The sequence below is a fragment of the Camelina sativa genome, chromosome 8 (genome assembly GCF_030686135.1).
Source record: "Camelina sativa cultivar CO46 ecotype springtype chromosome 8, ASM3068613v1".
NCBI classification, from domain to species: Eukaryota; Viridiplantae; Streptophyta; class Magnoliopsida; order Brassicales; family Brassicaceae; genus Camelina; species Camelina sativa.
The window spans coordinates 19210836-19350216 of NC_141887.1; the positions used below are offsets into that span (position 1 = coordinate 19210836).

General features: G+C 35.7%; 15 protein-coding genes, 3 long non-coding RNA genes and 4 pseudogenes across 44 annotated transcripts; 10 read left to right on the forward strand and 12 right to left on the reverse strand.

The window, feature by feature from the left end:
• The first annotated feature begins 8448 nt into the window (after positions 1 to 8448).
• LOC109126014 (uncharacterized) lies at positions 8449 to 11212 on the forward strand. Its single transcript, XR_002033078.2, has 2 exons — positions 8449 to 8550; positions 9851 to 11212. It is a non-coding gene; the product is annotated as an uncharacterized LOC109126014 (long non-coding RNA).
• A 5009-nt stretch (positions 11213 to 16221) lies between these two features.
• On the reverse strand, positions 16222 to 17581 carry LOC104707287 (glucuronoxylan 4-O-methyltransferase 2). The gene is made up of 2 exons (XM_010423608.3): positions 17006 to 17581; positions 16222 to 16925 (listed from the first exon to the last, which is right to left on the reverse strand). Exons 1-2 carry the CDS (start codon positions 17370 to 17372, stop codon positions 16420 to 16422), a joined length of 873 nt encoding a protein of 290 aa, XP_010421910.2. The 5' UTR covers positions 17373 to 17581; the 3' UTR covers positions 16222 to 16419.
• Positions 17582 to 17634: 53 nt separating this feature from the next.
• LOC104707288 (uncharacterized) lies at positions 17635 to 22198 on the reverse strand. 8 transcript variants are annotated; one of them, XM_087461584.1, is made up of 13 exons: positions 21915 to 22116; positions 21717 to 21824; positions 21254 to 21646; positions 21023 to 21061; positions 19743 to 19869; positions 19597 to 19658; positions 19455 to 19522; positions 19295 to 19344; positions 19140 to 19209; positions 18847 to 18970; positions 18233 to 18349; positions 18009 to 18126; positions 17650 to 17908 (listed from the first exon to the last, which is right to left on the reverse strand). In XM_087461584.1, exons 3-12 carry the CDS (start codon positions 21485 to 21487, stop codon positions 18034 to 18036), a joined length of 984 nt encoding a protein of 327 aa, XP_087317710.1. In that variant the 5' UTR covers positions 21488 to 21646; positions 21717 to 21824; positions 21915 to 22116; the 3' UTR covers positions 17650 to 17908; positions 18009 to 18033. The 8 variants fall into 8 exon arrangements, with proteins under 8 accessions (XP_087317708.1, XP_087317710.1, XP_087317709.1 ...); XM_087461583.1 differs by having other exon boundaries at positions 17650 to 17905; positions 21717 to 22100; XM_087461580.1 differs by lacking the exon at positions 17650 to 17908 and having other exon boundaries at positions 17921 to 18126.
• Positions 22199 to 22204: 6 nt separating this feature from the next.
• Positions 22205 to 25854, reverse strand: LOC104707291 (putative serine/threonine-protein kinase At1g09600). Its single transcript, XM_010423617.2, has 7 exons — positions 24591 to 25854; positions 24187 to 24471; positions 23788 to 24105; positions 23471 to 23698; positions 23284 to 23384; positions 22812 to 23187; positions 22205 to 22722 (listed from the first exon to the last, which is right to left on the reverse strand). Exons 1-7 carry the CDS (start codon positions 25077 to 25079, stop codon positions 22549 to 22551), a joined length of 1971 nt encoding a protein of 656 aa, XP_010421919.1. The 5' UTR covers positions 25080 to 25854; the 3' UTR covers positions 22205 to 22548.
• A 1012-nt stretch (positions 25855 to 26866) lies between these two features.
• LOC104707290 (11-beta-hydroxysteroid dehydrogenase-like 5) lies at positions 26867 to 28944 on the forward strand. Its single transcript, XM_087461579.1, has 6 exons — positions 26867 to 27236; positions 27466 to 27658; positions 27782 to 27867; positions 27951 to 28082; positions 28162 to 28326; positions 28400 to 28944. The coding sequence occupies exons 1-6, from the start codon at positions 27048 to 27050 to the stop codon at positions 28766 to 28768; spliced, it is 1134 nt and encodes a 377-aa protein (XP_087317705.1). The 5' UTR covers positions 26867 to 27047; the 3' UTR covers positions 28769 to 28944.
• LOC104707289 (uncharacterized) lies at positions 28296 to 32200 on the reverse strand. 2 transcript variants are annotated; one of them, XM_010423614.3, is made up of 14 exons: positions 31697 to 32200; positions 31465 to 31599; positions 31346 to 31372; positions 31052 to 31142; positions 30845 to 30888; positions 30637 to 30735; positions 30488 to 30545; positions 30345 to 30397; positions 30160 to 30261; positions 29718 to 29783; positions 29520 to 29632; positions 29243 to 29414; positions 29063 to 29133; positions 28296 to 28852 (listed from the first exon to the last, which is right to left on the reverse strand). In XM_010423614.3, the coding sequence occupies exons 1-13, from the start codon at positions 31808 to 31810 to the stop codon at positions 29065 to 29067; spliced, it is 1143 nt and encodes a 380-aa protein (XP_010421916.1). In that variant the 5' UTR covers positions 31811 to 32200; the 3' UTR covers positions 28296 to 28852; positions 29063 to 29064. The 2 variants fall into 2 exon arrangements, with proteins under 2 accessions (XP_010421916.1, XP_087317704.1); XM_087461578.1 differs by having other exon boundaries at positions 30845 to 30893.
• Positions 32201 to 40619: 8419 nt separating this feature from the next.
• Positions 40620 to 42284, forward strand: LOC104707292 (cytochrome c-2). The gene is made up of 3 exons (XM_010423618.3): positions 40620 to 40944; positions 41169 to 41302; positions 41931 to 42284. The coding sequence occupies exons 1-3, from the start codon at positions 40833 to 40835 to the stop codon at positions 42021 to 42023; spliced, it is 339 nt and encodes a 112-aa protein (XP_010421920.1). The 5' UTR covers positions 40620 to 40832; the 3' UTR covers positions 42024 to 42284.
• Positions 42285 to 54567: 12283 nt separating this feature from the next.
• LOC104707293 (uncharacterized) lies at positions 54568 to 57619 on the reverse strand. 2 transcript variants are annotated; one of them, XR_754609.3, is made up of 13 exons: positions 57351 to 57611; positions 57190 to 57274; positions 57021 to 57091; positions 56782 to 56896; positions 56600 to 56679; positions 56158 to 56242; positions 55990 to 56070; positions 55608 to 55702; positions 55470 to 55520; positions 55187 to 55278; positions 55011 to 55083; positions 54859 to 54936; positions 54568 to 54766 (listed from the first exon to the last, which is right to left on the reverse strand). XR_754609.3 is itself a non-coding variant. In XM_010423619.3 (13 exons), the coding sequence occupies exons 1-13, from the start codon at positions 57473 to 57475 to the stop codon at positions 54725 to 54727; spliced, it is 1062 nt and encodes a 353-aa protein (XP_010421921.1). In that variant the 5' UTR covers positions 57476 to 57619; the 3' UTR covers positions 54568 to 54724. The 2 variants fall into 2 exon arrangements, 1 of the variants encoding a protein (XP_010421921.1); XM_010423619.3 differs by having other exon boundaries at positions 55187 to 55267; positions 57351 to 57619.
• A 1601-nt stretch (positions 57620 to 59220) lies between these two features.
• On the forward strand, positions 59221 to 65861 carry LOC104707295 (uncharacterized). Of its 7 annotated transcripts, none has more exons than XM_087463289.1 (20): positions 59221 to 59526; positions 59878 to 59933; positions 61454 to 61558; positions 61672 to 61728; positions 61811 to 61881; positions 61958 to 62057; positions 62135 to 62205; positions 62288 to 62391; positions 62500 to 62600; positions 62692 to 62745; positions 62831 to 62886; positions 62981 to 63019; positions 63129 to 63276; positions 63362 to 63537; positions 63624 to 63691; positions 63780 to 63852; positions 63919 to 63980; positions 64056 to 64905; positions 64992 to 65282; positions 65381 to 65861. In XM_087463289.1, exons 2-20 carry the CDS (start codon positions 59892 to 59894, stop codon positions 65673 to 65675), a joined length of 2763 nt encoding a protein of 920 aa, XP_087319415.1. In that variant the 5' UTR covers positions 59221 to 59526; positions 59878 to 59891; the 3' UTR covers positions 65676 to 65861. The 7 variants fall into 7 exon arrangements, with proteins under 7 accessions (XP_087319415.1, XP_087319419.1, XP_087319417.1 ...); XM_087463293.1 differs by having other exon boundaries at positions 59457 to 59526; positions 62838 to 62886; XM_087463291.1 differs by having other exon boundaries at positions 59472 to 59526; positions 62288 to 62417.
• A 13-nt stretch (positions 65862 to 65874) lies between these two features.
• On the reverse strand, positions 65875 to 70345 carry LOC104709593 (uncharacterized). 4 transcript variants are annotated; one of them, XM_087463298.1, is made up of 8 exons: positions 69985 to 70312; positions 69469 to 69860; positions 69188 to 69373; positions 69001 to 69102; positions 68861 to 68932; positions 68662 to 68775; positions 67900 to 68003; positions 65875 to 67286 (listed from the first exon to the last, which is right to left on the reverse strand). In XM_087463298.1, the coding sequence occupies exons 7-8, from the start codon at positions 67942 to 67944 to the stop codon at positions 66072 to 66074; spliced, it is 1260 nt and encodes a 419-aa protein (XP_087319424.1). In that variant the 5' UTR covers positions 67945 to 68003; positions 68662 to 68775; positions 68861 to 68932; positions 69001 to 69102; positions 69188 to 69373; positions 69469 to 69860; positions 69985 to 70312; the 3' UTR covers positions 65875 to 66071. The 4 variants fall into 4 exon arrangements, with proteins under 4 accessions (XP_087319424.1, XP_087319425.1, XP_087319423.1 ...); XM_087463299.1 differs by having other exon boundaries at positions 69991 to 70288; XM_087463297.1 differs by lacking the exon at positions 67900 to 68003 and having other exon boundaries at positions 69991 to 70345.
• Positions 70346 to 70982: 637 nt separating this feature from the next.
• On the reverse strand, positions 70983 to 72039 carry LOC147940169 (uncharacterized; annotated as a pseudogene).
• A 1390-nt stretch (positions 72040 to 73429) lies between these two features.
• LOC147940170 (glutathione S-transferase T3-like) lies at positions 73430 to 74320 on the reverse strand (annotated as a pseudogene).
• A 1435-nt stretch (positions 74321 to 75755) lies between these two features.
• On the reverse strand, positions 75756 to 77560 carry LOC104707300 (uncharacterized). Its single transcript, XM_010423627.3, has 2 exons — positions 76463 to 77560; positions 75756 to 76148 (listed from the first exon to the last, which is right to left on the reverse strand). The coding sequence occupies exons 1-2, from the start codon at positions 77258 to 77260 to the stop codon at positions 76023 to 76025; spliced, it is 924 nt and encodes a 307-aa protein (XP_010421929.1). The 5' UTR covers positions 77261 to 77560; the 3' UTR covers positions 75756 to 76022.
• A 4878-nt stretch (positions 77561 to 82438) lies between these two features.
• LOC104707298 (uncharacterized protein At4g04775-like) lies at positions 82439 to 83064 on the forward strand. The gene is made up of 2 exons (XM_010423626.3): positions 82439 to 82701; positions 82780 to 83064. Exons 1-2 carry the CDS (start codon positions 82531 to 82533, stop codon positions 83056 to 83058), a joined length of 450 nt encoding a protein of 149 aa, XP_010421928.2. The 5' UTR covers positions 82439 to 82530; the 3' UTR covers positions 83059 to 83064.
• A 369-nt stretch (positions 83065 to 83433) lies between these two features.
• On the reverse strand, positions 83434 to 85693 carry LOC104709596 (uncharacterized; annotated as a pseudogene).
• A 4446-nt stretch (positions 85694 to 90139) lies between these two features.
• Positions 90140 to 91953, forward strand: LOC104707297 (elongator complex protein 6). Of its 4 annotated transcripts, none has more exons than XM_010423625.2 (5): positions 90140 to 90450; positions 90532 to 90604; positions 91064 to 91272; positions 91374 to 91520; positions 91629 to 91953. In XM_010423625.2, the coding sequence occupies exons 1-5, from the start codon at positions 90214 to 90216 to the stop codon at positions 91755 to 91757; spliced, it is 795 nt and encodes a 264-aa protein (XP_010421927.1). In that variant the 5' UTR covers positions 90140 to 90213; the 3' UTR covers positions 91758 to 91953. The 4 variants fall into 4 exon arrangements, 2 of the variants coding, with proteins under 2 accessions (XP_010421927.1, XP_010421926.1); XR_015564616.1 differs by having other exon boundaries at positions 90147 to 90450; positions 91061 to 91272; positions 91370 to 91520; XR_015564617.1 differs by having other exon boundaries at positions 90149 to 90450; positions 91370 to 91520.
• On the reverse strand, positions 91911 to 93439 carry LOC104707296 (uncharacterized). The gene is made up of 2 exons (XM_010423621.3): positions 92529 to 93439; positions 91911 to 92197 (listed from the first exon to the last, which is right to left on the reverse strand). The coding sequence occupies exons 1-2, from the start codon at positions 93192 to 93194 to the stop codon at positions 92072 to 92074; spliced, it is 792 nt and encodes a 263-aa protein (XP_010421923.1). The 5' UTR covers positions 93195 to 93439; the 3' UTR covers positions 91911 to 92071.
• A 14915-nt stretch (positions 93440 to 108354) lies between these two features.
• LOC104709597 (molybdopterin synthase sulfur carrier subunit) lies at positions 108355 to 109466 on the forward strand. Its single transcript, XM_019228507.2, has 2 exons — positions 108355 to 108494; positions 108991 to 109466. Exon 2 carries the CDS (start codon positions 109017 to 109019, stop codon positions 109326 to 109328), a length of 312 nt encoding a protein of 103 aa, XP_019084052.1. The 5' UTR covers positions 108355 to 108494; positions 108991 to 109016; the 3' UTR covers positions 109329 to 109466.
• LOC104707301 (spliceosome-associated protein 49) lies at positions 109410 to 111051 on the reverse strand. 2 transcript variants are annotated; one of them, XM_010423628.3, is made up of 4 exons: positions 110895 to 111051; positions 110583 to 110794; positions 110337 to 110496; positions 109410 to 109718 (listed from the first exon to the last, which is right to left on the reverse strand). In XM_010423628.3, exons 1-4 carry the CDS (start codon positions 110929 to 110931, stop codon positions 109609 to 109611), a joined length of 519 nt encoding a protein of 172 aa, XP_010421930.1. In that variant the 5' UTR covers positions 110932 to 111051; the 3' UTR covers positions 109410 to 109608. The 2 variants fall into 2 exon arrangements, with proteins under 2 accessions (XP_010421930.1, XP_087318831.1); XM_087462705.1 differs by having other exon boundaries at positions 110644 to 110794; positions 110895 to 111050.
• An 18-nt stretch (positions 111052 to 111069) lies between these two features.
• On the forward strand, positions 111070 to 112005 carry LOC147940171 (uncharacterized). 2 transcript variants are annotated; one of them, XR_015564308.1, is made up of 2 exons: positions 111070 to 111443; positions 111618 to 112005. It is a non-coding gene; the product is annotated as an uncharacterized LOC147940171 (long non-coding RNA). The 2 variants fall into 2 exon arrangements; XR_015564307.1 differs by having other exon boundaries at positions 111123 to 111443; positions 111601 to 112005.
• A 3275-nt stretch (positions 112006 to 115280) lies between these two features.
• On the forward strand, positions 115281 to 117347 carry LOC104707302 (uncharacterized). Of its 4 annotated transcripts, none has more exons than XR_754612.3 (6): positions 115281 to 115689; positions 115812 to 115970; positions 116361 to 116436; positions 116523 to 116645; positions 116742 to 116847; positions 117034 to 117347. It is a non-coding gene; the product is annotated as an uncharacterized LOC104707302 (long non-coding RNA). The 4 variants fall into 4 exon arrangements; XR_754613.3 differs by having other exon boundaries at positions 115329 to 115689; positions 116341 to 116436; XR_015564019.1 differs by having other exon boundaries at positions 115335 to 115689; positions 115822 to 115970.
• A 1456-nt stretch (positions 117348 to 118803) lies between these two features.
• On the forward strand, positions 118804 to 119719 carry LOC147940172 (uncharacterized; annotated as a pseudogene).
• The last annotated feature ends 19662 nt before the right edge of the window (positions 119720 to 139381 follow it).

Here is a 139381-nt window from a genome sequence, read left to right on the forward strand (position 1 = left end):
TCGCGGACATTTGACGCGATTTGGGTCATTGTGGACCGATTGACTAAGTCTGCACAGTTTCTGGCCATCAAGAAAACCAATGGAGTAGCGTTGTTGGCTAGGAAGTATGTGAGAGAAATAGTCAGATTGCATGGTCTGCCTGCGATTATCATGTGTTCGCTTCAGTGTTCTGGAGGGCATTTCGGGCAGAGATGGGCAAGAAGGTGCGTATGAGTACAGGCTGTCATCCTTAGACGGACGGTCAGTCGGAGAGGACGATACAGACTTTGGAGGATTTGTTGAGGATGTGCGTGGGCAGATCACTTGAGCTTAATGGAGTTTTCTTACAACAACAGTTACATGGCGAGTATTGGGACGACTCTCTATGAGGCATTGTACGGGAGAACATGTCGTACACCATTATACTGGACTCAGGTGGGAAAGAGGAGCATATATGGTGCATACTTTGTTCAGGAGACCTCGGAGGAGATCCGGTTTCTGAAGTTGAACATGAAGGAGACTCAAGATCGACAAAGGAGTTATGGTGATAGGAGGAGGAAGGATCTTGAGTTTCAGGTGGGTGATATAGTGTACCTCAAGATGGCCATGTTGCAGGGTCCAAACAGATCGTTAACTGAGACTTAGTTGAGTCAGAGATACATGGGTCCGTTCAGAGTGGTTGAGCGGGTGGGACCTGTTTATATAAGCTGGAGTTGCGTGATGTTATGCGCGCGTTCCACAAGGTGATCCATGTGTCGATACTGAGGAATTGTTTTCACATGGATGATCAGTTGTTGGCTAAGATTCATGAGGATCTTCAGCCCAACATGACTTTGGAGGTGAGGCCAGTAAGGGTTATCGAGAGGATAGTCAAGGAACTTTGGCGGAAGAAGATGCCTTTGATGAGAGTCCTGTGGGACTATGATGGAGTGGAGGAGCAGACTTGGGAGCGAGAGGCGAGGATGAAGGCAAGGTTCAAGAAGTTGTTCGAGAAGCAGGTCACAACTTGAACTTGTCTAGCCTGGTCCTAGTTGCAGGTTTAGTTGTTGGTGCGGTGAAGTCCGTGGCTGGAGTGGAATGGAGTATTCCAGTCCACCTCTCTGGATACTTGGTCGCTTAGGGGTGGTTGGTTCTGCGACTCAGTACTAAGATGAGATGGTGTTCGGGATAAGTGATTCCATGAAACGCACTGCTAAAAGTGGAAAGTTTCTATGAATAGAAGTTTCTTAAAATGGAAGTTTCCAAAGGTGGAAAATGTTGTAGTAGATCTAGTCGGGAGATACTCGATGACATTAGACTTTTTTGCTCAAGGTCGTGTGGGTCCAACTTATGTGATACCGATAGCTCAATGGATATTGTGACCAGAGAGTGTGAGTGGTATGTTAGCTTCGGATGACGATCTGAGAGCGTGCTCTAGGATGACGACCCAAGAGCGGGATTTTGAGACTCCCTGGATATCGTAGTTGTGGGTCACAGCTCAGTAGTGAGCCGATATGCCTCCAAAGTATCAACCTGAGAGCAGGGGGAGTGGGTGAGAGTGACTTCCTAGATATCGTAGCTGAAAGCGGATAGCCTGACAATGAGCCGGCATGATTCGTTGGTTGCGACCACCGATGGGAAAAGCACTAACTTGTGAGCAAATAACGTCTAGGATGTGAGTATATTGACTAACGAGAGACCTCGAGGGATCAGTCAGAGGTGTGCGGGCAGTTGCAACAGTTGCATAGGAAACCTTGGCTGATGTTGCTCAGTCTAGTCGGAGGATGTGTGGGCCATGGTTATGGTTGCATGGAGATCCTCGGCGGATGGATGGTACTGCGAGATTCAAGGATGAATCCTTGTTGGTGGAGGAGAATTTTTAACGTCCGCTAATCGGAATCTTGGTTTTGCCATTTTTGAGAGATAGATGAGGAGAAATAGGTTTGCCATTGAGTTTTGTGAGATTTGGAGCTTTTTCTTGAGAGATCTGTTCATGGGAGTGAAGATCCGGGTTTAAGGACGTGTTGGCTTGCTGTGGTGTTGATTATCGTGGTCCTAGAGTGAGAATTTTCTTGGATAAGGTGAGTGCATGACCATGGCTGATATGAGCATGAGATATTTGAGTTCTTTGCGTTTTCTTTGATTTAAGGATTGTTTTGCATTATTTGTTATGATTTTCGTGTTTCCCTATGACTGGTTTTGGTGTAGATGTGTTCATGGATGATTTGTGATAATGGGAGACGATTCTCGGTGAAGACGGCGTTCGAGAATTAATGCTATGGCAACTACATCGATCGATGCAGGGAGGGCATCAGTCAACGCAAGGAGTGCATCGGTCGACGTATCTAGGGATTTGGAGAATTGCATCAGACATTGCAAGGTGTGCATCGATCGATACAAGGTGCGATACATCGATCGATGCAGGGCGTGTATCGGTCGATGCAGGGGGTGTTGCATCAGTCGATGCAGGGGCGTTGCATTGGTCGACAAAAGGTGTGTGTCGGTCGATGCAGTCCTCAACCGACAATGCTTTGTGGTTTGGTTGAATATGTTTATTTTGTGATTGTTGTTTGTGCTTGGAGTTCTTATTGCTTGTGTCTATAGCCTAGTAGATGGGAGGATAGCCTCACTAAGTATTTATGGTAATACTTACGCCTCTCTTTTGTGTTGTGGCGCAGGTAAAGGCAAAGTGTGACCTTGGAATCAGGGCAATGAAGAGGAGGATGTTCTAGAGGCTTGAATGATTGTGGTATAACTATTGTTAGGTTGCGAGAGTTGGGTCATTAGAATATTGTTGGATGATGGTGATTGCTTTTTCACTTTGTTGGATTTGACTTATTCATTAATGGAATTGTTTGATGGACTATTTGGTATTGTTTATGTTATCCGCTGATGTTGAGTGTTGCTAGGTTGTTAGTGGATATAGGACCACTAGATATTTACTTATATATATTTTAAAAAAACGGGATGGGTTATTTTATTTAGATCTTGGGTTCAATAATTGGAGTGTAAGAATGCACATATGGATCAATTCGAGGATGAAAGGGCAAATGGAGAGGAATGTGCACTACAAGGAATTTAGGTATTGGTAGCATATCACACTAGCACGAATTCACTAACTGCACGAATTCAGATGTCAATTCTATTGTAGCACTAAATCCGTGCCAACAAAAGATTTCGTAGAGCAGGAATCTAAAAATCACTATAGTAGCTGAAATTTCATTTTAGAGGTAAAACACTTAGCCAATAATTTGGTAAAATCTAAAAAGTATGGGATAAAACACTTGGCCAAAAATTTGGTTTTAAGTCTAAAAAGTAGTGGATAAGAGACTACCAAAAATTCCAAAGTAAAAAAAGATTATTATTCTTCTTTTCTATTTTTTTTCTCTTTTCTTCAACCCTCCCTAACGCTTCTCCTTCTTCCCAAATTCCTCTCTCTATCTCTCTGTTCGTCTCTCTATCTCTTTCGAAGAATCTAAATTCGGAGATTGTGTCCTATAAAATTCAGAAAAATTTCGAAAATTGGTTTTAGTTTAGGTTTTAAGCTTCTTCTCTTCTCCGAAAAGGTCATCTGTTTCTCTGGCGAGACCGACGAAAATCTCCTCGTTGTTTTTTCCAGTTGCACGAACTGGAGCTTCTTTCCCGATATTCAAACCAAAGTTTCTCAATTTCGAGTTATGCCAATTTCAACCAACGCCTCTGCAATTTCCGGTGATATCTTTGCCATAGATTCTCTATATTTACCGGCGGTTCTTTTAAGCTCCAACACTTCAGCCGCTGAGCCCTAATCCCATAGCCTTTTCCTTGATCTGACCAAAAATTGTGTTTTCTCCAATTCCTCTGTTGCAATTACTCTCTGTAAGTAATCTCACATAGTTTAAAACTCATTGCCATCTCTCCACTTGGGACGAGTTAAACTTTTCAAAAAAGTTCTGAAAACTTCTAGTCTTCATTTCGCAGATTTTAATTATGAACCACCCCTTTTGTGTTTTGCTCCTTTTGCTGAATTCAGGTAATTCCTTTTCTGACTTGTGTCATCGCCTCTATCTCTGTGTCTTTTGATATTTCTGAAACTGGAATGGACATTTAAACATTTAAGCAGTTCTAATGACTGGAATGGTTATTTTTCTTTCAGGTTAGAATTGGAGACTCTTACGTGACTTATGGTATAGAGTCTAGGCGTCTCTCACATGAGTTAAGAGAGGACAGAACATCCCAGGTGCGTTTATTAGCAGCTCCATTGTCCTAAAAGCTGGAATCAGTCACAAAGTTATATACTTTCTAGTCTCTTGTTTTATGTTTCCGCCTGTGAATGATCTTTGGTTCCTTGAGAATTTTAAATTTTTTGGTTTACTCTAGAGAGGAGTGATAACTCTCTAGTTTACATGTTTTAAGCATCCTTTTTTGTCCATATTTTGCATTATATATACTCTAACCTTAGCATTTTTAGGTCATTAACTCTAGGAATTCGCATTTAGGCCATTTAGGGTGTTGTATTCATGCATTTGCACTTTTTGGATGAAAACAGGTGCTTTAGAGCCTAAAATGGGGAGAAACAAGGTCAAATCCGAGCATGTACCCGAAGGAGCTATTGAGCAGGAAGAACAATCTGAAACCCAACCCGATCGAAGAGGATCCAAGAGCAGGAAGAACAATCCGAAGACCTATCCGAGGAGTAACCCGACCTCATCCTGGTGCACCTCATCGAGCAGACCTTCGGGCAGGACTGGGAAGCTAAGTTAAAAGTGTTTCCATATATAAACCCCCTCTTCTTCCTCTGGTCGAAGCACGCCGCAGACACTCAACATAGAGAGCGAGAGCTTCTGAGAGAGATCTTGAACGACTCAAACACTTTTCCTACTTTGTTAGGATTTATTTTCATTTCTTTTGCTACTCCTTTAGATTTCGACTTTGTACTCTTTTGCTTTTATCAATACAATGCAATTTTCGTTTATTTGTGTCTATATGTTTTCTGCAATGAGATCTGAGTAGTGAAACAAAGTTTCTAGGGATGGGATAGACAATTATGTGTTCTTGATCGGTTAGGATGTCTTAGCTTGGTTGTTTATGTTATATAAGTTCCTTTCTAGATTGGTGTTCTAATGCTATCAATAGACCAAGAGTTTGAGATTAGATCTAGGGTGTTTTGCCATCGAGAGATGTAGTTGAAATGCTTGAATCAATCAATGCTAGAGATTTACTCACTTAGCCTAAGAGATTAGATGTGTAAGGAGTTTATTGACAATAATGACTCGATCTATATTGCCTGCTTGGTCATGTTTCTCCAACGAGAGTTGGGTAGGGGAGTGATCAAGGTTGATTGTTTCTATCACGAGAGTGTTTTAACAAGATTTTAGAGATTCATTGTCTAGGGAATATTTGCTTGAGGCATGTAGGACATCCATACTGGTCAGGAAAACTTAGGAGTCGATTACCCCATCATTAAGAGCTTCACATCTTGATTGTTTATGTTTTTATTCATAACTCGACCCTATACCCGAACTGGTACTCGATCACCAGCTTCGTGTACACCTTTGAGCTGTTCATACTCTTCTTGTTTACCCGATCACTCCACCCGATCCTGTACTCGAATGCTTGCATCGAGTACTTAGGTCGTGTGGTTCTTGTTTATTTATTTTCTTTTAATTATTTTAGGATTGTTAGATCAAACCCATTTATTGCTTGGCTTGACTTGCATAGTTCTGATCATATCTCATCTGCTAGCATAACAACCATTTGGATTGATAACCCTTTGTACTACAACTGCATAGGGAATTGATACCCTGGGTGAAAATCCTTTTATCAAGGAGGTAGTTTGATGAATTGGTTTCATACTTTCATCTCGAGACGAAGAGAAATTTGAACTGCAACTGATTCAATCTATTGGTTTATGGAATTTGAGATGTCTCTTTCCTCTTCTAAAGACACTAGTTTGAATTTTATTCAACCTATGAGTTTTGTGAATGATGTAACTTTTTTTTTCTTACAAGTTGATATCTCCTATAACAGTTGAAAAGAAATTGCTGACAATTGTAACACCTTTAGCAGAATCTATTAAACGGTGTTGGTTAACCTGGTTTTAAGTCTTGCTATTTTTTGCTTTTATGCCTTCAATGATGTGTGGATTCTTTTGTTTGTGTAGTATACAGAGGCTGAATGTAACACCCATGAACCCAAAATCCCGGTTTGGGATGTGTATCGATCGATGCAGGTTTTGAATCGGTCGATGCAACCGATGTTTTTGCAGGACGACATAAGTGAAACGCTCGTTTGGTTGCGTTTTGGGTTTAAGAAACCCTAGGAGTCTAGTATAAAAGAATACTTTGATGTCCTTGGCCGAGTTTTGGTCATTCGTTCTTCTGTAGAGAGAGAAAAACTTCTAAAAATTCATGAAAGTGTTCTTGGTGAGCCATTTTTGGAGAGATCTATCCCGGTGAGTGGAGATATGAGGCTGAGGACGTGAGAGGAGCTTGATAGGAGGCTAATTTCGTTTGTTTATGGGTGTTGTTTGCTTATTTTCTCGTAGGTGAATGTTTGTTGTGAGTTTTATGGTCTTTGGATTCGGCTTTTGGCATCATGGAGCCGAGGAGAGTCGAAGGAAATTTTGTTTGGTGTTGTGTTGCGCGACTGCATCGATCGATGCAAGGAGTGCATTGGTCAATGATGTTAGGGATTTGACGGTGATGCAAGTGGCGTTGCATTGGTCGATGCAAGGAGAGTATCGGTCGATGCATCTATGGATTTGGAGGAATTGCAACGGTCGATGCAAGGAGTGCATCAATCAATGCAAGGATGTTACATCGGTCGTAGCAAAGATGTTGCATCGATCAACGCAAGTGCGTAGAGTCGACACACGTGTTCAGAGTTGTCTTGTTTGCTTGTTTATTTGTGTACTGCTTCTGTTTGTCTTTTCGCTTGTCTGTAGAGCCCATTAGATGGGAGGATCGCCTCACAGAGTATTTATGATAATACTCACGCATCTTATTTGTGTTTGTGATGCAAGTAAAGGCAAAGTGTGATCGTGGAATCAATGCGATGAAGAGGGGGATGTTCTAGCGGCTTGTTGATGTGTTGTCTGGCTTATGTTAGGTTGCTAGAGTCGAGTTGTTATCATGTTGCTAGAGTGTTGGTTTAATGATTTATGACTCTCTTGGATGATTTATTACTGTTTGTGAAGAATTTCGAAGTGCGATGTCTGCCAGCTAGTGAAGGCTAAGCATCAGGTTCCGGGCAGTTTGTTGCAGAGTTTGCCCATTCCAGAGTGGACTTCGTGGTAGGATTGCTAGTGTCTCGGAACTTTGATATGATTTGGGTTATTGTGGACCAGTTGACTAAGTTGGAACATTTTCTGGCCATTAAGAAGATCGATGGAGTAGGGGTTTTGGCTACAAAACATGTGAAGGAGATAGTCAGATTGCACGTGTAACGCCCCGACCGCCACCTCTCTGTGGGCCCCATGTCCACTCCCTGTCCATAGGCCCACCTTCCTTAATGGGCCACATGTCCTCTGACTAGGCCCGTGATCCTATCAATATCCAACAGCCGGTTTGCTACATCGGGGAGGTTTTAAAGACTTATTACCATCCCTACAAATCACCACATGATCTTTTCCTTTATTTTGTCCTCACTCGCACAGTTCCGACAATCACTTCCCAGAAGGTCACCCATCCTGAGACTACTTCAGCTTAAGCACGCTTAACTGTGGAGTTCTCTCAGAACCCTTGACCGAAGAGAAAAGTGCATTTTGGTGGCATAGTTGGCCAAATAGATAGGAGGATCGCCTTATAGAGTATTTATGATAATACTCATGTATCTCATGCAGGTAAAAGCAAAGTGTGATCTTGGAATCAAGGCTATAAAGAGGAGGATGTTCTAGTGGCTCAGTTGTTTGCTATGTGTCTTTGATATGGTGTTAAAGTGAAATTTAGTTGTCTAGAACGGATGTTAGGATTGCTGGTTCTATGACTTGTTATGTTTTGGATTGTTGTTGGAATTAGTTTAAGTAATTTATTATTCATTATTGGTTTATTGAATTGGTTATGTATTATCTGCTATTTGTTATTGACTGGGGTAGGTTGCTAGTAAGTATGACATTAATAGATATTAGATCATATAAAAAAACAGATCGAATTGTTTCAGCTTCTAATTAAGGCTCACGCATATTGGAAGATCAAAAAACTAGAACCAATGAAAAACCATATCTTTAGGCCATAATACTTGCTATGTATCAAAAATAGACACATGTAACTTAATTCGCCATCCATATCTTTAGGCTTGTTTTGGATTCACTCTTTGTTTCCTTTTTTTCATAATTCTCTTGGTTGATTCACCGTTGAAAAACAATTGTGTGGTGTAGTTAATTGCAATAGTTGTGTGGTTGTAATTAATACTCACACATATTCGTAGATCAAAAAACTAGAACCAATGGAAAACCATATCTTTAGGCCCAAAGTTTTCTCTATATATACTTGTAAACTTTTTTTTATTTTTAATTACTTGTAAAGTTAATCAATTCATTCGTAGCATATGAGATGAGTAAACCCAATAAAGTCTCGGCCACCACACTAACAATCTTCACCCTTCTTGCTATAGGTTTGTATTTACATATTACTACTATTTAAGTAATTTATATATTACCATACAAAAATAACTTAATTGGCAAGAAATGTTACTTCTTTTCGACAAAATAAATTCAACTATTTTACCAAAATAAATACAACTATCTGATTACAAACAATAATAGCTTTCGATATGTACCAACAAGCTAACAACTTTTTTATAGTATTTTTGAAGTTTGTACATGAGTTCGAGCATTTTTATTTTTTCACTAGATTATTAGTCGCTTATTCCTAATTCTCATAATTTATTTTAGAGTGAGTCCAAATATTATGTTTCTTACTTAACAGTAGGTCATTTGTAATTCAATTTCAGTAAAGAACGACAATTATTTCATTATTAAAAATAAATATTAATTATATTATTGTTATTAATTATATATCTATATATGGTCATGTTCATATAGTTTATTTTATTTCATTTTATTTTGCTTATTAGAGTAGCCAATCGCTTAATCTTGTTTCTTAAAAATCAAGTTTACAGTAAAAAAAATACTACTTTGAAGGATATAGCTTATTTTATTTATTCAATTTTAATAAGTTTCCAGAAAGTTATTATACTATTGAGTCCGACAAGTTTTTTTCTCTCTAGAATATATATATACTAGGTATTATCTTGCGGAAAACAACGGGCTGAATTTTTTTGATGAAAATTTGTAATAATTTATGTTGTTATTATGTTATTTATAATAGTATGTGATTAAAAATTTGTTGCTTATATTATAATTTTTATATTTTAAAAATATTTATTGATAACCTGTCAATAAAACATTGGCATTTAATGAATAAAAATGTTTAAACTTTTGTCAATTAAATGAAATCCTTGTTATAGTTGTGAAGTAACTAAAACGATATAACTAACATTTAAAAAAGATCAACAATTCTTATCTGTTTATTTTTTTAGTACGAATTATTTTTGATTCTACAATATCCCGTGCTTAAAGCAAGGGTCAACATTAGTTTTGATCCGCAGAATAGTAGGATATATATTTTCTACAATGTTTTACTCTCTTCATTAAGTAAAATAGATGTTTAAAAACTATATTTCTATTTGTTTCACAAATAATTATATTTTATACTTTTATATTTGCATTTATATCATAGTTATAGAATATATGACTATTTTATATTATTGTTGCACAATCAACTATATCATATAATTTATTAATATGTGAAAATTTGTTAATTATTAGTATTCTAGAAACATGGAATTAATATATGTATATATATATATTTTTTAAGAACTGATTTTTATGTCTTAATATTTTCTATACTAGGGGTGATGGTAAAAGAAACACACGGAAAAAACTTGTGTCTTGATGTTATAAAAGGTAATATACATTGTGTACCACAAGATTGTGACTTAAGAAAAAAAAAATGAAAAAATTGACAATTGTAGTTGCGAATCCTCCTCATCATGCATCATTGAAGGGTGTAAAACTCAATGTAAGAGGAAACATTCCAGTGACGTTGGTACTTGCAAGAAAATACCGAATCATTTATACAGACTCGAAGAATGCCACTGCGTTTATTATTGTTGATAAAACCATATTAGATGGATCGAATCTTCATATTTATCAGATCATCAGATAACCAAGTTTAAATTTTTGGTACGGAAGTCAAAGAAATTTTTTATTTTCTTTAATAACAAGTTGTAGACCATGACATAGTCATAAGAGCTTTTATTTGGGCATGGTTTGTACTTTTTTGTTAATTAAACTAGCACAATGTAGATTTAAAATAAAAGTAAATAAGTTTTTTATTGATCACAATAAATATTTTAGGTATTTCCTATAAAATTAAATTAATTTCCTATTAAAATGATAAACATTTATTTTAATATTTTACACTGAAACAATCTATCTGTCTTTTTAATAATAATAATTAAATATTTCATAATATTTAATTAAATCCAGACAATAAATCAGCAACAAACCATCATGCATCTCCGAAAAAATACCAAACCAACTCTAAATTATTATAAATACAATAACCATTATAACCAATAAAAACCATACTCTTCCTCATTGCCGTGAATAAGTATTACAAGAATTACTCAGTGAGATCATTCCATCTATGGCTATATTGTACCACCCCGACCATCAACTCTCTAAGTAAGCCTTATGTCCACACGGTAGCCCTGAGACGGAGCCGGATATCCGGCGTTTTTGAGGGTATCCGGATCCAGATCCGTCTCCGGCGGATTTGCAATTTTAACATCCAAATCCGGATCCAGTCAGTCCAGATATCCGCAAAAATACTCGGACATCCGTGGATATCCGGATCCGGTCAATTTTTTTTCAATTCTTAGTTTTCTCATTCTCTTCATAGATCTAAATAATTGAGACACCAAATATGGGCGAACATTAATTTGAACCGTTGTGAAAAGGCATGTCGAAGATCAATAAAGATGAGAAACCACCACGAAGGGAGATAATGATTTTGGTAAAGCAAGAAAATGATGTAGGTCAAGGATGAGGATGATTTAATGGTGGAGATAGTCGTTTTTAGTTGCAAAAGAGAAGACTATGGTGGAAAACAAGGATGATTTGGTGCTTTGGTGATGGAGAAGGTCGCTTAGGTGGCGGCTGGAGATGTGAAAGGCGAAGTTTACGGCAAGGTGAAGAGAAGCAAATAATGAAGTGTTGAAAGATATTAGGGTTATTAGATATTAGGTTTGGTTAGTGGGCTTATTTTATATTCAAGCCCAAAAAAGATGCAAACTTTTTCAGAAAAAAAAATGAAATAAACATATGTGGGCTTGGATTGGCGTTGTATAGACCGGATCCGGATATCCTGCACAAAAAATTTAGGTATCCGGATCTGGATTCGTATCCGGCCCGATCTATCATTTCACTCTCCGAATCCAGATCCGCCCAGACTGGATATCCGATTTTCTGATCGGATAACGGATTCAGATCCGGGTTTTCGGAAGATCCGGATTTTTAGTCCGAGGGCTACCACACGGGCCCATGGGTCCACCTGTTAATGAGTTTTACATCCACTCTTGGCCTGTGGGCCCACCCATATCCGACGATCAGGTTGCTATGTCCCAAAAGCTTTAAAAACTTGTTTATCTACCCTACTAATCACCACATCCTGGAAAGTCACCCATCTTGAAACTATTCCAGCATAAGCACGCTTAACTGTAGCATTCTCTCAGTATATTTGATCGAAAAGTAAGTGCATGTTGGTGAAAGTGGTCAAATCAATTGTTTTAAACCTGTTTGAATGCACCACCATATTTTCTTAAACCGAGGTGTCAAATATACATACAAGAAATCGAGATAACAACCACAAATAAAAATAACAACCTAGCCACTAAGCAGAACATCCAATAACACATTCATCACCCCTACACATCATCACGAAAACCAGTCATACATAAGCTCACGGTCACAGACTCACCTCAAACAAGGTAATTTAGAACAACAAACACAACCAGGACACTGTCCACCTTCAACAACTCAACCACGCCCTACAACAAGCCACCAAACCAAAAACAACTTTGAAACAAGCTGAACATAAACAACCGAAAAGTATAGCCTCAAAGACGTAGCCCTAAATCGGAAACTAACATTTAACTTTCCATCTCCACCGATGAAAAGCAATCCCTAGGCGTCATATATCTTCCCACAAAACTTTATGTCGATCAGGTAACAACCGACGAACACACTTCCAAACTCCGTTGGTCCCAGTTTCGTCTGGAGAAAAATGTCCCACAAAGCTGCAGATATCTCCCAAAATGGAGAATCACGACATAAGAGTTAGGTAAAACACTACCAAATGTCATTACCTTTTGGTATGTTTTGATACGTTGACACTCTTTTCATCCAAACTCTGTCGATTCTGCTTCCTCCTTATTCTCCTTCACACCAACGCCTAGCTTCTTTCATTCTCTCTTTCTCTCAACACTAGTAATGAGGAACATCAACGACAATAGAGAGAAGAGGCGTTGAAAGCTAAATACATACTAATAATGTAGGATCCAAATATCCAATTTTTTACTAGAGAATCTGAAATTTCTAATTTTTATTCGAAATTCTGGGTATTTATCCAAAAATTCGGGTATTTAACCAAAAACCCGAAAAACTTTGGGTATTCAATAAAATTTTGGGGTTTTATGTACTCGAAAATAATTGGATTTTTAGCGGTTCTGAAAATTACTAGAACCACTGTATCAAAGCTAACCACTTTATTCGAGTCGACCCAAACCTGAAAGGACCCGAACCAAAACCGAACATAATTTTTACATTTACCCTATTGGATCCTAAACTCCTCTACCCAAAAGATCCGAACTCGAACGGTTCCTATCCAAACCCGACCCAAGTATCTGAATGCCCAGGCCTACTTCGTGGCATTGGTTTAGGTCTATGGTTCTTAAAGACTCAAAACACATCTTTTGGTTTTATCAAGGGATATATGTTAGAGGCTCGCCGCAAATTTCGGGTTTGGAGGCATGGTGAGAGGTCTCTTGACTGTCAGACGGAGGTTGGTTGGGAGCGGGCGGTACAGGTCTAGGCCTTGGCTGGCTTCTCCTCAGGCATAAAAATTATTTGGCTCGCGCGTCGGTTTAGGTTTATTCAATTTCGAGGCGAATCTTGTCTCATATAATTTTCCATCTATATATACATTTTTTATGTACATTTTGGATTCTACCCTTTTATTTGTACTTATTTACAAAGTTAATCCCTAAAAAATTTCCAAAAATAGCATTACTTCAGATTTTGTTTCCTAAATATTTTACATACCATTCCAACTAAAAAAAAAATATAGCAGAATCAATATGGAAATAGAAACCATGATATATTTAACAACACCTTCTATTGTGTATTGAAGATATTATATCTATGAATCCTTTGCAAACAAAGAAAACAACAATTTGATTCCTATTTTGTTTTCCAAAACCAGTAAGCTTTGAATTTGATTCTTAACGTAAGAAGAACTTCGATTCATATTTATTTAAATATTATAATTAATATATATAAACTTAATTAAATTTTAAAATATTATGAATATGTAAAATTAAAAAAATTAAAATAGTATATAATATGGTTACATAGTAGATATGTTATAAAGAGGACATGTTGGAATTAATAAAATCCCCTATATAATAAAACGGAAGTACACAACATTGTTTTGCAGACTATATAATTTTAATAAGTTGGTTACAAATAAGTTATACATTAATGATAGATTAATTAGTTACAAATAGGTTATACATTAATGATAGATTAATGATAGAATATTCTAAAGAATCATATCATCTAACTTACCATATTAATTTCCTTTATTAAATTATTCATCGAATAAATTTTTTTGATATCTAACTTAACATATTAATTTGTTAACTATCATTATACTTCATCTTTTATTTTTATATATGAGTCTATTTTGTGAAACAAATAAATTATCATATTATTTCTTTATTTATTATTTTTTTTTGTGCAAAATTATCATATTATTTATAATAATTAAAAATAGTTTTATTTCCGGATATATCATAAGTTAAATTTTAAAAACAAATATAAATTCTTCAATCTATAAAATATTCAAGCTTTAGTAATATTATTCTTTAAATAGAAAATCAATTGAATTAAAAATTCTACTGAGTAACGGGTCAAAATTTGAATATTTAAATTCAAATTTACAAAATTATGGTTTATAATGACATTCAAGTCATGATGTAGAATATACATTGTTGAAATAACTTCACATATATAACCTAGTACAACATATTAAATTTTTATTTTAAAATATAAAATATACAAAATTTCGTAGAAAATAAAATTTAACCAGTATTATAGCACGAGTAATTATCTAAAATCATTAACAATATAAAACTTACAAAATAAGTGTCTTTTTTCACGCCATCATATTTAGCATATGATTTTATTGCATAATGTTTTATCCAAAAAAACTTTTAAAAACAATCACATAAATTATATTTTATATAAAAATTATAATATAAATAAAATGAATTTCAACCCATGCTCTAGCACGGGTCTTAATCTAGTATCATTAAATTAGTGTTAACATGGATTAAATCTTCATTTTATTATTTGTCAACACTATTAATATTAGAATATTTGACATATAAAAATTAAGTTGATTTTCCTAAGATTGTGTAAAATAATTAAATCATTAGGAAAAATGTGACTTAATCATAGCGTATAAATGACTTATTATGTATTTAGATCCCTTATTTTTTGTTATAATAATTAAAAATCAAAATAGATTCTCAAAAATAAACAAAACAAACTAAATAGAGCAAACAAATGGTCATGAGGTATATTACGGGTTAAAAAATTAATATAAACATTTAGCCGCACAAACGGTCAGGAAATTTAGTTATCCCTCTATCTGGAAAGCATCCAATATTTAACAAACAAATACAATATAAAATATAAATAATAATAAAAATTATATACATGCGGTATACCGCGGATTAAAATCTAGTACAGTTTAATAATGCTTCATTTGGCGCTCGGGAATATCTTGGGTGCGAGGCTAAAATGCCACAAACTGATAAAAATTAATCTGGCATGCCAGTTTTTAATCTGAATGTCATAAAAATTGTGAGATTACAAAATTACCTTTAATGAAATTAAAGACGAATAGTACAACTAAAAGAGAATAATACAACTAGAACAACTGAGAGAAAAATTGACAACTGGTACAATAGAACAACTAAGACAATTGGTACAACTGAGATATAATATTATAACGAGTACAACTGATAATGAATACGACAATTAGTACAACTAGTACAAATGATATATACAACAGGTACAACTGATAAAGAATACGAAAACTAGTACAACTAATATATAAAATTACAACTAGTACAAATGATATATACAACGGGTACAACTGTCACTAAACCCACTTATAATTCTAAACCCTAGCGCCGTCGTCGCCGATTCTGCACCATCAACCTTCCATTACTTCTCTCCATCGCTTCTCTGCCGTCGACCCCAGATTTTAACCTCTCCACGGTTTCCTATGGCATTGTTTTACGTTTCCGATGGCAAAAAAACAACATGTAAGCCCGATCTTCATCGGATTTGAAACAAACACAGATACATCGGTTCCATTTGCGCAGATTCAACACAATCAACGACTAAGATCTCAAAAGTTTTCTTCACTCTTTTGTCTGATTCTAGATCCATCTCTTTCTCTCAATTTCGTCTGTTTTTTTTTTCTAGATCTGAAATTTTGTTTCACGTTAATAACGAAAGGATAGAATATTAGGTATAATGTTAGATGGGTTTTTGGTCTTTTCAATAAATTTTAATTAAAAGAACATAGAAAATAACTAAAAAATATTACTAGAATATGGCATAAAATGCATTCTAGCATTTTTCTCTCGAGAATATGGCATTCTGGACATTGTTCCTCGACAATATGGCATTTCTGGACATTGTTCCGAATATCTCCAACTGATATGTCAAACTTCTAATGGCACGAAACTGGCTTGAATACTTATTTTCATTCCTTTTTGTTCTTTATTTCCTAAACGCGCATTCATTAAGTTTTTTTTTTTTTTTTTTTTTTTTTGTAGCATTCATTATGTTGTTACGTAACTTTCTCAAAGAAGCATGTCATTCAGGATTTGCGTTGTTTGGTATAGAAGAACTTTTTGGTGTTGAGTATAAAGTAATTAGAATTATCAAGTGATATGGAGGATGCACAATATTATGCAAAACCTCAATAGAGAATGGACCAGTATATATATATATTTATCAATTTATATGGTATTGAATTATCTCATAGCTCATTTCATATCCTCGAATTCTCTCATTTCTTGTTAATGTTCTTTGCACTTTTCTCTCATCGGACAATATCAAAAGCGGCGACTGATATCCACCGGACAAAACGGTGTACCTACGCGAGCTCGATGGTTAGGGATGGTAAAATGCCTAAGCCTCCCTTGCTGCTCCTTCATGTACCCTCGACACAAGAAGGCCACTGAGAACTCGTCCTCCACCAGCCGGTTAACATCGTGAACGAAAACATCAGTCTCGTCGCTGTCATAACGGTTACGAGCCAACAAACCCGCCGTGTAAATAGCGCTCATCCTCCCCGGAGCTTCCTCGTGGTAACCCGTGGGAGCATCGACCATTATCACATCCCATTGCGTCTCATACACGTCAGCTGGAAACCCCTTCAGCGACAGAGCACATTTCGAATCTCGCGGATCAGACACGGCTTTGCAACCCTCTGTTCTCTCTAGCTCCATAAGCTTGTTCGAATCTTTCACTTTCGTGTCGTATACGACATGGTATGATTCCAAGTTAGGGATTTTCTTAGTCACTGTCTCGATCCAAGCTTTATCTTCCTCGAGGAACACTAGCAATGTAAGAAATAACTTTATAAAGAAACCAGAGATTTGATTAAACTTTAAAGATATGTTGTTATGAGAAGCTTACAAGTCCGTCCACCATGATTAAGAGATGCCCACATCAAGCTGTCGTGTCCTAAGCGAAAGACGAGGAAGTTACAAGGAGAATTCTTGTCCAAGACTCTCTTTGAGACTGAGATTTCATCAAACGTTTGTTGTGGTGTGATCTCCGTGGTGACGTAATGAACCAACGCATCCGATAGAGAAATGGGCAGTTTGGTGCATTGTTGTTTGGTTGATGGGCATTTAGGTTTCTGGTGATATTCCTCTCGTGTGTTCGAGTTTGAAGAGGAAGAGATGCTTTCTCTTTTTAAGAAGAGAATGAACAAGACCAAGACTGAGCAACAAATGAATATGAGCTTTGAGCTGATGAAAGATTGGGTTTTATTCCTCATCTCTCTCGGTGATAATGGGTTTCAAAGTATGGAGAGCTAGAGAGAGAGAGAGAGAGAGAGAGATGTGTTGACGATGGTGAAAAATGTGAAAGATAGAGAGCTATGTGGTTGAATTGATGTAACCTTAAAGAGAGAATGATTGGGGAAGTTGAGGATGACATGATGGCTACTAAGGTTGCTATTGAACCAGAAGTTTGGTGGGGATCTGTTGAATATTATTATTATGTTCTGTATAATGTGATTGGAAAGATGTGAAACGTAGTGGGGGGAAGGCTTGTGTTATCAAACTGATGCTTGAAAAACAAGAATTGGATGCCAAAACACAAGACAATACAGGTGTTTAGTCTAATTATATATACATCAAAAGTTTTTAAGTTACTTAAAATAAGAAAAGGGCCTCTTTGTGTAAAACTATGCATCCTGATCCTGCAAACTATGCATCCTGATCCGGCATTGTGTAAAGTCTAATTTACAAAACTTCTATCTAAAGATCCACGAACATGCCACTAATTTGAGTGACTTTGAGATACCACCTACTGATCATTAGATATTCAAAAGCTCGGAGTAATTGATGTACTTTCATGTAAAATAGTGTTCTCAGTATTTGTTAAAACATGTGGAGTCAAAAGCTTATACCTTGTGAATAGGTCAGACTAAACACTTATGCTGAAGAATAAGTCTTGAAGAGGTAAGCCAGAATCTTTTGGTAATCACCTAATTGGACACCAGTGTTTGGATCAACCAAGAATGGAACCTGTAAATTGTATTAAGCAACAACAGTTACAGCCGTTTCTTATAAGTTATTGGTAAGAGTGTAAGTAGATTCTTGTATAGACAGAGAGAGGTAAAAAAAAATAGACCTTATTTGATCCTGAAGCATTTACAAGTGATTTCATCCGTGTGGACCCTTCTCCAATGTTGTGTAATACGTAGGGGAGCTCCAGCTCACACAGTGCTTCACGCACCAACCGTGAATACTTGGAGGGGAAAAAAAATGAGGAATCAAAACCCTTGGTCACCAACGTTTTCTCCAGCATATGAAAGATGATATGAGCACTAAGACTGAATTATTACACCATAATAATATACTGCATAGACTTAAAATTCTTGATGAGAAGGTTTCTATATCATAGATAGGATTTAAGCTCTAAATTATGAAGAAATCCTATTTATTATATTTGAATCAAGGACTACATTCTATATTTGAATCAAGGACTACATTCTAGAACCCTTAGTATCTAGGAGATTTGTAGTAGAGACCTATTAACTTTCCCAAAGCCAAAAGGATCTCAAACAACCAACTGGTCAAAGACCCTTCATCTGTTTCCCACCTTACTGATTTATACAATTCTGGTGCCTATCGTATTAACAGGAAATATTGGCGAAAATCTATTAGAGCAATGTGCGGATCTAACGACCAATCATGAGAAGAGTCTTCTTGCATACAAGAAAGGAAAAGGCAAAAGCATAGTACCGGGTTGTTCTCGTAAGAGAAGAGCTCGAGCATTTTAGGTGGCAGATCTGTTGAAGCCTTTTCCCACAATGACATTCCTCTACCTGCCCGGAGAAGTGTTGGCATCCATCCAGTGAACAAGGTGCTGGAAAATTCTAAAGAACTCAGCTATACTATTAAAAGTTATAGTTACAGGAAAGAGAAACTAGCCTACATGAATACTCCAATTTATTCACGCTAAGATGGAGCTAGAGACTACAGAACACAAACCAGATAGTTTGACCCCAAGTATTGCAGATTTTGAAGATGCTCACCTTTCCAGAAGTCCTGTGGAAGGGTCTCTTCCATTTCCATATTGTTTAAATAGGTACTTCACGATGTCACCTAAAGTAGAAAGGAGATGAGAACCAATGTAAACATATCTAAAGAACACGAAAATAGGCTATTAATGTTGGAACTTGTGACTCACCACTCTCATACATTAAAGTTTCAGTATTCGGGTCGACGAGGAATGGAAACCTGCAAAATTTCATACAGAATTTTAACGAAACACCATTAGAAGGGAAAACAAAAACTGCTATGGAATGATGAAAACAAAACAAATTGACAGAACAAGAACGTAAAATTACATCTCTTTTCCGCCAGATCTTCTAACCAGTTCTCTGTGTCTCACAGATCCTTTAGGACAAGGATAAACCTGAACTAACAAAATATTATCAGGATAAACTTTGGTTTATTGCTTAATGAGCCATCTTTGGTTTCAGTTCTTACTTCTACAGAGAGGTCTAGCTCAGTCAAGGCTTCCCGCACCCTCCGACAAAAGGGACATGCCTCTATTATCCCAAAAAAAATCTCAAAAATGTAAAAATGGTTTTCCATTAATGCACTTTGTTATATTGAAATTAACAAGAACATACCAAATTCAAAAAGCTGCAAACGCAAAGGAGGATGAAAAGAAACAACATCTTGGTTATCTATGCCCTCAGATGATACTCGAGATCCCCATGGAAGTCTGGCAACAGATGCTAATGAAGAAGTTGCAACCTGTATTCATGCCAACCATAAGGAAAGAAGACAAAATACTCAGTGGTTTGTCGTGACATAATCAATGCTAAAATCTCAGCAAAACACAGTTCCTTATTTCCTTGTAACAAACCAGAAAAAACAGGACTCTCTTACCCCTCTGTAAGAAATTTCAGAAACCTACATCCTCCCTCACAAATTGATAAGATCATAACCGAACCAAACCAGAGAAGATGCTTAGTGGTTTCCTTAGTTTTAGGATATCAAGTCCACGATTCCATATTCCCATTTTATTAATCATGTTCCTTGTTTGTAGGGTTGGTTATCAATCTGTTTTGTTTCGTTTGTGTATTTAAAGACTTCAATGTCACATTAATGGAATAGACTTGAAATTTGACAAAACAGAGTTTATCTCTTTGGTTACTTGTTCATGTGTTAGACATAACACATCTCTTTGGCTTTGAAGAGGGACCATTCTATCAGTGGTATCAGAGCAGTTACTCTTGGCTTTGAAGAGGGACCATTCTATCAGTGGTATCAGAGCAGTTACTCTTGCTTTGAAGAGGGACCAAAATTAGCATTACTGCTAACATTTGGTATCAAAGCATTTCTATCCATCTTGTTGACGGCATTCTCCCAGAATCAACGTTCAACAAAACACCTTCGAATTTCTATTTCACTATCCAAAAAAAAAAAAGAAAGAATCCATGGAGCTTTACAATGAGATCTATGGAGCCCCTATCTTCGATGTTTATGACGATGAAGAGAAAATTGCAGTAACTTGTTCTAAAGTCTTTGAGAACCAAAGTGTTCTTCTCCTTTGTTCTTGATAACATTGATTGTCCTAAATTGGGACCTATCATTTGGTATCAGAGCAGTTACTCTTGGCTTTGAAGAGGGACCATTCTATCACAAACCCTTCTGCTAAAGTCAAAGGGACCATGAAATGGTTTACAGTGCGTGATATTAATATAGTTCTTAGATCTAAAAAGGCTATAATAGTATCAGTAAACTGAAACCTAAACACTTGCACAACACCAAACTTAATCAGGCTCAAATGTCAGATCTAATTCATTGGTTTTGAGAGGCTACGGACTTAAAAACAGAAGTGTTGCAAAACATAAAACATTATTATTTGACTAAAAAAACTCCATAAATTAAAAACATGACTAACCTCCAGAGCATGATTCCGCTGTTGAGAAGGATCACCTCCCTAGAAACAAGAGCTGAGAAATATTAGATTGAACCAATCACTCTCAGTAAGCAATTTCGAGACATAACACTAACACCCAACAACCTAGAAAACAAACACACTTGAGACTTGCGATGACAACAAAACAGCAGAGAAAGTGTCAAGTCACTCACAAGAGCCAGATTAGAGTGAGTAAAAGAGAGAAAGACTCACAGAGAAAACTTTAAGCAATGGACATAGAAAAGACAAGAAGCTCGATGACTTGCTGCTCGTAGTCGACGCTTCATCCGTTTTCGCCTCTGATTTCACATAAAGTCTTCCCCTTTCACAAACCCATTTCCCGTTTCTTGAAATTCTCTTCGAGAATCGTTGAGAATGAAACGTGGATGATGGAAACGACGCAATCGGAAAACAGAGAGTGCTGTTAGCCACCGATGATGTTAGCATTGGATTACGCAGAAAACCTAATTCGATAGTGAAGAAAGGAGAACGATCGATTCACAGAGACACAAAAGTTTGGCGCTTAGTTTTGACTGGTAACAACAACACTGTCGACGACGACGACGACGACGACGATGACTCTTGGGGAAAATGTTAACCTTGGTTCTGAAATTTACATATTTACCCTCAGATATTATAAAAGTGCCTTGAACTTAAAGGGCAAACAAGTAAATACCACTTTCATCTTCTCTCTCACACAGAGTCACAGTCACAGAGCACATCGGTTTGTTTCACATACATACACTGTCGAACAAGGCGACGGCGACCCGAGAAATCGAGTTTCCTGGGAACAAGGGCAGTCATCTCAGGCACAAATTTGGGGTCACCTTGTTCTATTGAAGAAGAGATGCAGCTTTAGTGGTTAAAAAAAAACCTTTGATGGATTGGGGTTGCATCTCGTATGTATGTGTGAGAGGTGTTGCTTTTGGTTGATCACTTAGCAATTGAGGAATAAAGCAAGACGATTTATCAAAATTGGACCCAAGTGGCTCTTAAAAATTGAGTCTTTATTGTGTGTTTTTCTTGTCATGAGAATCTGATTTTTATAGGTCAATTGTTTAAAGCTATGGTGGTACAGTTTTGAATTAATGTATACCATAAGCTATATAGCTTACGTAGTTGGCTTGTTTGTATATGACAACAATGATGCACCATCTCTTTGCATTTTGACTGGACAAAGCTTCTATCTTCATATTAACTTGCACAACTAAACACGATTGCTAAATATGCACACTTGTTTGCATCCACAAACCACAAATAATGTGTGTGTGAGACAGAGAAAACAGGACTTGTCATGTACAAGGACCACACTACATATAGTAACAGATCATACTACCATAAGCATAGCTGTGGCATTGCCTTGCTAATATATCTGTAAGAGTATTGTCTATTGCAGCGCTGAATTGAATAGTAGAGCCGATGATTATCATGGTCGATCTTCGTTCTTCCAGTTCAGGTAATGCTCTTTTCTTGTTTTGGTGTTAGCAAAGTTGCATCCATGTCTTCTTCTACTTTGCACCTGTTCTGTTGTTATTTTTCTTTGTTGCTGATTTCTCAAGTCGTGATTTCCTTACAGCTTCTTGGATTTGCCTCTCATGGTCTTTCAGAATGTCCTCAATGTTTCCACCGGGAGGCATTAGTGGACCTGAACAGTGCATTCTGTTCTTCTTGCGTACGTATGTCTGAAACCACAGGTGAAAACATCTTAGGGTTCGTAATCTAATACTATAACCAATATGTTGAAACTATCATGTTCCAAGTGATTTGTTACCGTTGTGGGTTCTAAGGATACATCCTCTTTATGTGAAGGAGACAAGTATCTCCCAGCCATGGGCACGTTGCTAGATCGAGTAGCCTTCAGCTCAACAACGTTGTGCCTAGAGCTATCATTTTTACTCCATGTTGCTGCTATGTTTGGATGAATCATTGAATTGGTATGAGAAAAGCCTTTGTCTCTGTCGCCTCTTCCCATCTCTCCCCTCAAGCCGGTTCTACTGTCTTCCTGAGGATTATACCTCCGGTTGGTGATTGTATCTTTTGCCTGCCCTGAAGCAACGAACTCCGGTGTTGTAGCGGTACTCTTGAAGTCTCTCGAACCTCGTCTCACAGATTCAGGTCCACGACCCTTCACAGTTTCAGCCTTTTTCCTGAATTTATATAGAGAGTATGTTTAGGAATTCACATGAATCATTTTGTGGTTATCTAGTGCAAGAATACTTATTTAAGGAGCCTTTCTCACACACCTTCTTGCTTCTTCATCACGGACCTTTGCATCAAGTTCCTTGCTTGGAGGATACTTGGGCAAACTTGATACATCACAAGGGAGTGGTTCCGTTGTGAAGAACTAGAGAAAAAAAAAACGAAGAAAGAATTCAGTTTGCATTGAGGAGGCAAATGAAGAACTGCTAGATAAAGGAAATACAAAGCTACCTTGCTACTTAGTGTCGAAGAAGCTGTGCCCCGCATCTCTGGTTCCAAGGATAGAAGCTTGTCAACAAGAGCTAAAGCTGACGGTGGTAAATTCTTGAAAGTCTCTAGAAGGACACGCTTATAAGGTTGTTGTGGCTTGAAACTTGTGGCAAGTGGTAGCTTTGTCTTTTGCCAGTAATCATTGCACGGTGAACCACACAACTTGAAGATCTTATGCATTTGCTCCACCTAAGAGACATTGTCAAAGATACATTGCTTGAATCAATAAAGTATGCTGAATGGTCATGGATTCAAAGAACTGTACAGAGGTAATTTACCTCTGTTCTTCCCGGCATGATAGGTTTCCCTAAAAACAGTTCTGTAAGAATGCAACCAACACTCCACAGATCTATCCCGGGTCCATATTCTGTAGCTCCCAGTAGAAGCTCAGGGGCCCTGTACCACAAGGTTACTACACGGCTCGTTAAGGGTTGATCTTGTTCTGGATGATAGAAGTTCGCCAGACCTAAATCTCCAATCTTGAGAACTCCATCATTGTTTACCAAGAGATTTGAACCTTTAATGTCGCGGTGGAGGATTCCACGGCTGTGGCAGTGTTCAAGCCCACTAAGCAGTTGTTTCATGTAACATTTGATCTGCAAGAAGTAACAAGAAATAAGTTTTGTCTCCATGATTCTTTGGTTACCTTTTTGTTATAATCAAATCCTTGAACGTACTTGGGATTCAGTGAATTTAACACCGGGTCTAAGAGCGAGGCCCGAGAGGTCATGCTCCATGTACTCAAACACAAGGTACAAGCTACCAGAAAGTTTTGAGGTCACAAGACACTCAAGCTTCATAACGTTTGGATGGTCAAGTTTGCGCAAGATGTGGATTTCTCTGGCCATGAATCTCACGCTTTCCGGATCCATATTAACGAACCTGACCTTCTTCATGGCTACCATTTTACCAGTCTCAAGGTCCCGGGCTCTGTACACACTGCTGTAAGTCCCTTGTCCAATCTGCAAAAAGACAGTGTTCACATAATGATCAGCCCAAGGAGCCAACACAACAGAAACATACATATATCAATCAAGAAACTGCAAATTATATGGAAACAGAGAGAGAAAAGGGAACTAACTTTGTCCAGCTTCTCAAAAGACTCTGCACCTCGTGGAACCCAACCCTTGATGGCTTCACCTGCAACAGAGGTTAACCAAGAAGGCCATCCAGCTGCAATGAGCTCTGCCTCGGGGCTCTGTGGAACAACTGTGGAGATACTAAACGGTTGAAACATATTGAATCCTCCTCCTCCTCCTCCTCTTCCAATATCTGCAGTTGAAGATCTCCTGTGACACCTCGTAGGTCTCTCAACAATTACAGTTTTACCATCACTGTCGTCTACAGGAACAATCAATCCGCTGGCTCTACCGGATGGTTTATGCGCCAACCCTTCATTTTTGCGTCTACCAGAGCTTTCGTCCCCCGATTTAAGTGAAAACTCATCTTTGTTGGAAGTTACAGGTGCGGTCAACTGAACTGAGGACGTTTTGTCCCAATTCTCTTTAGGTTTCTCATATTGGTCATTAACTTCTTCTTCTGCAGTTCCTTTAGAGCAAATGCATCCCATAATACTTCAGGCTGATTCTTCACCTATCCGCATCAAGAACAAATATATCATGAATGGTCCCCAAGCCCCAAAATCCCAGGAACCTCAGGTTTTATCAAAATGAAGATGATCGATGATCAAAATGTTTAGTAGCCTAAATTATGCAATTGTACATCTCTTCAACCCACCAGAGATCTTTTGATCTTATATGATCCCAAATGAATGAGAAGGATCTTATACAAAACCTTTAAAGTATGTAAATTCAGAAAAGAAAATCACAGAAAAGAAGTCTTGTGAATCAAGAAACAAGAGAGATTGATGATGTTTTGGTTTATTTTTTTTCCGTTATCTCCACTGCAAGATGAACAAAACGTTGTTAATTTGTTTTCTTGCAGCAAACTGTTCGTCGATAACGGAAAATACGGGGAGAGAATGAGAGAGAGAGAGAGAGAAATAACGAACAGAGTGTTTGTTAATTCTGATTTGGAAATTTTTAGGAATGAGGAGAGAGATGGATTTGGTTTTTGTATCACCGGAAAATATGGAGAAGCCCTAGATTCTCTAGACAAAGACAACAACTCACAATATATATCTCTTTTTCTATTTTTGGATCTGTGTATTTTCGTTAGGAAACAGACTAACGAAATTTGCATGAAGTGATGAAAATTTGATCCCAACGGTTTAAAAAAAGAAAGACATGAAGTAGTTTGTGTTATGTTGTTGTTACGACAATGACCCACGTAGGATGTTTTCTGTCGGAGATCGTGGGTCCCACTTGTTCTATCTTTCCATATCTATCTAGAGAAGAAGAACATTATCCCAAAGACTCTTCTAATTAAAGTTCAAGTCTCCCACAAAGTATTTTTAGCTAGCATATGAAAAGCTCTGCATTGACCACGACGTCGTAGACTAAAATATTAGAAATTAAATAAATGCATGTTGCATAATGATAAGAGATTGCATAAAGATATCGATATCAACTAAATTTTATGTTTCTTTAACATTAAGGTAGTTGTTCTTTTTTAAACTTCAACTCGATAAACAAGTATGTATACGTGGTTAACTAATTTAAAAATGTAAAGATTATAAAATTCGTTGGGTCTTGAAGCTCATGCTTTATATTTTGTATACTGTATACATTTAGGCACAGCCTTGCCGCCTTAGGCGCGTCTCTCGTTTGCTTCATCTACAAAGATTTCAAGAGAACTATAAGCTATGATTTATATGATCAAGTTTCTTGTTGCACGAAAGATTAACTATGTAGCTCGTTTAAATGCTATACTTCTCCATTAACTATATATTAGCTAAGTTAACATCTTTTGTTTCTCCGAATAGGGAAAGGCAACTTGGCCAGGGTCCAAGTCCAAGTCCACGTCCAACACACGTCTTCACCTCCTATGCTGGAAGCCCATCAATCCACAAGATCGCTTAGTTAAAGACAAATTAGAATTGGCCGAGAACCATAGCAACCTCTAGTTAATCACTTTGGTTTTGGATATTGGTTTCTTGGTCTTGTAATTAACCAAACCACCCACTAAAATGAAAGTGACGTTCAAATGGAGGTGTGCATGTGCTATACGTACCAAGAACCAATATCAGAATCTATATTCCAAATGGAGATGTGCACGTTCCACGAACTTATTGAACCAGGATATAGAAAACATCCAAACCGGATTAAATCGGAACTGGAGCTTCACGGTTTTATCTTTATGTAAAAGTCTAGACAATATAATAAACTCAAAGACGTCAAATGAACAAGCACGTGGCTTTGTACCTCTATCTGCATGCAGCCATGTTGTTCACCATCCATCACTATGCGTCAAAATCCGCCCCACAAATTTAATTTCTCTCTTTTCTCATAATACAAAAAGCAAAACAAAACATTACCATTTTGCTCTTCCTCTTTATCTTTCTTCTTCGTTTCGATAGCCTGATCCTATACATCTCTTTGTTTTTGGAATAAAGACGAAAAAGAACAAAAAATTGAAAATGGTGGATCTATTGAACTCGGTGATGAACCTGGTGGCGCCTCCGGCGACGATGGTGGTGATGGCCTTCGCATGGCCATTACTGTCTTTCATTAGCTTCTCCGAACGGGTTTACAACTCTTATTTCGCCACTGAAAACATGGAAGATAAAGTCGTAGTCATCACCGGAGCTTCCTCCGCTATTGGAGAGGTACTTTTGCGTTTGCATTTCTGATATTACTTAATTTTGCATGGATGCTGAAGATCTTTTTTTCTATGAATATATTAATTATTTTCTTCTAATTATCAAACACAAATATTAAACCAAGATCTGCTTTCTTTAGTTAATGTAATCTTCATTACAATGATAGAAAAAGGTATTATGAGTTTCTTGATTTTTGCATGGATGCTAATGATCTTGGTAATGAGATGGAACGCAGCAAATAGCGTATGAATATGCAAAGAGAGGAGCGAATTTGGTGTTGGTGGCTAGGAGAGAGCAGAGACTAAGAGTTGTGAGCGATAAGGCCAAGCAAATTGGAGCCAACCACGTCATCATCATCGCTGCTGATGTTATCAAAGAAGATGATTGCCGCCGTTTTATCACCCAAGCCGTCAACTATTACGGCCGCGGTACACTACTTCTCGTCATTTCCTTATAAATTGCTAGGGATAGGTTAACTTGTAGGTCAAGCAAAAGTTTTGGTTTTAACGAAAATATTGTTTGCATCTCTGATGACGAATTCAACACACTAGTGGATCACCTAGTGAATACAGCGAGTCTTGGACACACGTTTTACTTTGAGGAAGTGAGTGACACGACTGTCTTTCCGCATTTGATGGTATGCGTATCTTCTTTTGGTTTGTATTGTGCATCGATCTCATTTCAATAGTATAGATATCAAAGGTTGAGATTCTTGAGCAGGACATAAACTTCTGGGGGAATGTTTATCCGACATATGTAGCTTTGCCATACCTTCAACAGACGAATGGCCGGATAGTCGTGAATGCATCGGTTGAGAACTGGTTGCCTCTACCACGGATGAGTCTTTATTCAGTTAGTACCTATACTATAAACATTTACTTTTACTTCCAATCTCGTTAGAGATTACATAAGTTAATTTATCATTGTGTAGGCAGCAAAAGCAGCATTAGTCAACTTCTATGAGACGCTAAGATTCGAGCTAAATGAAGACGTTGGAATAACTATCGCCACTCACGGATGGATCGGGAGTGAGATGACTAGAGGAAAGTTCATGCTAGAAGAAGGTGCTGAGATGCAATGGAAGGAAGAAAGAGAAGTAAAAGTTTTTTAACCAAACATTTCACTGTATGAACTAAAAAGACCCAAAGACTTACTTACACGATCTGCAGGTACCTGCAAACGGTGGACCGCTAGAGGAATTTGCAAAGATGATTGTGGCGGGAGCTTGTAGGGGAGACCCATACGTAAAGTTCCCAAACTGGTACGACGTGTTTCTCCTCTATAGAGTCTTCACGCCAAATGTGCTGAGATGGACATTCAAGTTGTTACTATCTACTGAGGGTTCACGTAGGGTAGGGGCGGGTTTGCCTGTGGATGAATCCTCTTCACAAATGAAACTTATGCTTGAAGGAGGACCACCTCGTTTTCCCGCAAGCCCACCACACTATGCCGCAAGCCCACCACGGTATCCTGCAAGCCCACCTCGGTATCCTGCGAGTCCTCCTCGGTTTGCGCAGTTTAACATCCAAGAGTTGTAATAAAAGCTGGATTGAGAAACAAGAGTTGCGGTCGGTTTGGTGTGTAGAGTGTAGAGTGAACTTGAGCTTTAGGACTTTCTCCGACTAAGTAAACAAAGAAAAAGCAATGTATAATGGACATAGAGTCGAGAATAATGCCAGATATGATAGTACTTCTTACTTATGTCAACCAAAAACATTACACGGACACAAGGTTGATGTATATGATATTGTATCTGTCGAATGTGATTTAGACATAACTTCACAAGTATTGTACAGACAAAAAAAAAAAGCAGAACCAAGACTGTTCCGCACCTCTAGGTTCTGAGAACTTGGAAAGAAGATGACAAGATCCTGAAGAGACCATCTGGATTATCCGTGTGAACCTAAAAGGGCACAACCCGGTACTAGTTTACGGGTTCGGTAATAGAATAACAAAAGAGGAAACAAAGATGAAGCAATGTAAAAGCAGAGGTATAGGTTAGCTTAATTTACCCAATGACCAGCATCTTCCAGGACATGCATTTCTACTCCGGCTCCTTCTTCAGAGGCGAGCTCTTCAGCAGCGTGGATTCGTTGAAGGTCTTTGAGGGCCCAACGGTGCAAGCTTCTTTCAGCTTTCAAAAAATTCACATGTACTCCTCTTGGAAGATTTTCAACAAAGTTCCTTTTATTTGTAGAAGCAACATTGCCAAGAAGTTTGAGTTCAGTTAGGTAAGATCTTATACAAGTTTCCTCCAGTTAACACACGGAGTTGACAGAAATAGATTACCATAGATTTGTGTCTTCGTAGGACTGATAAAGTTGGGAGATCCCATCTAGGTCAAATGTCCACGAGAAGCTGGAGCACGATGGTCCAGTAGGTCTAAGATTGGTAACAACCCACTGCACAAGACACATCAAGCGGGAATCAACCAATGGTCTGAAAGTTAACAACTGATAGAATCTGTTGAAGAAAATTATTATATACCTGTGCAACATCATTGGAAAACCCTTCTTTGAGAAGAGCATTTAAAATCTCACGCTTTGACGATACCTTAAACCAAACACAAATGATGTTAATAAGCAATATTTTCATCTGCCTTCTAAGACTTTGTAACTGGTTCAAACGGTGAAGGAAAGACAATAATTTTCTCCTTGAATCATTTTGTACCCACATGTTCTGTTTACTTGATAGAATTTTATAGTTCTCTCAGCCGAACATGAATCTAAACTATTCTTCATAATGAAGTTCTTTAAAATCACAAAACTGAACTTGAAAATTGACACAATAAATTCCTTGTGAACAACAATCTGCGCAAAGGTTGAAAGTTGAGACTGACAGAATTTAAGGGAACGAAATTACAATCTTCAATGAAAAAGAACTGAATATTGTGAAAGAGGACAAAAGATCGGTAGCCCTCATTACTTACCACTTTTGGCAACGTACGTAGAAATGATATAAGTTCTCGTGGATGATCTTCACCATCTCCTCCTGCACGAACTTTTCCAGGAGTAGCATCCAGTACCCAAGCCTAAAATGGATACAAATTAGGGAGATTAACATAAATCCTACCAATGGTCATGGGATATAGACATTAAAAAAAAGAACACTTACTCGGACTGGTCGTGGAAGAGGCTTAGCTGCTTGCTCCACCATGCTTAAAACAACTACATGATCATAGAAAAGACTCATCAGAAATGTTATCACGTCAGAGTAAATAATCTGGATGAAGCAATTTCATAAATAAGTTAAGTTACCTTTCCCACCAAAGCTATGACCAACAAGGACCCGTGGTGTTAACCTCAACTGACCAACCTTAAGAATGACAGAATAGAGGAAGACGAATGTCAGAGAAGGTCTATTTCATGAATAACCGAATAAAAAGTGGGCTGAGAAAGAAACTTACTAGTTTTAGAACATCAGAAGCAGTTGTAGCAACAGAATGTGGACCTCTCTTCTTGAGAGATGCTGAATCCCCATGGCAACGAAGATCTACCAAGAGAAACTGTGAAGATTGAACAAAGAGAAGCATATTATTTATTCGCAAGCCAATAAGTTTGTATGAGCACAGTACAGTTCACTAGTTCAGTGCATTTGGTGGTGAAAACAGATACCTGCCAAGTTGGGAACTCATGAGCCAATCTTCGGGCGAAAGTGCCTAGACTAACAGGAATTAAGGTTTGGTTAGCGAGAAATTTTATGCACACCATACAACTAAACAACAAAGTTTGAAGAAACAAGAAACAAAACTAAAAAGGCTGAGAAGGCATTAAGTACAGCCAAACTTGAAACCATTTCACAATGAATCCCACAGTACTGACCCCAGTTTTTCCCGCTCCCTAGAATTCCATGTACGAGAACAGCAGTGGGTGTATCTGGAACAGACTTGTCCTCCTTCCATCTCCATTTCACCTGCGTGTAAATCATCAATCTCAGTCCACAATCAATCTGAAACAGAGAGAATCTCTCAAACGTATGTTAGCTTTTTTATTAGCTAAGTGGCCAGCATCATCAAACTTAATACTTTTTTCCTTGGAAAACAAGCTTTAAACACTAAGATCATACACTCCAATAAACGAAATATATATAAACAGACTAGCTCTCAGATAACTTACAAGTGCTCCTTGAACAAGATCATATGCCTACAAAACAATGACACAAGATAAATCAATGATCAAGTATCAAACTTTTTTTTGTAACGGAACAAGATAAAACTAATCACAACTTCAAATACCAAGATCCGAGGAGGCTCAGCAACATCTTTGCTAGTTGATTGTCTCTCATCAACTAATGCCATACGTATAGATGTTCCTCTCGCTTTACGAGTTCCAATTACCAATCCCAAACGATGCATACAGAATCTGTCACTCTTAAGTAGCCAAAAAAAAAACAGAGTAAAGAGTTATTAAAGTTTGAAACTTTAAAACTGATTGACAGAGAGAGATGGAGGAATGGGACTAAGGAACCTGAGAATTTGTTCCGATTCTGATGAAACTAGGAGAATGGATTGATGTTTTGGCTTGAAATATGAATCTACATCCGCCGTTAGAGCTCGCCGTGGAGCAAGAGACCGACGACATTACGAACAGATTCAAAATTTGGGGAAAACGCCGGAATTCGCAATTTTACCGGAAACAGAGAAAGGAAGGAGATTGATGAAGAAGTTAAAAAGAGGCGGAGAAATCGAATGCAATGCGATTTGTGAGTCGTCTCCTCCTCTCTTCTTCCTTGGTCTCTCCGTCGTCTCCCTTTGGTTTTTTCCTCCGCCGAGAATCCTCTCAGGTTGGAAATAGAGTGGAACTGACAAATATACCCCTTATGTCGGCTTTGACACGGACGTAGAGTGGTCGGTCGGTCCGGTCCAGCCTCCCACCTAACTAACAACCTCTCTTTTTTCCTGGTAAATGTTGTAAATATACCAAAAATCTAACCAAACCGAGTAAACAAATTAGTTTGATTTGGTTTAAATTATTTTAAAAATTCTACAGTATGATCTCAAGAGAAGTCGGAAAATCTCCAAGAAATTACTTTATTAACTTCTCCAATTATTCAATAAACTCAGATAAAATATCACATTAATAATTTTACTTATCTTGTTGTTATCATTATGGTCTCTATTAGTGATGTTAAACTGGGCCTTAAGCCTGCGGGTCTTAACGGATTATGTATATTGTTTTTAGACTCGAATTCGTTTAAAAAACCAATAATTTTAATTAGGTGCACCCTTTTAAGCCCTTTTATTAACGGGTTTTATTTAATTTTAAATGGATAGTCCAATATTTTTTTTTTTAATTCTTGATGTAAACGACAGCATTTAGAGTACGAACTTAGGGCTAATGTCACAACTCGACTCGTGAAGCAGAAACGTTCACCTCCGTTATCTTTTGCTCTCTGATCCGACTCGCGAATCTTTCGCCACCGTCACATCACATCCGACTCGGAGGCTCCGCCATCTTCACGCTACCTGCATTGGTTGTCTGAAAAATCACATCTCTTAGAGTCGTTGATGAGCTATATAAGTGAGATTTGCTTGGTGTTTAATCATTAAACCATTGATATATCACCACAAATGTTGCTTTTTGTTTCCTACATATATATATATATATATATATTACTTTTACTTTCATGTGGAATTGAGTTATGTTTTGGTTTTCCATAATAAGGTGCAATCGTATCAGAGCAAGTGAGGTTGTGGCACCTTGTATTGTGTTTTTATAGTCTTTGAGCTTTGACACTATTATATTGAGAACCTTTGACCTTTTTAACAGTTTTATATTGTGTTTTGTGTGTGTGTTTGCAGGTTTTTGTAGAACAATGGGGATGAATAAGGAAGAAACGGAAATTGAACAATAGTCAAAAGACTAAAGATCCAATGAACTTGAAACGGAAATGTGTAAAGACTTGTGTTGTGTGTATGTTTGGCAAACAAATTACTTCTCAAGTCTTTGTTGATGCATTGCTTCTCAAGTCGACAAGTCTTTGTTGCAAGTTTTCTCAAGTCTTTGTTACAGGTTTGTGGAAAACCCGTTTGTCAAAAGAATATTTGTTTGATAAAAAGAAAAAATTTAAAAGGGTCCATGTATATTTTTTTTGACAATCGGTTCATGTATATTTAAATGGGTCCATGTATAACTTAAATGGGCTGATGGGTCCATGTATATTTAAACGGGTTTATACAAACGGGTTTTAAATTTAAAAGGGTTTAAGTGGGCAGTTAGTTAAATGGGCAGGGTATAAACGGGTAATGTTTAAACGGGTCCGGGCTACCTGTTTTAACATCACTAGTCTCTATACCATAAAACCCATAAATGAAAAAATATATATATATATTATGAACTATATAGTTGATATTATGTTAACTTGACTGCTCTAAACAAAATTAGTGGGAGTTATCGTGAAACAACCCGACCTTTTTATATATATATATATAATAAATACAATATATAATTAAGTATCTCATACTACTTAATTAAACCAACCCAAACCACAACTTAACACTAAACCAGTTATAACCATTAAGCACAGCGGAAACATACCAATAATACAAAACAATATATCATCAATACAATAAACATTCATAACCATTCTATCCAGCAACCTAGCATACGTCTAACCAAGGTTCCAACATAAACAATATATCCAACAACACACAAACGAGACCCTAGATCATCCTCCTCCTCATCTCTTTAATTCCACGATCACACTTTGCCTTTACCTGCACCGCAAATACAAATTGAGATGCATGAGTATTTAATAAACATTCAGTGAGGCAATCCTCCTATCTATTGGGCTACACACACAAACAACTGAGATTCCAATGTTTAACAAACAACAAACAAACACAACAAACCAGGAACCACACAACAGACAAGTTGGTGTCGACCGACACCGAAGTGGTGTCGATCGACACTAGCCCCAACATGGTGTCGATCGACACTAGCCCCAACATGGTGTCGATCAACACCGACCCCGCAGACACGTTCTGCTCGAAGCCGATCATCGAATCTCCGTTTCCAATCCGTCCCAAACTCACCCAAAAGCTCTATGAACCTATAAGAACCATAACACAACCACACCACAAGCAAGAACAACACCACAAAAAAACAACAGTCAAGCCAAGAACACCTCTTCTCTCAAAAACAAAGGGGAAACGACGACAAAAGCACTTGCCAAAACCCTTCTCATCGACTTTTCCCTTATATATCTCGGTTCTATGGTTTTCCTTAAATCAAACCGACCCAAAAAGATAATTCAAATCAACTTGGTCGAACCAAAATTGATGGTGTCGATCGACACTCCTCTTAATGTTGATGGACACCCACTCCCCAAATCTCCAATTTGGTTCGCGGATATTACAATTCTCCTCCACCAACATGGATTCGTCCTCAAATCCCGCAACCTCAACCCTCTACCAAGTATCTATGTGCAACCGTCACCACGGCCTACACATCCTCCGACCAAAATGAACACCGTCAGCCAAGGTTCTCTGTGCAATTGTCGCAACAACCAGCACATCTACGTGACCCAATGGCCCACATAACCCCAACCCCACTAGTCAGCAAAACCCAAAACACGAGATCACTCTCGACCCCCGAGGTCTACATCTAGTCACTATGCTCATACCCACGTTCTAGACATTGTTTGCTCTCTCACTCATACATTCTCATGTCGCAACCCTCGAACTGCACCGCCTGCACGCTTAGACTGTCGTTTTCGAGCCATACTGTCTCACTCTCGGATCGTCACCCTCGAGATCTCGGTACCAAGGAAACTACTCATCCCCTCTGGGGAACTAATCATCCCCTAGGAGAACTAATCATCTCCTCTGCCACTCTCAAGCCCGCGGTGCATCAGGGGAACTAATCATCCCCTCAAGAGAACTAATCATCCCCCCAGGAGAACTAATCATCTCCCCAGGAGAACTAATCATCTCCTCATGAGCAAACAAGTCATATCGTCTATAAGTATCTCCCGACCAGATCTACCTCCGTGGTTCGTGTAAAACTTCGCAATGTCCTACCAACCACCATATTCCCTCACTGGAATATCCACACCATCATGACCACTAATCAGGCCAACTCTAAACGTCTCAACCATTCGGGTGTTTACACACGCCCTTCCAAAAAATAGACAAGTTATAACTATTCATCGAGCTTTCTATTTGTTTGCAAACGCACTTTCATAAATAGGCAAGCTTTAACAATTCATAAAACTTCCTATTTTTAGAACTCGCATATCTCGTAGCACCGTGACATCACCAATCAAAAATCCATGAGAACTGATCATCTCATCTGTGACCACTCTTCATGTCAACCACTAAACATTCCCACCACTCCAGGCATTTCACATCCCCTTTCCAAAAATAGACAAGTCCTAACTATTCATAGAACTTTCTATTTAAGGAAACTTTCTTTTTCTAGAACTTTCTATTTCTGGAAACTTTCCCTTTTCAAGAAACACATAATCCCTTAATCCATTCCACATCAAGATTTAATAAGAACTAATCATCTTATTAAATCATCTCCAACAACATTGTCAGTAAATCCACAACACGGTCAGTAAATCCACAACACGGTCATCTCGGTCTGAGCCAAAACCTGTTGCCACACTCACAACACCTGCTGGACCTCCAACAACACCAGTAAGCACACCGTCCACACCCTCAGATCCCCACCTGACCAGCATAAACCTGACCCTCACGGTCAACACACATAAACTCTTCCCCGAGATTGAACCCCCATTAACCCCGAGATCCGTATCCGGTCTCAACCGAAAACCTGAGATTGGATCCCCATCAATCTCCTAAATCCACATTCGGTTACACTAAGAAATCCGAGATTGAAACCCCATCAATCTCCTTAATCTACATCCAGTTACAATGCTTATCCCCACGTCCTTGACCCTTTTACCCCAACTCATCCACTCTTAGGTTGCAACCTTCAAGCTATACTGATCTCACTCTCAGACCCCTCGTCTTCGAGCAGTACCGTCTCACCCTCAGGTCTCACCCTCAGGATCTCGGTACCAGGAGAACCCCCATCTCCTTTGATACCCTCAGGACCGCAGTCCTTCGAACTATCGATATCTAGGGAACCCCCCGTCCCCTCGGAAGAACCCCCATCTCCGCATGAGTTGTTCAGGACCCCCCGTCCCTATAGCAAATGGTCATAACATCTATAAGCATTTTCTCCAACCGGCGCCACCCTCCTGATCTGCGTAGAACATCTCAATGTCCTACCAATACCATAATCTCTCCCATCATATCACCACTGTCATGGCCACCCCCAGGCCTCACTCCAAACATCTCAAACACTTTGGATGTCCTCCCGCACCCTTTCCAAAAATGGAAAAATTTCTACCTCTCGAAAAACTTTCCATTTTTAGAAACTTTCCAATTTTAGAAATCCCGCACAAATTTCCTTTTTCACATGACACAAAAGTCAAAAAAATCCAAGAGAACTCCATTTGCAAAACATTCACTCCCACAAATCACCGCCAACGGTATTTCCTGATACCGACGTAATCCACCACTTTACAACAACTTTTCAATAGCCAACTGCACCTCCCGTACAGAAGCTGAAAACACTACACAACTAACAACACATAAAATAACTATAACTTACCGTAAAATCTCATTGAAAGCTCGAAGAGGATGATATTAGGACACCATACCACAAACAAATTGACTAACTACTCTCCCAGCAATAGGAAAATAATTCAACCAGTTAAATTCCTAAACCGTTCTAAACCATCCACTTAACGATCTTAGAATCGTAAGGGCTCTGATACCAAACTGAAACAACCCGACCCGTTTTTTTATATATATAATTAAACATCCCATACTACTTAATTAAACCAACCCAAACCACAACTCAACATTAAACCAGCAATAACCATTAAGCACAGCGGAAACATACCAATAATACAAAACCAATATATCATCAATACAATAAACATTCCTAACCATTCTATCCAGCAACCTAGCATAACTCTAACCAAGGTTCCAACATAAACAATATATCTAACAACACACAAACGAGACCCTAGATCATCCTCCTCCACATCGCCTTGATTCCACGATCACACTTTGCCTTTACCTGCACCGCAAACACAAATTGAGATGCATAAGTATTTAATAAACACTCAATGAGGCAATCCTCCCATCTACTGGGCTATACACACAAACAACTGAGATTCCACTGTTTAACAAACAACAAACAAACACAACAAACCAGGAACCACGCAACAGACAAGTTAGTGTCGACCGACACCGAAGTGGTGTCGATCGACACTAGCCCCAACATGGTGTCGATCAACACCAACTTGGTGTCGATCGACCCAAACCTCGTAGACACGTTATGCTCGAAGCCGATCATCGAATCTCCGTTTTCAATCATCTCCAATCCGTCCCAAACTCACCCAAAAGCTCCAGGAACCTATAAGAACCATAACACAACCACCACAAGCAAGAAAAACACCACAAAAACACAACAATCAAGCAAACAAAGGATTCTCAGACTTAGATGAGCCATGGTCATGCACTCACCTCTTTTGCAGAAAGTTCTGACCCAACAATGACGAATCCAGCACCCTAGGAAGATTCTCCTTTGTTTCCAGCACTAGATCTTCACTCCACAGCAGCAGATCTCTCAAACCAAACCAAGAATCTCCCCAAAAACCTCTAAAACCTCAAGAACACCTCTTCTCTCAAAAATAAAGGGGAAACGGCGACAAAAGCACTTGCCAAAACCCTTCTCATCGAATTTTCCCTTATATATCCCAGTTCCATGGTTTTCTTTAAACCAAACCGACCCAAAACGACAATTCAAATCAACTTGGTCGAACCAAAATTGATGGTGTCGATCGACACTCACTCCCCAAATCCCCAATTTGGTTCGCGGATGTTACATATTGGTTTGAGATTTGAATAGAGTTTTAAAGATTTTAAATGTTATGTAGAATTTGTTGTTATTAGATCAAGATTTTGTTAAACTCTATTAAAGTTTAGTGTTATTAGTTTGTGATTTGTAAAAAGTCATTTAAAATTTTAACAAATTTGGGTTATTAGATTCATACTTTTATTAAGTCATTAAAAGTTTTGTGTTATTCAATTAAAACAAAAAAATCTATAATTGTTAATTAATTCAATTATTATGTTATTGGTTCATGACTTTAGACACTTTCTTTATAAAATAAAATCATGGAAAGTATCACAAAAATACATGGATTGTTTGGAGGATTTTACAAGATTTTAGAAAACTAATCAACAAAACTCTCTATCAATTTTTAACATTCTTTTACTTATTCACTTTTAATGATTTTATTGAAATTTTCAAAAATTTTCATAAACTAGAATCCAATACCATCATTTTAGTAAATAAGAGTGAGAATTGCAAACACCCAAGACGCTAAAATGACACCAAATGATGCTACTCCCATCAAACCGCTGTTTAAGCACAACAAAACCTTAGCAGTGTTGTCTCGTTTATCTAGAGAAGCAGATTATTTTGGATTTGGCCAATGTGATCTAGACTGTTTGATAATTTTTTCAGTATGAATTTTTACACATAAAATAAAATAAATACCAATAACATAAAATATTAAACAAAATGATATACTATAAAATAGTACTTTAAGGATCTTTAACCAAAAAAAAAAGTACTTTAAGGCTACAAAATAAAGTAACATAAGCAAGTAAAGTTACATAGACACATAAATATTACAAAAATTAAAATACTACAAAAATATTAATAATGTTGTAAAATTATTCTCGGAAAGTAACCAGAAAATGTCCATATAGATTTGGTGTAATTAAAAGTTGTTCTTGTTTTTGAGTTTTTTTTTTTTTATGATTCTTACTTGTTCAAATCGAGTAATGGTATTTACTGTCGACGATTATGTCCAAATTTGTTAACAAACTTTTATTTTCTTCCTTCATTCTATTCAATACTTTTTTTGTTCGAGTTTGCATATATAATTGAGCACTCTCATAACTATTTCCCCAGTTGATGCATTGTCTAAAAAAAAATGATTTTATGAAACTAAAAGTTTAACATGTGAATTATTTTGCCTTCAACAATATCCGTTTTGAGTTATTGATTTTTTGATCCCATGAGACGATGTGATAAATTTGATTCACATCATCACTACTTGATTGAAAATGGAAACATTCCTAGAGATTATAATGTTGTAGAGTACGTACGTTGGACACGTTTATTAGTGTTCTTCATAATTTATTTGTAAGTTGTGTCTTAACTAGTGTGTTTATTATAATTTATAGGTAATTTTATATTGTGATATAATGTTTAATTAACTAATATCGATTGTAATATAATGTTTTATTATTATTTATATGTTTTATAGTTCTTATGTAAAATGTTCTATAATCTTAATTAATTATGAACAATATGAGAACTATAATGTAAAATACAAATTTTAAAAGTTGAATTTGATGTTTTAGCATTGAAGAGATCACCTTCAATTTTCAAAAATTTAAAGATGCCATATCTTTTGGAAATATGATATAATTGCCAAATCTTGATATACCGGTTGATATAAAACTTACAAAAAAAAAACGAGTTATCCAAACAAAATGAATATATAGATGAAAAGGAAAAAGCATCCAATTTTAGAGTTGAATTGGGATCATTGTACTTTGTCTTCCACGGTAAGAAAATTTTGATTTTTGATCATTGTTACTTGGAAAAAATACTTTTGAATAGATGATTTTTCAAAAGTCGATCAACTCTATAAATAATTTTATATTTACTTTTGAAACATATAATGTTGGGATATAAAAAACAGCAGTTTATGGTGATCACTTTGTATTTAAAATTTTTGGAATTGAGGAAAAGTTTATTGTCACAGCCACTGATGTTGGCATCCACTCAAATAATGCGAAACAATCTATATCTCAGAACCAGTTAAAAGAAAGCAACATAGAGTTTATGCCAAATAGCTCTCTTTTAGTGTTGGCATCTCATGTCCTAGTATTATGCTACAAAAACATGAATTAAAAAATCTTCAAACATATCCCTATTTTTATTTCTAAATTTTACCTTAGAGTAAAATCTACTCTAAATCAACTTCTAATTTTACTTCTAAAATATAAATTATTATTTTCTGCTTTATATATAAAACATTTTTATTATTATTTTTTATATAATATAGAGTTAAATTTTGTTACTTGCAAAGTAGTCATTCAACTTTCACTTTTTTTTTTTAAAATTTATTTTATAACTAAAATTAATATTTAAAGTTCTTAATAAGTGCACTTCCAGAAAAAACCAAGTTCTTAACAAAATAATGAAAAGAAAAAAGAATTAAATAGTCAGCCGACTCAAAAATATCAAACCACTACAAAAACGCCACGTATAGTCCAATAAAAACGTATGGCCTGTGTCTCTCTCACGCCACCTCTTTATTCTCCTTCTCTTCCTCCTCGAACCTTCCTTCCTTCCTTCGTTTCTAACAATTCCACTTTTTCTCGAACAAACCAAATTAACAAAAAGTCTTTTGAAAAAAAAAAAGCTCAGAAGAAAGAAAGAAACCGTCAAAAGCCACCGTTGAGATTTTTTTTCTCCATTTGTCTCTCTCTAAAAAATGGCGTCGTTCAATGAAGCACCTCCCGGAAACCCCAAAGCCGGTGAAAAGATCTTCAGAACCAAGTGCGCTCAGTGTCATACCGTCGAGAAAGGCGCCGGTCACAAACAAGGTCCGTTCTCTTAGATCTAAAATTTCTATGTATCATCATCGTTTGATTTTGATCTCATCGTTATGAATCTGGATCTACCTCATCGATTAGGGAGTTTATTGAATTAACTTGAGCTATTTTGAATCTTTGTGTTCTTGTATTGATCTAGACGTATATGTTCTTCGTGTTTGTGTTTTGGATTCGTATGTGTATTGATTTGGGGTTTGTTTTTCGTATGAGCACAGGTCCTAATTTGAATGGATTGTTTGGAAGACAATCAGGAACAACACCAGGGTATTCATACTCTGCTGCTAACAAAAGCATGGCTGTGAATTGGGAGGAGAAGACTCTTTACGATTACTTGTTGAATCCCAAGAAGGTGATTTAGCTCTTCTTTAATCTTTCTTGTGTTTCAGATAAGAGTAAGGCTATATTATTGGTTCTTGATTGTTCATAAGCTTACAGTGAAAGTATTTTGTGTTAAGTTTAATCCAGAAACCCCAATGCGTTTCTTCTTTTTGGTTTGTGCAAAATTTACATATTTGTGCATAATAGGAGTCTGAGGTTTTTGATTGTTCATAAGCTACTTTGTGTGGATATTTTTTTTTTCTTTTTTTTTTTTTGTTTCTTTTAGTTTTAGAGATTGTTTTGTTGCAAGATCAGTCAAGACTCAAGAGTCTTGTACCATCTACAGTATTGTTTAAGTTAATCCACAAATTCAATTTGTTTGTTGTCTATATTTGTGAAATTTGTCTTCCATTTTGGTGTATGAAAACATCTCTATATATGCCCCCATTTGTTTTCTATTCGATGAGATATTAGCAAAATTGGTTTTTTAGTTATATCTATATATAGTCTGCATCATAAGATTGTGCACCACCAATTGTTGTTTGATTTCATACCTGAGTCCTCTCTTCTCTATGTGGGTTGTATATTTCTCATTGAGCTGATAAGAAGAGATTGATTCTCATTTTTGATTGGGGTTTTCTTTGCTTGTTATTTAACAGTACATTCCTGGAACGAAAATGGTGTTCCCTGGACTGAAAAAGCCGCAAGATCGTGCCGATCTCATTGCTTACTTGAAGGAAGGTACCGCATAAGGCAGGCTCGTCTGGGATATATGAAGCATCAGCTTATTCCTCCAGTGCATTTTTTTTTCTCACAGATAAATAAATCAGACCAAAAAAATTTGTGGTCTTGAACTGGGTTTTTGTGTATGGTCTCTTTTTTTGTTTGTTTTCTTTTTACTTTGTTGATGAGGCGAGCTGTGCCTTTTATAAAGTTGAAATATTCTTCGTTATGATGTGAAGAACCAACCAATTCCCACCACGAAAATTTATGAGATTCTTTTTTCATTCACATTTCTTACTGTTTGTTAAGGTAAGTAGAATCTATAAGACAAATTTTTTTTGTTACAAGACTCATATTGAGTGATATATATATATAAGTAATACGAGCAATGTTTACAAAACCCGTTCGGGATGCTAACTGGAGTATCTTTGACATCAGATTTCGTTGCGGAAATTATTACAAAAATGACAATCAAAAATATTTATATCAGGAAGTCACTGATAAAAATGACAACCAAGATAACTATAAGAGATTTTTTATCATTTGGATATGTAAGTTGTGTTCCATCTGTCCATCCATAAATCTTTTCCATCGAAAGAAGAACACTGATGGACTAGACCATATCATCAAACTGATCAAAGAAAAGAATAAACACATATACACCATAAAATTGAAGATCCAGTAGTTTTCATGACCATCGAGAAATAAGAAAATCATTTCTGAGAATGAAACGATACATCCATATTACCTCAAAAATGGTAGATCTCCTTACATCGTTTATCATCTAAATTACATATAGGAAGTAGTAAATGCTTAGTGGTTGTTTATCATCTATGCGGTTCAATAATTGATACCTATTATTGTACTTCTTACCTCACAACTATCATTGTCAAACTTGATACGTTTCTCCTGAAATCTAATATTGGTACCTACGAAATAATTAGAATACTAGTCACATTTTCAATAACATGAATCTGCAAAATTCTCAATAACAACTAAGATCGAAGAATTCTTGTTAACAACTAGTGTTATTACATATACTTGATCATTGTTTATAGTTGAAGTAGGAAAAAAGTAATATAGAATCAGAATAAAATTTCTAAGTTATTTGATGTAGTTAATATTTTAAATAGTTAATATGTGAATAATAATTTGTATGTACCATAATAAACATGTGTTTTGTTCATATAACTTCATACAAATTTTATTTTGGAGATGCAAATATAATTTTTCTTTTCTTTTTGTTTACTCTTAAAATTATTTGTATTATTGGCTCACACTACCGTTTAGTACTCTCTCTCTCTTTTACAAAAATTGTCATTTGAATATATTTCACACATATTAAAAAAACATTGAGTTATACAAATATGCTCATATTTAATAAGTGGGTTAATGATTTAATTAGCTTTCAACTAAAGTAAAATTAGAGAATTTAATATATAAATGCATTGGAAATGTAAAATGATATTCTTTGTTAAACAACAAAAAAAAATCTAGAATTACATTCTTTGTAAAACAGAAATAGTACTAAACGATAGTACGAGCCAATAATACTAACCTTAGTCTAAAGATGATCCAAATGAATCTACTTAGTCTAAAGATCATAAATGATACATATATGCCCCTATCCGACTAAGATGATCCAAATTCAAAATCTTAGGTTAGTTTAGATAATAATTCAACTAAATTATAAGGACGACATTCTTAATAAATATTATTAAAACTTTAGAAAAAAATCATTTGTGCTCTTATTTTAATAATATAAAGATATAGTACTTGTAAGAATTATTAAAACTAAATTCTGCATTCGTGAATCATGACGGATCGATAAAATACATTATTAAATTGGACCAATGACTCTACATGAAATCAATCGTACATATATTAACTACATGACTAATATTAATACTTGGATGAGAGATTTTGTACAAACACTAAACCAATATAACTAAAGCTAAGATGCAAAGTCCGGATGCATATGTTCTACATATAATGATGTGTTATATGTTTAGCATTAAGTTCTTCTTTAAGATAAGTGAGACTAACTACAATATATAAATTAGTAGTATCGAGGTTGTGAAAATGTATTAATTTATTAAAAATATTAATTTATTGATAAATTCTTCTTAATTTATTGAAAAAATTTTCTACTTTGAAATTATTTAATCATTATTATCAATATTTTTTCTAGAATCAATTACAAAAAATCAACAATTATCTGATCTTTTTTTTCTTTTTATAGGAAAAAATGCTGAAAGGATGCTTTGTCTGGCATTACTTATATCATGATAAGCGTGTTAAGCTATTGGAGGCAAGATTAGTCAAAATCTTTACATTTTGCAAGTCTTTGAAGTTTTGAGAATTAACTTTTCTTTTGTGTGATTGTAATCAGTGGAAAAAAATACGCAAGAGACAACGGTATAGGTTTGTGGGCTTCACCAGACCCAGGAAACCATGGGAGTGGAGACTAAAAAATAAGCGTGTGTAGACGCAAATTTTTTTGATATAAACGCAAGTTTTTTTACTAGTCCTCCACCGATATATATGTAGAAATAGACCTCAATTCATACATCCAAGAGAGTAAGAGACTCTTGGTCTCTCCACCTATATTATTAAATCTACACTAGACCGTTTGTAAATTTCAAAAGCGAATGAAATTTCAACAAAAAGGAAAACAAATGTGATCATAATAATGAACACATATTTAGATAACTTCTTAATGTGTTGACGTTTTTGGCGTTGATGGCCGGGTTTAATAAAAGTCGAGCCTGGTGTCAGTCAACAAACAAATCTGATCATAATAATGAATACATATCTAGATAACTTCTTTATGATACATGAAAACAGAGTATCTCAGTAAATTGCAACAGAAGCTCTCCACATTATCGTTGATTGGATCGGCCAATTCTCTTTACATCGTTTATCATCTAAATTACATATAGGAAGTAGTAAATGCTTAGTGGTTTGTTTATCATCTATGCGGTCCAATAATTGAACTTCTTATCTCACAACTATCATTGCTGATATATCATGGTTTTTACGGTTTTTAACCATGATATAAGTGTGTTTTTTGAGTTTTTTGAATTGTTTTGTAGAATGTTTTTGAATCTTTTTAGGTTTTCTAGGATTTTGGCACGGATGGAGCGGAATGAAGCAAATCAAATCATTTTGGAGCACTATACAGAAGGAAACCAACTTGCAAACAATTCAGAGTGATGGTGTCGATCGACACCACCTTTGTGTCGGTCGACACCCCTGTTTAGCCGAGAAAAACCAAGTTTTGGAAGTTTTACAAACTTTGCCCGAAGTTTTCCACCATTGCAACACAAGTCCCTGACGTGTTCTAGGATATAAATATATTGTTTTTGAGTTTTAGAAACCCCTAAGTTATTTTCTAAGCAGCTTTTTGAGAGAGAGATATTGAGAGCTTTTGGGAGAGACGAATCTGAATTCTTTTGTAGAGAGAAGATTTCTAAACTCCCTATTTTTATCTATGATATATGTTGCATGTTATTCAGAATTATGACTTGTTCTTCATTAAACATGTCTGAGTAATTTGCTTGTTAGGTTGAAGGTTTTTTATAGGGTTTTTATGATTTATTAGATCTATAATTTTTAGGATTCATTATCTTTCATGATCTTCTTCTTTGGTTGTTCTTCACATTAATTCTTGATTGATCACCTAGAATTAATAACTTAGGAAAATAAATTGATATGAGAATATAATTGATTTTCCTGATTAAAACCATTGATGAGCAAAATTACTTTTTACAAAGAGATTTGATTTAGTAATTTTGTGAACAGATATAAACCTGAATTTAAAACTGGTTTTTAACCTAGAATTTTACAAAGAGATTTGGATTTTCTGGTTTTAAATTTAGATAATATTTGCAGTGAGAACTGATTTATTTTACAAATTGTGTTTAGAGCTCTAGATCTGATTTTAATTGCTTGAACCTTAATTAATTTACTGATTTAATATTTCATAATTTCCTGAGAAATTCTCTAAGCGTAACCTTTTTGATTTTCTGAATTCACAACTTTTTATTTAATATATTGCATTGCTTTTATTAATTCAAATCATCTAGTTTAGCGTAATAATAAAACTCCATAATCCATTGTGTTTGATCTTAAGTCTCTGAGGATTCGACCCCTAAGTACTACAGTGATCTCTTGTTTGAGAGAGTAGCTCCAAGGATTAATTTGAGCTTATCAAACTTTGGCGCCGTTGCCGGGGACTCTTTAATCTACCATTAGATTTGAGTTTTTAATTTCGTCTAAATTTTTCTTTTTATTTTCTACTTACACGTTTTTCTTTTTCTTCTCTTTGGTGTTTCAGGTACAAGCCTAATAAGCCTAACACAAGGAGCAACAAGACTGGTCCTATTGTGAAGCTTTCAAACCAAGAGTTGGGAAAAATTGAGCGTGAGAACAGATAAGCAGCCAAATCCTTAAAGATGGTTAACACAATCATTTTGATTCGTGATGAGGACGGTGCTTTGAGGGATCAAGAGGGTCACTTGAGCAATGAGCAGGGCCAAAAGCTTGATGCAGAAGGCAATGTGGTTGCTGAAGCTGTTGTTGTCAACGAGCAAGCTGTTGTTGACGGGCAGGTCGATGGTGTCGACCGACGCCAACAGGGTGTCGATCGATACCCACCTGCAGCAGACGTATGTGGAGCTGTCAACCACGTCCAGAATCCGGTTCGAAGACAGGATCAAAAGCTTGATCTCCTTCTCTTTCTCCTTTACACCAAATAACCAAGAGTTATCTCTCTTTCTCTCCCTCTCTCCGAGCAACCATCAGCGACAAACTCTACAACTAAAGAGGAATTAGGGCCTCTTTGGTTTACTTTAATTAAACCAGAAAAATAGCTAAACCAATAATTAATTAAACCATCCTTTTGGTTAATCAATAAATCGAACAGGTTAATAAACCAACAGTGATTAAACCAAATCCACTTCAATTCCCGATATAAAAATCCAATATTCATATTTTTTGGGACACGGGCGTTACAAACCTGATGATGATGACAATAACCCTGATGACCATCCTCAACCACCAGATCATGGTCCACAACAGTTTCAAGCAAGTAACTATCAAGCGATAGCATCCACATCCGGTGTACCACCAGGTGATGAAATTCCAGGCCTACAACCCTATAAGCAAAACCGGGAGTTCATCATCACTGACTCATCATCTGAGTCATCTCTCCCAAGTGTTTTTGAAGACACAATGCTAACTGCAGAAAGGGTTCGGTACTTGTACACAAAATACATTAATGGTAAGAAAGAAATATCTTCCCCGCCTATGCAGGATACAATTGTTGTGGTCACAAAAGGGAAGCGATGATTACTAAGAGGAAGCGAAACTCACTGGAAACCTACTACCAACATCATGAGGAGGAAGAGGATCTGATGGCCATGTTTCAGACCCGAAAGAAAGAGAAAGTGGAATCTGCAGGATCATGCTCTGCTACTGAGATCGACGGAGGTGCGGGGGGCCGGGTACCCCCACCACCACCATGAGAGTCGTCCCCTGGAACTGTCAGGGCGTTGGCACTCAACTGACTCAATCTCGTTTAAAATGTTAATGTCGTAGTTTAAAACTGCAGTTGTTGTTTTTATGTGAAACACTAAATAAGTGTGATGTTGTGTGTGAATTAGCTTATGTTTTAGGATTTGATAATGTAATAACAGAGCCCCTTCATAGTAGGAGTGGTGGCCTAGCTATTATGTGAAAGTAATATGTATCGTTGTCCATCCTTTCGAAGAACAAACGTATGATTGACGTCCACATTAACTTTAATAATATGAAGTTCTATTTGTCTTGTTTATATGGACATCCTGTCCAAAGTGAAAGGCATGTGTTATGGGATCGCTTGGGGTTAATAGGTTCACAGAGGACAGATCCTTGGATGCTTTTGGGGGATTTTATTGAAATCCTTAATAATTTTGAGAAGGTTGGAGGACCAATGAGAGAGGAGTGGACATTCAAAGATTTTAGGAAGATGATATCAGTTTGTAATCTGAGAGATTTGTGATATAAAGGGGATAAATTTACTTGGGTTGGCGAAAGACACAAACACACGGTCAAGTGTTGTCTAGACCGAGTCATGGTCAACAAATCCATGGAGGGTGCATTCCCAAATGCTGAAGCGGAGTTTCTGGAATTTGGTGGCTCAGACCACAAACAGGTTTTAGTTGCTGTTCGAAATACATCAACATTGTCTTACAAACCATTCCATTTTGATAAACGACTTCTACACATCACATATTTTGATAAAATAGTTGCGAAGGGATGGAACCACTGCAAAAACAAAACTTTATACTCCATCGGAGACCAAATCAATAACTGCAGACAGGCGATGTTCAGAGGGAAACATCAATCCAATATCAATGCAGCTAAGCAGATTGAATTTTATCAAGCGGCACTTAATGGAGCAATGGCAAGTACTGATCGGGAGTTAAGAAGCCAGATACCACAGCTTCATAGAGATCTTTCAAAAGCATATAGAGATGAAGAAACATACTGGTACACAAAGAGCAGAAACAGATGGTTAAATGTGAGAGATCACAATACCGATATTCAAAAACTTTATATCAGCGATAGCTGACGAGCATCAAAATGTTCTTCTTGGTGATACAGAAGTTGGTGAACATGCTCAGAAATACTTCACCAAGGTCCACTCATCAGACGGCATTCCCGTTTCACCTATTGGCTTTGGTGACTTTGTTCCAAGAGTAACACCTATAATGAACGAAGAACTGACACGAGAATTTACAAACTGTGAAATTTATGAAGCTCTCAGTGTTATAGTAGAGGATAGGGCTCCAGGACCGGATGGTTTAACAGCTCGCTTTTACAAAGAGTTTTGGCACATAGTTGGAGATGACATTATGGCGGAAGTTAAAGATTTCTTTGAAACTTCATATATGAAACCAGGTATCAATCATACCAACATCTGCATGATCCTTAAAATAGAAAATCATGTAACTCTATCAGGCTACCGACCTATAGTTCTTTGTAATGTCTTATACAAAATAATCTCCAAGTGTTTAGTAAACAAAATATCAGCTTGACTCCATTGTCTCTGATACACAAGCTGCATTTATACCTGGTAGAGTGGTTACGGATAATATAATGATAGCACATGAAGTCATGCATTCATTAAAATCTTGAAAAAGGGTTTCAAAGAACTATATGGCAGTAAAAACAGATGTTAGTAAGGCCTACGATATAGTCGAATGGGATTTTCTTGAGGTGACGTTGAAGCTCTTTGGCTTTTCGAAAACATGGATTGGATGGATAATGGCTTCGGTGAAATATGTTAGATATTCGGTACTCATAAATGGTTCACCTCATGATTTGATCATGCCTGAACGTGGCATTCATCAAGGAGACCCTCTTTCTCCATACCTCTTTATCTTGTGCGCTGATATAATGGATCATCTCATAAAGTCTAAGGTGTCTTCAAGAGACATTCGAGGCGTTCGAGTGGGCAATGGTGTGCCTGCAATTACACATTTACAGTTTGCAGATGACTCTTTCTTCTTCATTCAGGCAAACACGCGAAATTGTCGAGCATTAAAAGATGTGTTTGAAGTATATGAGTATTACTCGGGACAACAGATAAACACAACCAAATCACTTATAACCTTTGGTTCCCGAGTCAATGGACAGCTACAAAATAAACTGAAGGACATTCTTGACATTCCAAATCATGGAGGAGGTGGGAAATACTTAAGATTACTTGAGCAGTTTGGAAAAAAGAAGAAAGAGATGTTTGAATATGTTATTGATCGGGTGCAACAAAGGACCTCCTCTTGGAATGCAAACCATTTATCATAAGCGGGGAAGGAAATTTTACTCAAGTCTGTAGCCATATCAATGCCGGTTACTCAATGTCTTGTTTAAGCTTCCTACATGTATAATCAATGAATTATAATCCATTCTAATGCAATTCTGGTGGAAGAAAGGTAATCATGAAAGAGGTATCCCTTGGATCTCTTGGAAAAGACTGCAACATACAAAAGAAGATGATGGTTTAGGATTTAAAAACTTGGCTAAATTTAATGATGCACTACTAGCAAAACAAGCCTGGAGGATCATTAAACATCCGGAGTGTTTCTTTGCAAATATGATGAAGGCTAGATATTTCCGGGATGAATCAATCTTGGATGCAAAAAAAAAAAGAGTCAATCAGTCATATGGTTGGGAATCAATTCTAGCTAGCCTAGTGGTAATCAAAAAAGGAAGTCGCTACATACCTGGTGATGGGGAGACCGTACGAATCAATATAGATAATATCACTGCAACACACCCACCAAAACCAATCAGTGGCATCAACCCAGATACAACCATCAAGCTAAAAGAACTAATAATGCATCAAGGAGAAGTTAGAAAATGGGATAAAAGGAAAATACAACAAAATATTGCTCCACAAGACTACAGTGTCCTGCATAACACTTACCTACCGCAAATTGAACTCCCAGATAGATTAGTTTGGCATTATAATAAAACACGTGAATATTCAGTCCGATTTGGTTACTGGCTTGCTACACATGATCCTGAATCGGAGGAAGTCCAACCACCAATACCTCATGGTTCCCCTGCAATGATTTTTTTTTTTTGGAGATTACCTATTTTACCAAAGATCAAACACTTCCTATGGAGAATGTTATCAAAACCTCTGCCAGTCATTACACGATTAAACACCTGAGGGGTGAACATTGATCTCGTGTGTCCCGATGCTTTAAATTGGATGAAACTCGATCCCGTGTGTCCCTGATGCTTTAAATTGGACGAAACTATTAACCATATTTTCTTTCTCTGCCCGTACGCTAAAGATGTCTAGAATTTAGTAGATATCCCATTACAATCAGTACAACATCCATCTGATCTTCTAGATGTAAACATATCAAGGATACTCGAATTCCAGTGTGATAGAAGTGTAGAGTTAAAGAAAAAACTATTATCCATATGGTTACTTTGGTACCTATGGAAATCGAGAAATAACTTTATCTTTAAGTCTATTGATGAGAGACCTCTTTCCATCATACTAAGAGTCCAAGGTGAGATTGACGAATGGATCATGCACACTAATCCAGAAAATGCACACCAAGATTCCTTTGCAGGAAAAAGTCTCCAACAAAATTGGAAAAGACCAGCTCCACCGTTCATTAAATGCAATTATGATGCAAGATTCAATCTTATAACTCAAGAGATAAAAGCTGGATGGGTATTCAGGAATAATACAGGGGCAACTTTAGGATAGGGATCATCTATACTACCTACATCAATTACTGCGTTAGAGGCTGAGAGTAAAGCTCTCCTTGTGGCAATTCAGCAGGCTTGGACAAAAGGATTTACATCAGTTTGTTTTGAAGGAGATTGTGAACAACTTACCAAGATAGTCAATGGCAAGACCTATGATATATCGATAGAGGGTATTTATTATGATATCATCCTTTGGGCAAGCAAACTCCAACATGTTGATTTTGTTTTTGTTAAACGTCATTGTAATAAAGTAGCTCATCTTCTAGCTAAGTATGGATGTACAACTTCAAGTTTTTATTTTGAATGTTTCTCGCCACCTGTTTGGCTGACAGAACAATTGTATCATGATTTTTGAAATTCTTAATATAATTACCATTTAGACGAAAAAAGGTTGATAATTTTATATAATTATTAATTTATACAATTAATGAGATTGTATATTTACATAAAATTCTCAAAAAATATTATTTTATTATATTATTGAACTGTGTCCAAAATTACGTTGTCCCAATTTAAGACCATAAAAAATTATTAATTTATAGTGATTGTTAATTTATAAAGATTTGACTGTAAATTTTAATCATAACAATTATGAATAAGTTAATAATCTTTTTTTTTTGTCAAACCAAACATTAATCTAGAAAATTATTCCAAGGTTGGTTGCCCAAAAAAAGTAAATATAGTTAGGATTTAGGACTAAATTTTGACCCGATCCTCTATGGGTAAAGTAAGAATTTGTTAAATCATATACATAAAAATAAGGTTTGGTTGATTTTCATTTAATGCTTTCGAATTTTTTTATTTTATTTTTTATTTGCTTTCAAATTGTTTAATTGCTTTAAACAATATTTAAGACCCCATTAACACAATACATTTAACTCATACATTAAAATAAATCTATAACTGAAAATAAAATAAATTATGCATTAATCATATTTCACCACTCAATTTTATTCAAACACAATAAATAATATTTGTAAGTCCAATAATTCTAAATGTAACTTCCATCAATTCTTATCTTATAAATAAGCATTCTTTCATTCTCTCATACTGGTATTTTTTTACTTTCTCATTTTCACATTCTCTCATACATAAAAGTAAGGTTTTACTCTCTCCTTATTGGTCCATTTGACATTTAATTTTTAAAAATTTAATATTTATTTTTAATTAAACAACACATTTAATCATATACATTAATGCATACTTTAAATTCATTATTTACTACTAAATTGTAACTGAAATTCCGTAAATTATGAATTGAATTTTTCTCCTCCATTCATTTTCATTTAAACACAATATTAATTATAATTGTAACTCTTCTAATTTAATTATTTTATCATTTTAATTTTCATCACTTGTTATCCTATAAATAACCATTCTCACATCCTCCCCCACCATATCCCAAATCCTAAATATTTTCTTTATTTTTTTATAATGTTCTTGCATGGGTTGAAAACCCAATTAAGAGTTTGATTATATTTTTTGTTTACTATATATTTTACATTGTTTTGAATTTTATTTCTTTTTTGCTTTATGCACTTCTTCTTTTCTTCTTTGTTTTCTTATATTATTTTGATTTAAAAAACATATGTATTCTAATATGTATAATAAAATTTTGATGACCATAATAATATTTTGGTTATAACCATCTCATAATAAAGGAATCAAGATTTGGCTAAAACAAAAAAAAGGGAATCAAGCTAAAGAAAACATCTTAATTCTTTACTTTAGATGTTTGATTAGTTTTTACAAATTCATGTATATTTATTTTATTCTTAAAGAAATGTTCTCATGAAATAAATTTTTGTAATATAATTATCAAATAATTTTTTCTTACCTCTCTCTTACCTCCAACAAAATTGTAATAAATATATTTTAGAATACTCATCATTATATTTAGTTTGTGATTCAACATATAATTATATTAAAATCATTATTTTAAAATTTATTTCAAATATGTACTTTAAGGATTTTGCTATATAAAAAACCAGTTTGATATTTATTTTCTTTCTAGCTTTTACTACAAGGATGAAAAATTAAAACTAAGCCTAGCAATATAACTTAAATTGAGGGGGATATAAAAAAAATTGTAATATAATATCAAATCAATTTTTCTTAACTCTCACTTACATCCAACAAAATTGTAATACATTTATTTTAGAATAATAATCATTATATTCAGCTTTTGAATCAACATATAATTATATTCTTAATTTAATTCAAATATGTACTTTAAATATTTTTCTATACAAAAAATAAATTGATTTTTTATTTTCTATCTAGATTTTATTAAAAGGATTAAAAATTATAACTAAACCTAGCAATATATCTTAAACTAAGGGGAATATAAAAAAAATATTTTTTTAGAAAAAATATCTTTGGGAATCGTATTTTAAAATTTTGATTGCACTTCATATGATTTTATAGGAAATATGTTTTTTTACTTTCAAAATAGTTTAGTTTTTAATTATTAAATAATTTAGGTTATGTGTTAGTGTATATGAAAAACTTAAATTATATATTTAAATCACATAGTAAATTTTTTTTTTTATTATTAATAATATTTTATTACCTCAAATGCTCAAAAATACTAATGAAAATTATTATCAAAGTTAAACAATAAAAAACAAATAACTTTAAGAGATATGTATAATGTATGTAAAATTATATTTAAATAAGTTATATATTTTGCTATTGTATGATTTTGAATATATAAAAGTGTAAAAAATGTTAATGACATTTAAATTAATTTGTTAATTATTTATTATTATTATCAAATAAATTTAAATTGATTAATATATTCTATTATACAACAATCTGCGCGAGATATTACCTAGTTTAACTTTAATGAGTTTTGATTATTTGCCTAAAACAGAATGTGTAAATAACTATTAACAAATGTCAGTTTACACAAATGTATTTTAAAAATATAATACAGATATACTATTTTGTTGAAATATAAAATAATATCAAAAACTTAATATAATAAAATTTAATAAATTTAATGGATTGATTTGTTAACCAACTCGAAAATGAAGTGGTGAATTGGAGAACGCTAGAGAAGACTTTACTCCAAAATGAAGTTTGGAAATGGATACGGAGTAGGAATGGAAAAAACAACCTCGTGCATATTTGGCCACTATCTTTTATAAGTCTCGTTTCATTTCCGATCGAATTCACACAGTCCTATGAGGATTAATGAGTTTCAAGTTGTTAGATTGGATCACTTCAGTGCCGATCAAATCTAAAAACTTCAGATTTTTTAAAGATTTGAGTTGGCACAAGGCTGAGAGATTGAAAAATATTGAAGGTGATTTTCATCTTTTTACTCTGGTCTTCAAAGTCCTAAACACGACCTAGAGTTTTGTTTTTGTTATTCATAAGCTGCCACAGCGGAACAAGCGAAAAAATCACACGATGGCTTTGACATGGTCTGGTGGTGATGGCTGATTCAAGTCTTAGGCTGTTGTGAAGGTTTCCACATTCCTGGTATCTGTTTAAAAAAAGGCGGAATATATAATCAGACTTTGAAGACTAAAGTTGCAAAAAGCGAGTAATACTGATACACAAACACTAGACACAAACCTCAACACCATGAGGTCCAATTCTGTTGCGTGATATGAAATTCAGAACAAGATTCGCGAACTCCTCCGGTACATCTTCCTGCATCCACGTAGATCATCATTGCACAAAAAGACTCAAATGTAAGAATCATTAGGCAATCGCATTTTTTTTACCTGTATGGCATGTCCAGTGTGTTTAACCACGATCATCTGGAACTTTCCTTGCATTTGACCAATTGTGAGGGTCCTAATCCAATTTAACAACACCATTATTACGACAGGCTAAAGATTTCAATCCAACTGAAGTTGAGACCTTAGCCAGAGTTCCAGAGGGACAAAAACAGATTTACCTGTCCAACCTATCAGTTCCAGCTAATAACAAGAGTTTTGGAACAGGAGATGACAAAAACTTCTCTGAGAGACCATCATACCTGCAAGGCAACTAACATCGAATCATAAACTGTCAAAGAGAGGTATATGTTTACACTCGGATTCACACAACTAGCTGTTGTAACTAATAACTCTTATTATTCGACCGTATCAACAAGCTGCCTTAGACCAAATATGGTCAAGATTCTCTGTGTTGTGCTCAGTGATTTACCGAACTAAAACAAGAGGTAGTGAAGGTCATACCAGCCTTTCCAATATTGCTCCGTTTCCTCTAGACGCGTCCGGTATACATAGCTAGATAAAAGGTTCATATTTCCAGTCATTAGGAAGCACACGTGTGAATACCTCAAAATGGTTACTATAAGTAACAGAGATACGCACCACTGCTTTGAATCATCATATTTGAGAGTTGTGGGGATGGAGACACGAGCAGAATCAATGTTTCTTAACGACCCTCCTCTAACGCTGTATTCAATCTGCAGAAATTATACATTACTTCAAAGATGGCAAATCCAACAAAATTTTACTTTTAAAAAATCAATAGTTGTTTACAGCTTTAGCTCAATCTAAAGAAATCAAGGCAATGAGGGGAGCCTTGAAAGCTGAAAGGCCAAAGTTTTCATCAACAAGGATTCAACAAAAGAAAATATCACACAGCTGACAGACCAGAAGTAAAATACTATATATTAATGCCATAACACGACACATAAAATTCCTAGATGTCTTGTTTGTATATTCAACCAAGTGTTTAAAAGTTGCTTACTGCTTTTTGGATGCTAGGAAAATGCTGCATTCTGTTTGAGAGAATTTTCTGCATGTGAATCAACGAGGCAATAGCAGTACCCTGCAATGAAAGTGCTTTGATCAATTCATCTCACAAGAGTGCCGACCAAGTGAAAAACATATGAGACTTTTCTATCAGAAAGCAAACCTCAACAACATCCACAACGACAAGCCCAGCCAAACTACTCAATGTTTTATTTGCGGCAACTTCCACAGCGACCGAACCTCCCATGCTATATGTTAATAACATGAAACCAATTTATGAAAACTGTATTACACGACTTCTACATTCTACAGATTTATGCATGCGTCTATCACTACAATCATGTACCAAAGGGAGCCCATATTTATTCCTTACTAAAGAATTGAAGTCATAATCATAGGTTCAGTATACGAAACATTGTACCAAGTATATCATAAACAACTAAAAATTTAAACTTTATCACATATGTTATAGATATATTCAATGGCACACTTGATAAAAATCGATTTCCTCGCTATTCACCAGCCGTCTTACACTTTATGAAAGAGATCATAAACGGCATACAGATATGACAAACAAAATGGGAAAAAAAAAAAAGAAAAAAAACCTGTGACCAACTAGGACAATAGCTGGAGGAGAGTCTCCATACAATTCCTTAATCACAGCCAAAACATCATTGCTCATTGTCTGCATTTCCCACCTTACTACATCAGACTCAATTCTCAAATACCAACCAGCTAATGTCTATAATCAAATGAGCAAATCCAGACTCTAGTAAAAACGTTATACCTCGAGCGATAAGTCCAATTCATTCTCTGAAACCGATTTACCATGTCCTCTCAAGTCCATGGCAACCACTCTTGCTTTCTCCTTGATTTTACTTGCCACTATAGAAAACGAAAGCCTAGCAAGATAGAACAGATGGAAACTATTATATTTGTACATGCCTCTTTTAAGTTCCATATTCAGCGAGTTCTCATCAGTGAAGTTTAAACTGAAGAGCCAAGGATCAAAAAAAAAACACTCACCCAGAGTAGCCACCACCATGGAGACAAAATACAACAGGTCCTTCAGTTCCAGCCATATATACGTGAAACACCTAAACAAAGATACACACTCCATTAGAGAGAGCAAAGAGAGAACAAAACTAAAACGTTCTGGAGAAACTTGAGAGAGAGCAATTCGTTAAAGCGTTACATCGTCAGATCCAGTGATTGATACATCATCTTCTTTATCGAAATAGCTTGTCCACTCTACAGGCGAATACTTCTCCGACGAACTCCTGAATCCCAGAAAAATTACAGTTGATGATAGAGATGAGAATTGGAGAAACGAAATCAGAATTGAATTTGACTGACGTGGAAGGAGGACGAAGAGGACGAGCGGCGAAGACAGACGCCGGAGCTTCATCTATTGGTTCTACTACATGATCCTCCTCTGAGGTATCTTCACGAAGAGGATTTAAATTTGAAGAAGAATCCATTTGTTGAATTCAGAACAGATCAAATGGGGAATATAGAAAGTAACCTCACAGATCTTTACAGTTCTTCTTCTTTCTTCTACAACTCGCTTTTCTCCATTTTTCGTGTTTTTTTCAGTCGTTTCAATAGGAAGGTGACACCTCGACGAATGGCAAATTGGACTGGGCTTATATATTTTTGGGCCATTTTAGGCCTATAAGCCCAAAACTGGTCAATATGACTCACACAAAGCGTCAATAATTATGGGAAAAGAGTACAGTTTCAAAAGTAAATTGTCTACCTGTAGTACAAACATCAAGTGTGAATTTCTATCCAAAATTCAAATTTTATACTCAATTAGTATAAACAGTACCAATTTCAAAATGGATATTGATTCACATGACACGTGTCAGAGTGAGGTAGTATCATCGTGTTTACTCAGATGACACACGTGAGAGTAAATTGTCATCGTTTACATAAAACGACGTCGTTTTTGAAACGGCAATTTAAAAAACAAAAAAACTATAACAACCAAGATTCAAACTCGAGTGCATTAACATTTAAAATATATATATATTTATATTTATATTTATATTTATAAGATATTAAATACATAATATTTTTAAATACCAAACTTGGTTATATTGAAATTATTATTGTAAGAACATGGGAAATATATTGAATTATAGTTTATATAATCTATAAATTATATAATGGAATATATATATATTATATAATTTTAATTATAATATAATATTATTTCAATAAATATCATATTATTAATATCCTATAAATATTATATCATTAACATCTTAAATATATTAAATTAGTTAATAAATAAAAAGATTATATTATTTATATCTTAAAATGTTGAGCTATTGGGTATTTAAAATGTTATATTACTAACATCACTATGATGCCACCTCACTCTCCCACATGTCATTTGAGTCTACATTCATTTTGAAATTGACACCGTTTGTACTAATTGGGTATGAAATTTAAATTTTAACTAAGTTTGGGTAGAAATTGGTACTACATATTTGCACAGGTAAAAATTGATACTTTTAAAATTGTACGGGTATAAAATGACTATTTTTCCAGTTTAGTTTGGATCCGAATTTTGTTTTAAGAAAAATATAAGAAAGTATATAAATTTTTGAAATAGCTAGGGTTAAATTAACTCTCCAGGATCCTAATAAGATCACTGTGTGGACTATTCTCGATCGCGAGATTTTGTTATAGGATGAACTGAACAAAGACGTTGTTTTCGGCATAAGGCACAAGTAGGTTAAACTGACAAAGATTGATATCGCCATATGTTAAAGTAGAAATGATAAAGATTTTGCGGCTGCGGTTTTGGTCTTGTCGGGTTTATTCACCTAATCATCAAGCTAAAAATATTGTCGACATATGTGATGCGACGCAACCGGTTTAGGGCCGTCGTCTGGCTATATACGTGCACTAGCCATGTTTTAAGTTAGCACTTGTAACTTTTTAGTATCACCCACAACTAATATGTATGGCCCATGAGATATCAATCTACAACAAAATGAACAAATACACTGATGTTTCTATATATAGCCGACGAAGTAAAACTTTAATGATAAAATTTAACAATTTTTAAAAGTATGATTATACGAATATATATTTTTTTAAAATTCTGAGATTGGAAATCTCAAAATCTTATGTGAAATGCTCTGGCATCTTTTTTTATTTAATGTGAATAATTGAGCATAAAATCTTCTTCTTCTTTTTTTTTTTTTTTATTGATGTGAATGATAGAGCATCGTATATTACAAAGTGAAAAAAAAAAAAAAAAATCACGTTTATGTTCTGTGACTTTGAAAATATAGTTTCTTGTTAGGAAGATAATTAATATCATCAGTACTGGTATATCGTATTCGTATATGTTTTGGATTTTACAATTTGCCAAACATCACCAACCGAGGGCCTACCGTACCCTATCTTTCCATCAAAGAAAAATTCCATATCTTGCTTCAAAGCATGCTTATCTTCGTTATATAAACCCCTTCTTTCTCTCAGAGACTCGGACTGATCAACTCCGACTCCTTTGGTAAAAAAAAATTACTTTTAATTTTAAATACTATTGTGATCGTGGTCATGCATATATTTTATGTCAATCATCAGTTTCAAGCGTTTCCTAGTTTTTTTTTTACAGTAACCATATTGTTTGATAGCCACTGATAGAGTTGTTTTTCTCTCAATAACTGATATCATCTTCTTCGTTCTTCCAAAACCATTGATAGTTGATCTCAATCTCACATCCAAAAGTTTCAAATTTTAAACCCTTCATGCTAATTTTCAACCTTTTGCAAGTTCATGTATTTTTTTGTTGTTGTTTGTTGTTCCATGTGTTATATAAACTCTTTGCATAACCAGTGAATCCTTTAATTTCCTTATATAGGTAACTTATTAAAGATGAAGAACGGTCACTCGGAAAGCGAACTCCAAACTCAAATGGTAATTTTATACTTTCTCTCATGTTACATATTGTTCATTTGTTCTGAACATGAAAAACTTTTGTTTTGTTCACTTATCCATAATCAAGTACGTATGGTTGGTTTTCAATCACACTTCAGTTTGTAAAAGATCTATATAAATTGTCAGTCTTTTCTTGTTTTTTTTTTCTTCTTACTAAAAGACGAAGAAGAAAAAATAAAAATAAAATATCAGTCAGTTTGCAACGTCAAAGTGACAATCAAATTACGTGTTTAATATTAGTAGCTTTGGACCACTCGTTTCCTAAATAGTAATGAAGAATGTGAACTCTCTTGCGAACTTTTTACTCTTTAGATATACATGTCACTGTCATCTATTTTTATTTTTTTTCCTTTGTCAACATCTGTCGGTTACAATTTTACTATATATTGCACGTTATATTTGAAGTTTTCTTTCTTGTAGTTTTTTAACCTCTTGTCTTGGTTTATATGAAGTTTACTACCATTAGAATCAATTCCAATACTAAACATAATAATCGAATAAGATTGAAAATGCTTTAACACAGAATATTAAAGCAAAAGATGAAAAGCATACTGTATATATTAGTATCAGCTGTCGTCTACCCCGAATAATAATATTGTAACTATCTCGAATAAAATGGAAGGTAATCTTGGGAATATTTATATATTAAACTAATGATACTAATACTATACATCCACCAAGTGAATTTTCAGTAGTAACTTTTTTAAAACATATTTATTAACATATTAGTAAAATTAATGAGATATATATAGATATATATATATATATATACATATTTATTAACATATATACATTGTAGTAAAATAAGGTGGTAAAAAGTTGATGATACAAAATAGAATGACTGATAGTACAAAATTTTAGACTACCACTTGGTATTAATTTTGAGACTGTATATAGGCGGAAATAGTATACTATAACATTTCTTAAAAATGTATGGGATTTTATAACTTTTTCCCTAATTTTCAAATTTTGTTTGATATTTATAATTTTTAAAAAAAATTATTGTACCACCATCTATTAAAATCAAATGTATATTTGTCTCGTCATTTTTTGTACCGTCCTCCTTTTTAAATTGTTTTTTTACCACCAAATCATTTTTGTAATCTTGTCTTAGAGGGTTTCAAGATTAATTATTTTGGTATTTTCAAATAGTAAATTTTTCAATTCTACGTCCTAAAGAACATAAGAGTGAATGATTCCTAGATTAGGAAAAGTGACAGCTATCCACGAAGTGGCAACAACTCGTGTCACCACCACCGCCTCGTGGCGGCTGGCGTCTAAGCGCATCATCTTGCTATATATTCCTTCTTTTGCTTCTGTTATCTTCGCCACCAAAAAAAAAAAGAAACTAATTATCAAAACATCTTTTTTTAAAAAATTCTTAATAGTTAGTTATAAAGAACATGAAACATTTGGTACTAAAAGGCTACAACTTTTTTTAGCTAGCTTATTGATTTAGTCATACATGTTAATCAAATTTTGATTTACAATTTTTGTAGATTGGAAATGAGAGACTTCCTCAAGTAACGTGGCAAAGGAAGTTGAACAGCAATGTAAAGAACCCTTCTGAGTTCCAGATGAGTATAAGAGATCTTCTTCATCTGGTACATTTTTTTTTTATAGTTATAAGCTAAATCAATGACTTAAGTTTATTCAGATGATTGTAGATATTAAAACTTGTTTCTCTCTTTCTCTCCTTGTGTGGCTTTTCTGGAAGTTTCCAATAGGCTACAGATTGTGGCGTTACACTAAAGAACAAGCTGTTAAAGGAAAAGTGAGTTGCTTTATAATGTATTCACAAAAAAAAAACATTTGTTCTTTAACACCACATTCTGAAACTACGATTTCTTGATTAGGTTTCGATGTACGATATGTTCAAAAAGCGTCATGTAACAGGCAACCACGGCGTTCCATTAGGTGGAATTGGGTAAGATCTTAAGTTTAATATAAGCAACATGTTGTTCTTTCTATTAGAAATGTTTTCAATACACAAAATGTTTTAGTGGAGGAAGCATCGGAAGGAGTTACAAAGGTGAGTTTCAGCAGTTTAAGCTCTTTCCTAAAGTTTGTGAAGAAGCTCCAATCCCCACAAACCAATTCTCAGTAAGTAGACATCTCTTGCTCTAACACTTACTATCACAAAGATGCATGCTTCTTGATTACGTTTTGTTGATGATTAGGTTTTTGTTTCGAGACCCGGTGGTGTGAATTACTCAACTGTACTATGCCCAACAAAGCCAGAATCTGTGAAGTAAGGCTATTTAATAGCTTTCCATGGATCATTTGAAGGAAGAAACTTTGTTCCTTATTATAACTTAACGTTATCAATGCAGTGGTAAAACAGAGGGTTTAGGAATAGAATCATGGGATTGGAACATGAAAGGGGATAAGTCTATGTATCATGCTCTGTATCCAAGGTCTTGGACCGTTTACAACGGTATAAAAAAAATGAATCTAACCATGGTTCGTTGTAGATCAAAATGTTTTCATCAGATTCATGATTGCTAAAGGTTTATAATAAAATGTATTTGGCTTTGGGGAACAGAGCCTGACCCTGAACTAAGAATAGTTTCTCGTCAAGTTTCTCCCTTTATACCTCAAAATTACAAAGAAAGCAGTCTTCCAGTATCGGTTTTCGAGTTTACGGTAAGAATATCCCGAGAAGATGTTCTTTTTACGACTTTATTATCTCAGATGATCATAAAAAAGTTGTACCTTTTTGGCTAATGTTTCACAGGTGAGTAACCTTGGGAAAGAAGAAGCAACGGTTACTTTGCTCTTTACTTGGGAGGTACACTAATCTCAAACAAAAATGATATCTATCTGTTTCATGTATTTGAATGTTCAAGACCATTTATGTATGTGTGCTTACTTAGAACTCAGTGGGAGGAGCTTCTGGGTTAAGTGGAGAACACTACAACTCAACAACAATGTAAGTATCTATATTTCAAAGTCTATTGTCACAGCTTTTGATCTTTGTTTTTAACAAAAGAAACCCATTTTAATTTAATGGTGTGATATATCAGGGAAAGAGATGGAGTTCATGCAATAGCTTTACATCACAAGTTAATTTCTTTTACTTGAGCCTTAAGTTACTGAAAATTCCTCTGTTTTAGGGCTTTATTGCCGGTGATGAAATTAAGTTTTTTTAAAAGACTTACTGATAACTTGTAGGACGGCCAATGGACACCCGCCAGTTACTTACGCTATTGCAGCGCAAGAAACAGAGGATGTCCATGTCTCTGAGTGTCCATGCTTCTTAGTTTCTGGTCGTTCTCCTAAAGAAATCACAGCAAAAGAGATGTGGGGTGAGATTAAAAAGGTGTAATCTTTTTGTTCTCTTTTCTTGCAATGTTCTTCCAAATCTATTCAAAAAAAGGTCTGAATGTTTTTGAACTCTCTTTTAGAACAAATCGTTCGACGGGTTAAATAACGAGCCAGGCTCACCTTCGAGACCTGGAACATCCATTGGAGCAGCCGTAGCTGCTAATGTGAATGTTCCTCCAGGTTGTGACCGTACCGTCACGTTTTCACTCTCATGGGACTGTCCTGAGGTGCGGTTCAATGAAAAGACTTACCACAGGTACAACCTATTGATTCAAAAATCTTGCATGAATATATATACTTCTAGTTTAATATTCACCTAATGTGAATCCTTATACTTTACAGACGATACACAAAATTCTATGGCAACTTAGGCGACGCAGCAGTAAAAATGGCTCGAGACGCTCTTCTAAGTACGTACTGGAATTTGCTATTGTTTTCGATTTCTTCTTTGCAACAAAAGTCTCATATGATGTTTTCTTTCTTCTTGAAACACAAAAGATTATGTTGATTGGGAGTCTCAGATTGAAGCATGGCAAAGCCCTATTCTTTCTGACACTACACTTCCTGACTGGTAAACTCTATTTATACCTTGAAACTTCTCTTCTACTTCGCAATCGATAACCGATGAATGTTTCAGGTACCGAGTTACTCTATTCAACGAACTATACTATTTCAACTCCGGAGGAACTATCTGGACAGGTAATTCAGTTATAATGTACAGACAAACAACTCTAGATTTTTTCTTGACTATATTTGTTTTTTCACCAACCATAGATGGCTTGCCTCCCAAGAAGAACAATGAAAGAAGCAAGATTATGAATACAGAACAGAACGACATTGTTATAGACCTCTTCAAGAAAATCAATGCGGTTTGTGAGCAGATTCATTCTCCTCAGGCCTCGAATGCTGAAGAGAACATTGGGCAGTTCATTTACCTTGAAGGAATTGAGTATCTAATGTACAACACTTACGACGTTCACTTCTACTCTTCATTTGCACTTCTTAGTCTCTTCCCTAAGCTCGCACTCAGCATCCAAAGAGACTTTGCAGCAACAGTTTTGTTTCAAGATCCAACCAAGAAAAAGATCATGAGCTCTGGCGAGTGGGTTCCAAGAAAACTTCTTGGATCTGTTCCTCACGATATAGGTCTAAACGATCCGTGGATCGAACTAAACGAATATAACTTCTTTAACACGGATCGTTGGAAAGACTTGAACGCCAAGTTTGTTCTTCAAGTCTACAGAGACGTGGTTGCCACCGGCGATCAGGGTTTTGCGAAAGCGGTTTGGCCGTCTGTTTACACAGCAGTTGCTTACTTAGACCAGTTTGATAAGGACGAGGACGGGATGATTGAAAACGAAGGGTTTCCGGATCAGACATACGATGCTTGGAGTGTTACAGGGGTTAGTGCTTATTGTGGCGGTCTCTGGGTCGCTGCTCTTCAAGCTGCGTCTGCGTTTGCTAGTATTGTTGGGGAAAACGCTGTTGCCATTTACTTCAATGCAAAGTATGAGAAGGCGAAAAGCGTTTACGAGAAGCTATGGAACGGTTCCTACTTCAATTACGACGAGAGTGGTAAGGGGTCTAGCTCCTCAATTCTTGCTGATCAGTTGGCTGGACAATGGTAAGAGTAAGACTCAACCACTCCGATTAGATTTCTCAGTTCTCTTTCCAACGCTATTGATGTAGCGGTCTTCTGTGTTTTTGTAGGTATGCGAGAGCATGTGGATTGAAGCCGATAACGAAAGAGGAATGGATAAGGAAAGCACTCGAGACGATCTATGAGTTCAATGTGATGAAAGTGAGAGGAGGGACACGTGGAGCAGTGAACGGGATGTCTCCGGATGGACAAGTGGATACGAACTCGTTGGTTTCAAAGGAGGTTTGGGCTGGGACTACTTACTCTGTTGCAGCTTGTATGATTCAAGAAGGAGAAAGAGACAAAGGGTTTCAGACAGCAAGTGGAATCTACGAGGCTGTTTGGTCTGATCGTGGTCTCAGGTATATACATAATAAACAAGCTCACTTTCTGTTTCACTAGACAACAAAAGTTACAAAATCTTTCTTTTTCTGTGGTGGATTTGCGTGTGTCGGTTCAGTTGCTCGTTTCAGACACCAGAAGCGTGGAACATGAATGATGAATACAGATCTCTGTGTTACATGAGACCTCTTGCTATATGGTCTATACAATGGGCATTGACACGAACTGGATCGTTTGAAGAGAAGCAAAAGTTAGTGGAAGGAAAAGAAGAAAGTGATTTGTTGTTAAGGCAACACAAAGGGTTCCAAGATGTGGCTCGTTTTGTGAAGATAGTACCGACGAGCAATGAACATAGAACTAGAAGCCTCCTCCAGGACACGTATGAGGCCATCCTCAATACACTCCGCTTATAGCCTAGAGACCTCGAACTTATTTCTAAGTCCCGGATGCAACATTTTTGCATCACATGTTTATTTATCTTGTATATATACGTTTCTTGTTAAACGAAGAACAAAATCTAAAAGACTGTTCCTGGTTTTGGGAACTAGTCACATAAATTGTCACTGGTTTCGAGAAATATAAAATCTTCTTTCGAAGCATGACCAACGAAAATAAATATAAGAGCTTAAACTATCAGCAACAGTTCAACAACAGTTCAACAACTAAAGGTTAATTGAGAGATTACAATAAAGCATTCAAGGTGAAGGAGTCAGAGACGAATCAGATCCACCTTTTCATAAGAAACTGTCTTAGACTCCAGCTGCGTTAGTGCAGCAGGTCTAGCAACTTTGCAACATTGGTTGATTCTTTTAACGTGGAGCTGCGTAAACCTGGCTTGCATCGTACTGATTCACTTGTGTGCTCCCTGGAGCAGTCACATACCCAGCAGGTTGAGTTGCAGGCTGTTGCTCATATCCTGCTTGAGTAGTTGCTGCTTGTGAATAAGCTGTTTGGCTTCCCGGTGCTGCACCATATCCGTAGTTAGGATCTTGAGAGCTTGTGTTGTAACCATAGTTTCCACTGTTTTGGGCCTGAGCAGTACCATAAGCAGGCTGTGAGGATGGATATGAACTGTACCCACTGGTTGGAGCTACTTGCCCACCATATCCAGCTGCTCCAGCCTGCTGTGCACCAGGCTGGTCATGAGTGGAAGAAGTTGGCTGAACACTTTGTTGCTGGTAAGCTGGACCAGTTGCAGGTGTTTGTGTACCATTGTTGTAACCGTCAGATGGAGCCGAGCTATAGGAAGGGTATGCTTGCTGTTGCACTGGCCCACCACTTGACGTGTAACCATATTGTTGTTGTGGAGCCATGTTGGTAGTGGTACTGCCATATAACGGTGCTGCTGCTGCTGGAGTTGCACCTTGGTAAGGAACATCACCGGAAGGAGTTGCCGCTGCAGGCCGTGGAGGCCCATATCCTTGCTGGACTGGACCTAGTTGCATACCATAAGGCCTACCACCAGGTTGCTGCATTTGTGAATAGCCTGGCTGAGCACCACCCACTGGTGGGTATGAAGCTCCATAAGGAGGCTGCATCGGAGGATTATTGTCATACTTGGGCTGTTCATACATCTGCCCATAAGTCTGCTGATGACCGGTCTGAGAGTAAGGAGCAGCATGTCCATACTCTTGGCCGTGACTCTGACCGTAACCATAACTTACTTGGGAAGGAGGGTGACCACCCAAGGCAGGAGAAGGTGCATGGTCAGGAGGTGGAACTGGACCAGAGGTTTGAGCTCCTTGTCTACCATAATAATCGTAAGGACCAGAAGGTGGAGGTCTTTGGTCCCAGCCAGCATTATATCCACCTCTAGGGGGCATATGCTGTGGAGGATAACCACCGTAACCGGGAGAATTGTAATGTGAACCTTGAGATGAATACGGTCCACGGTTGTGGTAATCGTAGGGCATTGAGTGGGGAGCATAAGGACCTCGTGAACCCCATTGAGGTGGACCACCAGGCCCTCGGGGTCGGTAGGGAGGCTGATTACAACCACCAGCATAGGGTGACGGCCTTGCATCCTACAAATAGAACAACAATAAAACATCCCATCAGAGACAATAAAGATGGAATAACATTATAAACAGTAGGTGATGCTATTATAAGAACATGATTCTACTAGGAGAAAACAGATAAAATTGCAGATATTACACAAAAGTGATCAAAGAACATAGCAAGACAGCAAGAACAAGAAGGATTTTATTATAGCAGTCCGGCCAAATGAAAATCAGAAGCATGCCACAGATGCAGTGACAGCTATAATCCTACAGATAACATGTCAAACTAATAAATATTTCAAGTGAACAGAATTTTTGCCTCAGTTTGGCACCATAGAATAATTGGAACTGCAGTACTTGACACAAATAAAATTAGACCTTGATGTCATCTTAAAGAAACTTCCCCATTACACTCTCCCCTAAGCCATTCCATGCAAGTTCAGGCATATCTTATGCAATTTATTTACACTAGGTTGCAAATGGAGTTACAGAAATCTCCCAATCTCAATGGTAAACACTAGGTGTGCATTGGCCCACAATATTCCAGATAAAGCTTTCTTCAAAGACATTAATTATGGACATTTTCCCTAGATTTAAAGTTATCAGTATTGGTCCTGGAGTTGTTAAAGTCTCAAACCTGCAAGCCTGAATAACAATGTCTGATACCTTCTTCTGCAGACATCAGTCTACTGAACACCAGCGAGGCAATGCTGACCCCAAAGTGAACGGTACTAGCGAAATCTGCATTTTTAAAGCCAACACCAATTCGAGAACGGCACCTTCAATATTATAAAAAATCATGGCAACCGATATCGAGGATAGAACATATGATGTTCTTAACAGGTTTAACTGAGCATTATGCTACACTCGCACATGTTTGTTTTTGCAAGCTAACGTTTTTGGCAGCAGATCAACTATTCCTTAAGGGGTGTGTTCAAAGAAGATGCAGCTATCTAATGAACCTAGGAGATGGTATTGTTAAGAGCACTCGATAGACTACTGCATACGTTTTCCATACGTGCTAAAATATGGAATGTAACATTGATTTCATAGCGTAGCATTATTCCCAGGAAAGCAACATAGATCTGAGAAGAAATCCTCATCTTAAACAGCACAACATGAAAATAAAATACTAAACCAGATGATGGAAACACTTTAAGCAAGCGCACATATCTATCAGCTCAAACAAAGTGTTTGCATAGTAAAATTAAAGACAGTAACAGGTACCACCATATCATAATATAACATCCCAACCAGATAAACCATGCACCAAAGACGAAACAAAACATAGTAGCATTCAGGAAATGAACGATTTTTCAGGCACAAGATACAACAAACAAAACTCACGAATGAATGAAAACATATGCATCGTTGAGAGCAAATAGTATCAGAAACAAACCTGATACATAACTTCTTTTATCATGTCGGTTGCTATGTCAATCTGCCTCTTATCTCCAGAAATACGGACAGTCCTCTCCTTCTCACCATCACCTTCCGCATGTTGAGGTATTAACTACACAGCAAATTTTTAATCAGTTTTCACATAGATTGAGTCATGGTAAAAAACGCGTCCTAACATCATATAAAAGTAACCCCACCTGAATGCGTGCTCCAGACCTTGTCTGCATGTTTTTGATTGTCTCCCCACCTCGGCCAATAATAAGACCAACCTGTCAGTTGGAGCCGGATTAGGTATGATCAAACTGATGCTAGAACCAAAAAATAAAAGAGGGAGTACCTTATCATTCGGAACTTTAATCTCTATCTGTTCTGGAATCCCTATAGCATGAGTGGCAGGATGACGCCTCGCAACTAGGGCAGGTGAACCTCCTGCTTCGGCCTAAGGTAGTAGCAGAAGAAAATATTATCTTAAGATGTGTAGGTGAAGAAGCCAAAACTGATGGGAGAAAAAAACAACTGTTAACCTCTGCTATGACTGCACTGATAAGCTTCTCAGCATTTTCAATGCATACAACAGTTCCAATGATCTCAACTGGTCTTAGCGCAGAGTTCGGATCAGCTTCCGAATCCCTCAAAATTTGGATTTTGGCACCCGAGTTAAACTGAAGATGCCGTATAGTCTCCCCGCCTTTACCAATCAGTATACCTACCTGCAAAGCATTGTGATAATACCGACAAATTTACAGTAAGACATAGTATACTCTCAACAGACTATTCAGAACAGAGACCAAATAAATCATATCACCTTTGAACTTGGGACATCAATCCTACGAGTCGTGGACTGAGTAACATCAACCTCCTTCTGAGAATTATCACCACCCAATTCCTTATTTTCTTCTTCACCAATTACCTTCTCATTCAATTCCTTACTACTTTCATCAACCTCTTTCTGAGATTCACTACCATTACATTCTTCTATAGTAGTTTCAACTGCTGGCTGATCTACACCACAAGTCTTATTTTTTTCAGACTCTTCAGCATTAATGGGATCTTGAACTTCCTCAACAGGAGGTAAAGATTCTTGATTCTCATCCTTGTGTACACTTGGTCCCTCAGTTTCCTCTTCCTTAGGTTCTTGAAGCTCTTCTTCTTCTTTAACCTCCACTGAAGAACCATTTTCTTGCGTTTTCCCATTATCTACAAACACAAAATGCCCATTAAAAAAAAGTGAGACTAACATAGCCACAACTGTAACCCTTAGAACATCACAAATTAAAAAACCCCCAGTTTACAAAAGAATCAGAAAAAAAAAAAAAAAAACCTAAACCATCTGGAGTTTCATCATCTTGGAGCTTGGCTCGCTTAGCCTGAGAAGAATCAGAAGCTGGTTTGCTCTCATCTGATATATCTCCGTTAGAGCCATTAATCAAGCCGGCATGTTGCTCAGGCTCAACCTCGTCGAGCTTGCGTTTCAGATCGACCGGTGTCGCAGGGATAGTAACAACCTCTTCCTCCGCCATCTCTTGAAACGATGAATCTGGGGAAAGCTGCGTACTTTTTTAGGGTTTGGGGAAAGAAGAGAAATAGACAACTTTTTTTTTTTTTTTTTAATCTCCTCCGGCAATAAGCTGTGACTCTCTCTGAGCGGTGACACGAACAACTGAGATTAACCTTGTAGGCTCGACTGCTTGTTTCTAAAGTTTGGGCTTTTTGGGCCTTAGCCCGTTTGTTTAAAAAAAAAAAAAAACAATACCAAAAAACACAAAGTTTGGTAATTTCTTTTTCTCTTTCAGACCATGGGCATTGGTTATCCTTCGTTTTTGGTCCCCCATTATAATAGTATTATTTTGAAAGGTTCTTATTTTTAATATGAACATTGGTATCTATTTGTATTTGGTCCTCCGAATAAAATAATAATATTTTTAAAGTTTAAAACATTAATTATTTAAAATTGAAAAACAAAAACATACAATTAAGACATTAAAAATAGAAAACATAAAACATAAAACATCAAAAGAAAAACAAACATTTTATTCAACTCATAGCAATTTTAAAATTAATCTTTATTATGTGGAAGATGTCCAAAGTTACTCCAAATATGCTCAATCAAATCATGTTTTAGTTGGTCATGGGCTTGTTTATCCCGAAGTCTTGTTTGACGAGTAATCGTAGTGCTGATATTTGAACCCACACCGGCAACACCAACAGTATATGTTTGATCCACATGTTCTCCGTGTTGAAATTTGGAAACAATGTTTCTGTAACTGTATGTATGTCGTTCATCTTCGACAATCATATTATGGAGTATTATGCATGATCTTATAACATTTGCCATTTTGTATTTATCCCATAAGCGAGACGGATTTTTAATAACGACGAATCTAGCTTGCAAAACTCCAAAGGCACGCTCAACATCTTTCCGCACAGCTTCTTGTTTTTTAGAAAAGAGAGAATTTTTCATACCTTGTGGAAGTCGGATAGATTGAATAAAAGTGGCCCAATTTGGATAAATACCATCAGTGAGATAGTACGCCAAATTGTACTCCCTTCCGTTGACAACGTAGTTGACTTCGGGAGCTTTACCGGTTATTATGTCATCAAAAACATTAGATCGATCAAGAATATTAAGATCGTTCATAGTACCTGGAGCTCCAAAAAAGGCATGCCATATCCAGAGGTCATACGAAGCTACCGCTTCCAACACAATTGTAGGTTTTCCGGTTGATTGTGAATACATGCCTTTCCAAGCCGTGGGACAATTCTTCCACCCCCAATGCATACAGTCAACGCTACCAATCATCCCGGGAAATCCACGCTGTTCATTCTGATAGAGTAGTCTTTCTAGATCCTCCGGTGTAGGACGTCTTAGATATTCATCTCCAAACACTTAGATGATGCCGGCGGTAAACTCGTGCAAACATTTCCGAGCTGTCGAATCACCAATTCTTACATACTTGTCAACACTGTCAGACGAACTACCATATGCCAATTGACGAATTGCTGCAGTACATTTTTGTATAGGTGAAAGACCAGCCCGTCTGGTTGCATCCTGGGTTTGGCGGAAATATTCGATTTTGGTAGAGAGACGTTGTAAAATTCGCATGAACAATGGCTTGTGCATGCGAAACCGTCGTCGAAATAAATATTCTGGAAATGTTGGAGTGTCACTAAAATAATCATTCCAAAGATTATTGTGGCCTTCTTCCCGGTTTCGCTCGATAAAAATCCTTTCGTTTGGCTGGTTTGGTTCCGGAATAATATGCGAAACATCATAAATGTTTTCTAAATAGGCATCAAAATTATCACCATCATCTGCTTGGTAGTGATAATGATCATCATCGGCTTGGTAGTGATAATGGTTTGAAGATGATCCCATTTCAAGAGAATGGAAAAGAAAGGAAGAAATAAGTTGTACTAAAGAGAAAGGAAGAGAAAGGAAGAGAAAGGAACAAATAACTTGGTAGTGCTAATGGTTTGAATATTTTGTTGCTTTGATATTGTTTGGTGTGAATGTTTTGTTGCTTTGATATTGCTTGGTGTGAATGTTTTGTTGCTTTGATATTGTTTGGTGTGAATGAAGAGTTAGCATATATATAATGGAAGACTAGTGCCCGTGATATTAAAAATCGGTGTTCCATTATGGTGTAACCCGTGAGCCTCAACAAAAGAAAACAACTTACAAAGCAAAACAAAATAACAAGTACCCGTGGGATAGCAAAACAAAAAAACGTACATAGCAAAACAAAACAACAAGTACCCATGAGATAGCAAAACAAAACAACATACATAGCATAACAAAACATAAAGTACATGTGAGCCTCAAACCGTAGGAACAAGTACATATCAAAGAGAAAGTCATTACAAACATCCGAGTAATTACATTAATGTATACAAATCTGATTTAAGTAGACATGAACAAGATACCTAGAAGACCTGCGAAAATAGCCATTACACCAACAACCAGCAAATCAGTTAAATTTCTAAACCTATTTTCCTTACGTATCTCAGAAACTACATTCTCTAACATAACCATCTTCTGTTCAGTTGCGTAACTCTGATCTCTAACCTGATTGATGTCTGATTCATATTCATTGAACAAGGGTAAGTAATCTACCTTCTCAGCCATCACTTCATATCGTCTATCACTGTCTCTCAACTCCTCCATTACAGCCACATCCCACTACTTGTGAATATGCATCTCTCCATCATCGATATTTGGACATGTGAAGAACCTGCAATAGGTAAAAGAGTTAGTATATATAGCGAAACTTATACTTTAATAAAATTAAAATCACATACCTTCTGTTGTAGCAGTTGGATAAATAGGCTGCGCACCACAGTAGCATTCCTTTGGGAATCCATGCTCAACCTCAGGTTGAGGTGGGTATTGCCTCGACTCTGCTTCATCCATACGGATCAAAGCTTCCATTTCTCTCACCGTAGTGTCGTCTGAGTACTTATCAGCCAGATCGGATGATTCAGGCTGAGAGTAGCTATAGTCTTGGCCCATTTCTGAGTTAACCTGAAGATAAACAAGAAGAAGCAGATTAGACTTAATAAAACAAATGTTAAAAAGAAATCACAATCTGATTAAGTGAGTTAATACAATAGCCGAGTTACTATAACATGAAATAGACTTATATTGATTTAGTTTAAAACATGGAATACAAATCAAACAAACAGGAAATACAAATCAAACAGGAAATACAAAAGCCGAGTTACTAGAAATTAACCAAGAAATACAAACAACAAACACATAGTTAATATCAGAAATACTGGGACACTATCTTGTTCATGATAACTTCTTCACTCGCATTCAAGGGTTCTTTTTTGGCTAAGAGAGTGTCTAGGATGGCCAGCTTCTGTAGTTTCTCCTTTTCAGTCAATTCCTCTTTATTGACATCTCACATGCTCTTATACTCATCAAGAGTCTTCACGTTTGTGGACTGAGCATAGTTCCTCTTCGCCTTCGCAGCCTTGATCCCTTCTGGCCTTCTCTCATACTCCTCAACATTGCAGCTTGATGATTGTGAACCTTCAGCAGCTGGTTTCCTCTTTGTTGCAGGCTGAGATGGGGGCGTGTTAATAGTGTTAAGGTTGAGCCATTTCTGCTCATACCTTAACAGACACCAACAATGCTCAAGGTTAAATCTCTTCTTATGGTCAGCGAAGTAGATATCATGTGCATTCTTTAAGATATTATTTTCAGAATGACCAGAGCTGTTCAGTCTCTCTGCAGCTGCGAATGCCGCACAGAACTTGTTAGTTTGGTCATTTATCTTGTGCCAACGCTGCTTGCAATGTGTCACCAGCATCTGTTCACCACCATTTCTAGCATGAGGAGTGTCAGCATAGTATTTTTGAATCCTTTGCCAGAAGCTTCCTCCCTTTTGTTGATTTGCAACAATGGCATCCTTTGAAGTGTTGAGCCATGCGGAGATCAAGAATTCATCATCAGCAGGTGTCCATGTCTTTCTCTCCTTGCGCTCCAATGGTGTTTCTTGAGAAAGAGTTGGCGCCTCAGAAGGTTGTGAGCTGCTCTGTCCAGAAGGTGGATAACTTTCCCAACGAAAGTTTTCATTTAAACCACCTTCTTCTTGACTGTTAAGCAGGTTTAAGTAAGAAGAAGACTGATAGAAGGGATTCGTAGAATCCATATGAAGAAGCGAGTAGAGAAGAGAAGGAATAAGATTAAAGATAACAGAATCGAGTATAGAAGAGAAGGGATAAGATTTAAGATGCGAGTAGAACTGAGAAGGGGTTACTAAATGAAAGAGATTTATGATGGAAATAGGAAGAAGATGGTTAGGGTTTAATAGGTTAAAAGGTAACTTGCAATAAGTAACAAAACATAAAGACCTAACAACCAATGTCTAATCACAATTTATGACAAGTACACATTACAACTACCAAATTAAACAAGAAACTATGAACAAACCAGACCAAGACCTAGTATACATTTCACACCTAGTTCGTATACATGTCGAAGCAACCATATCAATTACACAACAATCACAATTTATGAGAAGTACACATTACAACTACCAAATTAAAAACCTATAATCCTTTAACAATTAAGACAAAAAAACAAAAGTTTTAGCAAAATCAATGTAAAAAACATTTTAGCAACCATATGATTTAGTAAACTGTCAATAGCAAACGACAGAGACACATAGACGTTGAATAGATGAACTTCGACATACTTATACAGAAACGAATCAACCTTTACACAGAGACGAATCGATCTTTACACAGCGACAAATCGATCTTTACACATGAATAAACAGAACGATTGAAACTATCTATACACAGACACTAATTCGATAACCCTAATTCGAAATCTCAAATTGAGGGAAGAAGACAAACCTTATTTAGCACGATTGAACCGCCGGACAAGCTTTGAGAGACAGAGAAGATCGCTTTCGGCTTGAAATCGCCAATGGTTTGATGAGAGACACGGAAGATCGGCTTTGGGAATTCGTCGAGACAAATCGGGAGAGAAGATCGGACCGGCTTCGGGAGAAACAGAAGATCGGCTTTGGTAATTCGTCAAGAACTTCCGGTGAGAAGAACGGATCGGCTTCGTGAATTCGTCGAGGATCGGTATCGGTTTCTCGTCGCTGTCGAGAGAAAAGAAAAAAAGTCGAAAATTTTCTCTCTCGAAATTGTTTTGTTTTAACCCTAGACAAATTATACTACCAATCACAATAAACCACGTGTCCAAGTTGACGGACGAAAAACGTCCCAAAATAAGAATCGTTTCTTCGAATATGGGTTTTTTTGATTTATTTAAAATCACAAAAAAACGAAGGACGGCCCAAGTGCACGCCGTTGCACATGCTCTCACATAACAAGTTTCTGCTTATGTTTTGAAGTATCAACAAGAGTTTATATGCGAAAGTGGGATTTCATACGCAGTACTCTAGTGGTTTTATCGACTTCGAGAGTTGTCCTCCTCTTAATAAGAGAGTTGTTCAATTCTATCTTTGTGGATTTGTCATACCTTTTGATGTTTATTTCTTCTGCTTGATAGTTTCAAAGCTTAAAACCCTGATGGCATCCATACAAAAAGCCTACATAGCATGTGATATGTTTAAGATCAAACAAATAAAAACGCTTACCAACTGGGATTTTTAGTCTCTCGACATAATACATAAATTGCTACAGTAATCACTTAGCGTGTCTCCCATGGCAGGGACAAGACTCAGCAAAAGCGACTTGGTAAGATGGTAAAACTACTTAATGGATAGGTACGACATAATCACATGGTTTTGTATTCTTTTGATACATAACATGATGAGACCGACATTGTACGACTGTTTCTCCATGGTGTATAAGTATTGTAGACATCGGCTTCTCTCATCTAAGGCTCATAACCGGCCATGTGCCAGGAGATGGTAGAACAGGGCGGACCACAGGGACCCTTCTTACCTCTGTGAACACTTCATTGAGTCTGGCTGCCTGACTCAACACCCGCGACGCCTTCTGCATAGATCACAAACAACCCAAGACGTGATAATGATAGATGAAAACACCACCAAACGAATAACATGCAAAAGAGCTGTGAGCTAAGGGGAAAATATCACAATCATTCGTTTTGCCCTACACATTTTTTGTTCTTGAAACAGACAAATTACAAGAACATATATTAACTACAAATATGTATCCTTAGTTTAAGCCAGGACACGACAATCATCGAACTAAAGAACTAAACCTGAAATTCTACTGCTCAACTCAGATCATTTTCATCAACGCAACCTAAAACGGTGAACACAAGGCTGAAAGTTAAAATAGTGTACCTTGTCGTCAATCGTAACTTTAAGATGGAACCTTTGAGCTTTCTTTTTCATATTATACAATCTGCGTCCCAAGAGAACCAAACCCATCACAGCTGCAGCCATAGAGACAGACCAAACCGGACCAATCTTAAACACAGAGTACTTAAGAAGCACAAACGGCATCTTCCACCACACAATCTCTCTACTTTTACCCTCATCGCCAGATCTCACAGCTCCAACTTCTACAAAACTCCCTCCATTTCCTTCACCCGCTTCAGTAGAAGCAACAACACTACCCGAAACAATCTCATCTTCACCATTCACAACCCCAGAATCTCCAGAAACCAACTCATTCCCCCCTGCATCAGACAAAGACTTGCTCGATTCCTCAATAGGCTCTTCAACACCAGATTGGCTCTCAACATGCCTTTCATCAGCTACTTCATAGTGAGATATAGTTCCACCAGTTAATTCAGCAGCAGCCTCCCTCTCGAGATCCTTCTCATTTGCAGCTTCATCAAAACCACTCAACCTAACCTCACCATCACCCAAAACATCGTAAACCCCTAATTCATTTCTAACACAATCATCACCCAATTGATCCAAATCAACACCAACCTCTACCCGATTCGGAGGCTCCGACCCGTGATCAACCCGGGAAGAATCACCCGATTCAGTTACGAGGTTATCAGCAGAGAAATGATCAGAGAGAAGAATCATACCGACATCGATTACACTCTTCTCCGATATGATAGAATCAGTAGATTCTGTATCAAAGCCATGAAGAAGCTCCCAATCGAGTAACCCATCATCATCCATGGTGATCAAATTCAAAGATTTTAAGAATAATCAGAAACCCTAATATGAAAAGCCCCAAATTATTTTGGCAGCAAGGAAAACAGAAATAGAGCGGTTGATGTGATGAAAAATATAGAGAAAAGAATGGTTCTTATCCACTTTAAGGAAGTAAATACGTGGAGATATCTAATTGGATGTGTGTCAATCGCAATGCACAGCTAGATCTTCTTTACGCATTTAAGCATGGTGGACTTAGAGAGGAACAGGGGTATTGTATTTATTCCTTTCGTCTCTCCCAGCCTTTTTATAATGGATTAATTTGGATGTTTATTAAACTGACTAAGGACATGATTAAATTAAACAGTGTGTAAAATGAAAAGATTTGTTGGGATGTTTGCCACAAGTTACAAGATGGGAATTAAACAGATTTGAAAAACCTGTTTAGATTAGATATATAGTAAAATATACTGAACAAATAACGTTTAAATAAGTGGAATAAATGTTAAATGAAAAGAATAATATGTATCGTTAAAGTTATATATGTTTTGATTAAGTAGAGTAAGATGGGTATATTATGTTCGGTTTTTGCCATGGGTTGAACCATACAGATCAAATAGATTAAAGACATATGATTAGATCAAATAGAGTGTAAAATGAAGAGATTTTATTTGGATGTTCGCCACGAGTTGGAAGATGCGAATTAAACGGATTGAAAAGAAGTGTTTAGATCAAATATATAATAAAATATGCAGAATAAGTAACGTTCAAATAAGCGGAATAAATGTTAAATGAAGAGAATAGTACGTGTCGCTAAAGTTACATATGTCACTGCTCGAATTATGCAGATCAAATGGATTAAAGAAAGATATATGTTTAGATTAATTAGAGTAAAATGAGTAGAATATGTTCGGTGTTTGCCACAGGTTAAACGATGCGGATCAAACAGATTAAAGTCATACGATTAGATTAAATAGAGTGTAGAGTGAAGGGATTTCATTTGGATGTTCACTACGAGTTGGAAGATGCAAATCAAACGGATTGAAAAATAGTGTTAAGATCATATATCAAGTAAAATATGCAGAATAAGTAACGTTCAAATAAACAAAATAACTGTTAAACAAAAAAATAATATGTGTCATTTAAGTAACATATGTCACTGCTCAGATTATACATACTTAATTAAAGTCTGATATACTAGTTTGGATCATTGGCACATTCCAAATGATCAAGTATTAAATTAACTAACGAATGTAACAGGAAACGGAAATAATAATTAAGCTCGATGCTAGCTTCTTTATATCCATTAGTAATTTTTTTTTGTCACACTTGATGATGCATTTTCTTAATTGTTATTTATATAACAAATAGAGTGGAGTGTATCTATTTGTATCATCAATCAATCAAGATTATTATATGAACCCTAAATTTTGTTTATTTATTATTTTGCCCCCCAACTAAAGGAAAAAAAATTAACCACAGTTGGACGAGGGGGGGGGAGGAAAAAATAAACTGAATTTACAGACGAAAGAAAAAAATAGTAATAAAATAACTTTTGAATTAAATAAAGACATATGTTTAGATTAAGTAGAGTAAAATGGGTAGATTATGTTCGGTGTTTGTCACAGGTTGAACGATGCAGATCAAACAAATTAAAGACATACAATTAGATCAAATAGAGTGTAAAATGAAGAGATTTTATTTGGCTGTTCGCCACGAATTGGAATATGTGAATCAAACGGATTGAATAGAAGTGTTTAGATCAAATATATAGTAAAATATGCAGAATAAATAACGTTCAAATAAGCGGCATAAATGTTAGTTAAATGAAGAGAATAGTATGTGTGGTTAAAGTTACATCTATAACTGCTTGGATTGTGTGGATCAAATGGAGTAAAGAAATATATATGTTTAGATTAATTTGAGTAAAATAGGTAGATTATGTTCGGTGTTTGCCATAGGTTAAACGATGCGGATCAAACATATTAAAGACATACAATTATATTAAATAGAGTGTAAAGTGAAAAAATTTCATTTGGATGTTCGCTATGAGTTGGAAGATGCGAATCAAACGGATTAAAAAGAAATGGTTAAATCAAATATATAGTAAAATATGCTGAGTAAGTAACCTTCAGATACGCGAACGAAATGTTAAATGAAGGGAATGGTACGTGTCGTTAAAGTTACATATGTCACTGCTCGGATTGTGCGGATTAATTGGATTAAAGAAAGACATATGTTTAGATTAATTGGAGTAAAATAGATAGATTATGTTCGGTGTTTGCCACATGTTAAACGATATGGATCAAATAAATTAAAAACATACGATTAGATTAATTAGAGTGTAAATTGAAGAGATTTTATTTGGATGTTCGCTATGAGTTGAAAGATGCGAATCAAACGGAATGAAAGAAGTATTTAGATCAAATATATAGTAAAATATGCAGAATAAGTAACGTTCAAATAAACAGAATAAATGTAAAATAATAGAATAGTACTATGGTTATAGTTACATGTGTCATTGCTCGGATTATGCGGATCAAATGGATTAAATACAGACATATGTTTAGATTAAGTAGAGTAAAGTGGGTAGATTCTATTCGGTGTTTGCTACGGGTTGAATGATGCATATCAAAAAGATTAAAGACATAAGATTATATTAAATAAGGTGTAATATGAATAGATTTTATCTGGATGTTTGCCACAAATTGGAAGATGTAAATCAAACAAATGAAAAGAAATGTTTAGATCAAATATATTGTACAATATTCAGAATAAGTAACTCTTAAATAAGCGGCATAAATGTTAAATGAAGATAATAGTATGTGTGGTTTAATTTATATCTATAACTGCTTGGATTGTGCAGATCATATGGATTAAAAACAGATATATGTTTAGATTAATTAGAGTAAAATGAGTAGATTATCTTTGATGTTTCCCACGGGTTAAACGATGCAGATCAAACATATTAATGACATACAATTATATTAAATAGAGTGTAAAACGAAGAGACATATCATTTGGATGTTCGCTACGAGTTGGAAGATGCAAATCAAACGGATTGAAAAGAAGTGTTGAGATCTGTAACGCCCCGACCGTCACCTCTTAGTGGGCCCCATGTCCAATTCCATTCTATGGGCCCACCTTTCTTAATGGGCCTCACGTCCTCTCACTAGGCCTGTGAGCCCATCCATATCTAACGGTCGGTTTGCTACGTCCGGGAGGCTCTAAAGACTTGTTACCGTCCCTACAAATCACCACATGATTTTTCCCTGTGTTTTGTCCTCACTCGCACAGTTCCGACAGTCACTTCCCGAAAGGTCACCCATCCTGAGACTACTCCAGCTCAAGCACGCTTAACTCTGGAGTTCTCTGAGGACCCTTAACCGAAAAGATAAGTGCACTTTGGTGACATAGGTGGCCAAATCAATTCTTTAAACCTCTCTGCAAGTCTCTGAAACTGGGGTGTCACAAGATCAAATATATAGTAAAATATGTGGAATAAGTAATGTTCAAATACGCGAAATAAATCTTAAATGAAGAGAATAATATGTGTCGTTTAAGTAACATATGTCACTCCTCAGATTGTGTGGATCAAATGGATTAAAGAAAGACATATGTTTAGATTTAATAGAGTAAAATGGGTAGATTATGTTTGGTGTTTGCCACGGGTTGAAAGATGCAGATCAAAAAAATTAAAGACATACGATTAGATCAAATAGAGTGTAAAATGACGTGATTTTAATTGGATGTTCACCACGAGTTGGAAGATGTAAATTAAACGGATTGAAAAAAGTGTCAAGATCAAATATATAGTAAAATATGCAGAATAAGTAACGTTCAAATAAGGGGAAAAAATATGAAATGAAGAAAACGGTACATGTGGTTATAGTTACTTGTGTCATTTCTCGGATTGTGTGGATCAAATGGATTAAATAAAGACATATGTTTAGATTAAGTAGAGTAAAGTGGGTCGATTCTATTCGGTGTTTGCCACAGGTTGAATGTTGCAGATCAAATAGATAAAAGACATACGATTATATTAAATAAAGTGTAAATTGAATAGATTTTATCTGGATGTTTGCCACAAATTGGAGGATGCGAATCAAACAGATTGGAAAAAAGTGTTTAGATCAAATATATAGTAAAATATGCAGAATAAGTAACGTTCAAATAAGCGACATAAATGTTAAATGAAGAGAATAATACGTGTGGTTAAAGTTATATCTATAACTGCTTGGATTGTGCAGATCATATGGATTAAAAAAAGATATATGTTTAGATTAATTAGAGTAAAATGGGTAGATTATGTTCGGTTTTTGCCACGGGTTAAATGATGTGGATCTAACATATTAAAGACATACGATTATATTGAATAGAGTGTAAAGCGAAGAGATTTCATTTGGATGTTCGCTACGAGTTGGAAGATGCGAATCAAACGGATTGAAAAGGAGTGGTTAGATCAAATATATAGTAAAATATGCAGACTAAATGTTAAATGAAGAGAATAGTACGTGTCGTTAAAGGTACATATGTCATTGCTCGGATTGTGCAGATTAATTGGATTAAAGAAAGACATATGTTTAGATTAAGTGGTGTAAAATAGATAGATTATGTTTGGTGTTTGCCACATGTTAAACTATATGGATCAAATAAATTAAAGACATACAATTAGATTAAATAAAGTGTAAAATGAAGAGATTTTATTTGGATGTTTGCTACGAGTTGGAAGATGCGAATCAAACGGATTGAAAAGAAGTGTTTAGATCCAATATATAGTAACATATGCAGGGTAAGTAACGTTCAAATACGCGAAATAAATGTTAAATGAAGAGAATAGTACGTGTCGTTAAAGTTACATATGTCACTGCTCGGATTGTGCGGATTAATTGGATTAAAGTAAGACATATGTTTAGATTAATTGGGGGTAGACGGTCTATTTCCCCATAAGAACTATCGTATCGAACCAGATAGAGCCCGTTCTTTACCCTCGGTCTATTTTTCCCCTAAATAAAAGTTCGAAACCAATTTCCCCCCGAGTCGAAAGTTCGAAAGCTATATCTCCCCGATTCTGGATTATAGCGGTATAATGTCTAAACCAGAGACCAAACCATATATGTCCCAAAAATAAACCAATTGTTGAACCAAATTCCTCCACCTACCCGACCCGTTTATCATAAAACCCAGAATCAAAACCTAAAATCAATTTTCACTTCTTGCATAATCGATTTTTCTTATTGAATTTGCTTCTTCTTCTTGAATTTGCTTCTTCTTTCACGAGTTCGAGTATCACAATGAGTAATGTGTCAACAAATTCCACCGAATCAAGTTTCCGAGCAAGAGGAAGGGTTATCGGTGTGCCAAAGAGATGTTGGTGCAGGGAAGGAATCATGGCTTTGACATCGAAGTCCGATTCGAATCCGTACCGGAGATATTATCGGTGTGGGTTTGCAGTAGCCAATAAGGTAACTGTTTTTTCTAATTTTGTGTATAACATTTGATTTGTTTTTCTAATTTTGTGTATAACATTTGGGTTGTTGCAGCTTAGAAACGATGAACACACATTTAAATGGGTTGATGAAGCTTTTGTCAATGAGATAGATGCATTAAATGCAAAGACTGTTGAACTTGAGAAGCAGCTGAAAGATATCAGAACAGAGAGGTTTGAGTTGGAAAAGGTGGTTTATGAGAAGATGGAGAAGGAGATATTTGAGAAGGTTGAAGATGCTTTGGATGAAGCCAAATCAAGCAATAAGAGAATGATGCTTATCATAGTATTCTTATGTATGATCATGATTGGTCTCAGTAAGCTACTAGGTTGAACAAGAGATTCAGTGTTGTTAGTTTGTTGTTGTTAGTTTGTTGTTGCTATGAAGACAATTGTTGTTAGTTTGTTGTTGTTAGTTTGTTGTTGCTATGAAGACAATTGTTGTTAGTTTGTTGTTGTTAGTTTGTTGTTGCTATGAAGACAATTGTTGTTAGTTTGTTGTTGCTATTGTGGTAATGAGAATGAGAAGTTAAATTTCAGAATTATGATATTGATCATAGCCGTTCATAAAACATTCACCAAAATACATCACTAGCAAGTTTTAAGAAGAGACAAAAGAAAAAAGACATAGGGAATTACAAGTCTATGTGGTCGAAAATACATTAAGGCAACCACAAAATTAGAACCCTATTTCTACTTAGCTACTTGATTAAGCTTGAGTGAGTGAACCTTCACTTGGTTCCCCTTGACTTGACTGCAAAAAAAAATTAAATCATTGTAACATTAGTAAACCAAAACAAACTCTATAAACTGAAACCATGAAAAGGAAAATACATTCACCTTGGCAAACTCTTTCTTGTGGAACCTAGAATTATGATTCGCTTCTCCACTAATGCCACAATGCATGATTCTTTTCTTCTCCTTTGGTTTCTTCTTAGTTGACGACTCATTGGCACCCTTCTTCCTCTTTTTGTCAGGCTTTTTCTTCGTACCTTTATCTTGATCTTCATCATCTGGTATACACACATTAGGAGCATTTGTCTCAGGCCAAAACCTTGGACCTCTCTGTGGAACCAGGCCTTCGGTGTAGTTTCTTCTCCACATAGCTGTCCTGAACCATTGACATACATAGTTCTCGGCGACAAGTGTTTTCTCGATGATGACTGCATAGGCATGTTCACATGGGATGCCACATATCTGCCACTTCATGCAGGAACAAACCATCTTCTTAAGGCAGACTCTATGTTTATCTAAACCATGATGTACTTCATATGTTCCATTTGTGCTTGAATAAACCTTCGACTCACACGCATACTTATGCTCTTTAGCTAGAAACAATGCAACATATGGAGTGCAGATCCCTGCAAACAAACAATGCAATCATTATTGTTTAAAACGAGACCTGTGTGAGAAACAATCAAACCATTGATAATACTAAAAATCATTGAAATTACCTGTGTGAGAATAAGATTCTGCAGACCTTCTGGCAATCCTCACCATCGCAAGTCGTCTGATTGTCTCTAGCATAGCAATAAATGGTTTCTCCCTTGCCTTGTTAATGGAGCTGTTAAAAGATTATGTGGGGTTATTATCAACATCTTCACAATAACTCTCAATCTTGTGGAATGCCTTACACCAGCTTTTTGGATTTGTCCTCATGACATCATTGTATACACCAGTATCATAACAGTAGATCCTCTCCAAGTGCCGCTTATAATCCGTCTCATTGTAAGACCAAGCCAAATCCCACAAAAGTGGCTTCATCCGAGTTTTATTTCCATGATGCTTCTTCAAGTTCCCGTAGATGTTCGATGCTCCATCTTTGGCAATTCCAGCTGAACAGCTTTGATCAATCCCTACAAAATAAGAATAATCATTTAAAGGTACCATAAAAAATACACAATCAAAATCAGTTACAAACCATGATAATAATAATTTACCTTTTGCCTATCAGAGACCATAATGAAGCCGTCACCATCATTTAGTCCAAGGTCAGTCTTCAGCAACTACATAAAACAAACCCAATTGTCGGTGTTCTCAACTTTTACAACCCCCCATGCTATTGGATAAATACCATTGTTAGCATTTTTACCTAAAGCTACCAAAAGCTGTCCCTTGACCTTATTCTTTAGGAAGCAACCATCCATTCCTATTAAAGGCCTACAAGTCTCTTTCCATGTTCTTCTTATGTTGTCAAAACAAACATAGAACCTATTGAACATGTCTTTCCCTCCATCATCAGTCACACATTCAACCTCTACATGTGAATCCTTGTTAGATTCTAATATCTCAGCAGCATAATCTCTTAATCTAGCAAACTGTTCATCATACTCCTTATCAATCCAAATTAGTGCCTTCTTTCTAGCCGCCTGACATTGATGCCTAGTGACACTAATCTTCCACCTTTCCTTTATGATTTCTTCCATTTTCATTGGCATGAAGTACTCAGGATTATCTTTAATCTTATCAAGAAATAACCTAGCTATATGTGGAACCTTGAACATCTCACATTCTCCATTAGGGATACAACTATGCTTATCATTAAACTTTCTAATCCTCCACATGTTATCACTTGGCAGAATTGCGGTATACACCTTCCACTCACACCGTGAACCATCATCTCCATTACAACCAACACACATAAAGCCAATTTTATCTTTATCATACCTGTATTGCTTCAAATTGTTTCCAGTTCTGAGAACATAGTCCGTCACTGCTTCTTTGAAAGCAACTCCACTGAAGAATGTCTGCTTATCGTACAAATGTCCATCACCGCGCCTGATATGTGTATGAACTGGCTCTGTACCGTCACCGTTTTCATCGGTATCACTCTCCGGATACACATCATGGCGGACTGGTGGTTCATCGACGAACTCATTCACCAACTGGTCGATGTGAAATTCATCTCTGTCATGTGCTTCTTCATCGAAATCTCCTCCGAAGTCTGCATCTGCCAGGACAATCACCATTGAAGCTGTTTTCCCAAAGAAATTTAAGCAAAGAATTAAACTTTGATCTAGGGTTCTTCGCAAATTTGGGGATTTTTAGTTTTAGGGATTTTTGGATAGTGAATCGAAGTTTAACGGGTCGAAATCGGGTTTATTTTGGTTTAATTTGGGTTTGGTTTTTTTCTAATCGGTTAAGTAAATTGTAAACCGATATATGGGTTAATTGATGAAATAGAATTAAACTGTGGAGATATAGCTTTCGAACTTTCGACTCGGGGGGAAATTGGTTTCGAACTTTTATTTCGGGGAAAAATAGACCGAGGGTGAAGAACGGGCTCTATCTGGTTCGATACGATAGTTCCCATGGGGAAATAGACCGTCTCCCCGATTAATTGAGTAAAGTGGGTAGATTCTGCATTGCGTTTTTGCATTGAAAATTTTAATCTAATCATATCAAACATATTAAAGACATATTATTAAATTAAATTGAGTGTCAACTGAAGATATTTTATTTGGATGTTCTCCACAAATTGAAAGATGTGAATCAAATGGATTGAAAAGAAGTGTTTAGATCTAGAAGATTAAAATAGGTCGATTCTATTCAGATGTTAGAGACAAGTCAGACGATGCGAATTCAATAGTGTGACAGTTGATGGCGAAACATTATCACCGTTTATTTTCAAACGGATAAATATGTATTTTAGCTATTTTAATTATAATTTGGCTTTAAAATTTTTGAAATTAAGTGAAAAAACCACCAATTTACATTTAATGGATTTTTGTAGGTAACAAAAGAAACATTAATTAGTAGAGACAGATTCTTTTAAACGACAATGGTGAAATTTTCGTGTTTAACATAAGCAAAAGCATCAGATTCGATAGCATAATCAGAAGATAGGGGTCACTCTTCTCTCTGATTCGAATCAAAGTAGAAACTTTTCGAGCTATTGCATTGGGTTTTTGCATTGAGTTTTAATTTAATCAATGGTTGGGTAATAGCTCGAATTTTCTGCTTTTTTGAAAAAAATTGGCACGAATATGTATTAGAAAATTGACCAACTGTAAGAAATATTTGTAATGAAATTTATTATAATTAGAATTATATAGTAAATAATTCTTATAATAAATATAATTTAGAAAGCTCATCCAAGAGATATAGTAAGTCATCTTGATCCCTAAGAAATTCACAAATTTTAGGATCAAAACACCTAATCCTTGCAGATCTATGAACATGGAACATCTAACAATTTTATATGAATATAAATTCAAAAGACACTACGACATTAATTTGCTTATTTTCTTTCTTTTCCTTTTTATATTTTTAAATTTTTTATCCATTATAACTTTAAAGTTTGTTTGTTGTTGCATATTATTCTAAACTTTAACCAAAAAGTTCAAGTTGTTTTTTATATATGATATTGATTTAGATAAGTGCCGGTTTAAGACATGTGCTGAGGATGATAGAGTAGAGGGTTCAAGGGTCCAAAAAAAAATTTTACATGTATTTTTTTTTTTTGAAAAAAATAGTATATGTTTAGAAGGATTTTAGAAGATAGTACTAGGTTTAGGTAAAGTCTAAGCCGGACCTGATTTAGATACTAGAATAATCAAATTTTAATGTTCACATGCATATAAGAGAATTGACCACACATACATATTTTTTTTTTGTCAACTATTGGGCTACAACTGGCCGGCCCATTAGCCAAATTCCTACATTCGTCGGAAGCGGAACTCGATCTCTGGTGTGATGGTGCCTTCTACAAGTGGACTTACCTCATGCCACTGCACTAAGGTCACTTCACAACCACACATACATATATGATTGCTTATTAATATTTTATAACTTTTTAATCGACTTTTATGTTATTCCAAACAATTTTACATATCACAAACAATCATAGTTCATTCTACTATACTTCAACGATTTTCAAATATAACAAGCTCAAAAATGTTTATTTATTTTAATCAAATATGCTCTTAATATCATCAAAAGTACATTAATGATTATGCAAGTAATTTCATATTAGAACATATAAATTAAAATTATGATTAAAATCCAGTCTATATATGGAATGAGGATGAGAAATAGTGGAAATAGGATGGGAACAGGTAATTAGGATAATGAAAAATATTGTACTTAAAAGAATTTTTATTAAAAAAATGATAAATAAATATGGATAATAATAGTATTGGTACATAATCCAACTTTCATTAATCTGGGTAAGGGTTAACTATGTGAATTTTAAAACAATTAATCTATATTATGAAAGATGGCTAACTCTCTCCATTTGAGTGACACATCAGCAGTGGAGAGAGTGCCACCTGTTTATTCATCCTCAATAAAAACAAACAGATCTAAATAAACTTAAAGGAATATGAAACATTTTTCATTTTTATATTTTATTTTATATCACAAACAGTTTTAATAGTTACATAACAAATTTAGAGAAGCTTAGAACATATCCCAAGAAAATAGATGCATCACCAAAAGTCAAAAGGACATTGGGAGTGAATCAAAGCGCCACTTCTTCCTCTTGGCGTAAACCATGAATGTATGGGCATATGGTTTAGGTGTTACAATTTTTTCAATAGTTTGAAGAGTTGCAGCAGTGATAGATATATTGGTTAATATTGTAGAAAAATTCATATAAGTTTGTCCCTAAAGAAATAAAATTTTATATATAAAAAAGATTGGGTTCTCTGTTCACTGTCAAATAGAAGATAGTTGAATAAAACTGTATAATGTTGGTTTAGAAAAATAAAGAAACAAAGAGGAAGATAGTTGAATAAATTCATGACTGTTGGTTTTCATATTATAATATTTAGAAGTTGTTAAAAAGAAAACTGAATGAAATTCTTATTAAAAACCAAATTAGAGTTATATTCCAAATTTGAAGAGCTAACATGAAAGGAAGATGTCTATTTTAATTATATCTATTAAGAGTTAGCCAAGCTGCAATTCTTGATAACAGAAAATGTTAGTGATACATAGTATTTAATTGAGAACCTTAAGTATGAATATATCTAAATAGATAAGCTTTTCTTTTTAATGAATGTAAAATTATTCAACCAAAAAACTCTTTGTTACCAAATATGCATCCTTAGATCAAGCTATATTTTCTTTTGAAATTTTAGACAAGAATTGTAGAATGTTTAAATCTCTCAAAACAAAATTGTTTATGCATGTATACAATAAGTCAATTACAAAATGAAAAAACATATGTGAAGTATTAAAACAATGAACTGTCAAATTATATTTTTCAAGTTTTCTACAATTAAAGAAAAGCTAAAATAAACTGTACATAAATAATTATTAGCAAAACTGTTTTAAAAAATGGTAAGCGATAAGCCCGCGCATAGCGCGGGTATTCATCTAGTTTATATAAAAAATGAAACATTAGACAATTAAAATTTTTATCTTAAAATTTTAATTTCTATGAAAAAGTATCAGGATATCACCTAGTTTACTCTTGAGTTGTAACAACCAAAAATACTTTGAACTCCACACCAACTATATTCTGAACTTCCTGTCCAAGTCATATATATAAAAACATTTTTGATATTTAGCTCTCTTTTTTCATCATGTTCATATCTTAATATTATACGTATAAAACTATAGTTTCTTTCTTCATTGAAAATTTTGTTATCGATTTGTAGTAACAAAGAAATTATTAAAAATCTCAAAAAAATTCGTCAAGACAAAACTCAAAGAGAAAAACATTGGTCATTTAGGGTGTTAATTTATGAAGAATCGAAAGTTAAGGGGCTTAAAATAGAAAAAGTATTCTTCCGGGTATAAAATATAAATCGATCAAACGTGAAAGCCTTTATTGTTATATTTTCTTTCTTCTTTCTTTCAGCAAAAACCTAAAATTTCTCCTTTGTCACAACTCTTCTCCGTCCAATCCTCTCCATGGATCGTTCTGTAAATCTATTGCGCCGCCCCTGCATATAAAACTGTAGTTTCTTTCTTCATTGCCAATTTTGTTATCGATTTGTAGTAACAAAGAAATTATTCAAAATCTCAAAAACACTCGTCAAGACAAAACTCAAAGAGAAAACATTGGTCATTTAGGGTGTTAATTTATGAAGAATTGAAAGTTAAGGGGCTTAAAATATAAATCGATCAAACGTGAAGGCCTTTATTGTTATATTTTCTTTCTTCTTTCTTTCAGCAAAAACCTAAAATTTCTCTTTATCACAACTCTTCTCCGTCCAATCCTCTCCATGGATCGTTCTGTAAATCTATTGCGTCGGCCCTGCGTATAAAACTGTAGTTCTTTCTTCATTGCCAATTTTGTTATCGATTTATAGTAAAAAAGAAATTATTAAAAATCTCAAAAACACTCGTCAAGACAAAGCTCAAAGAAAAAACATTGATCATTTAGAGTGTTAATTTATGAAGAATCAAAAGTTAAGGGGCTTAAAATATAAATGGATCAAACGTGAAAGCCTTTATTATTATATTTTCTTTACTCTTTCTTTCAGCAAAAACCTAAAATATCTCCTTTGTCACAACTCTTCTCCCTCCAATCCTCTCGATGGATCGTTCTGTAAATCTCCTCGACTTAGCCTTAGGGTTTGATGAGCAGCAGCTAGCCAATCAATCGCCACTAAATGGGAAAGTAGTACTAATCGAAGACTGTGTAGAGACGAGTGGCTCGTTCGTGCTTCACCAGCTGATGAAACGTGTTCTCTCCCCTAATTCCTCTGACGCCCTAATCGTTCTCGCTTTTGCTCGCCCTTTCTCTCATTATGATCGAATCTTGCGTAAACTGGTAAAAGTTTCAATCTTTTTCTACTGTTTTGTCGCCATTTACATTCTCATGGCTTTTCTCAGTGTTGTGCCATTGTTACAGGGATGTAATTTAGCTGCCCACAAGACGAATAATCGATTGGTGTTCTTTGACATGCTCATGGTTAAGTGCTCAGGTGAGACTTTTCAGGTAAACACAGTCGATTTGATTAGAAAAGTAGACTTTAGCTTATTAATGTCACATCAGCTTTGTTAATAAGTTAGTTAGTCTTTGATAAAGCATACTTGGGGTGCTTGGATTGGAAGTGCATTGGCCTAGTTATTAGTTAGAGTGGTTCTTCTTTGAAAGCAAACGATTTAAAGAGATAGAGTAGGCTATTGTCTCTGTTCTCTGCAAATCAGATTGTGAAACCAGTAGGTTGTATTGTGAACACACATGATGAATTTTGGTGGGGTTAGCTTAGATTCTATCTCAATATTTGACTTTTATTCTCAAATTTATCGACTTGTAAGTGGGCGTTTCATTGTTTTGTGTTGTCAGTTGTCGTCTTTAAACCTTGTTAGTAAGGTGCTGATTACTCTTATCTTTTCAGATCTGAACAACACTTTCTTTTACTGAGATATCTTTTTAGCAGATGGTGATAAAGTGGAAGACAATGTGAGTGCAGTTGCAAAACTGTTTCGAGAGATACAAGAAACCGTTCGAAAGCTACAGAGTGTAACAAGTGGTAACATAACCGTTATGGTGGATGATATGTCTCTCCTGGAAATTGCTACTACCGGCAGCAATTCAGAGCACGTCTTGGACTTCCTGCACTATTGCCACACCTTAAGTTCTGAAAGCGTAAGTCAGAGAGGCTGTAACCCATTTGTGAAGTACATTATAGGTTTTTTCTTCTTTTTGAGTCTTTTAACGGGCAATCTTTATTTTTTCTCTGAAGACAGAATTGTTCATTGGTCATTCTCAATCATGAAGATATATACGCGAGTATGGAGAGACCTGCGTTTTTGCTACAGATGGTGTGTCTTGCAGATGTTGTGATAAAGGCAGGGCCTTTAGCCTCTGGTTTAGCTAATGATGTACATGGCCAAGTAAGTGTAATCACAATACCCTTTTTCCTCAAAAACATTAATTGAAGCTTTTGTTTGATATTTTCTTGGTGTCTAAATGATTTTTGTCATCTTATTTTGCATATGCAGTTGACTGTTTTGAACAAGGGCATAAGCAATTCAGGACGAGGTAGCTCGAGGAACAAGTTGCAGAATTTTCAATTTAGGATCAAGGAAAATGGTATCGATTATTTTTATCCTGGCTGCAGAAGCTGTTGATTACTTCTATCCTGGTTGCATCTAGAAATTTTGTTTTGTTTTCGTGAGGAAGCTATTGCTCTTAGGTTTAAAGATTCTGTACTCTGCTCACATTTCTTCCAAGGTGTCTTCTGGTTATCAGTTTCTTACTTTACTTAGCTACGAGTCGAACACTTTGAGTCACAAATGCTATAATGATCACTCGTCTCCCATGACAGATCCAAGACTTACAAAAGTGATAGATAATATTGTAAACTACTATACATATGAACGACACAAAAACATGTGCTTCTGTTCTGTTGGTACATAAGATGATACATTGTATGATCGCCTTCTCATCTAAGGCTCAAAGCTGGCCATGCACCAGGAGATGGCAGAGCAGGGCGGACCACAGGAACCCTTCTTACCTCTGTGAACACTTGATTGAGTCGGGCTGCCTGACTCATCACCTGCGACGCCTTCTGCTTAGATCATAAACAACCCAAGATGTGATAGTGATAGAAGAAAACACCACCAAACGAATTAAAGCTAAAGGAAAATATCAAATCTCAGCACTTTCTACGGGTGATCCCCTAAGCATTTATTGTTCTTCATTCAGACAGATTACAAGAACAAATTAACGACAAAATATATCCTTAGTTTAAGCCAGGACAGGACAATTATCAAACCAAACTAAACCTGAAATGCTAGAGATCAAGTCAGACCAATTGCATCAACGCAACATAATAGAGTTATAGAGGAGGGCTTCATCCTCAAACGAATCATTGTAGACTGAAAGTGAATATAGTGTACCTTATCATCAATTGTAACTTTAAGGTTGAACCTTTGAGGGTTCTTTTTCGTATCATACAACCTCCGCCGTCCCAAGAGAACAAAATCAATCACTGCTGCAGCCAAAGAAACAGACCAAACTGGATCAACCCTAGATGCAGAGTACTTGAGAAGCACAAATGGCACTTTCCACCACACTGTCTCTCTACTACTACACTCATCACCACATCTCACATCCCCAACTTCTACAGTAGATACAACTCTACTATGAGAAACAATCTCATCTTCACCATTCACAATCCGAGAAACCAATTCATCACCCCCTGAATCAGATTCAGACCAAGACTTGCTCGAATCCTCAATAGGCTCTTCAACACCAGTTCCATCAGCAGCAGCCTCACTCTTGAGGTGCTTCTCGTCAAGAGCTTCAAAAACACTTACCCTGACCTCACTATCACCCCAAACCTCTTCCTGATTCAGAGGATCCGACCCGTAATTGACCCGGAAAGAATCAGCAGGTTCCAAAACACCGTAATGGCTCGTATCAACAGAGAAATGATCAGAGAGAATCTTACCAACACCGATTACACTTGAACTCACAAGTTTCTTCTCTGACGTGATAGAATCAGTTGGTTCCGTGTCAGAGCCATGAAGCAGCTCCCAATCAAACAACTCCTCCACCTCCATGAACCCTAACGAAAGCCCTAAATTTGCTGTTGATGATCCCAATTAGCCCACCCCAAGGTTCTTTTATTTATCTCTTGCTGCTATACCTGGCGATTACTAATTGGCTACGTGTCACCTCTCAACTAGATTCAAGCCACGCTATCATGTGTAAGCAAAATGATACACTGATATTAATTATTGTACCACATTTTAATTTGATTCAAATGGATAATTAATATAACCAAACAGTAGAAGCATACATGGACAATTCAACACAAATTCACAAGCTCCATCAAATAATACAAGTCTTTTTTTTTTCCTGTAACATCTACGTATTTAAAAAATAAAAATTAATTAAACTGTGAAAGGGAAATATAAAGTATTAACCATTAATTATCTTCTTCTTTTTTCTTTTTTTCTCTTCTCTCCTACGACACAAGATTTTCTTTGTAGCTCTGATTTTATTAGGCTCACCCGAATGATTTCATTCTGACTAAGAAGTGAGACAACAAGGCAGATGCGACTTAGCCAATCCGGAAATGCATCGTGAGGTAAAGCTATGCTATTTTGTGCTCCAATTTCTTATCTTTAGGTGATTAGCATTCTGGATATTGCAAAATTAGTTCGGAGAAGCCTCTGTTCATGCTGGTTTTGCTTTGCGTCTCTTGGTCTGGTCAGTCGGATGTATTGTCCGTTTTGGCTTAGGACCGGAACAATGAAAGTCGAAGAAACCAAGCTTTTCTGATGTTGCGCCTCTGAGTGTTGATGCTATTGGGACAAGTTCTACTCGATCATGAGGTTCTAATAGCTTGGAATTGCTTTGTTCTTCAGTATAGGATTGGTCTTCTCTTTGTTAGTAGTTGTTTTCGTGTCATAGGGTTTATTTAGGTGGTTTAAGAGATGATTTCACACCGAGTCATGGTGTATTATCTATCTCGTTGTGGTAAAAAAATGCAATGTTTCTCGGTTAGATAGTGTTGGATCCACCTAGTGATTCAGGGTGATACTAGATCGACTCATTGCATTTGGTCCAATTCTATAGAGGTGAATGTTATGTACTTTTGATTTAGATGTATTATTTTGGATAATAAATAATTGAAGTTGAACCAAAAAAAAATAAAAAGTATTAACTATTAACTACAAATCAATTGGGAGGTTTTTTTTCTATACAAATATATCAGTACCTTTTATCTGAGCCATGTCAAATATATGTAATTGATGTCATATTTTTTTGTGTATCGAAATGCTATTTTGTTCGTTTTGTGAATTTCCATTAGAATCTTAGATACTCTTAATAACAAAATGACTAACAAAAACGTGTCTTTTATATCAATACTGTACTTATTTTTAATGATTTTTATATTTATAACTATAAAATTATAATTTAAAATCACACAGGTAAAAAGCATTTTTATATATTTATATATAAGGAATTTTAAACAACACAAGTAAATTAATAGTTTTGTAAGTTGACTTTTCTCAAAGTTAACTTTTCTCTCCCAAAACGCAAGCTTCGTCCTTTTTCAATCACCTTCGCCGATCTCGGCGTTGGTCCCCACTACCCTTTATGGGCAAAAATAAACCCAAAAAGAAACTTCCAAACGGTATCTCCACTAAATCCGCATCTTTTGACTCTTCTCATTTGAAGTGCTCCCCGTCTGAATCTCCTAAATCAGCTGGGGAAACTTCCATTTGTTTGCCGAAAATTGGGTTGCTTGACACCAATGGAGTGTCAGCCAACAAGGTTACTCCTAATTCCTGCCAAATCGCCCCCTTAGAGAATATTGTTGCAGCAATCGAAAACCCTAGTTTCCCAAACCCTAGATCCCCAAAATCTAGCGATATAGCTACAACTGCCATTAATTTTGTTAATGTGCCTACAACTGAAGATCTCGGTACAATTTCTGAGAACAATGACACTGTCGCAACTACAAGCAGCGTAACACCAGTTTCCGTGACTCCCCTTTAAAGCAAAGAACATCCTTGGAAAGCTCTGGTAAATGGTAATTCTACTCATCTTGAGAAAAAAGGAACCCCTTTCATCCTTGAATCTAGATTTTGTACTCTATTCACATTTCCAAGATGTCTTCTGGTTTTCAGTTTATTACTTCACTTAGCTATGAGTCGAACACTCTTGAGACACAAATGCCATAATGATCACTTGTCTCCCATGACAGACCCAAGAATTACAAAACTGATAGATGATATTGTAAACTACTATGCATAGGAACGACACAAATATGTATTTCTGTCCTGTTGGTACATAAAGATTATACATTGTATGATTAGCTTCTCATCTAAGGCTCAAAACTGGCCATGCGCTAGGAGATGGCAGAGCAGGGAGGATCAAAAGGACTCTTCTTACCTCTGTGAACATTTCATTGAGTCTACTAGCTGCCTGATTCATCACCTGTGAGTCTTTGACACCTGCATAGATTATTATAAACAAACCAACTCGTGATAATGATAAAAGGAAAAAAGAATAGAGTAATGAGCTTGTGGGAGTTGAAGGAAAATATCAAAGAGTTAACTTTGTAAGACCATCTCCTATGGTTTTCTCTATTTTTATCTCTATAATAGAGAAAATCTATAATATAGGTGAGTTTTACTCCAACCCACCTTTATTCTTACCTCTAAAATAGAGATTGCTATTTTTTCCTCTATTTATAGAGGAACCCTTTGTAGAAAAAAATAAAGTTTCTCTATAAATAGAGGAAAAAATATCAATGTCTATTTTAGAGGTGAGAATAGAGGTGGGTTGGAGTAAAACTCGCTTCTATTATAGAGGAAAAAATAGGGATGGGTTGGAGATGCGCTAAGAAAATAAAATTTTGTATTTTTTGCGGAAAAACAAGATTTTGCGGTGGGGAGGGAAACAAGATTTTTTGGTTTTGGCGGGAAAATAAGATTTTATGGTTTTAGCGAAAAATAAATTTTTGCATTTTTTGCAGGAAAACGTAATTTTGTGAGTTTGGCGGAAACAAGATTTTGCAGTTTTGGCAGGAAACGTGATTTTGCGGTTTTCGCGGGAAAACGAGATTTTGCGAGTTTGGAGAGAAAATAAAATTTTGCATTTTTGCGGTTTTGGCGGGAAAACGAAATTTTGTGGGTTTGGATGGAAAACGAGATTTTGTGAGTTTGGCGAGAAAATAAAATTTTGATTTTTTTTGCGGGAAAACGTAATTTTGCATTTTTGACAGGAAAACGTAATTTTGCATGAAAACGTAATTTTGTATTTTTATGTTTTTGGTAGAAAAACGAAATTTTGCGGTTATGGCGGGAAAACAAGATTTTGCGGTTTTAGCGAGAAAATGAGATTTTGCGTTTTTACCAATTATGGATGAGATTACCTCATCCAAACTCTCCAAAAAAACTCATCCAAAAATTCAGTTTTTTTTGGATGAGTTTTCCTAATCCAGTTGATTTCTTAATTGTCACTAAACGAACGATAACATGCATCTGCATCCAGATACTGTGTTTGGTTCACCAAACAAACAACACCTTATTCGCCCCATGCACATGTTTATAATCAAAGAGAAACAAAACGATTTGCAAAATAAAATTGAAAGAGAATCAAGATCAAAGAACTAATTTTGCCTAAACAATGAATGAAAATCAAAACAAATCTTAAATCTCTATTAGTGAACGAAAGAGAGAGAGGTAGGGACGATATCTCGATGTTTTGATTTGCTTCCAGCTGCATTCTCCATGGATCTAGCTCAATATGATGAGTACACTACGTGACCAGGGTCGGAGTTGATGATCTAGTGTCAAATAAAACCTAATGTGCACTCAACCACGATCTAGTGGTGTCGTCGTAACACTCAACAACAAAACTTATTTTTTATTCATGAATTAAGCCTCATTATATAGAGGAGATACAACAATTTCCTATAACAGTCAGCAACTTGGGAATGCAGCAACTTAGGAATTGAAATTCAAACTCTAAAGTGTGTGTAATAGAGAGAAAACCACATAAATAAATGCTGTTTTGAGAATGGACGAAAATCTCTCTTTTCTTCTTGATTTTGGGCTGAATCCACTTTGTTGGAATTCTCTGATGGACCAAGATTCTAGAACAATTTGTTTTGTAGATTAATTCAATCTGGTCTGGTCAGAATCCTCCTTTGAATGGCCGTATGTCTGAATTCGCGTAAGCTGGAGATCACCTGTTTTGTAAATTGTGTAACTCTTTCATCTGAACTCTGTTTGATCTGATTCTTCTTCGAGGAGTTTTGTAATTGACCTGAGCACATTCTACAACTGGTTTCATGCACAAATTACTCGTGGTTCAGCAGATACGCATCAAAAAATGATCACATGTCTTGACGCTTCCCATTATCATATCACCAAGCCCCAAGGTAAGAAATTTAATCCGGTTAAGTCTTGTCAAATCTAGAGACAACTTCTGGTTCAACTTATTGTCCTCCTTGGTGACTGTCTTTTGGGGCGTGTTGAACCTGCTCATGTTCATTCCAAGCTTCATTCAAAAATCAAAAGTACTAAAGCAATCATAAGAGTGTTAGTTCAAAGCAAAAAATTCCTAGAAATGGTCATAGTTCCCCAACATTTTTGACTCAATAAAAATAAAAAAAATGACTCAAAGACTCAAAAAATCAAAAGGAAACAACCAAAGAAAACGACATTAGTAATTTGGAGACATCCCTCCCCCAGACTTACTTCACACCGTCCAGGTGTGAAAGCAAAGCCAAGAAAAGAATGAATCCCATAAAGCAAATAAGAAAAATGAAAAAGAAAAAGAAAAACTAAGGAAAAGAAACAAAAACCGGTGATCTTGCATCTGGTGTTGGAGTGGTGTTGGCAAGGGTGGGATTCGATCGGTCTCAGGATAGGATCGACCGATCTGCAATATTATTGAACTGTAGATGCGTGCAGTAAACACCGGGATCGATCGATCTTTAAGGAGGACTGATCGATCCTAAACTCCTGGAACAAAAAAAAGTTTTGCATCTTCTGCGTGTGGAACCTGTTCCTGAAAACACTTAACACCAGACGTGATTTCACCGTAATAAATCCTACAAACAAAACCAAAATCCTAAGACAAATAAAAATAAAAGGGTAAGCCAGCACAAACCCCATGGATTGCCTCCCATAAGCGCTTGTTTAAGGTCTATAGCTTCACCGAGGTTTCAGATGTCAAGTGATGGGAGGATGAGAACTCATATCAGAACAAGCTCTTCAATTCTTCAGCTTAAGCTCCAAAATCTTTTTCAGCATACCATCCACTGCTTCTTGGCCTTTCTCTTTAAACTCCGGAGTGAGGATGGCTTTAACTTTAGAGAAAGGCCGAGATATTCCTTTAGACTTCACCTTGTACTCAATGGTGTCTCTAACATATTTCTGGCGTACCAAGGTTATGTGAAGATCTCGTATTACTCTTTCTATCTTCGGTTTGTCTCTCTTCTTAACCTTCTTAGACCTTTTCTTAGAAGAATGAGTGTCTTCATCCAGGACTTCATTAAACTCATTCTTATCACCATTCTCTCCCAAAATCATGACATCCACCTTCTTCTCATGTTCTACAACTAGACAAGAGTCATGTCGTATAGCTTCATTTGCAGTGATTGCGTTGTAGAAGACCTTATCATCAATGTTAGAGAAAGTTATCCTCTTAATAGGCAAGTCAACAAATACTCCCATTGTCGCTAGGAAAGGTCGCCCAAGAATCAAAGGCATTTCAGAACCCTCGCTCATTTCCACAACATGAAAATCTGTAGCAACCAAGTAACTCCCAACTTGAACATCTAAATTATTAATGAATCCTTGTGGAGTCGTGCTGACAGCATTTGCAAACTTTAGAGAGACCTTAGAAGCCTTCATATCATCAATTCCCAACCTCTCTGCAACAGCCTTCGACATTACGTTCACACTGGATCCAGTGTCACAAAGGGAGTCCTCAAAGTTCACTCCTAAGATGGAGCATGGAACAACAAATTTTCCTGGATCTTCTAATTTGGGTAGTCTTTTCAAAGCTGGAGCATGAATGTTCTTCTCTCGAGCCAAGAACGCCTTAACCTCCACCAAATCCTTTTTTCCAACCACAACATCATTGTAAACCTTCTTAAACAAAGAGATATGCTTTACTGCCTCTGTAAAGGGAATGTCAGCGATGAACTCACTTATAGCTTCTTTATACTGAGCATACTTCTTTTCATCTAGAGGTTTCTTCTCATGTCTTCTTGGAAAAGGAATTTGTGGCCTATAGGGTTTTGGTTCCACATGAAGTGATTCCCTAGCATCTGCATCAGGAACAATTGAGCTGGGTTTTCCCATACCTACAACAGGGACTGACCGGTCTGGACGTAGATCGATCGATCTGAGACTTTCTGAGATAGGTTTTGCGTTATTGATGGGATCGACTGATCTATAGGGGGACTGGTCGATCCAAATTCTCTGGAGATCAGACTCGAATCATCAGAATGGATGGGACTGGCCGGTCTAGGCTCAGGACTGATCGATCCTGTCTCTACAGAAGCCAAATGTGAGTTGATAACAACACAACTCAGCCCATCTTCGATTCCACCATGGAGTGTAATAGCATTGTATGACTCTTTGTTCTTAGAGCTAGAAGAAATAGCAGAGACTCTCTTATCACTGGAATCAACATGTGAACTCAACCTCTCAAATTTCCCATTAAAATCATTGTACATGCTATCAATCTTGATGGCGGATCCGGTACAGCTTTCTCTTGCTGGTCCTTCCTCTTCTGCCGTTGGACGATACCCAACTGAGGGTTGGGTTGATGAACCCCTGCCTCTTCTCCGTCGGCCATAGCGTTGATTTGGCCTCTTGTTTTGCGGTTTTCGCGTTCAAGCTGTGCTAACTCCTTGCTTCGCATGTTACGCAAATCAGTAGGCTTGTGGCTTCTTGTTTGCATGCACCTGAAACGAAAGAGGAAGAACGCAAGAACAAGTCAGTAAATTAAAGTAAAATAGACCTTAGACTAAACGTGAATCTAAAATTTCAAAGGCAACGTTTTGGTCCCCGGCAACCGCGCCAAATTGATCTAGTGTCAAATAAAACCTAATGTGCACTCAACCACGATCTAGTGGTGTCGTCGTAACACTTCAGGGTCGAATCCACAGAGACCAAACGATACACTATGAAATTATATAGACCGAGTATAACTAAAGCAAGAGAAAGTTTGTGTTTCAAGTAATCGATTAAAAAGCAGAAAATAACTAAGGGGTTTGAAATCAAGGAAAGATATTGGGTGTAGGGAATCAGTTAGGGGATTACAATCACAAATTTAGATTATAGATTGGAATGCATTAAGAACCGTTCTTGAACTCAAATCACAATAATAAAGCTGACCTAGTTCCGCAGCATTAGCTAACTTTGCAAAGAAACAACTAGACCCTAAACTTCGGTTTGAATCTAGATAAACAAGCAAGCATTAAAGTTCAAGTTTGATTTGTTCACAAGGTGCCTCAACTTCAACTTCCGTTGGCTAAGGTCCACCTTGTTCACCTATGTTTCTTTCAAGTAATTCAACAACACTTTCGATGCCTCGATGAATTGAACCTAAGATCTTAATCTAGATGATCAGTCTAGTTCAAGCAATAAGAACAACAATATATGAAGAACAATAGGATCAATCCCAAAATCTAACAACCTAAGTTTAGAAAATCATAAACCCCCTTTTGAAACCCGAAACCCAATAGTAAAACTACTCAGACATAGAAATAAAAGTACAGCAAATCAAAGATGAAGAAAACATAATTGAATTGCAAAGAGAAGTAAAAGGGTTCATAAATCTTCTCCAAAGAGATACAAAGGATTAGAGATCTTCTCCCAAACTTACAAGTCTCAAAAGCTGCGTAGAATAATAGGGTGTCTTTTTAAGAGGTCGAGCCCCATGCTTAAATAGTATTTTTTTTTGTGCAAAATAGTAAAATAAAACCCTAAAAGTCGGTTTAAAACAAAAAAGGAAAGGTTGCTTCGGGTACGGGATCGGTCAATCCCAAATGTAGATCGGCCGATCCAGGATGCTTTTCTGTGCTTGCTCCATCTGATTGCTAGCCCGATCAGTCTTCAACCAATTTAGCTCCAGATGCATGTTTTCATCCCCAAAGCTCTCAGATTCCTTCCAAAGTCACCTAGAACCTGTAAAGACTCACACAAGACTAATAAGACTCTCAAAGCACACTGAGACTTAACAAAAGACTCAAAACAGATACCAAAACTATGGTTAAAATCCTATAAAATGCAGACACATCAATTCCCCCAGACTTGAATCTTTGCTTGTCCTCAAGCAAGAACAGACAAAAAACTCAAGAACAGAGAAAAGGTTTGAAAGTGGAAACTCACATATTCTTGGTAACTTCTTCTTTGCACTCTTCATCACATCAAATTAAGAACTACTTTTTGTATTCTGCCCATGATTAGGATCAACACCCCCTACTCTGAACTCCACAGCCTTAGAGAACCCTCAGTCTCCCCATCGTTGTCCCTCTACATCAGATTAGTAAAAAGGTGTGGTCTTACCATGGGAGTATCGATCATAGAACTTTATTGACTCCTTCAACCTCTTATTTCCCAAGACCTCCTTCATATACTCCTTTTCCTCTCTCTTTTCTCACTTCCAAAGGATTGATTTCTCCCTAATTTTCTAGGGTATCATTTTAATTTTTTTTATCAATCCTTTGCTCTTTTTCTTTTGGGACAAGTTTACATGAATTCCGAAAGATGCACGGGTCTACGCACATCCCTTGGCTCACTTCTTTTATCACCTATATCCTTTTATCTCTTTCTTCTTCTTCTTTTTTTTTTTTACTGAGTACTGAAGGGAAGTGAGAGGGGAAGCATACTTTGCAAGGAGATGCATGTCTCGTGAGGCTTAAGGGAGGAGTCTTGTCCGATGTATACCAAGTGATATGATTCTCCCAAGGAGTCGACACTCTAAGGTGGTGAAAGGGATAAACTTTGCATCCAAGAGACTGTGAAGTCTAAAGGATCAAAGGATGTGGAGCGAATGGTCGCACAAGAGCTGCGGAAGACTCCTGATATACCGGTGGATCGATTCTTTGGATATTACACACCAAAAGGGATCGACAACTTGTTGGATATGACACACCAAGAAGGAATGGATAGAGAGATGGATCGAGAGACGCCACAAAGATCTGTGAAAGGATCTATGATAAGTCTGAACCAACCATGAACATAGATATGACGCACCATGAACATGGAGTTCCAAAAATTACAAGATATCACATCTTGAAAGAGAGAAACTTTTCAGATTTTTACTCAACAACAAAACTTATTTTTTATTCATGAATTAAGCCTCATTATATAGAGGAGATACAACAATTTCCTATAACAGTCAGCAACTTGGGAATGCAGCAACTTAGGAATTGAAATTCAAACTCTAAAGTGTGTGTAATAGAGAGAAAACCACATAAATAAATGCTGTTTTGAGAATGGACGAAAATCTCTCTTTTCTTCTTGATTTTGGGCTGAATCCACTTTGTTGGAATTCTCTGATGGACCAAGATTCTAGAACAATTTGTTTTGTAGATTAATTCAATCTGGTCTGGTCAGAATCCTCCTTTGAATGGCCGTATGTCTGAATTCGCGTAAGCTGGAGATCACCTGTTTTGTAAATTGTGTAACTCTTTCATCTGAACTCTGTTTGATCTGATTCTTCTTCGAGGAGTTTTGTAATTGACCTGAGCACATTCTACAACTGGTTTCATGCACAAATTACTCGTGGTTCAGCAGATACGCATCAAAAAATGATCACATGTCTTGACGCTTCCCATTATCATATCACCAAGCCCCAAGGTAAGAAATTTAATCCGGTTAAGTCTTGTCAAATCTAGAGACAACTTCTGGTTCAACTTATTGTCCTCCTTGGTGACTGTCTTTTGGGGCGTGTTGAACCTGCTCATGTTCATTCCAAGCTTCATTCAAAAATCAAAAGTACTAAAGCAATCATAAGAGTGTTAGTTCAAAGCAAAAAATTCCTAGAAATGGTCATAGTTCCCCAACATTTTTGACTCAATAAAAATAAAAAAAATGACTCAAAGACTCAAAAAATCAAAAGGAAACAACCAAAGAAAACGACATTAGTAATTTGGAGACATCCCTCCCCCAGACTTACTTCACACCGTCCAGGTGTGAAAGCAAAGCCAAGAAAAGAATGAATCCCATAAAGCAAATAAGAAAAATGAAAAAGAAAAAGAAAAACTAAGGAAAAGAAACAAAAACCGGTGATCTTGCATCTGGTGTTGGAGTGGTGTTGGCAAGGGTGGGATTCGATCGGTCTCAGGATAGGATCGACCGATCTGCAATATTATTGAACTGTAGATGCGTGCAGTAAACACCGGGATCGATCGATCTTTAAGGAGGACTGATCGATCCTAAACTCCTGGAACAAAAAAAAGTTTTGCATCTTCTGCGTGTGGAACCTGTTCCTGAAAACACTTAACACCAGACGTGATTTCACCGTAATAAATCCTACAAACAAAACCAAAATCCTAAGACAAATAAAAATAAAAGGGTAAGCCAGCACAAACCCCATGGATTGCCTCCCATAAGCGCTTGTTTAAGGTCTATAGCTTCACCGAGGTTTCAGATGTCAAGTGATGGGAGGATGAGAACTCATATCAGAACAAGCTCTTCAATTCTTCAGCTTAAGCTCCAAAATCTTTTTCAGCATACCATCCACTGCTTCTTGGCCTTTCTCTTTAAACTCCGGAGTGAGGATGGCTTTAACTTTAGAGAAAGGCCGAGATATTCCTTTAGACTTCACCTTGTACTCAATGGTGTCTCTAACATATTTCTGGCGTACCAAGGTTATGTGAAGATCTCGTATTACTCTTTCTATCTTCGGTTTGTCTCTCTTCTTAACCTTCTTAGACCTTTTCTTAGAAGAATGAGTGTCTTCATCCAGGACTTCATTAAACTCATTCTTATCACCATTCTCTCCCAAAATCATGACATCCACCTTCTTCTCATGTTCTACAACTAGACAAGAGTCATGTCGTATAGCTTCATTTGCAGTGATTGCGTTGTAGAAGACCTTATCATCAATGTTAGAGAAAGTTATCCTCTTAATAGGCAAGTCAACAAATACTCCCATTGTCGCTAGGAAAGGTCGCCCAAGAATCAAAGGCATTTCAGAACCCTCGCTCATTTCCACAACATGAAAATCTGTAGCAACCAAGTAACTCCCAACTTGAACATCTAAATTATTAATGAATCCTTGTGGAGTCGTGCTGACAGCATTTGCAAACTTTAGAGAGACCTTAGAAGCCTTCATATCATCAATTCCCAACCTCTCTGCAACAGCCTTCGACATTACGTTCACACTGGATCCAGTGTCACAAAGGGAGTCCTCAAAGTTCACTCCTAAGATGGAGCATGGAACAACAAATTTTCCTGGATCTTCTAATTTGGGTAGTCTTTTCAAAGCTGGAGCATGAATGTTCTTCTCTCGAGCCAAGAACGCCTTAACCTCCACCAAATCCTTTTTTCCAACCACAACATCATTGTAAACCTTCTTAAACAAAGAGATATGCTTTACTGCCTCTGTAAAGGGAATGTCAGCGATGAACTCACTTATAGCTTCTTTATACTGAGCATACTTCTTTTCATCTAGAGGTTTCTTCTCATGTCTTCTTGGAAAAGGAATTTGTGGCCTATAGGGTTTTGGTTCCACATGAAGTGATTCCCTAGCATCTGCATCAGGAACAATTGAGCTGGGTTTTCCCATACCTACAACAGGGACTGACCGGTCTGGACGTAGATCGATCGATCTGAGACTTTCTGAGATAGGTTTTGCGTTATTGATGGGATCGACTGATCTATAGGGGGACTGGTCGATCCAAATTCTCTGGAGATCAGACTCGAATCATCAGAATGGATGGGACTGGCCGGTCTAGGCTCAGGACTGATCGATCCTGTCTCTACAGAAGCCAAATGTGAGTTGATAACAACACAACTCAGCCCATCTTCGATTCCACCATGGAGTGTAATAGCATTGTATGACTCTTTGTTCTTAGAGCTAGAAGAAATAGCAGAGACTCTCTTATCACTGGAATCAACATGTGAACTCAACCTCTCAAATTTCCCATTAAAATCATTGTACATGCTATCAATCTTGATGGCGGATCCGGTACAGCTTTCTCTTGCTGGTCCTTCCTCTTCTGCCGTTGGACGATACCCAACTGAGGGTTGGGTTGATGAACCCCTGCCTCTTCTCCGTCGGCCATAGCGTTGATTTGGCCTCTTGTTTTGCGGTTTTCGCGTTCAAGCTGTGCTAACTCCTTGCTTCGCAGGTTACGCAAATCAGTAGGCTTGTGGCTTCTTGTTTGCATGCACCTGAAACGAAAGAGGAAGAACGCAAGAACAAGTCAGTAAATTAAAGTAAAATAGACCTTAGACTAAACGTGAATCTAAAATTTCAAAGGCAACGTTTTGGTCCCCGGCAACCGCGCCAAATTGATCTAGTGTCAAATAAAACCTAATGTGCACTCAACCACGATCTAGTGGTGTCGTCGTAACACTTCAAGGTCGAATCCACAGAGACCAAACGATACACTATGAAATTATATAGACCGAGTATAACTAAAGCAAGAGAAAGTTTGTGTTTCAAGTAATCGATTAAAAAGCATAAAATAACTAAGGGGTTTGAAATCAAGGAAAGAAATTGGGTGTAGGGAATCAGTTAGGGGATTACAATCACAAATTTAGATTATAGATTGGAATGCATTAAGAACCGTTCTTGAACTCAAATCACAATAATAAAGCTGACCTACTTACGCAGCATTAGCTAACTTTGCAAAGAAACAACTAGACCCTAAACTTCGGTTTGAATCTAGATAAACAAGCAAGCATTAAAGTTCAAGTTTGATTTGTTCACAAGGTGCCTCAACTTCAACTTCCGTTGGCTAAGGTCCACCTTGTTCACCTATGTTTCTTTCAAGTAATTCAACAACACTTTCGATGCCTCGATGAATTGAACCTAAGATCTTAATCTAGGTGATCAGTCTAGTTCAAGCAATAAGAACAACAATAGATGAAGAACAATAGGATCAATCCCAAAATCTAACAACCTAAGTTTAGAAAATCATAAACCCCCTTTTGAAACCCGAAACCCAATAGTAAAACTACTCAGACATAGAAATAAAAGTACAGCAAATCAAAGATGAAGAAAACATAATTGAATTGCAAAGAGAAGTAAAAGGGTTCATAAATCTTCTCCAAAGAGATACAAAGGTTTAAAGATCTTCTCCCAAGCTTACAAGTCTCAAAAGCTGCGTAGAATAATAGGGTGTCTTTTTAAGAGGTCGAGCCCCGTGCTTAAATAGTAAAAAAAACCCTAATAGTCGGTTTAAAACAAAAAAGGAAAGGTTGCTTCGGGTACAGGATCGGTCGATCCCAAATGTAGATCGGCCGATCCAGGATGCTTTTCTGTGATTTCTCCATCTGATTGCTAGCCCGATCAGTCTTCAACCAATTTAGCTCCAGATGCATGTTTTCATCCCCAAAGCTCTCAGATTCCTTCCAAAGTCACCTAGAACCTGTAAAGACTCACACAAGACAAAAAAAACTCTAAAAGCACACTGGGACTTAACAAAAGACTCAAAACAAATACAAATAAAATCCTATAAAATGCAGACACATTAGTTGATGCGGTGCAAGCGGTGCTTTTGCACCGGGTGTCAATAAAAAAAAGCATTTATAAGGCTTTGCACCCTCAAGGTTTAATATTTTGATAAAAATGATTCTAAATTTATGAAATCTAAAAAAAAAAAAATTGCACCAGGTCCAACAACAACTTGAGTCGGGCCTGTACGTGACTGGAGAGATGCTGATTCATGAGCATGAGTTTATTATCTTAAAATCATGATGATGACCAGAGAAGAATCCAAAATCAAAAGACATCAATATTCAAAAACGAAATTTCAATTAAATTTGATTTTTAAGCATTAGAGGACGCAGCCCCATCTTAAAAAAAATTTCGTCCCTAGGCATACAATTTTTTAGGACCCTTTTCAACATACATTTCCTTTTCTTTTTTTCTGGTCCCCATTTCCTTAATATTTTTTTAAAAAAAAAAAAATTTGTCCCCTGGCCATTGCCCCTCTCGCCGTAGGTATGAGTCGGGGCTGAGAGGACGATTTGGTTTTAGGTTGAAATCTAATTACCTTGTTGTAGCCAATAGATACTTTATACACCAACTGCTTCAAGTTTGTTCTTTCTTTAGATTTATATATGTAGCTAGCCGTGATAGATGTGGAATCAGATTCTTTACAACTGCTTCGCACCATCAAACCAAATTCCTGGAGTTCTGTGGAATTATCGAATCACTCTTTCAGCTTTAATCCTTAGAACATAGGTGAAAAAAAATTATTAGGTTTGATGTCTCTTTACATAAACATAGAAACTCAATGGCTGAGATGTTCTACACAAAATAAAAAGAAACGGTTGGGATTATAACATATAACCGGGTCAAATTACCGGGTTAAATGACCCGCGTGTTTACCCGATTTCACTGATTACGTTTTTACGCTTCGCTTAGATGTTTTATTTTATCTAAACTCTAATGACCGTCAGTTGTAATTTCTTACAAAACTAATGTTAGTTTGTTAAACGATTTTTCTTTTAATAGTAGGGATGGCATATTCATTTACTTTATTTTAATTTGATATGATATCATTTGATTGACTAATATAAAAGAGGTGAATGAAAGGGAGGATGAACCCGAGTATCGTCCATCGAAGGTAGTTCAAGTTATCACTGATTCAGTTGAGACATAATATAAACATCATGAATGGGTGAAGAATCAAATTAGCTAAAATGGGTTAAACCAATATATATAACCTGAACCGAATTTGCTAATTTTATCCGATTAAACTGGTTTTAACCCATTTTAGCTGGAGAAACCCAAAAAGTCGATTGAATTTGGTAGAATTTCATTAACCGAAATAAATCAAAATTCGAACTGTTTTTTTGTTCGGTTAATTTGGACCAGTTTCTACTAAATAGTAACTGAAAACCCGAATTAACCGGATTGATTCGGTTCGAGGGTTAGGCAATTAATGAAATGGGCCTTATAGAAAATTTTGAGCCTATTTATCTCTCTGCATCGCATCCGGTCCGTTCAATCAATGTACTTCTTTCGTCACCTGCGCCGTGTTTAGCGACAGCGACATCCAGAGAGAGACGACTAAGCGAACAAAACTGAGAGAAAGCGTGAAGTGGGATGTCAAACAGAGAAGATTAGGGACTCGTGTCTTCTCCTTCTCGTCACCTGTGTCTCTCTCTTTTCCGAAAAGCTTTTGATAATTCGAGGTTCGTTTGAAATGGCTTATTGTTTTTTTCTCCTTTTACATCGGATTTGGACTTCTGGGTTCTGTTCGGTTGTGGGGAAAAAAAAAAATTGGGGTCAATATAAGAAAATTTTGAGTGGTTTTAATCTTGTGGTCGTGATTGATCTTGATCAGAGTGGACTTTGCTGCCATGTTTTTGTTCGTCTGTAATATTGTTAGAAATTTTATATAGGGTTTAAATAGGCATTTCTTCTGATACTGCCAAAGAAAATCAAATCCTTGTTTAGGCCGCTGAGAGCTGTAGAATCCGCGTGGGGGAGTAGCATCACTTAGATCACTTTCAGTCTTAAGGGCATGTGTCTTTGTGTTTCTTTCACAAAGCAAAGTCTCAGTTCGAGTCTTCAGCATTATATAGCTCTGAGAATCTCTTTATACATTGTCAGACTAAAACAATTCACAGTTGGAGACTCTCTACTTTTCTTTTTTGGTTTCTAAGAGTGGATCCTTGTGGTTTTCAGGTGCTTCGAGTTTTGTATTTTTGGCCATGGACGGTACAGAACAAGTGAACAAAGAGCTCACAAAGATTGAAGTTGATGACACTTCATCATCAGTGGAGATCAAAGTGTTGTTATTCGCCAGAGCTCGCGAGCTCACAGGCGTGCCTGATCTAACACTGAAGATGCCATCAGGTAGCACAACACAGAAATGCATGGACGAGTTGGTTCTCAAGTTCCCAAACTTGAAAGAGGTACGTAGCTGTGTGGTTCTTGCCCTGAACGAGGAATATACAACCGATTCCGCCATTGTTCAACATAGAGATGAGTTAGCCATCATACCTCCGATAAGTGGCGGCTAATGCATCAGCACTACTAAAACTCCCTTGATTTGGGTTAGTCATTTAATTGGCAGTAATCAAACATGTAAAAGTTAAGGTACCTTTGTCACAAACAACAACAGAAATATCTGTCTTATAATAAAAGAAAGGTTTACATCAGTTCTACAAATTTTCCAGTTTGTTGTGTTTTCTCTCATTCCGTAGATCATTACAATCACAACTTCTTCTTCTTCTTCTTCATCTCAATATTGATTATCATACAATCATTCTAACAAAGAGAAAGGAGAGTGTTATCACTGTTTCAGTAGCGACGTGGTCTTGAATGGTTGATACTATCTAGTGCTGAACCAAGAACTCTTCTACTATACTCCAAACTTGCTCCATTTGATACTACTCCTGGTGGAGGTAGCTCTGCAAAAATGTACAAAAAACAAAAAAAACACAGAACAAAGTACATTAACTCTCTCATACTCCGAAAGACAAATTTAGAATGAACTAACGGTTCTTGATATTGTAATCTGTGTTGAATTCGACAACAAAGCAGCTTAACTTCTCATAACTCCAGCATTCAAAACTAATAATAGCCATTAGATTAAGCAAACAGACCAAAGAAAGTCCTATACTTAAAAAGACAAATAGATTGATATTTGTCTATTTGTCAATTTAGAATGAACTGAAGGTTCTTGATATCTCTGTTGAATTCAGCAACGAATAAAATTCTCATAACTCCAGCATTCAAAACTAATTATAGCCATTAGATTAAGCAAACAGACCAAAGAACATTTCAAGTCTTATACTTAAAAAGACAAATAGATTGAGCACAAGGTTCTTGATTTACTCATCTGTGTTAAATTTGGCAAAGAACCAGCTAAACTCTTATAACTCACCAGCCAAACTAATCATATACATTGAGAAAACCATCTATACTCTCTGCCTAACTTGTGTCAATGCTTTAAACGCGAAAGCTGTCCATCTTTCTATATGTTCCATGAATCAAGAATGGATAATAAGTAAACCAAAGAAACAAACCTTGTGTGTAATCCAAAGGCAGAAGAGGTGAAGGCGGAGAGATCAATTGCGACGAAAACCTCTCTGAATGATAAGCAGCTCTATCTGAATGCTCGAAAGCCAAAGGCTGAGGTCTCGTTCTATTACCGGAGCTCGCCTGCAACTTATCCTGTCCAGATATCTAAATCCACCAAACCACAACACAAAATCAAGAACATATCAATACAAAAGATTTCAAAAGACAGAGAGGATAAAACAAAGACTCACAGCAAACTTGAGAGTTCTACTGTAGAGAGAAACAAGTCCAGAGAAAAGCTTAACAGCGTACTCAGCGATTTCTTCAGTCTCGTACTCAGCGAAGGCAAAGCCTTTAGGTTTATCAGTTTCTTTATCACGAGGTATGTGTAGATCGATTACTCTACCAGCTTGAATCATGATATCATACAAAACCCTATCGCTTACTCTCTCGTCTACGTTCCCTGATTTATCAAAAATTCATTTCGAGTGGTTTCCGAGAAAGTTTTTTTAACAGTCAGATAAAAAAAAAAAAATTGGAGATGTTTGGAAGAGACACTTTACCTATGTAGACGGTGCAATTGGAATTTCCTCCGGACATTGAAGCTGAATTTGTTGATCGGGAACAATGGAAACCCTAAAAAGCTTGAGGAAGAAGAAGATGGATGAATGTGAGTAGTTGAAATTGACGAGGTTGAAACTGTAATTTTTACAAATATTGTTGTCATAGGGGGTAAATGACTAAAACGCCCTCTATGTCAAACAAAACCAGTGGCGAAGACGTTCCCGGTTAGGATCGATTTTATAAAAAAGAACATTGACATTAGTATTAATATACTAGATTTTAATGTCCGGCACGGCGGATCGATTTGATGTTATTGATACTGTTACACTCTTTCTCTTGAACAAAATCTCTGAAGAGATCGAAGAAGAAAGAGATTTTGTTCGAGAGATAAACTTCTTCAGACGAAACCAAATCCAATAACCGAACATAACTTTAATTTTTTTTGCACAGACACTCTTCTTCGTCTCGACAAGGACCAAAAGTATAAAAAAAGTTTTCGGTGAAGAGTTTTTACATCGGCTTCATCTGAAGACGGTGGACAACAAAAGGTGATTTGAAATCAGATGTTCCGATTGGATTCCCAGATCGTGATTCAATGATTGATCTATTATTTTGGGTTTCTTAGATTCTCGAATTGGGTTTTTTTTCTTTTCGATTGATACTGTTACTGGTTTTGTGTTTCGATCTGACATGTTTTGATTCCAGTATTCTACAATGGTTAGGTATTTGATGATGGGGATAAGCAAAACGGAGATCAATTTCTGGAGATTGCTTTCGGCTGCACTTAATCAGCAAAACCAGTCGAAGCTTATAAATATAGGAATAACCCAGTAAAGGAGGAGGAAGAAGAGAGATAAAAGTAGACTATGGTGTTAACTCTCGGTTTGATATTATGAGAATTTTTATATTAAAATTTAATGATTAATTAGATAATCGACAATTTTTATATTAAAATTTAATGATTAATTAGATAATCGAGATAAAATTAGAATTTTATTTTTGTTGAAAAATTGTGGATATGAAAATAATAACACTTACTATTTTGGGTTTTAAATGACATATTTGTATTAATTGCCTATTTAATATATTTTTATTTTAATCCAAAACAATTGGGTATTAAACTTCTAAATAAAAATAATTTCGGGTTTTTTTTAGCATTTTTCCCTTTTATAAAATAGAACATTGACATTATTAATATATGTTGTCTTATAAAAAAATAAATCAATGACTTCATTTTGTTCATACAGTATGTGATTTAGAACAATGCATATGGTAGAGTTTCTCCATAAGAAGATAATTTTCATCTAGGAAACTTGGCTGAAAAAAGTAATAAGTACAGTGAATTTCTGAAAGTTAATTTATCAATTATGATGTTTGAGATATTGTTGTATGTTGACGGTTGAAAATGACATCTTCACAGAGTGAATGAATGGGTACTTAGAGATGTGTTAACGTTTTCTACGTCATGATCAATTTTATCTTGACTATTTTAAAAGAAATTTATTATTATCTTGATTATCCTCTCATTGCCGTCGTCGTCTCCTCTGGTGCTTTTGACACTTCACGTCTGAGAAAGGGATGCTTCTAAGTTCTAAGCTTCGAAGATGATATGGGCAAGTCCTAGAGGTTCGAATACTCTTACTGAAACAGCAGTCAAAGCTATGTCTTCTTGACTAAAGGATGGAACAGATTCGTCAAAGAGAAGCAGCTCGATCCTGGGAACATCGTTTTCTTCCAACAAGACCGTTCTGATTTACAAAGACTCTTCATTAGCTGGCGCAGACTTATTCACGAGTTCTTGATAACAAGAATCAATAATCCATAACAACAAATAACAAAAGAAAACGGATTTTATTAAGAACTTGTAACTGATAACGATTTGACACTACATTCAATGAAAGCGCAGCCTCAACATCTCACCTGTAAGAGTCTCCAACAAAACGATGAGGAACGAGAGTCTAGAAAGTTCTAGATAAGATTACAAATTCAGAATAAGCGTAAAATGAAACATGAGCTAACAATTGCTCAAATACTATGTGACTCACAAGCGACAAACAGTGTCAGCCAGAATTATTCCCTTTCCGTTACCTGCCAACTTTATTCTGTTACTTCTCATCCTCTATCACACGCACCTAGCTTGATTCCTTTTTATCTTGACCCTCCACATGTGAACCATCGCGTCCTATATCAGTTCTATGGCAGCTCCTTCTTATCGTCAAATCTACCACGCCACTAATTACTCTAGTCCTCCTTCTCACTCAGATTATCTATACTATTAATTGGTGAATACACTTAGAGATAAAAGATAAAAAAAAAAGTATGCCATACAATGCCAAAGACAATTAGGTAAGTTTAACCAAGACACACGGATCCTGGGCGACCGAGATACTTATATTCAGATCCAGTTTAGTTGAGTATCTCGCCAATCATTTACTCATGTAGCCAATCAGGCCCAATCGCCTGCACAATTTTTTTTTCTTTTAAAGATTAATCAATATAGTATAAGGTAAATCCTTAAAAATCGCATCAAAAAATACACAATCAACATTTATTACGATATTGTATTACTATTAACCGGTGAACAATTAAAACCTTTTAATTATTATTGAATTACAGATATTATCATGATGTCCATATATTTCACCATGTTTTACCTTAGTTTATTTACCCTTTTTGCATGATTTACTAGCCAGTTTTATTATTATTGAGTAGTTTAAGGTCACTTTGTGCATTGAATAGGATTTGCATTGCATGTGCATGGTTTTATGCATAATCAGGTGATTTCGACCCGAAGGAGCATGGAGAAGTGCTGAGGAAGAGTAGAGCCAACAAGTGAAGCAGACAAAGAGGCTAGAGCAGAAGAGAATCAAGGTCCGGAAGTCCACTCGACCACCACACTCGACCAGACACTCGACCGTGTGAGGAGAGGGACTCGACCACCAGAAGAAACAGAAGAAGAGGTCACTCGACCATGCAGTCGACCGAGCACGTGGTCGAGCTGACCGAGCCGCCTCTCTATTTTGTTTTCTAGCCATTTTAGGGCTTCCCTTCCTTCCTATATATATCTATTGTACTCTATGGCCGCCCACAAGTCTTTTTTAGGGAAAAGTAATATCTTGTAGCTAGAGAAACCTAGTTTTTACCCTTTTGGGAATATTTGCTTTTTTTACATCATCAGCCATTTTTATTGTATTTTTCTCTAGATTTTCATACTTTGTTGGTTCCATAACTTTCTGGGTATTGAGAATCTGAGTTTACTTCTTTGTTCAATATTGTTCATCTCTCGCTTATCTTTCTGATCATGTCTGTTTTAGCAATTTCTGGATTTGTGTTCTTCATTAGGATTTTTAGATCTGATTAGTGGCTTAGGATCTTAGAGATGGGATAGGTTGGTAAAGAGATATGTTTATCTAGATTGTTTAAGCTTGATTGTTTATAGATCCTTCCTGGGTTAGCTGTGATCATTGTCTATGGATAGCTTTTGTGAAGTTCGTTAAACAATCTGGGTAAGCTTAGCTTGATACCAACCAATTAACCCCATCTTTAGGATTTATTTGCTCATTGTTTGTTACTGCTTTCATATTTAATCATTTGTCATCGTTTATTTTGCATCTCTGTTCTTTGTTTTGCTTTTGTTCTTCTGTTATGCACCACTCGACCACCTGCTCGACCATGCACTCGACCGAGTGCACATACTCGAGCGCCATTTTACTTCCTTGTTTATGTTCTGTTTAATTCCAGTTTGCTCTTAATTGCATTTGTTATTAGTTTTCTCTTGCTTAGCATAGTTTATTGCACTTGTTCTACAATTTAATTTAGCATTAGTATTGTCTTAAGTGCCTTAGTTCATTGCATTTCATTATTGTCATTAGGTTGTTAGAAACAAATCAACTTGATATTTGGCTTAACTTGAATGCACTGATCACATCTTGACTGCTTACATATCACACTCTTTATGGATTGACATCCTTTATGCTACAACATCATAATAGTATTGAAACACCTTGCATACATTCTGATAATCTCTGCTTATATCTCTAATTGCATGTTTGCATATATTCATTCATAAGTAGATACTTGAAAAAGTTCTTGTTTCAATCACAAATATGTTTCCTAAAAAAGATTTGCGAGTAATATATTTTACCTAACAAGCATATAACTAAATCTTTCGAACTTCTAAAAATCATAACAACTAACATTGATAACAATCACTATCCCTAAATCCCTAACAAATTCAATCACTACATAAAATATGGGCATTGATAGCAGAAAAGCATAGCACAGTTTTCGCAAGTGTTATCGTTGATAAAATTTTAGAAATAAGTCTATATAATAGCATTTTTAAAACGCTACACCTAAAAGTATGTAAGCGGGAACCAAAAATCACTCTTTCCCCTAACACTTAATAAAAATTGACTAAAAATTCCCCCACTACACGTAGAAGTTCTAGAGTCAAAAAGAAAAAGAAAATAAAAACCATCTCTCTTTTTTTTTTCTCAACCAAGGAAAACCTGAATCGTTTTATTTCCTTCTTTTCTCTTCCTCATCTCCTTCACACTTCTTCTTCCTCTCTAGGGTTAAGAGTAGGGAGAAGCCAAGGTTTTGGCTAAGCAGCCATGAGTGAGACGAGAGATAAGCATTGCAACGACGTAATCAACAGGGAGAGAATGAATTGAAGCTGTGATGAAGTCTTTGAGCTTGTCGACAACAAACAGTCGTTTGAAGATCTGGTGACAGGAGTGTGAAGAAGAGTAAAGGCACGGCGGAGGCGTCTTTTTCTCTTAATCTCGCCGAGTAAGTTTATGAAAGGGGATCTAGGGTTTTATTCTAATTTTGCTTGATTTAAGTTTAAGATCTAAGATTTTTTATAAGTTCCTCCTCTTCTACAGCTCATAGATTTCTTATTTCTGTTGAAGATTTCTGCAGTTATTGAGTACAAGCCAGAAATTTCGAATTGGATCAACCTAATTGGATTCGTCGAGCAACCTGTTCAGTTCGGTCCTTGCTCCGATGGAAATTTCTGGGCTGGAACTGTGATTTCTCAGCGTTTGGGTTCAAATTTCATCTAGTTTCTGGTACATTTTTTGAAAGCATGAGTGTGTTGTTGGTAATTTGTTTGTGTATTTTCCATGTTTGAAACAGTTTAAGTTGGTAATCACGCTTCTATTCTAGTGATTTGCTGAGATAAGCTCTTTCTAAGATTTTCGATGCTTGAGTCTGGAGTTTGGTGATGTCGATTTGAAACTGGTTATATAAATCTGCCTCTGTCTCTATATGTTTGTTTATATTGCAGAATCTTTGAATTTGACCTTAACTTGATCTGTATATGAGAGTCTTTTACTTCTTCTCCCATGGTGATATTAGCTTTTTCATATATGAAACTTCAAATCTGTTGCTAAGAGCTTATGTCATATTCTTTCTTGTAACTTGACCCAATTTCTTAAGATTTTCTTTCCTCTTCAAAGATCTTACCCGCAAGATCCAATCTTCCGAATCTCGAGGCCGTTGATGATAGTATTGTGGATCGTACCGTCATCGGAGGTTGCTTCGAATCTCTTCTGGTAAAGGTAAAGTCTCTCTGTTTATTTTCTAAAACTTATGAGTGTCTTTATTTCTGGTTATTGCAGTGATGACTGTAGTATGTAGAGAGTGGACCTAGAGCTTTGCAGTATCTTGGCTTAGATGGAGACAAAGGAGCTACAAAACAATTTGGAAAGGCTCAAGCACGAGCTGCTGAATTAGAGAAGCATGTGAGACTTTTATGTTCAATAATTATATCTGTTTTATACGCTAGAATATGCACACGGAATCTGATTTTTTTTTGTGATGCTACTTCTGTCATTCAGCTAGACGTACTTTTTGGAGCAAAAGAACAAGGAGAAAGATTCCACAGAAACTCGGACTAATGAAGCTGAGAAGAAACTAAGTGAACTTAACTCCAGCCTTGACAAAGTATTTCTGCTTACATCCCTTGTTTCATTTTCTCCTTTCACAGTTCCATTTTTTTTTCTAAGAGGCATGGTGAATGCTAAGTTACGTTTTTTTTTATCTCAGCTTTGGCTAGACTTTGTTTGAAGTTGAGCTTAAAATATTTCTATGCTCTAACCCTCGTCATTTATGCTATGTTTACCAATGCAGTTTCCATTCTTATCTATAGTGTTTGATGAAGTCTAAAGCAAGTACTGTACTAGTGGATGTATCCGATTCTGTTGTAGAAAACAACACTCAATATGCTGTAGATGGAACTTCTCAGACAGTGACACTCAATCCTTTCCCCCACCAACGTTTCTGCCCTTCAGGTTATTTGTAAGAATTTGTTGATTTGTGGTGTTAGTTTAAGATTTGAATCGATGTTATGTTAGACTTGTTTTGGTTAATGTTATGTAAGACTTGTTTTGGTTAATATTATGTAAGACTTGCTTTGGTTAATGTAATGTTAATGAGATGTATTATATTTTGAGCCTTCTAGAAAGTTTTTCTTATATATTGAATTTTTTGCAGAAGCTGTATATGATATATAAATGAAATATATTATAGCAACAATATATTGCTACAGTTTACAAAATCATAGTACAAATATTTCGCTACAATTAATTTTAATATAGCAAATAAAAAACGCTAATAATAATTTTAATATAGCAAAAACATGACGCTATTATAGAGAGACAATTAATAGCATAGGAAAAAAACGCTATTGTATGTGCCCTTCTAAGATAGTACTGACAAAGACAGCGTTTACGAAATTGTTATCTAAACGATATAATAGCGTTTTTTGTGTGCTAAGAATACGCATATTTCTTGTAGTGAATGTTTTCAATATATTAAACATGATCCTTCATAACACCTATAATTTAGTCAAATTGCAACATTAATGAGATGCAAAATTCATATGTTTCCAAATCAGTGCCTAATTAACGAACTATTAGAAAAATCTATCCAAGCAAATTTTTTTATTTTGGAGAAATACCTTTGGATGACACTACTTTGGGTTTTTGTTCCAAAAATACCACACATGCTGAAATGTTCCTAATCTAGCATTTTTTAATATTGCCCTATTAATAAAAAATAATATTTATTATTTAAAAAAACTCAAAAAAATCAAAACCGATCTCTCTTACATTTTTCTCCGGCGAAGCTTGTGATGAATTTTCCGATCTGAGATCTTCATTTCTGATCTCAGATTTTTCATCAAGACTAAATCGCTCAACTGAAGCTTTAATTAATCGTTACTTTGATCCCGTGAAGCTTCAATCAGGTGCTAAATCGATGGCTATCATCAATTTCTCTTTCTTCTTCTTTTTCTTCTTCACCTATCGCGATTTCCGAGTTTCAAATTGTGGGGTTCTTTGAAATTTAGGAAGAAATTTTGACTTGTGGTTCTATATAGAGAAATTAGCAGATTCTGTAGTCTTATTGTTTTGTGATTTTGGTTTTTCATTGGCTTGATTGTAGTGTTGTGTTTTTTCAGGAATGTACCATCCACAAAATTCAAGCGATTCATTTCTGATGTAATTGTAAGTTTTTCTGTTTGATTAACTAAAGAATGAATAGAGAATAGAAATGAATCTTTTTTGTGGGTGTTATCGGTATTCAAACATCAATTTTGCTGTAGTATACATATGAATTCTGGTTGGTGCTATAATGTTTTTGAAGGTTTGTCTAAGTTGTGTATGTAATTATAGGTATGATGTAAGTATGGTGGAGATATACTCTGTTAATGGTAGAAGATTCTCCACCGATCTTTATTCTCAATGATCGCCAAGTGTGCACTTCATCAGAAAGATACAAGGAAATCCTGAAATAGGACGTTTGTGTGTATCAGTAAGTAATATATACATGACTCTTACTTTTGTTTTAACTGTAACTTTCTTATACTTAATTTGTCATAGTGATATAACTTAATTCCTCCTGTCGGAATTTGATCAATCATTTGGTAATGACATCTCAGTTTCTAAGCTACATTGTGATACATGCTCAACCACTGAAAAAGAAAAGACCAATAATTTATTTTTTTTGCCTACTGCTCGAGATCCTATTCTGGTCCCTACAGGAAGTTTACATCCGACTTCACATGAAACACACAAGGTTAGATTCCTCAACATAAGTTTTTAAACAATATTCATATATTTTTAGGAAGACCTTCCTAAATCATAAAATGATGAATATCAAGAATTCTAAGGATGATATTCCAGCTATAATTACTTGCAAATGTCGTTTTCATTTACTAATATATGTATTTTTTTCTATTGGAAGTGATTTCTCTAGGACATATAGTGATAAGGAGATGTCAATGGCTGAAAAAGGAAAATGATTTTATTCAAAGCATTTGGTTCCTGCTCCAGATCCTATTCCTATATCTATGGTAAGTTCACATTCTACTAGAGGGGCTGATGATATATATGTGAACAAATATTTCAAGAACAAGGAAGAGGTGATGTTGAAGATGAGAAAGTGGACACTTGAATGGAAGTTTGAGTTCAGATGCCTATGGTCAAACAAAACAAGAGTTGTTTTGGGATGTGTTGATGATAAATGCAGTTGGAAAATGCGTGCGACTAGGGTACTATCATCTGAATTCTTTGTGGTGAAGAAGTATTGTCATGAACACAATTATGACACAACCCACAGAAATGGTAACGATAGACAAGCTACTGCAAAATTGCTTGGGAGTTTTTACTGCAGCAACTATGGAGAAAAGAAAGTTGGATTGAAACCAAAATAGATTATGGAGTTGGTCAGGAAAGATCATGGAGTATGCATACCATACAAAAAAGTCTGGAGAGCAAAAGAGGAAGGTCAGAATTTGGTTAGAGGCACTGCTGAGGACAATTATTTAAATCTAGCGAAATGGTTGTACATGGCAAGGGAAAAAAAATCAGGAACAGTTGCTTACCTTTAGTTGGATCCTGTTGGAAAATTCAAATATGTGTTCATCGCATTTGGCTAGTCGATTAGAGGTTTTTATTTAATGAGAAGAGTGATTGCTGTTGATGATACATTCCTAAAAGGAAAGTATAAGGGAACTTTGCTAGCAGCTACTGCACAAGATGGAGATTTTCACTTATATCCAATAGCATTTGCAATTGTTGATTCAGAAAATGATATTGCATGGAATTGGTTCTTTAGGTGTCTGCTCTCTATCATCCCTGATGCACCAGATTTGGTATTTGTTTATGATTGTGCTCATTCCATTGAAAAAGCAATTTCAGAATTGTATCTAGCATCCCATCATGGCATTTGCAAATTTCATCTCCAAAACAACATCAAAGTAAAGTTCAGGAGTAAAAGCTTCTTGCTTCTTGTCGAAGCAGCAGCTAATACTTATACGTTTCAGGAATTTGAAGTTTTTTTAGAGATATATAGAATTCTAATCCAAAGCTGGCCAAATATTTAGAAGAGGCTGATTTCAGGAAGTGGGCTCGTTGTTATGCACCATCTAACCGCTACAATATTATGACAACCAACATTGTTGAGTCATTGAATTCTATGTTAAAGGATCTTAGGGAGTTACCAGTGATTTCACTTCTTAAGACAATCAGGCTAACCCTTACAACATGGTTTTATTAGCGACAGGAAAAAGCTGCCAAACACAACAAACGTGCTACACCAAATGTTACAAAGGAGATAGTATTAAGGTTCAATGATGCAATGAAACAAAATGTTTTTCAAGTGGATCTACATGAGTTTGAGGTCAAAGATGATAAGAATAAGTTTGTTGTCCACCTAAAGAACAAGACTTGTACTTGCTGTGTCTTTCACATTGATAGGATTCCTTGCACTTACGCCATTGCTGCTACAAAGCATACAAACATGGATGAATACAAACTGGTTGATCACTTCTATTTGACAGATATATGGGCTAAAGCATATGCTGAGAGCATTCATCCAAGTGGAAATGTGAAGAGTTAGGTATTTCCAGATTCTTTAGCTGTATTTTTCTGTGCACCACCACAAGCTAGGATAAAGAGTGGGAGACCGCCGAAAAAGAGAAAGAGATCAGTTGGAGAGATTGGTGTACCAGGTTCTATATCTCAAAGAAACAAGTGCGGCAAATGTGGTAGATAAGGACATAATAAAAGTACTTGCAGATTTCCAATATGATGAATTGTATGCATTTTTTTTTTAATTGTTACTAGATTTATTCAGGAACACTCTACACTCTATAGATGTAAATTTCATAGCATACTGATATTCATAAGACATTTTCATGAAGGGTATCCTGAGTTTCAAGGAGTCCTTTCTGAATATTATAAATTTTAAACAAATGTGTTTCTAAATCTCTATTGTGTGTTTGAGTGTTTCTTTGTGTGTGTGTTTTTTACCGCAACATGTTACTGTAAAAAAACATTGCATACTGAATTCACCCATTATGATGAATTTCACTAAACCTTTCCAAACCATTCAGTCTTTACCTAAGCCCTTCCTAAATATGTCACTATATAATTTAAAATTCATAACTGATTATCGAATAACAGGCTTTGGCCTACTGGTTACTCTCCCACTTGTAAATTCACGAAGTAATAGATTCGAACATCCAGGATGGCATTTGTTTTTTTGTAAACCCTTCCAAAATATTTCACTATATGAGCTTTGGCCTACTGGTTACTCTTCCACTTGTAAATTCATTATGTCGAGGGTTCAAACCTCCTGAGAGCGCATTTGAGGAATGTCATTTTGATTTTTTGTAAACCCTTCCTAAATATTTCACCATATATTTTAAAGTTTATAACTATTTCTTGAATAACAAGCTTTGGCCTACTGGTTACTCTCCCACTTGTAAATTCACAAAGTTGTGGGTTCGAACCTCTTGGATGCACATTTGAGGAATGCCATCCTGATTTTTTATTAACCCTTCCTAAATATTTCACCATTTATTTTAAAGTTTATAACTATTTCTCGAATAAAAGGCTTTGGCCTACTGGTTACTCTCCCACTTGTAAATTCACGATATCATGGGTTTGAACCTCCGTAAACCCTTCCTAAATATTTCACCATATATTTTAAAGTTTATAACTATTTCTTGAATAACAGGCTTTGGTCTACTGGTTACTCTCCCACTTGTAAATTCACGATGTCGCGGGTTCGTACCTCCGTAAACCCTTCCTAAATATTTCACCATATATTTTAAAGTTTATAACTATTTCTTGAATAACAAGCTTTGGTCTACTGGTTACTCGCCCACTTGTAAATTCACGATGTCGCGGGTTCGAACCTCCTAGATGTGCATTTAAAGAATGCCATCCTGATTTTTTTTTTTTTGAGGAATACCATCCTGATTTTTTCTCTTCCTAAATAACTTTCATTCTTTCTCTAAACTGTAAAAATACCATCCAAAATAATTTTTTTTCACAAAACACACAATTTTCTAAGTATCTTTATCATTTACTTCATAATCCCAAAACACACACCATATGGTTCCAATAAATCCATTGTAAATTATAGAATCTACCATCTGAAAAAAAATATCAACCTCTAAACATCTCAATCTTCTTAAGTATGATATCATGGTAGATATCAAAGCATAACTTGGCTCTTATTATATCTTCTGAAAGCTCTTCTTGGAGTTTACTCATCATCTCTTCTATGCCCATTGAATGACATTTTAAACTAGGATTTTTGTATGTCTCCTAGCAGGTTCAATTAACCTTATGTAGTTGTAGTACTTAAGGTGTCAATCCAAATGGGATGATGCTACCACTCAAGATGCAATCAAGAAATCACAAGTCAAGCCAATTCAAAGAGTGGTTTTATATCTAACAATCCTAGAATGCTTAGACTGCAAAAGGGAAATGAGCTACAGAACTAGAAACGAGAATGCATGACAAGAAGTAAACATGAGTAAAGGCAGAAACGAGTCTAAGCGTGAACTAAACAACAAGAACCAAAACAGTCTCAGGAATGCAATAAAAATCAGAAGGATAGGAGTCCTAAGGATGTGAGCAATTGATGTCAGTTGAGTCTCCTAGTCTATAGAGTGTTTAACATTCCACAAACAAACTATCCCTAGACAATGAACATCACGACTTAGCTAATATAATCTCTTGACAGAAGCTACTCAGACTCAACCACTTCCAAACCTAGCTCTCGCTAGAGATACATGATCAAGCAGGCATGACAAACAAGTTCATTCACGTCAACAAACATCCTAGACAACTAATCTCTTAGGCTAGGAATATAAGTCTCTGGCACTAGTTGGTCAGACATTTCATCAAACACCTTTGGGTGTGGAAATGTCTAAGACTTAATTCCAATTGATCATAGAGAAACTATTATTTCTAACTTTAGTCCAGAAGGAAATCCCACGAATCTAAACTTAAACACCCTACATACTAGGATTCTCCACCTAATATGTCCCATCCTCAAGAACTATCACACTACTCGGATCTAGAAATCATCATCAAGGATACAATCTTAGAAAACATTGAATCAAGCATCATCAGATAAATAAAAATGAGTTGAACAACTTTGTAGAAGAAATCAAATGCAAAAACTAAATAAGTTCAAAGATCTCTGGATTACAAAATCTCAAAATAGGTGGCTAGGTAAACCTTCAGGAAAAGCAAGATGTCCCGGGTAAAGACTTAACAAAATGTATTTATAGTAAAACATGGAAAGCCTTAAAACATATAACGACAAGATAGAAGGTCGGTTCAGGAATCGGGTTGGCTGAGTCGGAGCGTCTTTCTTCCTGACGTGTGCGGTCGAGTCGCGTGTCGTCTCTCCCTGGGGTGCGGTTGAGTGGAACGGATCAAGTGGAGGTGATGCGACTCGAGCTGGGTTGAGTGGAGGTGATGCGACTCGAGCTGGATCGAGTGGAGGTGATGCGACTCGAGCTGGGTCGAGTGGAGGTGATGCGACTCAAGCTGGGTGTATATGCATCCACTAAAACGGTGATAACTATTGAACCACGCCTACAACTTTCATGAAGACGTCAAAAGCTGAATCTCAAAGTAAAATTTTCACTCGACTCGATCAAAGAGGTGGAAGAAGTCGGATGTCTGGCGTGGTTGGTCAAGTGGAATGACATCTCTTCCAGGCGTGGTCGGTTGAGTGGGATGACATTCATTCCAGGCATGATGGATCGAGTGGGATGACATCTATTCCAGGCGTGATGGATCGAGTGGGATGCTGGTGCTTCTTCCTGGGAGCGCGTCAAAGTCGCATGTTGGTCGAGTCGCGTTGCTTCTCTCCTAGGAGCGTCGGTCGAGTCATATGTATGGAGTTGCATGACGTGAATCCTGGGTTTGCATTGCTCGAGTCCAACGGTTTGATTCCTTTGTTGAGCGCTTGAGTCGGGTGCACATATCAGGCTCCATTCGGTTCCAACAGTCTGGACATCTCCTAAACACCTGAAATACTCCAATAAGCAAGATGTATGCAAAGATGATGCAAGAACTACTTAAACATGCAAAGTGTATAAAAGTGACTAGAAAATGATTCAAAACAATGAGTTATCCTAGCTAAACGCATGATAAATACATGCTAAAGAGAGACAAAATATAGACATACCATCTCCCTCAAACTTATTCTTTACTTGCCCTCAAGCAAACAATCAAGAACAAAATATGGAAGAGAGGTGTGAAGATGGGGTCTCAAAACCTAAAACATGCTGAATAGAGTAGTTAGAATCAAAGTCCTTGTTTTTAATTCTATAATGCATGGTGAGGGAACTTTATTTAAAAACTTTAGACGATTCCAATCTTTAATCTACACATGCGATCCTATCAATCACTCCCTTTAACATTCATTAGCAGAGAACCATGAATCAAGCTATGCAACGTCATTGAACTCATTTGGCTAGGGTAGAAGGTCAAGGACAAAGATGGTCTCCTTCTCAAGTGGTTTTATCAATACAGAACAAAGTTCTCTCACAAAAAGGATATGAGCTTAAGAGAAGGCTAAAGGTTGAAACCAACTGGATACATACAAGAGCAGCGCCCTGTCTACCCAAAGGAAACTCAACCCTAACATTCTAACCCATAAGTTGGTCCTATCTCTACCCTTTATCAGAAACATCATCTCCAACTCATTCTCTTACTCTTTGCACTTAGTTTTAGGGGGAGGTCAATCATTCTAGCGGATTGGGAAATCTATTTTTTTTATTCACTATGGTTCCTTTATTTCCTTCTAAGGACTCTAGACATCTTAAGCGTTTTACTTTCTCTTCTTTGTCTAATCTTTTCATTTTATGCCCAGAACCAATAACTCTTTTTTTCATTGCTCAACCCAAATCTTTTACTAGACTTGTAAACTTTGAAAACACATCCCCTCCTAAAGACTTTCTACCCTTCACTTTTTCTTTTACTCTTCACTTTTCTGCACAAATCCAATCCCAATACCCAAAATCGAGTTCTCACCTAGTCCTACTAGACCGGATAACGCGAACTAGAACTACATAGGATCCTACTCTTGTCGGTTAGAACCTAACACTTTCTAGCAAGCTCAACTCGGAAAAGGCCTGACACTCAAGAATACAATTGGCTTGAAAGAACGGTTGGTTAAGGGTGCGGAGAACTATTCCAAAGATGGGAATCAGCTACTTGGATTGACAAGGGTGGTAAAAAAACGAAAGACAATCCAAGTATGTATATGGTATCCATGAGTTAGACTTCAATGCATAACAAGATAATTGCAAGTCAAGATTAGGTTCAGATAGATAGGGAATGATGTCAATTCAAAACATGCTTCAATCAAGACTATAATGCAATTTCGAGAATTCAAAACCTGGTTCAGTCTTATATTTCAAGTTCAATCAACATTCATCAAAGAACTAATAACAAGGGTCTTGATCCTATCCTATTGAATTCAGCATGCTAACAAGGTTACAACCATCATCAACCCCTATGCAAAATGCAACAACCTTATATGAATAACACTAGACTCAATCCTAATATGCAAGTGCAAACTACATGGACACTCTGTTTTGTCGTTGTTGGGTCATGGCGATGAGGAGGAGGATGATCTAGGTTCTCGGTTGTTGTGTATTCTCTATTTGAATGTTTAATTTATATAGTTAGTAGAAATTATAATTTAAAAAACTCTCAAAATATTTTTAAAAATACCCAAAATTCTCAAAATATATTTCTCAAGATAGTTCTTTATATGTCATATAGTCAACCTTTTTTTGAAAATCGTTTAAGTAAATGTTTTCTATAATAAGAGTAACTCATTTATGTCTCATGTCCACTACTTCTCATCAATACCATAAATAGATTGGATTTTTAATTAGAATTTAATTTAGATATTTTGATATGAATTTATGTGCATAAACATTAGTATAATTCCGTCTTTTGATTCGTTTTGGTAGAAATTTATGTTTTAATTTTGAATATTTAGGTACAATATAAGTAAATAATATGCCATAGAATAAAACTTAAGTATAGGAAGTGTCGTGAGTTATTTCGATTATTTTCCTTATTTTAAATATTTAGACCATGTAATGGATCAATTATGTATTTTCCAAATTATTTTCTATGAGATTTTGGTAACTATTTTTAAGGAATTTATTAGTTGATAGCCGCTGAAGAAGCGCAACATTTATGATGGAATCGTTTTGTTCCTTCTTTTTTTATGCAGATATTTTCGATTTTGATAACTAATATTAAGGAATGGTTTTGTTAATATAGCCGCTAATGGTGGTAACATTTATTATTGAATCAAATATATTTAATTTTTTTTATGTATTGCTAAACTTGTGGAGAAATATTTGAATATAATAAATTATATATTATAAAAGTTATTAATTTGGATTTGCTAAAGATCAACTTTCTATATTAATTATTAGTCTATATTCAAAGATTTTTGATTATCAGATTAGTATAAGTCAAAAATCGAATTCAAAAATTGAATTTGATTAAAAAGTGAGATTGGTGATAAAAATGAATATATTAGTATTAATTTTAAAATATTTTTGATTTTTAAAAAAGTTTGTTACCAAATTTTAAAAAAATAATCCGATTGAATTTAAATTTTTGAGAATTATGGGAATTGCAAGATTATGATTTTTGAAATTTAGTAGGGTAAGTAATTAAGAAATAATATATTTTAAATATATCAAAATTTGGTAAGTATCAATCTAGTAAGTAAGGGTAAGTAAGTATTATTTCAGTATATTTTAAATAGAACAAAATTTAGTAATTTATACTTCCAGTAATATAGTAAATTTATTTCTCCCGTAATATATATTTTAAATATGTCAAAATATTACATTTGTTTTAATACTTGGTAACCAAGTTTGTTTATTATTTGATAAATCTCATAATTATATGATAGAATTTGATACCAATTAACACCATAATTATAGGAAATGCAATCAAATAATTTGCGTTAAAAATCCAGCTTAAAATTTGATATAATATAATATAATATGAAATTTTATATTACAGTATACATTTTTCTTTTTTTTTCAAAAAATAAAGAAATAATAGTAAAACATTAAATTAATATATAGTATCTTTTTAAAATATTACCATAAATTATAGCATAATAATTAAAAAAAATTGATGTTATAGTGGCTCTAACTTGAGACATCATAACATTTTTTATCTTGAAAATCTCTTGAAAAGAAAAGACAAACAATTCATCTTAAAAGTATCACAAACAAATCTAACTTAGCTTTTCAAATTTATAGATAACCGATGAGAATTTTTTTTCTTTGTAAAGATAAATTATTAAAAGAAATCAACTTACATGTAACTAAAACTCAAAACAGAGCTGGTTGTAAAAAGAAGAAACAAACATAGCATTTTTTAGTTTTATATTGGACTAAAACAAATCAGAAGAAATTTAGGACTATATGGATTAAGAAAGAAGTGAAAAAAACAATCATAATTCAGAACAAAAAAAAATATGAAGTAATCGGATGTGTATATAGTATTATATTTATAGGGAATATTGTGTTATCTAAATTCGGTTTTGGGAATTATGTAGTTTGTTATTGTTTCCTAAAATTTCTGAAATAATAAAATTTAGAAAATATTAAATTGCTTACGGTTTCTGAAAAGGAAAACAGATATATGCCGATATTCTCTCCATTTAGACATTAAATGCTAATGATTTAATTTTATTTTGATCAGGATCATATATTTTTTATATAATTTTGACGGCCAAGATCAAAGTGAAGCAATGGTCCAGATTATTTTTTTTTTGTCATAACTCCAATGGTATTTGTATGTAATTCTTTACAAAACTAAAGTTAGTTTTATAAATGACTTTTCTTTTAATAGTAGAGATGAGTTTAATCTCCTACTTAAGTCACAGATTGTTCTTCGATTAAATGAAACTAAAGAAAAGCCAAGTGCGGTTTTTAGCTTCAATAAGAAGAAAATTTGTTTGGTGTTCTTATAATTTCAGGTAAATATAATTCGAAATAGTAATAGACTTTTTTCAATTTTTTTTAGTAATATACTAATATCCTTGGAATTATATATATAGTGATTGATTATGATATATTCTTTTTCTTCTAACTAATAAAAATGATCCTTAAATATTGATTTGCTTTCTGATTTATAATTGCTTTCTGATTTATAATTGATTCTACATGTTTCCAGATTAGATTTGCGTTTCTCGGATTTGTTTACTTTCTAGATTTAATCCAAGTAAGTTCACTAGAGAAATTTATTTTTCCTTTTGAGCAATCAACCTTTTTTTTGTTTGTTTCTATAACATTCGCGAACCAAAATGTGAGTTTTGGAGATGGGTGTCGATCGACACCAATAATTCTTGTTCGACAAAATTGTTCTAAATCGTCTTTTTGGCATGGTTTGGTTTAAGTGGGATCACAAACTGAGGTATTTAAGTGAGAAATCGGAGGGTTTTGGAGATTATCACCTTTAGCCGCTACAAAGAAAGGTTAGAGAGAAAAGAAAGAAGAGAGAGTGTTCTTGGGAGTTTTTGGAGATTCAAGGCTTGTTTGGTGAGATCTTGTGCTAGGAACAAAGGAGAAGGCTTCTAAGGGTTGGATTTGTTGTTGTTGGGTCAGAACTTTCTGCAAAAGAGCTGAGTGCATGACCATGGCTGATCTAAGCCTGAGAATCCTTTGTTTTGCTTGATTTGTTGTTGTTTGTGGTATGTTTTTGTATGTTTGTGGTTGGGATGTGGTTCCCATGTGTTTCCAGGACTTTTGCATGATATCCACAGTGATGGGTTAGGATCGATATCCTGCAGGGCCAGCTTGGGGCCTATGGGGACAAGCTAGCGGAGGACTAGTGGGGTCCACGGGACGGGTTGTCACAAAGTGTGATCGTGAAATCAAGGCGATGAGGAGGAGGATGATATTGGGTCTCGTTTGTGTGTTGTTGGTAATGATAATGATGTTGTGTAACATCCGTGAACCAAATAGTTGAATTTGGGGATAGGTGTCGATCGACACCAGGGGTGTGTCGATCGACACCAGTTTTTCTGGTTCGAGCTGATTGTTTTAATTCGCGATTTTTGGGTTGGTTTGGGTTAATTCATTAATCTAAACCAAGTATATAAGGGGAGAAACGACCCAGGTCGAGGGTTTTTGGATGTTTTGTCGAGGTTTGCAAAAGAAAAGAGAGAAAAGAGAGAGTTTTTGTTCTTGAGAGATTTTGGCTTGTTCTTGGTTGTTTTGGTGAGATCTGTTGCTGTGGGAAGGAGTGTGGTTGCTGGGAACGAAGGAGAAGCTTCTTAAGGTGTTGTTTCCACTGTTTCTCAATCAAATCTTCCGCCAAAGAGGTGAGTGCATGACCATGGCTTATCTAAGTCTGAGAATTCTTTGTTTGCTTGATTTGTTGTGTTTTGTGGTGTTGTTCTTGCTTGTGGTGGTTGTCTTATGATTCTTATAGGTTCCTGAAGCTTTTGTGTGACTTTGGGACTGGAGATGATTGGAAACGGAGATTCGATGATCGGCTTCAAGCAGAACGCGTCTGCGGGGTCGGTGTCAAACGACACCAAGTGGGTGTCGGTCGACACGAACTTGTCTGTTGTGTGGTTTCCTGGTTTGTTGTGTTTTTTTTTGTGGTTTGTTAAACATTGGTATCTTAGTTGCTTGTGTGTATAGCCCAGTAGATGGGGAGGATTGCCTCACTAAGTATTTATGATAATACTTACGCATCTCAATTGTTGTTTGTGGTGTGCATGTGTGTGACGTGGAATCATGGCGATGAGGAGGAGGATGATCTAGGGTCTCGTTTGTGTGATGTTGGTTGGAACCTCGGATAGTTTTATGCTAGGTTGATGGATAGAATGGTTAGGAACGTTATCGTATTGATGATGTATTGGTTTTGTATTGTTGGTATGTTTCCGCTGTGTATAATGGTTATTGCTGGTATAATGATGAGTTGTGGTTTGGGTTGGTTTAATTAAGTAGTATGGGATGCTTAGTTATATATTATATTTATTATTAAAAAAAAACGGGAAGGTTTGTTTCATGTTGGAACCTTGGATAGAGTTATGCTAGGTTGCTGGTTAGAATGGTTAGGAATGATATGTTGGTTTTGTGTTGTTGGTATGTTTCCGTTGTGCATATTGGTTGTTGTTGGTTTACTGTTGAATTGTGGGTTTGTTGGTTTAATTAAGTAGTATGGGATGCTTAATTATATACTATATTATTAAAAAGAAAACAGGTCGGGTTGTTTTAGTTTGGTATCAGAGCCCTTACGGTTCTATGGCAGTTAAGTGGATTGGTGTTAGAGTGGTTTAAGGGAATTTATTTGGTTGAATTATTTTCCTGTTGTTGGATGCATGATGTTGTGTGATGGAATTGATTATGAGTAGTTAGTCAATTTGCATGTCATATTGAGTATTAGTATCATCCTCTTCGAGCCTCCAATGAGATTCCACGGTAAGTTGTTTTATGTGTTGTTAGTTTTGTGGTGTTTTTAGCTTCTGTGCGGGATATGCAGTTGGCTATTGACAAGTTGTTGGAAAGTGGTGGATCACGCCGGTATCGGGAAATACTGTTGGCGGTGATTTGTGAAAGTGGATGTGTTGGAAATGGATTTTCGAGAAGTTAAGATGAGTTTTAATATGGATTTTTCTTTTGGGACTTGTGCGTCATGTGGAAAAGGAAAAAGCTCGGGAGTTCTATAAATGGAAATTTGCCATAAATAGAAATTTTTATGAATAGTTGGAACTTGTCTATTTTTGGAAATGGTGCGTGTGAGCACCCAAGTGGTTGAGATGTTTTGGAGTGAGGTCTAGGGGTGGCCATGGCAGTGGTGATATTCTGGGGGAGAATATGGTGTTTGTAGGACATAGCGACGTTCTACGCGGATCGCAGGGGGTGGTCTCGGTTGGAGAAAATGCTTATAGATGTTATCGCTGTTTGCTATAGGGACGGGGGGTCATGAACAACTCATGAGGAGATGGGGGTTATCCTGAGGGGACGGGGGTTCCCTAGATACTGATAGCTCGAGGGACTGCGGTCCTGAGGGTGGCAGATGAGATGGGGGTTCTCCTGGTACCAAGATCCCGAAGGTGACGACCTGAGGGTGAGACGGTATGACTCGAAGATAGGGGGTCTGAGAGTGAGATCGGTATGGCTTGAAGGTTGAGACCTAAGAGTAGGTGAGTTGGTGGCAAAATTGTCAAGGACATGGAGATAAGCAGTGTGAACAGGTGCAAGTTTAGGAGATTGATGGGGGTTCAATCTCAGATTTCCTGTTGTGATCGGATGCGGATTTAGGAGATTGATGGGGGGGTTCAATCTCAGATTTTCTGTTGTGATCGGGTGTGGGTTTAGGAGATTGATGGGGGTTCAACCTCAGATTTCCTGTTGTGATCAGATACGGATCTCGGAATTGATGGGGGTTCATCCTCGGAGTTTCTATGTGTTGACCGGGAGGGTCATGTTTATGCTGGCCGGGGGGGGGGGCTGAGTTGTGATGGTTGGTAGAGTCTTGTTTGAGTTGACCGGTGGGGTCTGATTTGTGCTGACAAGTGGGGTCAGGGTTATGTGGACTGTTGGGACACGTGGATGTGCGGACTGTCACAGCAGTTGCACGGGAAACCTTGTTGGCGGTGTTCAGTCCGGTCAGAGGATGTGCGGGCCATGGTGACGGTTGCACAGTAGTCCTTGGTGGATGGAAGGTGTTGCGGTATTCGAGGACGAATCCTAGTTGGTGGGGGAGAATTGTAACATCCGCGAACCAAAATATGAGTTTTCGGGATGGGTGTCGATCGACACCGAGGGTGGTGTCGGTTAACACCAATAATTCTGGTTTGACGAAATTGTTCTAAATGGTATTTTTGTCACGGTTTGTTTAAGTGGGATCCCAAACCGATGTATTTAAGTGAGAAATCGACCTAAGGGTTTTAGGAATTATCACTTTTAGCCGCTACAGAGAAAGGTTAGAGAGAAAAGAGAGAAGAGAGAGTGTTCTTGGGAATTTTTGGAGATTCAAGGCTTGTTAGGTGAGATCTGTCTCTGAGGAGTGGAGATCTTGTGCTTGGAACAAATGAGAAGGCTTGTAAGAGTTGGATTCGTCGTTGTTGGGTCAGAACTTTCTGCAAAAGAGGTGAGTGCATGAATATGGCTGATCTAAGCCTGAGAATCCTTTGTTTTGATTGATTTGTTGTTGTTTGTGGTGTGTTCTTGTATGTTTGTGGTTTGGATGTGGTTCCCATGTGTTTCCAGGACTTTTGGATGAGTTTCAGACGATTTGGAAGATAGGAGAAGCAGTTTTTCGACCCTTGGCATCGAGCGGATTGCTGTTGCGGAGTCAGTGTCGATCGACACTAAGGGGGTGTCAGTCGGCACCAAGGATCAACATCGATCGACACTGTGGGGTAGTGTCGGTCGACACCAATGCCAGTGTCGGTCGATACTTGGCTGGTGTCGGTCGACACCTCCCTTCCAGTGAAGACGATACTTGGTTCCTGGTTTGTATGTCTTTTATGTTGATTGTGTTTGACATTGGTATCTCAGTTGATTGTGTGTATAGCCCAATAGATGAGAGGATTGCATCACTGACTGTTTATTAAATACTCATGCATCTCAATTTGTGTTTGCGGTGCATGTAAAAGCTAATTGTGATCGTGGAATCAAGGCTATGAGGAGGAGGATGATCTAGGGTCTCGTTTGTGTGTTGTTGGTTATGATATTGATTTTTGAACCTTGGATAGAGTTATGATAGCTTGCTGGTTAGAATGGTTAGGAATTATATAATATTAATGATATGTTGGTATGTTTTCGCTGTACATATTGGTTGTTGTTGATTTACTATTAAATTGTTGATTGGTTGATTTAATTAAGTAGTATGAGATGCTTAATTATATACTATATTATTAAAAATAAAAAAACGGATCGGATTGTTTTAGTTTTGGCTAGAAAATTGTTTTCACACAATATTTATACCAAAATTAACTCTCAAAATAGTTTGACTAGTTACATTTAAGATCAGTAGGGTTGGTTGGACGGAGTAGAGAGATCAGTAGTCGAGACATATTAATTAAATTTCGGATTAAAAGACAAAACAGTTTCTGTTTTTGAGAAAATTGAAGAAAACAATAATAGATATAATTTTTTCCGGCGTTTTTAATTAAATATAAATATTAAAGCCACAATTTTGATTCACAACCAAAAAATGTTTACGTTGATTATTTATTTATGGATAAGATTTGTGATATATTAATTAACTTCAAATTTTGTTTGTGCCATTTTAAAGTTTACAATTTAAAACCGTTTGGATTCTAATGTTATTTTCTATTTTTGTTAAAGTAAACTAAAACTTTAACATAGGTTTCATTGCTTATAACTAGGTTTTGAACTCACGCTACATGTGGGTTTATTTGATATATTTTGAAGAAAATTATATATGATTGATGACGGTAATAAAATATTATCTTATAAAAAATTTAAATTAGTATTAAGGAAAAAAATTAAATTTCGGATACACAATTTTTTTTAAATATAAAAACCATTTGTGTTATAAAATCAAATCTGATAAAAAAAATCATTAATTTAACTCGACGTCGAGGCGAGGCGAATCAAACTGATGACCTCACATATCTTAAACCATTTCTTTGACCACCAGAAAAATGAAACAATTTTACCATCATGAATTTAACTCGTTTTCATATTTAATTGATCACTACCACCTATGTTTTCGTGTTTTTTATTCAATGTTTTTTTATTTTTCATATTCTTTCTTGTCATTTTCATTGTCAAATTTGGTGGTAATTGTCATCGTTACTTTTACGTCGGGTTCTTCGTTATACTCTATTTCTTCTTCTTCCTCGTCAACTTCTTCACATTCTTCCACTGAAAAACATTTTTTTTAGACTACCACATAACTTGTTAACCCATCAAACTCCAAGAACAAAATAATTTCTTTTCTCATAAAAATAAAAAATAAGATGAAAAACAAAAAATTAATGAAAGAATATCAACTCATCTATAAAGTCATACACAAAAATATATTTTACAGCTCATAAGAAATAAAAAGCAAAAACGTAGATAAATAAGATAATACACAAAAATATATTTTACAGCTCATAAGAAATAAAAAACACAAACGTAGATAAATATGATAGTTTATGTATTACATCAATATTTATAATATTTTAAACTTTTAAAAGATTTCGAAATATAAAATTTGAACCTTTTAAAAAGTTTAAGAACTTTTAAATTTTCAATATTTATAATATTTAAACTTTTAAAAATTTGAAATATTATAATATATTTTTTTGAAACTTTTTAAAGTTTTAATTTGATCAAATAAAAGACTGGATCAAACCGAATAAAACTTTTAAACTTGGACGCCTGATAAATCAAGCTTTCATGCTCATTCGTTGTTGGAAGCATATTAATCTTATTTATACTGGTTATGAACCATTGTCTAAAAATTTTCTAGCCGATGTGGGATATTGTATATAGTTCTTTTATCTCCATAAATTTAAAATTTTATTTTTTCTAAAAAATTCTGTAAATTTAAAAAATGTTAATGAATGACATGTCATCATGATAGATTGTTTAAAATAATTCTTAATATAGAAAATTCTGGAAATTGTATAAAATGTTAATAAGTGATATGTCAAATTTCTATTGGTTGTTTAAAATCCTATGTGGACGGCCTTAGGAGCTTATAACTCCTACTTTTTATTAGTATAGACTAGGTTTTGAACCCACGTGTAACGTGGTTTTATTTGATATATTTTGATAAAAATTATATATGATTGATTACGGTAATAAAATATTATCTCATAAAAAAATTAAAATTAGTACTAAGGAAAAAAATTAAATTTCAGATACACAATTTTTTAAAATATAAAAATCAGTTGTGTTATAAAATCAAATCTGATTAAAAAAATCATAAATTTAATTTGACGTCTAGGCAAGGCAAATCAAACTGATGACCTCACATATCCTAAACTATTTTCTTTGACCACCAGAAAACGAAACAATTTTAGAATCATGAATTTCACTCATTTTCATATTTAATTGATCGCTACCACCTATGTTTTCGTGTTTTTTATTCAATGTTTTCTTATTCTTCATATTCTTTCTTGTCATTTTCATTGTCAAATTTTGTGTTAATTGTCATCATAACTTTTACCGTTTGGTTCTTCATTATACTCTTTTTCTTCTTCTTCCTCGTCAACCTCTTCACATTCTTCCACTGAAAAACCTTTTTTTAGACTATCACACAACTTGTTAACCCATCAAACTCCAATAACAAAATCATTTCTTTTCTCATAAAATTTGTGAAATTCATAATTACCAGCATAGTCAACACATGCACCCAATTATTGACAATTTTATCTATATACTTATTTGGTTTTAGATTCACGCATTTAGAAACTTCTCAAACCAAAATCCTTACTTGGTTTATATTATTTTAAAAACATAATAAAATATACTAATAATTATTTATTTAATATGAATCATATGATATATAGAAATATAAGTACACTATAAGAACATATTAATTATAAATAAATAATATCAATTATATTATATCATCTATTAATATTAACCGTATCATATTATCAAATAACCGTAACCGTATATAACAGTAACCGCTTGAACTGTAACCGTATTTAAACGTAACCGTAACCATATTTAAACGTAACCGTTTAACCGTTTAACCGTTTGTTAAACGGTTATGGTTAAGGTTACAAAAATTTCTAACCATAACCGATGGTTAATAAACCTTAACCTTGACAACCGTAACCCTGGTCATGCCTATGTATAGCTAATAAAACATGTGTGTTTGTCGTCCATCTTTCTTCTTTAAACCTCAAAATTTGACTCAAACATCAAATTAAGGTCTTGCGATGTCAATCCTTCTTCCTTAGACCTAAAAATAAAAACTTAATGAAAGAATATCAACTCATCTATAAAATCATATACAAAAATATGTTTTACAGCTCATAAGAAATTAAAGCACAAATGTAGATAAATAAGATAATTTATGTTTTGCATCAATATTTATAATATTTTAAACTTTTAAAAGTTTTCAAAATATAAAATTTGAACCTTTTAAAAATTTTCAATATTTATAATATTTTAAACTTTTAATATTTAAAAACTTTTTAAAAGCTTCAATATTTATAATATTTAAACTTTTAAAATTTTTAAATATTGTAATTTTTTTTGAAACTGTTTAAAGTTTTAATTTGATCAAATAAAAAACCAGATCAAACCAAATAAAACTTTTAAACTTGAACGCCTGATAAATCAAGCTTTCCTGCTTGTTGGAAGCATATTAATCTTATTTATACTGGTTCTGAACCGTTGTCTAAAAACTTTTTAGCCGATGTGGGATATTGTGCTTAGTTCTTTGATTTCCATAAATTAAATTTCACTTTTTCTAAAAAATTATGTAAATTTAAAAAATGTTAATGAATGACATGTCAAATCATAATAGGTTGTTTAAAATAGTCCTTAATATAGAAAATTCTGGAAATTGTATAAAATATTAATAAGTGATACGTCAAATTTCTATTGGTTGTTTAAAATCCTATGTGGGCGGTCTTAGGAGCTTATAGTTCATACTTTTTATTAGTATAGATTTTATTTACACATCGAATAGTAAATATTAATAATTAATAAGAAAATCGTGAAATACTTTTATTTTGATAAATAACAAAATATTTTACGCCATTGATGATGTGGATAACAAAGTTTATCCTAACAGAAAGGAAAAAAATTAATGCTAAATGTTCTAAAGTACATAAAGTATGAAAGATCGGATAGCATCAAATTTATGCAACCGATGAAAGTATATTTTGACGGAAATTTTGAGTTCTGTTAATTATCATCATTTTATTATTAAGATTAGATATGAGAATATTTAGCGTTTATTTCAAGAATGCAAAAAGATCTATAATTTTAAATTTTAATCTATATTTTTTCCAAGAAAAATGGATGAACATGGTTCAAATCCTACCGATACCGTGATGGATATCAAGAGTCCACCACGATGTAAAATTTGTTTGCAGGGTGGTGACCTTATTCAGCTCGGCTGCTTATGCCGAGGTGATTTGTCTCTCGTACACATGACTTGTACAGAGACATGGTATAGGACGAGGAACAACAGGTAATTGGTAATTGTCAAAAAAAATTAATAAAATTTAAATAAATTACATATATATATATTCATTATTAACTTAAACTTTTTATTTAATTTCAGGATTTGTGAGATTTGCAGCACCGAAGCTGAAAATCTCAAAGACAACCCCCGAAGAACGTTGTTTCTTTTTCTCTTCTATATGTTTGTGTCTCTTGGGTTTTTAGTATCAGTTTAGCATTGGGTTATTTTCTAGGTATTTTACATCATTACATGTGTAGTGACTTTTCTACTATCGTATTTTATTAGTGAGAAAATAAAAGAAGCACACTTGTGCATAACTGCATAAGATTTCAAAGTCATATATAAGATTAATCCACATCAATAATGATACAAACTAAAAGGTGGAGTCTCTATGTCAACGAATATATATAATACTGTATGCATGTTTTTGCATGAGATGGTAAAATTATGTAGTTAATTTCAACTTTTTATTAATTGAGGTATAAAATTTCAAATACATCTATACTACATAATAAGCTCCTAAAGCTGTCTACTTAGGATTTAAAATAACTAATAGGGATTCGACATCTCACTGATTAACATTTTCTAAAATTTTCAGAATTGTCTATATTAAGATTTTTTGGGATTAGCCATCTCAATATTTGACATTTTTGAAATTTCTATATTATAATACTTATAAATAAGCATATGTACAACGTCCCACATCGGTTAGAAAAGTTAAAACGATGGCTGGAAACCATTATAAATAAGACTAATATCCTTCCAACTACGAATGAACAATAAGCTTGATTTATCAAGCGTCCAAATTCAAAAGTTTTATTTGGTTTGTTATAGCAAATTAAAACTTATAAAAAGTTTAAAATATTATAATATTTTAAAAAGTTTAAAGTATTAACAATATTGAAACTTTAGATATAGTTGAAAAGTTTAAAATATTATAATTATTGAAACTTTTAATAGATTCAAATATTATAAATATTTAAATTTAATAGAATGTTTAAAAATACTATAAATACTTCCATAGAAAGTTTAAAATCTTATTATATAAAGCTTGATATCAAAGTTACTCATTAACGAGATCGTGACACATGTCAACTGTGTCGATAAGATGTCGACACGTGTCCAGATTACTGCTTAATATGATCGCGACATGTGTCAAATTAACGATCTTAGATTTTGACACATGTCTAAGTTAATCGCTAGAAAAAATAATGAGATCGTGACACGTGTCAATTGTATCGATAAGATGTCGACACTTTTCCAGATTATTGCTTTACATGATCGAGACATGTGTCAAATTAATGATCTTAGATTTTGACACATGTCTAAGTTAATTGCTAAAAAAAAAGTTTAAAAAATATTTACGAAACAAAAACAAAACTAATCCAAAAACAAAAAGGAAATATTTACCTATCACCCTCAGAAAATAGAACATATGTCTTATTATTTAAAGATGTATATTAAGTGGTATCCTATATTAAATCAAAACCTTAAGTATGCTAGAAAATCATGAACAACAAAAAAAAAAACAAATACAAACTATGCAAGATCAGAAAACCTTGCTAACAAAAGAAAACGGGGTATAATGAGTGATGATCAGATTGCTATGATCGAAAAAGACACTTGCAGATGAACCCCATATAAGGCCAGATTTAACTACGCTTCATATATGGGTAAACAAACTAAATCAATGTGTAATTACAATATTTATATACTACTACACATATCTTCGACTACTTCCACCTATCTAACTATTTTCACATCGTTGAATAATAAACATCGTATTATTTTAAAATTTTCATTGATTTTCATTTTCTAACATATTTTGCCAAAATACAAAGTTCCCTAGTTACAACTTCGCAACTTAGACGAGCAAAGACTTTTCTTCTATTTGTCTTATACAATTTTGGATGATGAATCTACGTACTATCAATTTTTTTTTTTGTCACAACTATCATTATTCGTTTATTCCTTCTTTTTAATAT

What these genes read in the sequence shown, in the direction of transcription:
- LOC104707287 (XM_010423608.3), bottom strand. Translation starts at nt 17,372, where the DNA reads ATGAGGAATAAAACCCAATCTTTCATCAGCTCAAAGCTCATATTCATT. An exon ending in TAATCATGGTGGACGGACTT is followed by an intron (nt 16,926 to 17,005) that starts GTAAGCTTCTCA and finishes TTACATTGCTAG; the next exon opens with TGTTCCTCGAGGAAGATAAA.
- LOC104707288 (XM_087461582.1), bottom strand. Translation starts at nt 21,487, where the DNA reads ATGCTAACATCATCGGTGGCTAACAGCACTCTCTGTTTTCCGATTGCG. An exon ending in AACTTTAATGTATGAGAGTG is followed by an intron (nt 19,210 to 19,294) that starts GTGAGTCACAAG and finishes TTTCTACTTTAG; the next exon opens with GTGACATCGTGAAGTACCTA. An exon ending in TCCACAGGACTTCTGGAAAG is followed by an intron (nt 18,971 to 19,139) that starts GTGAGCATCTTC and finishes AGAATTTTCCAG; the next exon opens with CACCTTGTTCACTGGATGGA.
- LOC104707291 (XM_010423617.2), bottom strand. Translation starts at nt 25,079, where the DNA reads ATGGGATGCATTTGCTCTAAAGGAACTGCAGAAGAAGAAGTTAATGAC. An exon ending in CGTGATGAAGAAGCAAGAAG is followed by an intron (nt 23,188 to 23,283) that starts GTGTGTGAGAAA and finishes ATATAAATTCAG; the next exon opens with GAAAAAGGCTGAAACTGTGA. An exon ending in TATCCTTAGAACCCACAACG is followed by an intron (nt 22,723 to 22,811) that starts GTAACAAATCAC and finishes CTGTGGTTTCAG; the next exon opens with ACATACGTACGCAAGAAGAA.
- LOC104707290 (XM_087461579.1), top strand. Translation starts at nt 27,048, where the DNA reads ATGGTGGATCTATTGAACTCGGTGATGAACCTGGTGGCGCCTCCGGCG. An exon ending in CTTCCTCCGCTATTGGAGAG is followed by an intron (nt 27,237 to 27,465) that starts GTACTTTTGCGT and finishes GATGGAACGCAG; the next exon opens with CAAATAGCGTATGAATATGC. An exon ending in CGTCAACTATTACGGCCGCG is followed by an intron (nt 27,659 to 27,781) that starts GTACACTACTTC and finishes TCAACACACTAG; the next exon opens with TGGATCACCTAGTGAATACA.
- LOC104707289 (XM_010423614.3), bottom strand. Translation starts at nt 31,810, where the DNA reads ATGTCGTCGGTCTCTTGCTCCACGGCGAGCTCTAACGGCGGATGTAGA. An exon ending in TCATAGCTTTGGTGGGAAAG is followed by an intron (nt 30,398 to 30,487) that starts GTAACTTAACTT and finishes ATGATCATGTAG; the next exon opens with TTGTTTTAAGCATGGTGGAG. An exon ending in TACGAAGACACAAATCTATG is followed by an intron (nt 29,415 to 29,519) that starts GTAATCTATTTC and finishes TACAAATAAAAG; the next exon opens with GAACTTTGTTGAAAATCTTC.
- LOC104707292 (XM_010423618.3), top strand. Translation starts at nt 40,833, where the DNA reads ATGGCGTCGTTCAATGAAGCACCTCCCGGAAACCCCAAAGCCGGTGAA. An exon ending in AGGCGCCGGTCACAAACAAG is followed by an intron (nt 40,945 to 41,168) that starts GTCCGTTCTCTT and finishes GTATGAGCACAG; the next exon opens with GTCCTAATTTGAATGGATTG. An exon ending in ACTTGTTGAATCCCAAGAAG is followed by an intron (nt 41,303 to 41,930) that starts GTGATTTAGCTC and finishes GTTATTTAACAG; the next exon opens with TACATTCCTGGAACGAAAAT.
- LOC104707293 (XM_010423619.3), bottom strand. Translation starts at nt 57,475, where the DNA reads ATGGATTCTTCTTCAAATTTAAATCCTCTTCGTGAAGATACCTCAGAG. An exon ending in CAATCACTGGATCTGACGAT is followed by an intron (nt 57,092 to 57,189) that starts GTAACGCTTTAA and finishes ATCTTTGTTTAG; the next exon opens with GTGTTTCACGTATATATGGC. An exon ending in TTCCTAGCATCCAAAAAGCA is followed by an intron (nt 55,703 to 55,989) that starts GTAAGCAACTTT and finishes TAATTTCTGCAG; the next exon opens with ATTGAATACAGCGTTAGAGG.
- LOC104707295 (XM_087463289.1), top strand. Translation starts at nt 59,892, where the DNA reads ATGAAGAACGGTCACTCGGAAAGCGAACTCCAAACTCAAATG. An exon ending in TAAGAGATCTTCTTCATCTG is followed by an intron (nt 61,559 to 61,671) that starts GTACATTTTTTT and finishes CTTTTCTGGAAG; the next exon opens with TTTCCAATAGGCTACAGATT. An exon ending in ACAAAGCCAGAATCTGTGAA is followed by an intron (nt 62,206 to 62,287) that starts GTAAGGCTATTT and finishes TTATCAATGCAG; the next exon opens with TGGTAAAACAGAGGGTTTAG.
- LOC104709593 (XM_087463296.1), bottom strand. Translation starts at nt 70,183, where the DNA reads ATGGCGGAGGAAGAGGTTGTTACTATCCCTGCGACACCGGTCGATCTG. An exon ending in TTGATGTCCCAAGTTCAAAG is followed by an intron (nt 69,374 to 69,468) that starts GTGATATGATTT and finishes AATGCTTTGCAG; the next exon opens with GTAGGTATACTGATTGGTAA. An exon ending in TAAAAGAAGTTATGTATCAG is followed by an intron (nt 67,287 to 68,661) that starts GTTTGTTTCTGA and finishes TTCTATTTGTAG; the next exon opens with GATGCAAGGCCGTCACCCTA.
- LOC104707300 (XM_010423627.3), bottom strand. Translation starts at nt 77,260, where the DNA reads ATGGATGATGATGGGTTACTCGATTGGGAGCTTCTTCATGGCTTTGAT. An exon ending in AAGTTACGATTGACGACAAG is followed by an intron (nt 76,149 to 76,462) that starts GTACACTATTTT and finishes TGATCTATGCAG; the next exon opens with AAGGCGTCGCGGGTGTTGAG.
- LOC104707298 (XM_010423626.3), top strand. Translation starts at nt 82,531, where the DNA reads ATGAGTAATGTGTCAACAAATTCCACCGAATCAAGTTTCCGAGCAAGA. An exon ending in GGTTTGCAGTAGCCAATAAG is followed by an intron (nt 82,702 to 82,779) that starts GTAACTGTTTTT and finishes GGGTTGTTGCAG; the next exon opens with CTTAGAAACGATGAACACAC.
- LOC104707297 (XM_010423624.2), top strand. Translation starts at nt 90,214, where the DNA reads ATGGATCGTTCTGTAAATCTCCTCGACTTAGCCTTAGGGTTTGATGAG. An exon ending in GCTCATGGTTAAGTGCTCAG is followed by an intron (nt 90,605 to 91,060) that starts GTGAGACTTTTC and finishes ATATCTTTTTAG; the next exon opens with CAGATGGTGATAAAGTGGAA. An exon ending in ACACCTTAAGTTCTGAAAGC is followed by an intron (nt 91,273 to 91,373) that starts GTAAGTCAGAGA and finishes CTCTGAAGACAG; the next exon opens with AATTGTTCATTGGTCATTCT.
- LOC104707296 (XM_010423621.3), bottom strand. Translation starts at nt 93,194, where the DNA reads ATGGAGGTGGAGGAGTTGTTTGATTGGGAGCTGCTTCATGGCTCTGAC. An exon ending in AAGTTACAATTGATGATAAG is followed by an intron (nt 92,198 to 92,528) that starts GTACACTATATT and finishes TGATCTAAGCAG; the next exon opens with AAGGCGTCGCAGGTGATGAG.
- LOC104709597 (XM_019228507.2), top strand. Translation starts at nt 109,017, where the DNA reads ATGGACGGTACAGAACAAGTGAACAAAGAGCTCACAAAGATTGAAGTT.
- LOC104707301 (XM_010423628.3), bottom strand. Translation starts at nt 110,931, where the DNA reads ATGTCCGGAGGAAATTCCAATTGCACCGTCTACATAG. An exon ending in GTAGAACTCTCAAGTTTGCT is followed by an intron (nt 110,497 to 110,582) that starts GTGAGTCTTTGT and finishes TGGTGGATTTAG; the next exon opens with ATATCTGGACAGGATAAGTT. An exon ending in GCCTTTGGATTACACACAAG is followed by an intron (nt 109,719 to 110,336) that starts GTTTGTTTCTTT and finishes ACATTTTTGCAG; the next exon opens with AGCTACCTCCACCAGGAGTA.